General features: G+C 35.3%; 7 protein-coding genes and 1 pseudogene across 10 annotated transcripts; 6 read left to right on the top strand and 2 right to left on the bottom strand.

Annotated features, from left to right (window-relative positions):
* Positions 1-1730: 1730 nt before the first annotated feature.
* Positions 1731-9629, top strand: LOC138932443 (uro-adherence factor A). 3 transcript variants are annotated; one of them, XM_070294306.1, is made up of 17 exons: positions 1731-1830; positions 1899-2102; positions 2689-2954; positions 3076-3286; positions 3415-3731; positions 3831-4040; positions 4207-4386; positions 4621-4735; positions 4974-5179; positions 5561-6131; positions 6221-6332; positions 7110-7197; positions 7646-8169; positions 8365-8548; positions 8697-8875; positions 8970-9039; positions 9156-9629. In XM_070294306.1, exons 2-17 carry the CDS (start codon positions 2046-2048, stop codon positions 9184-9186), a joined length of 3321 nt encoding a protein of 1106 aa, XP_070150407.1. In that variant the 5' UTR covers positions 1731-1830; positions 1899-2045; the 3' UTR covers positions 9187-9629. The 3 variants fall into 3 exon arrangements, with proteins under 3 accessions (XP_070150407.1, XP_070150409.1, XP_070150408.1); XM_070294307.1 differs by having other exon boundaries at positions 1744-1830; positions 1912-2102; XM_070294308.1 differs by lacking the exons at positions 8970-9039; positions 9156-9629 and having other exon boundaries at positions 8465-8548; positions 8697-8876.
* Positions 9630-12462: 2833 nt separating this feature from the next.
* LOC138932686 (cytochrome P450 9e2-like) lies at positions 12463-14010 on the top strand. The gene has a single exon (XM_070294762.1). The coding sequence runs from the start codon at positions 12463-12465 to the stop codon at positions 14008-14010; it is 1548 nt and encodes a 515-aa protein (XP_070150863.1).
* A 42205-nt stretch (positions 14011-56215) lies between these two features.
* Brm (ATP-dependent helicase brm) lies at positions 56216-80353 on the bottom strand. 2 transcript variants are annotated; one of them, XM_070294790.1, is made up of 18 exons: positions 80150-80353; positions 79260-79584; positions 64489-66617; positions 63984-64057; positions 63205-63457; positions 62924-63062; positions 62661-62822; positions 62192-62533; positions 61847-62090; positions 61579-61769; positions 61336-61493; positions 60838-61258; positions 60585-60751; positions 60299-60490; positions 59783-60113; positions 58840-59703; positions 58100-58274; positions 56216-57979 (listed from the first exon to the last, which is right to left on the bottom strand). In XM_070294790.1, exons 2-18 carry the CDS (start codon positions 79533-79535, stop codon positions 57834-57836), a joined length of 6264 nt encoding a protein of 2087 aa, XP_070150891.1. In that variant the 5' UTR covers positions 79536-79584; positions 80150-80353; the 3' UTR covers positions 56216-57833. The 2 variants fall into 2 exon arrangements, with proteins under 2 accessions (XP_070150891.1, XP_070150892.1); XM_070294791.1 differs by having other exon boundaries at positions 63205-63346.
* On the top strand, positions 66917-68795 carry LOC138932628 (inositol monophosphatase-like; annotated as a pseudogene).
* On the top strand, positions 72621-76053 carry LOC138932700 (inositol monophosphatase 2). The gene is made up of 6 exons (XM_070294792.1): positions 72621-72942; positions 73737-73870; positions 73979-74235; positions 74800-74905; positions 74992-75152; positions 75480-76053. The coding sequence occupies exons 1-6, from the start codon at positions 72877-72879 to the stop codon at positions 75596-75598; spliced, it is 843 nt and encodes a 280-aa protein (XP_070150893.1). The 5' UTR covers positions 72621-72876; the 3' UTR covers positions 75599-76053.
* Positions 76146-79007, top strand: LOC138932701 (inositol monophosphatase 1). Its single transcript, XM_070294793.1, is given in 7 exon segments — positions 76146-76636; positions 77244-77377; positions 77441-77703; positions 78125-78230; positions 78324-78475; positions 78630-78715; positions 78717-79007. Coding segments are annotated over 7 exon segments (840 nt in total). The 5' UTR covers positions 76146-76567; the 3' UTR covers positions 78747-79007.
* Positions 80354-81650: 1297 nt separating the features above from the next.
* Positions 81651-82665, top strand: Nd-ashi (NADH:ubiquinone oxidoreductase subunit ASHI). Its single transcript, XM_070294436.1, has 4 exons — positions 81651-81796; positions 81948-82165; positions 82247-82405; positions 82512-82665. Exons 1-4 carry the CDS (start codon positions 81703-81705, stop codon positions 82572-82574), a joined length of 534 nt encoding a protein of 177 aa, XP_070150537.1. The 5' UTR covers positions 81651-81702; the 3' UTR covers positions 82575-82665.
* A 345-nt stretch (positions 82666-83010) lies between these two features.
* Positions 83011-137885, bottom strand: C3g (C3G guanyl-nucleotide exchange factor). The gene is made up of 18 exons (XM_070294437.1): positions 137494-137885; positions 96839-96970; positions 96499-96775; positions 96038-96262; positions 95385-95567; positions 94987-95294; positions 94054-94170; positions 93123-93433; positions 92798-93005; positions 92379-92402; positions 91044-91239; positions 90641-90893; positions 90288-90531; positions 90147-90161; positions 89818-89992; positions 89094-89738; positions 88867-88998; positions 83011-88776 (listed from the first exon to the last, which is right to left on the bottom strand). The coding sequence occupies exons 1-18, from the start codon at positions 137678-137680 to the stop codon at positions 88638-88640; spliced, it is 3771 nt and encodes a 1256-aa protein (XP_070150538.1). The 5' UTR covers positions 137681-137885; the 3' UTR covers positions 83011-88637.
* Positions 137886-144179: the final 6294 nt, after the last annotated feature.

The following is a 144179-nucleotide window of genomic DNA, read 5'->3' as shown; positions in this document are numbered from 1 at the left end:
TTACAATAGAAACACTATTTCATACTCTGAAATAAACGTTATATGATTGTGACTATATGTTTCTTACAATCTGCACCTTAATATAGAATAAATGTCAGCATATATATTTTTTACCATAGCAAATATCTTTCATTTATGCATTCTTTCATTTGACGTATCGTATGTAAGAACTGTCAAGAGAATAAAATAAAGAATATAAATCAATTCAACTACAACCGCAGGGCTGCGATTGAGAACGTCACACGTCACCGCGTCACCGTGTCACCCTTCTTCTTCTTCTTTCTTAAATGGCACTTGCCCACATTTTTTGAATATTTTATTTTCTTTTTTTCGTTCTCTATTATTTAATGTAATATATTTTGCATATAGCATAATTATTTATGTAATATATTGTATATTAGCATAATTACTTTTATCTTTTTATCATTTTATTTTTTTCCTTTTTTAAATATATTATTAACAATTTATCTGTATATATATTTTTTATTAAAATATATTATTTTGGATTATTATTTATTGTTACATATGTATCAATGGGCGCGTTCAGCAGAAAAAACCGCTCAGTAGCAATCGAACGTGATTGGCTCTTACTTTTAGAACTAACAAATCAACGTCGAGTGTTGACAAGACAATGGGCGCGTTCAGGAAACACAACTGTTGAGCATCGTCTTGTCAACACTCGACGTTGATTTGTTGGTTCTAGAAGTAAGAACCAATCACGTTCGATTGCTACTCAACGGTTGTGTCACCTGAATGCACCCAATAACTGAGCGCTTTTTCTGCCGAACGCGCCCAATGAGTTAGAGAGAGAACGAAAAACGAGAGTGAGCGAGAGAGAAGTTTAGATGGCATTACCGACCAACTTACTTATTTCGCGCATGCGCACTCCGTTTTGGCCAACACTAACATCAAAAGTGCCGATAGGGAGAGTTGCGCTACTGTATATACTGTAGTAAAGGCCAGGGGACATAAAAAAACTTAAGCAGTAAGACTTAACTTAGTAAACTTAAGAATTTCAACCATACGGAATTTTCAGCGTAGCTTACGTTTCAATATGGCTGCCTTACTGTTCGACCGTGATTGGTCAATTAGCTTCCACCTTAAGGCCGATATTACATTTGTCGTACGACAAACTTTTTAAGCATATTGATTGGCTGCAAAATAGAAACTTTCTTGAGTCTCTAGAAATTAGCTAATCAATGCGCTTAAAAAGTTTGTTGTACGACAAATGTAATATTAGCCTAAGTCTTACTGTTTAAGTTTTTTTATGTGCCACGGCCCTAATGGTTTCATGTTATGGGGAATCCACTGATTAAAAAGCGAAATGGAATTGATACAGAGTCATTCTGATTGGTTACCTTCCATCTGGTTTCTTTCCCGTTACTGTTCCTTTCCGCTATTTTTTCTCCATCGAGATGCACCTTAAAGGTTGTGTTCCGATCCCCTATCCGGATGCACCCGATATTATAGTATACGTGACATATACAGTATATGTCACGTATACTATAATATCGGGTGCACTCAGATGGGGAATCGGAATACAGCATAAAGCCCGTATCAGACTACGCATTAAAAATTGAGATTCAAGATTCAAGATTGAATTTTGACCAATCAGAATAAAGAAATTTTAGTTCCTTTTGTTCTAATTAGTCAAATTCCAATCTTTAATCTTCAATTTTCAATTTTCAATGCGTAATCTGATATGGGCATAATGGAAAGCACCTATTATAGATTTTCAGTATTGGCAGTAAATATCGGAACGCAGCTACTGTTTACGGAGCTGTATGCAAAAACGATTGCTAACGGTTTTCGCCAAAAATTTCGAAACACGTATGCATATATATATATATATTCGTATTGCCTATATGTATATATAGATACATACATTTCACTTGCAGAAAAATGCTCAAGTTTAATCGCGAAATCGCGACGTAAAGATGTTTCAATTCTGGTAGGACATGTGTCTCACGCTCGGTGAAGTGATCAATATACGTCGATAACGTGTATCTTCCGTTCGTACAGCGGATATTTCTTCGTAGTAAAAGATGGCCAGTCGGGATCCGTCTGTTTCGTCTAAAATCATGGACGATCATAGCGTCGAGGTTAGTGACAGAAGACGTTGCCTACATTCCCTTTCTTAGCTGTGTTTTTATTATCTGTTTTGCGAAAAACGTGCCAGCTTAAAATGGATAGAATTAATGTTACATTTTAAAACGTAGCGACAATCGCAATACTTTATTATAGTGTCTTTCCCTATTCACAAGATTATGACAATATTTTTACTCTTGGATTTTGCATTGATGTATTGTCATTTTAGAATTCTCTGACAGCTTTGACAACTAATATTTTTGTAATGAAATTTTGTAATATAAAATTGGTGCAATAATTAGATTTATTATGATTTTATAGTCCTTTGTACATATATAAAATTGAATTAAATATTTTAATTGTTATTTTGGCATTATAATTTGTTGCATCATAATGAAATTTTATAATATAAGATTAAGAATGCATTTTCTTTGATGTTATAAAAGTTGTGATTTGTTTGATTAATCAATAAGTATGAAAGTGGCAAAGATTCCCTTGTTCTAATTGATTAATCAAATCGTTTAAAATTTTATAACATTAGATGGAATACACTCTGATTAATAAGTGAAAATTGCATAGTTTGCATATTTTCTGTTATAGACATTAGCAGAAGTTTTTCGATGTTTTATTTGTATGGAAAAGCTGAGAGATGCGCACCTCTGTCCCCATTGCAGTAAATTGTGCTGCTATACCTGTATAAGGAAATGGCTCACCGAGCAACGTTCCCAATGTCCTCACTGCCGGGCTTCTCTCCATTTACATGAACTAGTGAATTGTCGCTGGGTTGAAGAAGTGACCCAACAACTTGATACACTGCAAGCTGTTTGCATATCCAACTTTCGGCATAATGACTCTAGTCGAGACAGGTTTGAGTATAACATTTTATGTGTATATTTAGCTTTGAAATTTATATTAACTTTGAAAAAAATATAAATATTTATATATATATATATATGGAAAAATTATTTGAAAATGTTATTATCATAGATGCACAGTACATCAAGAGAAATTATCTGTGTATTGCTGGACTTGCCGCAAATGTATCTGTCATCAATGCGCTCTGTGGGGTGGCACTCATTCAGGACATACCTTCAAACCTTTAGAAGATGTTTACGAGCAACATGTTACTCAGATCAAAGCTGAAGTAGGCCAATTAAATAGACGACTCATGGAACTGATTAGTCTTGTTCAAGAAGTGGTATGTATATTTGACAAATTTTAACTATAGGAAAATAGGAAAAGAGAGATTTAAAATGTAATACAAGAGTACAGATGTATATGTATCTATGTGCTTTGTAATTCTCAGTTATACTCGTCTGTTATTAGGAGAGAAATGTCGAATCGGTAAGAGCGGCAAAGGACGAGAGAGTCAGAGAGATCAGAAACGCGATCGAATTAATGATAGCTCGCCTGGACTCACAGTTGAAGGCCAAGCTACTGACTTTGATGGGTCAGAAAAATTCATTGACTTTGGAAACCGAGCAGCTGGAAGCGCTACTGCAAGAGGTAGAATATCAATTGCACACATGCACACGCTCCGAACTAATCGCCAAAAGTGCCGAGCTTTCGCGCAAAATACATCAGGTTCGCAAGAAGCCAATGACGAGTTTTGTCACTGCACCCGTGCCTGCCGACTTTCATAGGTAAGATTTGAAAGATTTATGCAATGCTTATAATTATTTATATTATGCCTTAATTGTGTGTATAATGATTAAGGATTACTATTTAATTTTCTATTCCAGCGAAATTGTGCCAGGTTACGATAGCGCGACGTTTGCCATGCAAAACTTCACTCAGCTTCAGCTGAAGGCTGACCCGGTGTATTCTGCGCCGTTACACGTGAACGGATTGTGCTGGCGACTGAAGGTATATCCGGATGGTAATGGAGTTGTGCGCGGAAATTATTTGTCAGTATTCTTAGAGCTCAGCGCTGGATTGCCAGAGACATCAAAGTACGTTAATTTAGAAGTGATGAATTGTATAATCCCTGTAATATAAATTATATTAGAAAATAAATTATATCAGAAAATTGTATAAGTACAATTGTACAATTCTACTATTTGAAAATGTGGAACTCTGCCAATGGCAGATATTCGATTTTTAAAATATTCTTTGTAGGTACGAATACAGAGTTGAAATGATACATCAAGGATCTCGTGATACGAGTAAGAACATCGTTCGTGAATTTGCATCTGATTTCGAGATTGGTGAATGTTGGGGATACAACAGATTCTTCAGATTAGATTTACTCGCAACGGAAGGTTACTTAAATACAGAGCTGGATACTCTTATATTAAGGTATTTTTTAAATATTATTTAGAATAGTACTTTCCAATCAATATAATAATACTAAGTTCTTTTTATACCTTTCCTCTTAGGACTCGAAATAAATTTGATCAAATTTTATATTAATACGAGAAAAAAACAATCGAGAGATTTATTTTTATAGAAATTCCTTTTTTATAAATTAAAACTATTACTGTTATAGCATTAAAACTATAAACACAATATTATATTTAATTGGTTTAATAGATTTCAGGTGCGACCACCGACATTCTATCAACGCTGTAGAGACCAACAGTGGTATATTAGCCAACTACTGACATTTCAAAATCAATACACCACTCAGATCAACGAATTAAAAGAGGTAAATTATATATCTAGAATAAAATTCATATTACGATTATGATAAATCTATTTAGTTTATTAAAAAATGTGTATGTGTGTATGTTGTATAATTAAAAAGAGATGTATTGTAATAATTCCAAGATATGTTATATATAATAATATAAATATAGATTAATTAATTATTCAATTTTTTTTAGAATATGTTCTTTGTATAAATATTTTATGTTAGATTAACAGACATTTTTTTATATTTACAGAGATTAGCGATAGAAATATCTCGCAATGCCATAACAGCTACTAGAGCTACTAGTGGAACTACGATGTGCGGTTCAACTGCAAACATGTCATCTTTGTCTGTGCAACAACAGCAGCAGCAACAACAGAATGCAGGCGATTCAAAGACCAATTCGAACATTATACGAACAATTGACACATATCCTACTGCAAATGGAACACCAATAAGGTATAATATTGTAATCTATTTTACGTCAGATTAATTGAATCCTGTTTCTCGGATGTTTCAATTATTCAATTTATCAACAATTATGCAAATTTCCTGTAAAGGCAAGTGTTCGAATTTTTAAACGAGTTACGTTACAACGTAAAGTTCATATGTATAATTTGTATCATTTTTTCGAAAATTGTATGAAAATTAAAAAGGATGGGAGATTGAAACAGAGAGAGAGAGAGAGAGAGAGAGAGAGAGAGAGAGAGAGAGAAATAATGAAACTTGATAGTTTGAATAGAAATTTTTCAATTATCTGAAAATAAAAGATCATAAGTTTTCTCAATCTTCTAAGTGAGAATATTTTTAATAACGAGATATATTTTGTGTTTTGAATAGATCCATACCAAGCACGTTTTCCAATAATAATAACAGCAACACAATAATACCGAGCGATCAATTGTTGCCAATGTGCAAATTAAATGAGCTCTCGAGTATGCATCTCCTTGACTCTACTACGTCGACATTGTCAAAAATGTCGTTAAAGACGCACCGTGCTAGCAACAATTTAAATATCATCGAGGCCGAGAGTAGTCCATCGCCGCGTCGCGCCAACGATGTATCGCTCGGGGAATGTCAAGCTGTGAAGACATGCTTGACCTTCTCGTCATCGCCTTATTCATCGCCCGGTGACATACTCACTGGTCAGCAGCCATTGAATCTATCGTTCAACAACAGTACCAGCGATCCCTTATTATCTGTGTCGACGTTATCATCAGTGACAGACAACCAACGAATCAACGGCTGCTTGACCGTTATAAAAGGCGAAGCCGCGCAACATTGCACGAACGTTGCGTCACCGGGTGAATGCCGAAAGACCACCGCAGCTCGTGTCACCTCCCCGTCGTTTTATCTATCGTCGACATTAAATCTCTCGTCCAGTAGTAGCAGCAGTAGTAGCGACAGTGGCGTGAGTATATATTCTTTCTATTTTAATCTGTATGCTTTTAACCGTGCGATTTTCGTCGAGAATAATCCTCTGTCATCCTACATTTGTAGGAGTTGAGCGAACACGACATTTTTATGGACGAGTGTGAACACAACGAGCCTAACGTCACGCTCTTGGACCTGACAAATGACGAAAACGACGTGGACGACGAAACAATGTCAGGTATGCAAATTACACATACGCAAACAAAATATATGTCATTGTATAATGATAGAAAATAACAATATTATAAAATAGGAATACATTAAATAACGAGAATTTTAAAGTCAATTGATTGTCAACTAAGATAACTGATGACTCAATCCTACCTATTATTTAAAATTATAAAGATACAAATTCAGAAAATTAAGTAATAAATTGCAAAATTAGATAGTTGGAACGAGAACGAGCGAAGACGACAGACACGCATGATCGATAGAGATGTTGAAAGCGAAAAATTTACGAATCAAAAACAAGATGAAGAATGTGTTAAAGAAACTCTCAAGTCCACTATTCCCACTAACTTTTATGTTATTTCGTAGGCTTATACATTTACTTTTTATCTTGATACATTAAAATTCCTATATTTTAAAATCTATCTTGAATTATTGTGATTAATACAATCAGTCTAATATTATGTATAGTTTTCCATGTATATTCTATACAGATTTGTTTAAAGCTATTTAATTATTGAAATGCAATTATCACATACAAAAATCTCTCATACATATTTATCACAAATATAATATTAAATTATAATTATACTCATTATTAGTATATACTTTTAATAAAGTATAGCATTACAGATATGACCATTTTTTTATTAATATAATAATATACATAAAATATACATTATATAGAAAAATCTGTATGATAAATGAGATGTCTAAGATGAATATAATATGTAATTAATTAAAGTAAATCTATTTGCATTTTAATAAGAAATTACGATATTTTTAGGGGAAAACGACATTGAAGTCGCGGAATCTCAGAACAAGCAGCATATGAAACAACAAAACAACAAGGACACCATTACAGATACATGCAGGTATACTTAATTAATGCAATTATAATATTAGAATGATGAGGGAAATAAATGTAGTAGCTGTATAATTATAAATATGTCAAGAGCCATTTAAATAGAATTGAATGATTAATCTTATACAAATTCATGCAATTTTTAACTCGATTAAGATACAAGAACAGAATTTTACTTTTTACTTTAATGGAAATAGATAATGATAGAGATTCAATCTCACATACTAGCATAATTAAATAATAAATGTCAAGCGTTAAAAAGAAAACAGAATACTAAAAAGAAAGTTTATTTGATAAATAATCATTTTTTATTTAATTTCGAAAAAAGCTCTCTAGATTCAGAAGAGATTTATATTTAAGATAAACTTTGAATAGAGAGTGCTTTATCAACAACGATTTCTCAAAACTTATATGGTTATATACAACTGTGCATAATAACAAAATCTTCTGTGATTTAGATTGAGGGAAATAATGCTGCTGCATTTGTTCGAGATACAGGACAGAAATTCCGCATGGACTTCCCTATGTTTTGGGCAACAAGCCGATGAGAGCTACGACTCCAGGAATTCACTCGCGAGTTTGCAACGTCACAGTTCCAGTCCGTTGCATTATAATGCTATGATGCAACCTACCGCGACCGCAGCTTATTCGCACAAGCATCCCGAGCTCGGTATCGCGGCCTGTAATGATCTAAATCTGAGTAGCGACAAAAAGCATCCCAATACCACTTTACATCACTCTGAGCCACCGGCACCTTACGATGTTACGGCCAAATACAATAAAAAAACTTTGCCAAACTTTTATCGATCGGAACTGTTGACTGCGACAATGTCTTCTGGTAGTCAAATAACCAGATCCGAGCCGGCGACGCGTTCCAATTCGATAGACTGTGAGAGGGATATCTCGAAACTGCCAGTAGTTAATAAAATCAATCACGATGTAGAATCGTCTAGTCTACATCTGGATTTAATAGTGCCAAATGGTAAGTGAAAGTATATTGAATATGACAAAATGATATTAGATCAATTGTGAGCGAAAGAACTTTGTGAAAACAAAGCAAATGAAAAAGAAAATACCAGTAAATTTACCTAGGTATATGTGTTATCTAGATATATGTGTTGCAACATTATTTTTCAAATTAAAAATTGACGAAAAGAAACAAAAACATTCATTTCAGTACTTCTAGACAGTAACAAAATCATGTCGAAGCATTTACTGTCACGACGCCAATCTTCTCCGAGTTCATCTACTAACATGAATTTGAAAAATGATAACAGTAAGATGCCCGAAATTGACCAATTACTCGAAGCCATTCATCTGTCGTCGGGATCGCAGAAAGATGCATGCGGCACAAAATTGAGGTAAGAGCAGAAATATAGTTGGTTGCAGGAAGATTAGAACGAAGTCGAAGCATCCTTACAAACAAATAAAAGAATATCTTTTTATATTTATCACTTTTTTCTTATGGACAGTTTTAATATATAATGATATCTTATTTTTAATACATAGGAAAAACGCTTCTTCCGACGAAAAGAGCAACGTTTGCATTGCCAGTGGAAGCTCCGCTGCACTGTCGCTGACACAGGAGAGTACATTGTCGTCATTTACAAATACTACAATAACAGCGAACGCTATTCTTACTCCCAGCACTTTCAGCTGGTCGCCGGCATTATATCAGCACGCGCATAGTAAATATTATAACTTTCTTCTAATTTGCTTCTTTTAAAGTATCAATTTTATTCTGTTAATTCCATATTAAAAAAAAATTTTTTCATTTTGTAGGACAAAAACCTGTTCTAGATGTCACTGTACACGGTTCTATGAACGAAACTTCAAGCAAGATTATTGATAAGTAAGTAAATTGCTTACTGAATGCGTTGTAATTTTTTAAAGAAGATACATGTCTTATTATATTTGTGTAAATTATAAATTAACTTGTAATTCTACCATTGTTATGTGTTTATACAGATCTATGGAAGAAACTGCCAGTTCGCTATAATAATTATAACATAACATTAACATACATTCTGTGATTTCTCTATCGAATATTAATTATAATTGCAAGATTGATGAAAAAAGAACAATTATTTAATCTTAAATTATTATGTCAAATAAGATAATTTTGAAATTAAGATATATGTTTATGTTGCACTTTTGATTTTTCTTATTTCTTTACAACAGGATCGGAGAGAGCTATTATCAGAGCTATTATGTCATTTCTTTCTCTCACTCAGTACAAAGTATTATAATAATGTAATTGATCTACTTTTAGTCTTTTACTGCTTATAATTACGTATGCGAATTCATTATTTCCAATATTTTATTCTAAAAAGTGTAGAATATATTTGTTTATTATTTAATGTTATTTATATACATATATTTCTCACATGTGAATTATACGTCCAGAGAATAACAATAATTAATAGAAATTAGTATAATAATAATAAAAATTGTAGCCAAACATTACTATAATCAATTCCCTGTTTCGCATGCATACATTTAATTATAAGCAATTTTGTTCTCAAAGAAATAGATTTCATTAAAATTTTATTTATGTATTTGTAATAAATTATATAAAATCTTATACATTATTTAGATATAATCTTTTACTCTTATTCAATATTTACATAAAAATATATACGTACGTATATACAAGGTGTCCGGTAAAGATTGTGCCAACGCTCGTGAGGAGGTAGAGCATAGTAAACTGAAAAGGCTGCTGAGTAGTCATAGCCGCGGCCATATTGGAATAATGATGTCAGAAACGAGAAATGACACGCTGAGAATTCTTGCGTGCCATTTTTAAATAAAAGTTATTTTAAAGAAACAAGACTACAGATCGCTTTAGTATACTCGTAAAATCGCCAGAAAACTAAGCTTCTCCTTTGACAATTAATAAATAACCGTAAAATGAGTGTCAAAGTAAGCCTAGTCATACGGGAAAACATGTAGTTTGACAACTGTAGAAAGAAGTAGAAAATGTTCTTTTTACATAATACTTTTCTTGCTAAGCTTAGTTTTCGGACAATTTTATAAGTTTCACAAATGCGTTACACACCACAGCATTAGCATAAAGTGAATAATTACGAAATGGCACGCAAGAATAATTTGGGTTGTCAAAACGTCACTTTTCACGCCTTATATTTCATCGATTTGCAACGTGAGGCGCTGCATAAAAATTCTGACATATGGGTAACATGCTGGTAACTTGTAGCTAACATATAACATATATATATATATATATATATATATATATATATATATATATATATATATATATATAGTATATATTTTTTATATATCTATTATATAGTGTAGTACTCTATTTATTAGAAGAATACTTGAACAAAGGAAGGGCGCAATACTCAGCCATCTCCAAGAAAATTTGATTTAAATAATATAGCTTTTCTTATATACATCTCCGTTAGATCGATTAGCGAGAAGACGGTGTAGTTCGGGCATTAAAGCGGGTGATGTTTTATTTGCTTCATTTTATATCGAATAGGATGCATAAAATAATAAGGTTGTAAGTTTAACAAAAATTATGCCCAGTTTCGTGAGTAAATTAAAAGAAAATTGCTTTCCAAAAGCAAATTAAAAAAAAAATTTAGTTAAATTAATTTTATTTTACATGAATAAATATTCGTTGCTAGATTGCATGAAAAAAGAATGAGAAAAAGAGTGGCACGGACAAGAATTGAACCCGGGTTGGATGCGTGATAGCCACGCACATAATGTCCGAGTTACACCGCCTTTTCGCTAATTGATATAACAGAGCCAGATATAAGGAAAGCCATATTGTTTAAATCATTTTCTTGGAAATGGCTGAGCATTACGCTCTACCCCTTTGCTCAAATATTCTTCTAATAGAGTATTACACTATAAAAGCCTTTTTTAATTCAGCGACACCAAGGTCGCGTTCTCCCCTGTTAGTCTCAGGAACGTGCGCATCATAAATATATGTATGTAATGGCACTCTAGTCTAGTAGTAAAAGTTCTCATTAAAATTTTTTGTTCGATATTTTATTTTGTATTAATAATAAAAATAATTATTATTCTATTATTAATTACGTATATGTACGTTCTATAACAATTTAAAATATTTATGTTTTATGCTTACTAGAGTATTGTGCTATCACATTTATGATACACACGTTCCTGAGACTAACAATAAGTGATGCGCTCTTTAGTTACGATTTACGATGCGGTGATGCGTTGCTAAAAAGCGAGGGGAAAGAGAGGAACAATGAGCAGTAAGAGTGAGCTAAAAAATCCAGCCGAAAGTTACAAATAAATCCCACTTATATGATAAGTCGTTGGACAGGGTTCTTATCCCTACTGCAGCATCTTTATTCCTATGTCGCTATCGTCAACACGGAGTTTCACGGCGACTGCTCAGGAGATTATTGAATAAAGTCTGCCTGCCAATCAGTTCCGATCTTTAGCCGCGCGCCTGGTAGTGTGTGTAAGCGCTTCCTTCGTCCCTACGGCGACGCGCATTACCAGGCGTGCGGCTCACCGACGCGCGTTCGGTTAAAAGTCGGACGTGTGTGAAGTTGGCCACGCACTTTTTGAATTTTATATTTTTCTTAATTGTGCTGCATTGTGTTACGTTTGTGCTAATTAAAATTTGTGCCGCAAACCGCAGGTCAAATTTCGAATTCTTATTAACTGTGCTGTATTATGCTCTGTTTGTACTGATTTGTGTCACAAAAAAAACTCGATAACTCAAACAATAATAGAAATAATAACAAAAAACGAATGCTCACTAGCCCAGCACTTTTTCGCAATTAAGCTCAAGTGTTTTTCCTAAATTGGTACCAATCTGTGCCGCGTTGTGCCATTGGAAAAATTTATCAATATCTTATTCCGTTTAGCTAAAAAAATTCACAAAGATAGATAAAAAAAAACATATATAAATCATACTGCAATACTGCAAATATAGAATTTCTGCGAGTTGTGCCTTTTTACTACTTTAAATATAAAGTAAAAGCAAGAGATAGAAATCTCGAAAAACTTAGGGATTGATAAAAATCCATGAAAGAGGGCCAACTTCACACACGTTAGACTAGATGGCTCCGACATCTAATAGATGTATATCCCATCTCACCTTTCTCCCTAAAATACTATAGAAGTCGATCCAATAATCAGTAATCTATAGCATCTCGAGTTGAAGACTACGTAGGTACTAAATCGTATCAAGTTTTACATTCGTTTACTGGTTCGTGAATAAATTCCAAATAAAATAAAATCTTCAAATAATATTTCAGTGAATATGGAATACTGGTGGATACTGTTGTCGACGACGATCGGAACTTTTGGAGCTATCTATTATCTTTGCAGAAATTACAATTTCTTTCAAAGACACGGCATCATCTACATACCGCTTATTCCAATATTGGGCGCTATGACGCCGGTCATATTTCGTCGAATATCATTTGCCGATTTTATCCGTAAGATATATAATTTCAACCCGGATGCAAAATACTATGGATTTTACGCTACAACAAATCCGGTCATTTTGCTTCGCGATTTGGAACTTATTAAAGCCGTTCTTGTTAAAAATTTTGAGGCGTTTCCCGATCGTCCCAGTTTTATCGATTCAAATGAATTTTTGGTTACGCAGAATTTATTTTCCCTTCACGGAGAAAAATGGCGGAACATGAGAAATCTGTTGAGTTCCTGCTTTACGTCCGGTAAGATAAAGACCATGTTCGCATTGATGTCAGAATGTGCTGTGAATTTTACTAAATCTCTATCAACTTTGCCAACGAATAATAACGGTGTTAATATGAAAGACCTCTTCACGAAATATACGAACGATGTCATCGCCATATGCGTTTACGGAATCAAAGTCGATTCTATGAAGGATTCGACAAACAAGTTCTATGCTTACGGCAAAGACATCTCACAGACTAACATCACAAAGCTTGTTTTTTTTCGAACCTTTCCCAGACTCTGGCGAATTCTCAATTTAAAGTTAATAAACAAACGCATATCGAACTTTTTCGAAAACATTATAAGAGTCACGCTCGCCGCACGTGACATCGAACATGTTGTACATTCGGATATGATACAATTGATGATGAACATCAGGGACAAAGAGGGTCGAAGAAAGTTGAATATCGACGAAATAGCCGCGCAAATATTCTTCTTTTTCCTTGGCGGTTTTGAGACCAGCTCAACTACGTTATCTTTCGCGGCTTATGAAATCGCGGCTAATCCGAAAGTTCAAACTAGACTGCGACAAGAGATTGATAAAATTCTGAAAGAATCGAATTCCGGAGAAGTGACCTATGAGACTATTAATCGTCTCGAATATTTAGACGCGGTCGTAAACGAAGTTCTCAGATTTTATCCACCGACTTTCTTGGAAAGAGTATGCGACAAAAGTTATGAATTACCACCTGCATTGCCGGGCGAGAAGCCCTTTGTCATGAAGAAGGGCACGATTTGCTGGATCCCAGTTTTCGCGATCCATCGTGATGAGAAGTATTACGAAGATCCGGATAGATTTTATCCAGAAAGATTTTTGAACAATAAGACGTATCACAACTCGTTTCGCTACATGTCTTTTGGATTAGGACCAAGGATGTGCCTAGGCAATAGGTTCGCTATACTGAAAATCAAGCTCTTGCTGTTTCATCTGTTAGCGCGATGCGAACTGAAACCGTGCGCGAAAACCATAATACCGTTGAGATTTAGCAAGAAAGATCTGTTAATGAAGCCGGAAGGTGGATTCTGGTTGAATGTTCAGCGTAGAGACAGTAATACATATCCTGCATCCACATTCCACATTCAAAAAAATTCTGGAATTGAATAAGATTTCAATCAAATTCCTTTGAAAAATCAATAAAAATTTAAATCAGAAGTGCAATAGTTAAATACAAAAAAGAAATAATGCGTATCGTATAATGAGCTCTCAAAGGTGACAAGAAATGGAAATCTTGAATCTGAGAACTCTATGCAAAAAGATGAAAATTGAAACAATACGTATTACATTATTTATACATTTATATTAGATTTTTATATTTATCAAATACATGCTTGTTTTCTTCTAGAATACAATATATTAATTTTCTTTGTGAGATAAGCGTAGTGTATAGCAAGAATGTTTAATTATTTCAATTATGTTTTTTTAATATTTCTTATATGTATATTATAATGTAGATAATAAGTTAATATAGATATATGTGTGTGAAAGATGTGCATGAAATTATTTTAAAAATTAATATGTACTTCTGCACATCATTTATATTTTATTATGACGAATGAATTTGTCTGAATCATCGCGGAAATTTTTCACTTTAATCTCTTTTTACAATCAAGATTTTCAAGCCACTTGCTTTAACTCTTGCGCAAGGTCATTAAATATTATTTTCGTGCAATAAGCAGAATTTTTAGAGGTATCGTTAAAGGTCAAATTTTAAATAACTATCTCGGAAGGGAATTTTCGCTTATTTACGTATTTTCCCTTCTTTCTCTTTCACCTGTCATTTATACATTCATCCGATCATTATCTCACTATTATTATAGTTGATTTGAACGTATCGTGATTTTCAAGATTTATTCTCGAGATTAAATTATTTGCCAGAAACTATTATGAAATTTTATCAACTTAATAAAATGTGAAGAAATATGTGTTTTTAAGCGCTATATATATTATTTGTTATAAATTTAAATTTAAAATAAAGTGTAAGACTCTATAGATAACAATCTAATAAGAATGAAAATTGGCAATACGAGCCAAGCGCAATTATTCGGGCGCACATAAGTTTATTTTTAAAAACATATCAATGCAAAATATATATATATATATATATATAGAAACAAAAATATATATTTCTACCCTATTTTTTCATTATTTTCGAAAGATATAAAATTATATATTCCTTTTTATACAAATATTCTTTTTAGGAGGAGATTTCGTAAGCCGTAATTATTTCAAACACATGTCAATTAATCTTAAAATTGTGTAACCTCATTAGAATATAATTCACATCGTGTACTATCGAAGAAATAAAACAATTTGCATAAATATAGAAATATTCCTATCGAAATACTGCCAAAATTCAGTTTTATTACGATTATGCAAGAGCTATACAAGTATGTTTGGGCAATTGATCTCTCTGTGTGATTGATCTCTAGAAATTTCTAACGCATCAATCTCCATCTTATCGATAACAGCGCGTATCGGCGACTATACATATATGGTAAGGCGACTGTATATGCGAGATATACAGACTTCGACTTGGAGCATATGCGCGTGACAGTTTAAGATTATTTACATAGCCAGAGAATAAATTTATTTCGATCCATCTATTTTCTCTTCGCGCTTCGATCTAAAAAAATCAATATCTAATGTTCTCTATTGAAAAAAATCAAGTTGTTTATGACAAACTTTCTTAATTTCTATAATAGAAATATTTTGTTAATTTACTGTTAAAAAAAGAGCATTCTCCCAATATTCGAAACGTTTGAAATTTTATCTTCGACAAAATCGAAGAAATGTGTGAAAGGAGAGATCAAAATCTAACAGCATTGAAGATTTTTTAAACGCAGAAACGCTATCAATCTGGTTTTGTCTGGTTTGGGCTAGTCGTTAGAAGAACATACGTGAGTAAGAATTTCGAATAGCCATCCCTATCTCTAAATTTAAATTACTGAAATTTTACAGGAATGTAGCATTTACATAATCTCCAGATCGTTTGTCAGATCCATGCATGTAGCACGTGTCGATCGGCGTCGCCGAGTCGCCTTCCCTTTTTTATCTCGCGCCGAGCCGCGCGTGTTTTTTCTTCTTCGTTGCACTGAGTGCAGTGCATTCCCGAGACCGAGATCGAGAAGCTGTCTTGCGTAAGCGCATTCTTCTCCTCTTGTCCCAATCACGCTCGCTCGGGAAGGACGCTTTACTTAAAAGCGAAGTACACGCTGTAAAACGTTTTCCATCAACGTCCATCGCACGCGCCAGAGGAAGATTGCAAAATTTGTCATCCCTTCCGAGAAATGGCAGCGCACGTTCAAAACTGACACGCATCGGAGAAATCATTCACATTTTTTTTGAATTTGGAGAAAGTATGAATTTCGCGTCCTAAGGATCATTCGGTTACTCGCTATGTGTTAGTAAGATTCATCGTGCTCACCGCGCGGGGAACTTTGTCTCGCGCATCTGAAATATACATTTTAATAAGCAGCAACGCAAATTTAGGTGGCACTATCCTGAGCCATTGCAACACGACGATCTTTATATGCCACATGCGCAGCGAGTAAGTTGTAGGATGTTTTCTCGCGAAGACCGTAACCGGAGGTAACGCGGTAAACCTTGCCAAGGAAATTCCCTCATTAGCCTCATTAGTCGTCGCAGCGTTTCATTAGCGATGCTGGGCGGATAGAATGAGCGAAGGAAAGGGAAACGGGTCCAACGGGTAGTATAACTGGTTCTCCACGTGGCACTTTCTGCATTTACGTCGGACGCTATCATATCTGTTCCTTTTCTCACCTTTCTTATCTCGCCTTTCGCCTCTCGCCTCTCGCCTCTCGTCTCTCGTCTCTCGTCACTCGTCTCTCGTCTGTGTAGTGCTGAGAGTATCAGGCGCGCGAATTATGTTGTGAGCTAAATTTCGATAAGAGCAAACATGCCGTAGAGAAAGTTCGGAGAACCCTTCTCGCGCTTTTCGCTCCAACTTTGAATAATCGTCGTTCCGCAATTTTATCTTTGGCAGAATAAATCTGCCAAAGATTATTTTCTTCCTCACTCTCGCAGACTTTTGTATTATCGCTCATAATGAGATATAAAACTAAACGGTTTAATTAATTCAATTTTCAATTCTACAAACGCAGGTTATTAATTTTCTAAAAGACGGGATGCTTTTGTACAGAAAACAAGCAAAAAAAGTTAATTATTAATTATTAATTTAATAATTATTTAATTAATTGAAATAAAGGCTAAAAAATGTAATTTTTGGAGTAAATTTTATGGAACGCCAAAAAAAAAATATTATTCCGCGAAACATTCTTCGAAAAATTCTAATTTGCAACATCAAGGATTGAGGTAATCGAAATTGATCGGTTTCTATGCTTTTCAATAATGCGAAATATTAAACGCGCTGTGTGATTGATTCAATATACACAATTGCTGCTACTCGGGGAGGAAGTTTCTTATTGGTTCTCTTCGTATATGTTCAACTTAAGCTCGAGAACCTTTAAAATTTGCCCTTATTGCCTGCGTTGCGTAGAAGCATGCGGCGAATTATCCTTTTATCGATAAATACACTGGAGTTTGTTTCGCCTCATCCATCTATATACGCCTATTGGTTTGATCAATTTTTTTTCTTGTTGCTCGATTTTTCGTTATTTGATTTTTGCACTCTCATCCATTACAACCCGAATTCTCGCTCAAAAAAGTAGGTAAATGTCGCAATTTTTAAAGCTTTTATAAAAACCGTACAATCTGTATCGTTTTCGAAGACACTCGCCTCTTATCGCAAAAATCATAATAATGGCGCAATAATTTTTTGCAGCACTTTTCTAGAAAGTCGCCGTAAAATTTCGCGGAAGTAGCCGCGCGAGATTGTAAAAAGATATTTCTGCTCTTGCATTTAAGTCACTCGTTTATTTTTATTTCGCCTGGAGTATGCACAATAAAAACAACTGCATTATAAGAATCTTTCTCTCTCTATTGTCGTATTATTTTCTACAATTGGAAAGAAGGAGAAATTAAAAGCTTAACATTTTTCAAATTTACGCTTTTCTTAATATAATAGATACAATAATTCAATCGGAAATGAAAAGGGGAGATGTACTAAATCGCGATTTCGAATTATAAAATTATATCGATCCATATTTTTCGCGCGGTGTAGACCATAAATCGCGCGCGAAAACAAGATCTCGACGATGTGTGTGTGTGTGTGTGTGTGTGTGTTTGCGCAATTAAAATCAATTCCTAAATCCAGGACGCATCTCGCTCCTGATTGATTATTTGCTCTTTAAATCTTCGTTTCAGTTTTTCTCTTGTATCGGATACGTTACGGATATTCCATGCAATAATTAGAATAAACAGCTTTTCTATCGGCGTTATTTGATTTGTACGTGATCGCTTCAGCAGCAATTCGCAATTCTTCAATATTTTTATAAATAACACACATACACACACACACACACGCGCGCGTTTATCTATTTTTTGAATATATAATTATTATTATCGCAGAAAAATAATAATAAAAATAAGTAATTAAAATTTCATATAATTCTGAGAATTTAAATTTTTTATCATGTTTACTGAGATGTACATAGGATGTCTATATTTTCACATTCGCGAAAGCGACTTTAAATAAAATATATATAGAAGACGTAGTATCTACCATAACACAACGATATTAATCATTTTCAATGCAAAGATGATTTTTTGCAATTATCAAGTTTTTGCATTCTATTAATTTTCTGAAAAACATCGAAGTAATTATGTCTTGTAATTAATCGAAGCATCATCATGTATTTGTTACGACATAATGATACAATCAATAAAATATCGTTCTATCGTTTTATTATTCGACTAATGCGATATGATGCTATCTATCATTCTGCTCACCTGTCTTCGAGCACGCGCGTATGTGTGCGTGTAATCGTTCATAGAACTTTTTCAAATTGGCAAACTTGGTTTTGTTTTCTATTCGAGTTTGTCGCCCGTTCGTCGTTCAATCGCAAGTTCCATGATATAGGAATTGGTCCCCAAACATCTCCGATGACCTTCATACCGATTCACTTCTCTCTCTCTCTCTCTCTGTCTCTTTCTATCCTCGCCCTTCAAACTCTCTGATGCTGTCTCGCTTCGTTTCACTCTGTCTCTCTTGTTCCAGTCGCTCCGATGACATTTCTCTTTTTTTCTGGAGAATTTTACCGGGAGCGAAGACTGGAGCAATTATAATTAAATAAAGCGTCGCAGCAACGTGTTCGAAATACCGGTTATTCGTCTTCTTATATATGTCCTTTATATATATATATATATATATAAAGGACATATATAAGAAGACGAATAACCGGTATTTCGAACATATATATAAACGATATATATGTACATATATAAATATCGCTTCCTTTGTTGCGAGAGTAACCCTTGCTTTCCATTTTCCCCGTATATCAATCTGTTTTCCTAAGCAATCTAAGCGGAAAAATCTTTAAGTGTCTTTAATAAGCCTTGTATACTGAAAATATAATGAATCCAATTGAATGTACAATATAATAATATATTAGAAATTTTGAAATATCGATTGTTGTATCTATAAAGTTTTCTGCTATAAAATGCTGGTAATCTTGGAAGTATTTCAAAACTTAAATATTTTTTTTTTATATACCGAATGCATGTAAACTTGACATTATAAAATATATGTATTTTATATGATATATAGAATATATATCATAAAAAAATTATAGGTATTTCGCGATTCTCTCGCGGTTCTTTCTTCGAAATTTTCTTCTGTTTGCCCGGCTGTCTGATTGGACTCATTGCGCCGTACGTAATTGCGCTTCTTCATGTTTTTCCTTCTTTCTTTTATCTTCAGCTCTATCGAGTTTCCAAAGACATGCATTCGCGCTTACTCTTGTAACTCTTTTCTTTCCACTTTTACATGGATTATTAACGATAATTTTTATATTTACGCCACAAGGCAGATGGCCCCACGTCATCGCATTCGGGCGTTTTTTTAAAGTTCGGTTTCTTTATGGACAGCTCTTGTATATATCATTACGAGCGGTATGAACTTGCATTGTTTGAACTTGCATTGTTTTACTTGAAATTATTTAAAATCCATATAAAATATTTCGCAACATCTTTTGATAATAATAAACTATGACCGGTTTATTTGACTTGTGCAGCAAACTTGGTGTAGAGAAGTAACGCAACTGAAATACTTCTCCGATCATTAAATTATATTTAATATCTAGCGTTATTGGGGAAAAAAACTACGTTGGTAAAAAGTTTTCAGCGAGTGTTGCACTGTTTCAAGTTTTCAAATGCCGTTGTTTCGCGCGATCGAGCATCTTATGTATATTTGAATATATAAGCTTCACTTAGCGCATTGAAATGATGAGGGATATCAGCAGCGGACTCGACTGTTCCGCGAACTTTTCGCGATACTTTCGCTCATCTGGACAGTCATGCTAACGAGATAACTTTTGCGAGCAGAAGTAACGATATTTAATCCTTTAATTGCGAAAGTTATAATGCCATAAATTCTGTGTCCATCCACTTGTTTTAATAAATGCTTGCTCATTTATTTTAAAATCTTTAATTAGTATTAGATATTGAAATGTATTATGCATATGTATAACGTCGATCTTTTTCTATCTGCCCCTCTCTTTCTCTCTCTCTCTCTCTCTCTCTCTCTCTCTCTCTCTCTCTCTCTCTCTCTATTATTATATTATAAAAGAATAAATGAGACAATAATCGTTTTACCTTTTTGATAATTTATATATTTATTTCATTTTTAAGCTGGTAATTAAAATACAATTATGCAAAAAATTTTTCGAACTTTCGATCGAATTTTCCAGGCACTTACATTATGTGAGATGTATGTTTTAAGATTATATAATGTAATTCAACAAAGTATCTGTTATAAAAAATAATGGCAATTATTATATGCATTAGAAAAGATTGCCTGCATGTTATCCTCGCAAACGTTGCAGAATTTACTTTGGCATTATTTGCAATATCGCAAAAAAAAAAAAAAAAAAAAAAAAAAAAAATCAATAATTGATGGATGATAAATAATAATTGTCTTTATTCTTCGCGGGGACATAATTGAGAAATAATGTTTCTCGATGCATGTATATTTTACAAAACTGAACTACATTTCTGAACTCATTTTTCTTGTACTCGAGTGCTAATTAATCGCATTAAAAATACAGTTGCGGATGATTAATGTCTACAGAACTTTCTCAGATCTTCGTGAAACTAAAATCATTTGTAGTTAATGTAGAAATAAATTTTCTTTCTCTCTGTGTTTCTATCTTCGTATCATAGATAAGATTATAATCTAAAGAGAGAGACGGGGCAAACTGTTGCGATTGCTGGTTCAAACTTAATTTAGATTGTTATTGCAAGATCGTATCTCGATCAATTTTTACGACATAAAGAACACCGGCGCATGCAAAGGAAATGAAAGATTCTCTCGAATCTATTATCCCTTTTCAGCGTAATGGAGCCATTTCATTGTGTGCGCGTGCTCGTCTTCGTCCTTGGTTCAATTTCGTGTAAATCACGGAATTTATACGATGGCCATGCTATTTGCACCGTGTCGTCACTAAACCACCCGAAGTGTCCCGCGAGATTATACATTCGTCGGACGATTCCCGGGTCGGCTTTGATATCCCAAATGTCAACCTCGTGTCGTCCTTGGCTGCCTTAAAGACGACTCGGGCTATCTGCGTATTCCGAGGACACGGGCGAGTTTAAAAGTGAGATTGATGCTAGCTGTAAACGCTGAACGGAGGTCGATACTGCCTAAGGAACGGCGCTTATACTTTGTGCCGGCAAATGTTGTCTCGATAGAACAGATACTTTCCGAGCCCAAACTACTGTGATGGAGCAAGTATGTACTCTGTACCGAAATTTTTTTCAGCGAGAAAGCGGTCGCTTTCATCTATTCTAAAGTTTTCAATGAAAATTGCAAGAGAGAGAGAGAGAGAGTATAAGTTGGCAACGACAATCGTTCGTAATTGCATTTGATAATTTTTTTATTTAATTTCGAAATATCTTTCATAATTATTTTTCATTGGCAAATACATTTTATCATGTTTTACATGCTATTTCAATTCGACTAACAAGGAATATGTTGATGCATTTCTCGGAGAGTTATGTATATGGTATGCGGTGCCCATCAGAGATTATCGCGATGCTACGAGCGAACGGGTAGCTTTGTTCTCTCTTGCGTAACGTAACAGGTACTTTGACTTTGGCAACAAGTAACGTCAGACAATTCCATTCTCTCTCATTAACGACTGTGCGCAAATACGTAGATCTCGGCTGGAATTTCGTTTGAAGTTTATCTGTGCTTAAGAAGACGATAAAAGTCTCGATGCCCTCGGAATGACATGCGTGGTGTAAACGCGCTTTTGAATTTCCCTGATTCACGTTGTCTCTCACTCCATTCGCGCATTACAAGATTCATACAAATTTTTACAGAGACTCGTAATCGCATAATATATGGATCTAGATGGCTCGATTTTTAAAAATATACCAAGCCCAGACCGGAGAAAAATTGTACGAATTAATTGTTTCTCATATTTTATTTCTTTTTTGTACAATACAAATCAGATAATTTTCCCGGAGAATGTATTGCGAGTTATGCGGTAAGTATTATTACGCGCAGCAGATTCATCCTGATGAGTGCTGCGGGCAAATAATTACATACGAGCGGCTAATTAATAACGAGCGCATAGTGCGATACAATTTTGTTTGATTAATATTTGGGTCTTGCACAGAGGGTGCGCATTGAGAATGCAAGATTATATTCGCGGGAGGGGGGAGGGAGTGACGGAATTGGTTGGAGAAACAAAATAATCACGATGTGATGATGCACGGTAATTCCATACAATTTCGCCGAGCACCATTAACGATATTGCGAATGTGACACTGATCGATACGAACTCGATAGAATCTCGTTAAATTTCTATCGATTGACTGAACAATCCGATGTATGTACAAATACTGTGTAATTTTATTCCATTATTATTCTAAATAATAATTTACTACACAATTAGTTTTGCGTTGTCATTTCGTTATATCACCCTTTTGCTGTAATAAGGGTCCTTCAGAGGAACTATATAAAAATAATAGAAGATAGTAAATACAAATATATATGCAAAATTTTAAATATTATCGGCACACACACACACGCGCGCGCGCGCACACATACATACACTTTTCACACATTTTTTTCTTTATAAAAGTTATTATATATGATATATACATATTATGAGACTCGTATCATATATCATATATCATAATTATATCATATATCATAATTGTATCATATATCATATTTATATCATAATATATAATAATATATTATGATATAATTATTATATAATGTATATATAATATAATATATATTAATACACATATTATATATATATATATATGGTATATATATATATATATATATATATATATATATATATATATATTATACATGATAATTATATATAATATCCCTATTTCACGAAAGATATTAAAAATAAAATACATACCACAAATTTTTATAATCTAAACAAAATATTTCTTACAAAGTTAAATATATATGTTGTTCCTTTATAAAAATAAAATTTTAAACACGATATTTAAAAGCCACAAAAAATTAAGAAAATATATTTGTCTCAAATGGGGTGGCAAAAATAAAAAAAACGAGGACTTTCTTTAATATCTCATATATACATATATATGTATATATACCAATTTCGTAAAGTTGATGAATCATCGCGCGGCGTAGCGAAAATGGATCAAAGAGTTAATATCGTCCTTAATTTCGGCTATGCCAACACATGATATATCATCGCGCTCTGTAAACGTAACCGCGCCGCGTTAAGATCGTCCCGCGTATAGTCTCGATAGCGGCTCGTGCTGCGTCGTCGCCGTTAGATGAGGAAGGATGCTCTGGAGGGTGATTGGAGGGGCCGGGGGGGGGGGAAGGGGTGGTTGGGCGGTTGGTATTGCCGCATAAAGGTCGCGGATATTCGATGCTACGGTAGTAAGCGCCGCGACGTCCGTCGGGGATGCGCGTACGACGCCTGCACGTGAAAACTCTTATCACGTGGCTACCGAAAAACATAAACGTGTATCTCTCGACACTCGTGAATATGAAAATCGAGAGATGTAAGGATTGGAAAGTAAAAGAGCCGAAAAACGTTAATTGATCCGTACATAAAACGCAATTTTATAGCCGGACAGAAATGTGGGGTAAATGGACTTTGTCGAATTAGAAAGTATCTTTTTTTTTTTTTTTTCCAAAGATACATTTCGTTTAGCTCATCTCTCGATTAATTGGCCATCCGGTAATTGAAATGATACGCGACTCAAATAAATTTGTTTTATTGGCATACGACATTATAGCGAATGAATAAGGTGTATGATTGAAAATTATATGCTGATTGACGTTGACGTTAACATTGACGTCTGACGTTAACGTATTCATGACAAGTGCAATTGTCAGTAAATAATCACTCGCAATAGAGAGATAGTAAGTGAGAGATTATAAGTGAGAGAGAGAGAGAGAGGGGGGGAGGAGGGAGAGAGAGGTATGCTCTGTTACAGGTTTATTAATTTTTTCCTAAAATGAGATTTTTTATGACAAGCAATCCATCAAAAAGCGTAAATAAAACCATACGAAATGTAATACAAGGTATGATTGTTACTTATAGAAATACATAATCTATCATTTATATGTAATTTAGGTATATTAAAATATTCTTAGTTGGGGGATTTTAATTTTATAAAGATCGCAAAATAAGACATTTTTCGAAATAACCTTTTTTAATAAAAATATAATTTTCTGTACTTTATGTTGGATTTTATTTGATAAATCACAACAAATTTATTTATTAATTTCAAATAGAAAATTAAATTGACCTTTTAATTATGTCAATAAAATATAATTAAGAACGTATAATTTCTACATAAACTTTTTGCGAGGTGTTTATTATTTTTTCTGCATGTGTAAAATGTCAATTCAATTGCGCGAGAAAGGCAAAAAAAGAGTTAATTTAGCTATCTCTAGTTAACGTAGCTCTAATTAACACAATAAAACAATTCTATTCTTCACGTAAAGTAATAATTTAAAATTAGGACATACGGTTTAATGCAAGTAACTCGATATGGATCAAAAAAAGGGAAGCTAAAATTTTGTTAATGGGTTAGTTTATAGTGGGGTTAGACTTAAAATTAGCATTTGCCTTGTCGTTTGATGTGTTACAATCCGCCTCACATTATGTATACTACGTATTATTTTTATACTAATTATTATTGTGTACACTCAATAAAGATATTATTATTATCATCATCATCATCATCATCATCATCATCATCATCATCATCATCATCATCATCATCATCATCATTATTATTATTATTATTATTATTATCATTATTATTATTATGATTATTATTATTAACAGTCCAAGTGTCGAGAACGGAACCGCGCGATAAGCTCTCGCGCAATGTTAAATGGTATTATTTCCAAATTATATAAAGTAAGCTTAAACAAAAGATATATAAATAGAGTTTTCGTAAAACTCAATTGACACGCCATTCACTTATTAGCGCGGATTTACGCTTATTGTTAGTTAGCTTCTCCGAAGCATGATGGTCCGAATAACATCTTGCCGTGGAACCTGGCGAAACCTGCAACTATTCTTTGAAATGTGAATGATAAAATAATAGTTGATATATTTTTTATTACGAGTTTTATAAATTCAAATGCGATGAAGAAATGGAGGCTTTAAGTCTACTTGAATTATTTCTCCTTATCTTAATTTTCTTACTTATCAGAAAGATCAATCAATAGGTAAAAAATGGTCAAAGAGTTTTAACATCTTCTTGTTCGCTCAACTAAAGATAGAATTATCATATGATTATCCGTTTCTAATTTCCACCGTTATCGCGTAACGCAAGCAGGTTTCAAGGAGTTCAAGTCAATGTCAAGCGAGATCAACCGGGCATACGAAAACTTTTATCGTATGTCAACAAGAGCAAAGCGAATACGTTCGACACACACGCGTAACACTCGCAAGAGACAAATCCGCCTCTTGTAAATTTTCGATTACCGTGACGGGTTTTTTTTTATTTCTTTTTCAAGTAAAATAGGCGTAAATTAAAATTGGTCTAATCGCGCAATACAAAAACATGTAACGCGCAGTTTATTTCACGTATGACTATAAGAACGAAGATGTAATCCTGCGACCGACTTTAAAAGCAAAACTTAATTCATTTCAGCGGGCCCTCGCAGATCGGAAACTTTTTCCCCGAGCACGCCTTTCCTTGCGAAAGGCGAGAGAAGGCCGATTCGCCTCTCTTTCGAATTCCTGCTGCATTATTCATAGAGCCGGGCAATTAAAACTTCCTCGGTCGTGCAAAAGAGAATTAAAAGCGATCCCGATTGTTTCATCGACACGTGCCGATCGGCACGAGTCGACGTGTAAATTAATGGTTGCGTTATTCAATCGCGCAATGTGCGAGATAAAAAGACACGAAAGAACTCTTCTGTAAGCACACAGCAGCGTGAATAGCATTATGCAAAACTGTTTTTAATTGTAAATAATAATTTATTTCATATATCTCGTTTCGTATATTATAACATTTGCAGTTTTGATAATTTAATTATTTGATAAAACTTTTATTTATGATTTTGTTTATATTTATTTAAAATTCTTATAAAGAAGAAAATTCTCTCTCAAAAACATTTCTCTCTCTCTCTCTCTCTCTCTCTCTCTCTCTCTCTCTCTTGCGCGTTCTTACTTGAAATTTATCTAATATTGCTTGTTATAATTAAAATCTTACTTAAATTGTCTTCTACAACGAGTCAATATTTAATATTTCAAACTTTTCTTTACTTGTAGATACTGCAATGATCGATTTGCGTAATTTTAAATAATTATTCCAATCACGTTGTTCCTTATAACGAAAAACTCAAGAGAGAACTAACATCATTCATCATTAGATAACAAAGATAAGATATTACGCCAAATGTATCTTTATAAAAATCTCTCTTTCTTACATGCGCATTCAAAACTAATGCTCTAATTTATAAATGACGAATGCAACTGCCAAGAAAATTGCACGATCGAAATATGTCGTCGAAGATAACGCTACAAAAATTTCCATAACGATTAGCAAATCTGATAAAAAAGAAAATCATATCAGCGATCATCAGAGAAATGCGACAATGCTGATTCGTTAATACGAAGAATCATTACAAAGAGAACTGTTCAAACTTTAAAAAGTATCTCCCACGATTTAAAAACGGCGTACATCATGATCTAGCATTCGGCGAAAGATAAGACCTGTTCATATCGTGGTTACAAACTTTTCGGCGTAACCTTTCGTCTTGATGTCCGCAACCTTGTCGCGGCGCTTGAATTGACTTAAGAATGAGACACGTGGCGATATTATGGGACACTTCGAGAACTGTTTAAAGAACGGTTTATCCAGGCGGACGTCTAAGAAGTTCTGCGAGAAGGCGTCGCGTCGCCTGAGATCCCTAATCGCCAAGGCCAGGAGATGGGGCCTCACGACCGAGGAGATCATCGAATTGCCGGCGATAAAGAGACTGGTACCTAATCGCGTCATCCCTAGCTCGGCCACATGGACGATCTTGGCTATGATTATCCTGATTTTCGGCGGCGGCATCGTTCTTGCATACATCTGCGCACCTTGCATCACGAGGAACAAAACGTGAGATCGTCTCACAATCCGCGGGATTCGCTAGTAGGGGATTCGTTGCCGCAAATAGGTATATACCTATAATAAATATTAGATATATAATAGGTACATAATTAACGCGTTATGCTACAATAAGGGGTACATCTTCAGAATAAACGCCGGCATAATTCCGAGATATATTACGACATTAAAATATTTCAAAAGAAAGAAAGTGAAAAAATATGCATTGCTTTTCTAATTAAATATGAAATAGGTTCAATTGAGATCTCTCTATTTTGGAAAAACCATCAATATTAACTTTCTTGATAAAAGAGAAAAATTTCAAAAATGTTTTACATATTTCGCAAACAGTCTACACTTTTCATATTACTTTATTCATCCTGAGTAACTTAGTAGCTTCTTTAATTTTTCCCAAAATAAAAATATATGTAAGATAAATAAAGAAAAAATACAAAAAGAGAAATAAATGTCTCTATTTATTTTCGAATCAATGAAATTACGAGCTAAAAGATATATAAGCAATGTAAATATAATTTAAGGATCCTTCATCTTTCCGTATACATATAAATATTAAAATTATACATATATGTTTATTTCATGCATTGTTTTTTATAATCAAGATAAAAGATTTACCGCAAAAGAACTGCCCCTTTATACGCACGTGCACATACTTTGTACGAAAAACTCTGCAAGTAAAGAGTGTTTTAGTCGGTCGTTATATTGCATGATCTATGGTATGTTTACATGCATTACGAATGAATAATGCCGTCTCTAACGTAGCTGACTTGTAGAAATCATTGCGCGTTTTATATACGCTAAATTAATGAAAGCCTTTGTAGCTGTAGATTTACGCTTTGTAGTAAATTTCCATTGTGTCGCGCTTAACACAACCGTTGAAAACCATTATGATCAACTACAATGACCAATTTTACACAAAGTACTGTTTTGTAATGCCCGCGGCATAAAATCAAAACTGTGTAAAAATATGATGTATATTTACGCAAACTTATTCAATAGCGTTTTAATAACGTATGATCGTGTCACGCGGATAGTTGGATCAAAAAATTTCAAATAAAAGTTGAAATCATATTATAACTTTGATTCAGAAATTTTGATGCTACAGTCACAAAAAATATACCATGCGTTAATTGCTATGTGAACAAATGCAGAGATTATTTTCGAATGTCTACAAAATTTGAGTTTATTGAAAAAATTGTCTTGGTTTCGAGCTTTGATTTAAAAGATTTTATCGACATATTTCACGAAAAGAATCAAGAAAAAATTGCCGGCGTGACTTTAAAATTATCAGATATAAAGAACGTAAAATAAAGAACATTGTACATCCGATATTGGGCGATTTATTCTGCTTGTGTGCTTGTGCATGCATGCGTGCATCGGGCATCTTTTATGATTCTTATAATTCCAGTTTTTATCACCGCGATCGCATTTGTTCTTGCAAAGGAAGCTCTATGCAAATTTTGAAGTTAATTGCAAAAAAAAAAAATAAGTGATATTTATATTGGCGGACAAAAAAATATCTCTTCTCTCTTTGGTTTCTCTACTTTTTCTCTCGCGTTAAGTCGTGGCGGCGAGATGTCTTCGGTAATGCGCAGACTAATTAAAATGCCTATATAATATATACCTTATAATATATATTTGTCATATATACACGCTAATTATCCGCGCCATTGTCTTCGTAAATTTCTAATTTTGATTCAGGCGGATTTACACGGGTACTCGCGCGCGACCGATCCCTCTCGCATAATTACAATACCTCCGGTACGGTTTGGCACGTTTCAATTATTTTATACATCCTGACGAATTTAAATAACGAAATAGCTCGCGGTAGCCCGCGAGCTTCATTATTTATCCACGTCAATCAGATAAAAAACGCTCATTAGTCCGATAGAAAAAAAAACAGTGATTCGCGACGTGTTTTTTTTTCCAATGTTCAACCGCCGGGCTTGTTTTTTCGAGTCAAATTAAGAAAAAAGATTCTGCATCACAATGTAGTAATTAACTGGAGCGTTATTCTCAAATATAGCAAGCCCTTCATCATATATAATTTTTTTTGCCAGAAATTGCGTTTTAAGAGAGAAACTCCGGGATCCGGAAATCGGAATACGCATTTTGATTATGCGCTAATTAGAATAAGAACGAGATCCGTCGAATTTGCTTTTCGTTCGAATTTTGTCGCAAACAGAACACGCACTTATTAAAGTCGGTGACTCGTGTCATTTATGGTACATTATGTTAATTCCTTAGACATTATTAGACATAAACTGAGAAAGAGCTTACTCAAGTAGTCGTGTATATTCGTACGCCGAAACTTTCTAATTCTATTTAATGCCGAAATATTATCAGGAAATTTACATAGAGTCTAATAGTGAGTTCGAAGATCTCTAATATTCTTCGACTTAGAAGCTATAAAATAAATTTTAACACAGTGTATACTGCGCAAATTGTACAACTTTAAAAAGTACACGCATAAATTATGCTCTTGTTGGAAAAAGCTGTGTATATGTGCGTGTAAATATAACAGATATGTATTTTATATAATTTAAGTATAGTTATATTTTTTATGCCAGAGAGATAATGAAAAGAGAGTCGATTATTTCTTGAAATTATATCATTCATTTTACATATGCTCGCGCATAACCAAATATATACGCGACGAGACAACTTTTCGTATTAAAAAAAAAATACATCGTGTTACTGCAGCCCCTAATTTAATGCGTTAATTATGTTACAGATCATCGATATGCGGCAAGCAAAAGACATAAAGACAGTGCCGAATATATGAAGCATATATACGTACACAGTACAATACTTTTAAGATTAACAATAAGTCTAATTTTAACGTGTACAATAAGCAATCCGCGTGCATGTCATCACGAAAATTTATCGTAAAGTTATTTATCACGAATTGCATGCGAGAGCCGAGTAAGAAGAAACAAGAGAGAACGTAATTGAAACGTATTTTTTTTATATGACATACATAGATAAGAACGGTAATAATATATTGTAATATCCCGAATTTACAAATCGATTGAAAAAATACTAATGCTTAATGAATTACGTTTTTACTAATATTATCGGCAATACAAATATTATCGGTAAGCAAATCTATATTATCGTCAAAAAAGTGCGATTTTAGCGATTTTAATTTTAGGACAACATCGTACGTTTACATCTGGAATTGCGGCGCGCAATGCACGAAGATGATTTGTATGCATCACAGAGAGAGAGATTATTAAAAAAAAAAAAAAAATGTATCGAACTATGCGTATCCCGATGGCTAAAATATTGCTCAAGAATGTAAGAATAATTCTTGAATGTTACATCGAAGAAACGTGTGAATTTCACTTTTTTATAGGAACAAATAGATGTTTAGCGATATATGTGGCGATAATTCGTAACGCGCTGTATTAATTAGCGGACAAGACACTTGAAATTTTTATATTTTTACAGTATTTTCGTTATTAATAATTTCTTTATTGCAGATGATACTTGTACTTTATGCATATATACATATATTTAAGCGCATACACATCTATAATAATTTCCACGACATGATGAATATCTTATTGATGATCTTATTGATGTTGCTTGTTTATTGTCTCGTATTTTCTCTTTCTACACATGTGTTAGAAATTTTCACGTCAATCTTATAGAAGAGTGAATGGAGTAGCGTAAAACAAAAAACTTTATTAAAATAAAACTTGTATATATATAAAGAGTAACTTTGCCGTTTATATTTAACTATGCCGTGTATATAGTGTAAATTTTAATAGAGATCATCTTTCTCTATACGATTTTCGTATCGTTTAATCGAATGTATTTCACTTCATGAAAACATTTTGTATGTGACGCTCTGAAAAGCTCACTCAAAAATTTGCACGCGCATTTAATTTTTGTTAATATTTTATACGCCTAATTAGTTCATATTAATAAACACGATAACATGTAAAATGTATAACAGTTTTGAATAAACATTTATTACATTTGATATATACTATAATTGAAATGAAACTATCTGAAGAAAAACGGGATTTTAGAGTTTCTTCTCTATCTCCTTAAAATACCGTACGCATACAAGATTGGAAGAGTGATGTAAGCGCATAATTTATAAGAGTCATTTATTTAATATGTTAACGTGTTAATTATAATAAGACTCTTATAAATTAAAATTCTTATAAATCATCGATCTCGTATTGTTCATTCTGCGTATTTACTATTCGCATGAAAAATTAATGTGACTTTTTTCAACGTTCTTGTTGAATAACTTTCTAATGTGATCGCTATCAGATGATATATACATAAATGTAATAACAATAGCGGTTTAGTTCTCTCGTACAAGCCGCGCTAAATAGTCATGAGTGTCATTAGCGTTCAACATATACCATATATATGATCATGTTCGTCATATGTAGTTGCGCGATTGAGGAGGAGACGGTAATTTTAATAATTTTTATTTAATTTTAACGCGAATAATATCTGTTATACTGTCGCTTTACGATATGTTTCGTAACGATACATTTAGTTTACATGCATAATACTGTAATCTCAGCATAGTCATTTCGAGCATACTATTTAGGATCTATCAGCCTTTGAAGGACTCAATAAAGATTTGATCGTTTAACATCAAGATCAATAAAATATTTAATTAAATGTCTACGGAAAATAACGTCGTGTCAACTATTTAGCAAGATTTCTGTTTTACGATGATAGAAAAAGAGTTTATCGTTACAAAAAAAAGGGGAAATTATTTTTTAATAAAAACTAAAGTTAAGAAAATTAACGCCGCGTACCTTGTTATAAGGCTGCGCTAATCGAGAAATGAGCATTTCTGAAACTTTCTTCAGCTTCTACAAATACATACACGTACACGTATATTTTATGTAGATTTTGATTAAATTCTGAATTAATCAAAATCTATATAAAATATGCGCGGGACACAGCAAAATCTAAAATCAATATATCGATGTTTCTTGCTGAAAGTAATTTCAAGAAGTAAAAACGACGAGAAAAATCGTTAAATTTGAAAACAATTATGGGTTTGAATAGTGCGATATCAATTTCTTTTGTTTTAAGCACAGTTGAATGAATTTACTGCGAGCGGTTAGAAAGTTAAGACAATTATTCTTGGGACGTTGTCAGGTGAACAATAAGGACCGATTAATAAAATTTCGATTCAGAACTTAAACGTCAATTGAGAGGCGAACGGTATACCCTCCGATTGATGGAAATATTAAGTTGATTGACCGAGGTCTCACACACTCACACACACACACACACACACACACACACACACACACACACACACACACACACACACACACACACACACACACACACACACACACACACACACGCACGCATCGAAGTTTCCTCCTCGTTCTATTTCTATCGTACGTATTCGTGAAATTGAATAGATTACTTCTTCTTTTACTGTTCCTTTTCGTTAAACGGTGATTTTTAAACCCATTCTTAGATTAAATATGTATCACGTGCCAAAAGTCATCCGAGGAGTTCTTCATGAATTTGAAGTTAATTTCATTCTCAGTGATATTTTGGTCTTCTCTTTCTCTCTTTCTTATCTCTTCCTCTTCCATCTTCTTCATGTCTCGATAATTTCATTTAGAAATTAAGTTTCTTTAAAACAAAATTCTATAATCTTTTCAATTATTTATATACACGCGCGCGCAAGGTTCGATATATTCTTCCTTTTCACTACCTCAGCTTTTCATTACGTTCCGATAATAAAATATAATGAGTTTGAAAAATCTCAGAAATGGAGATAGAACGGAGAAGAGAAATTTAAAATAAAATTACAATTTTTTTTTCTTTTTTATTATAAATATCTTGATATAAATTTTGCTTATGATACATTGCTTTGTCTATTCAGTATCGGTCCAATGACAGATATATGGATAATGCGAGTCAAGTTTCAGCTGATAAATTTCGGGACGGGACAACTCCCGTCTCGCCCCGCAAAGTTGCCGCGTTATCCCGAGGGCAACTTTCATCCCTTCGCTCCTTGTCTAACGAGCGTTCGGCGCAAACTTTGACCGGACCGTCATACATCATGAAATCCCTCGGCAGGTACACGCGTATTACGTAGAGATGCGAAAGAGAGAGAGAGAGAGAGAGAGAGAGAGAGAGAGAGAGGGTGGGGGGGAGGTGAGTCAGACAGAAAACGATGCGTATGTAATTCGTGAACAATCGACCGCACACACACCGCTCGGACAATCGTAAATTTCCGCGACCGCTACTTAGGTAATGAGCAAAACATCAGCTGCGCGAGGGGGAAGGGCAAAGACCGTTGGATCCGTAAAGAACCGTGGGATCCTTTGCACTTACGCAAATTACGAGGGCGAAAACGTAAGCGGAGGAAAACACTCGAGCGGGTTACGGAATCGTCGCGTGACGGTGCGAAAATGAGAAATGTCGAGCGCGTTGCGTGTTGAGAAAATGCCTTACGCACTAATCATATTATTATTAATAATACACATCATATTATATATCATGCACTGAAAAAATATACTAAAATCTTTCTTTTTATTTAAAAAAATTATTTCTTTAAATACTTGCAAAGGCGTTAGTTATTTCAATCAAGCAGCAAATTATTGTATTTGAGTTAGTAAAATATATACAATATAAAATAAAAGTAAAGTATGCTTTTATTTACAATTAAAAAAATTATATTAAATTTTTGATCTTTATTATATACTAAATTACATCCTTACAAAAAGATACTTTTTAGTATATATTATTACTTGTTAAAAGTATATATTTATTTAAGTAAAAGAAAATCAAAAGTAACAAAATTTATTTACTTGATTAAAGAAAATTTTATTTTTTGTGTATATAATTATTTAATAAAAATATATATTATATATTACATTATATATTTCTTCTACTTTTCATCTCGATTTACAATCTAATATTTATTTCGATTAAGCAAGATCAATATGTCTTTCGAATCTATTTAGTTTATAATTTCGCCGTAAATTTTTGTTTTAAAAATTTCCAAGTGAAAAACTGTTTGTGTGTGTGTGTGTGTGTGTGTGTGTGTGTGTGTGTGTGTGTATTTATTGTCTATTTGAGATATAAAGAAGAAACTCTTCCAATTTTTATCTAAATAAAACTTATTAAGAATCTTTAGAATCTATAAACAGAAAGTGAGAGAAATGGGATTGTGAAAATAAGAACAAAATTTTGATTCGACAACGTAAACAAATAACGTAAATAGATTCTAAAATCGTGCACATCATTTTTAGACGGTTTCAATAAAGAAAAGGCTTTCTACAACGTATATTCTCCCCCTCCCCCCTCCCCCTCTCGCCCTCTTGCAATTTTTAAATATAGAAATAAAATTTTTTATATACGCATCGCGCGTACGATTGTAAACGAGCTTTCATTGCGAGGTAAATATCCATGTATAAGTAAATGCATCTGTAATTACACGCCGTTAGAAATAATTAAATTACGTCGGGAAGCGAGATAGCGTTTTTAGATGCTTTTAATTTCAAGCAAGTTCGTTTTCTCTCACGCCGAGTATACTATTCGAACGTCGGTGGCTAATGCGGCACCATTACCGCGTCTCGCGTTTAGCCGTTTTTCCCCTTCCCTCCCCACCCTCCCCTCCCCCCTCCTCGTACCTTTTTCGCGCCGTATAATTATTATAATACACGTCCTTAATCCACATCCCCAAAATGACCGCGTAAATTTACTCAACGACACCGAAAACCGCGACGTCCCTTCGTCCAAAATGAGAAGTAATCGAGCGTCCCCTTGTCGCGGTCGCGCCTCGCCCGGCAAAGGAATGCAATTTTCCCCCGGTCACAACACAATTTTCACGTCGCTTATTTTAAGCCGAGAGAGTCGTATTTGTTTCGTCGCATGCGAGATTCCAAGCTTACTCCGCCACGCGTCGGCTTTCGTCGAGTAATTATACTCTTATATTTGTATATTTTCGCGCAACTCCTTTTTATTATCGTAAAATTGAAACTTTCGATTCGTCGTCGCTCCATCAATCACCCGGATTAGCATTCTAATTCTACGGATTAATTATAAGCGATCGGCTTATCTCGCGCTATCGCGAGAGTATCGGCGACGCAACTTGATGTTTGCCGGCTTTCAAATACACGTGCGAGAACGCTGGATAGAAATTATACGGCATACTTTGCAGCACGTTAATTAAATGATTTCGGGCGGCTTCATACAGTATCTGTAGATTTCATTAATCTGATGCAGTGCACGACACGTGCACTCTATTAGAATCTCTTTCGCGGGGCAAATCTCCGACAACTTTGTCGTTCGTCTAAGCTGTACTTTAATTTGCGACAAAGATTATACATGTCGTTTATAAAAGATATCTTTGAAAAAGAAATCTGGATTAATGACACGCTGAATCTACAAAATCATCTCTTGCGCGTAATAATTATTTCATGCAGAAAAAGAATGGAGCTATACGATTTATTATAGATACATAAGCAACAATTTATAATGCTTCCGTGACTGATTTATATTTTTGTTTAAATAACGGACATTTAATTAATTTAATTAAGCGTTAGAAAAGCGCGCGCGTAACATTAATCGCGCGATTGGTAAGACCTGTGGAAGATACTCTCGTTACAATAAAGTATTTTTATTTCAATTATACATATTACTGGAAAATTTGTCTTAAACTTAACACGTATTGCATATCCCAAACGGTCCACACAAATTTATATGTTAATTTAGCATAATACGGATATGTTGAATAAAGATACTAATATTATATGTTAATACTTCAACATAAAAATCAATGCACAGTAACTTCATAGTAATTTGAAATAAATTTTGTGTAAAATCAACATATTTTTAATGATGAAATAAACTTGGGAAAAAAAGTTATTGGCAATCTGCAATCTCACTCTCACTTCAATTATAGAATAAAATTAATATTTTTTTTCTGTAAATTTTAACAAATAAGTCCTGTCACTAATTATACGGAACATATTTATTGCGTAAAATTAAAAATATGTACACGTTGTGTTATTTTTACAAACTTTTTTCGGTTGTTTTAATAATTTATTATTTGAGGTCAGTTAACGGCAATATGTTAAATTAACACATGAATGTGTTAAATATTTAATACAAAAATTTTAATCGGCATATTTTTTAACAAGGAAACACAAATTTTTCAACAATGTATAGCGTATCGTTTCTTCGTTTATTATAATACGGGATACGAGGGAGATTCCATGTGTGTAAAAAGCTCCAAAGATGAGACGCCGCTAATGAGATCCTTCCAAGCGGCATGTTTCCGCCATTTGATTTATCCGACCCTGTACCTCCATCAAGGACGAAATAAATTTTCTCGACCCTCGTCGATCACTCCGGCGAATGGGAAAGAGAGTGGACGTACTCCTCCGTCCAGGAATACGGACAGAAGCCGGAACGTTACATTCGAGTCACGTGCCGGGAAAGGACTCATTTTAACTACGGTAATTGAAAGGAAGACCCCGCGTCTTCGTGGTCCTCGTTTCTTTCTCGGCCGCATTCTTCTAACTATCAAGATGCCATTGCGAGAATTCATTAGACTCGCTCTGTCGATGCCGGTAGCGTTCTGTGATTCGAGATTGATTTCGTTACATGTAAAAAATACGTGACGAAATGATTCATATATTTGTCAAGCGCGGCGACACGCATCGCTAGAATCAAAATATAAATGCACTGTAAAACGTTGATCTGGACTCCTTGGAATTTAACGCGTACTTGCGTTAAGCGATAACGGTGGAAGTTAGAAACGGATACTCACATGATAATTATTTATTATGTATCTTTAAGTTGAGCGAACAAGAAGATGTTATAATTTTATTGATCATTTTTTATCTATTGATTAATCTTTCTGGTGAGTAAGAAAATTGAGATATGAGAAATAACTTAGGTAGATTCCATTTCTCCTTCACATTCGAATTTATAAAACTCGTAATAAAAAATACATCGACTATTACTTTATCATTCGTATTTCAAAGAATTCTCGTTATAGTTTTGTTTGCGATAAAAGCAAATTGAAATTCAACATTTATAACTGTAATTGAAAATTTCGTTAACTTTTCATCGTTTACAGCGTGGCACAGTATGGTACGTACTATACACTTTCCTTTCTCATATAAAATTTCATTCAATTAATTGTAGATAATTGACTTTTAACGCCGCTGACATTCGTAAAGGGTAAAATATGTGAAAGAGAAATGGAAAATTTATTTTAATCAAGAGTATAATTAAATGAGAATTGCGTTATCAGCGTCGTCATTCAACATTCATTAAATGGATAATCACTGCGTCTCTTACTTACATTATATACTGCTAGTTAGGATGTAGGATACAGCAGATTATTCCGGTCACGTGAATCGCGGAACTTCCTTCTAGATAAAGATTGTAATTGAAAGGAAGACCATCGGACTTGTCCCCACGTGCCTCTTCGATCGATGAAAGAGGGAACGAGCTGGAGTCCGATCGCATTCTTACTTATTCAGAAGAAGCCATTGATTTTGATTGCTCCGCAATCAATCGCGATGCCCAACAACTACTCGCGTCCGTAACGCCGATTGAAGAAACGAAAATGGTAAACGTTTGAAAATATTTAAGTAATTTTTAAATATAGCGCTGTTTGAACCAAGCGCTTATTAATACGGTAATAAAGTAAAAAGTAATATTATTTTTCCAATGAGACACGATTGAAAAATATTGTCCAATTAAATAAAAATGATATATGAATTTTTCGTAAGTAGCGAACTTCAGTTTCCATAATCTCATCTCTAATTTCAAAAGAGTAAACTCATCACTGCAAGAATGTTTCGCGAAACATTCTTGCAAATTTTTAAATTCTATTAACGAAAAAATCTCTAAAGCATTCCTCTCTCTCTCTCTCTCTCTCTCTCTCTCTCTCTCTCTCTGTTTGTTCGATGAAAAATTCGTATAAATATTTTCCGCGGTAAAAAATTTAATAACGCAGCGCGTTACTTCAACCAATATATTGTTTTTTATTTTGAGATGTAGCGCGCAAGCTCTTTTATCGCACAATAATAAAGAAAAACAAATTATTTCACTATACGAGTGAGTAATTAGAAGATGAAAAAAAAAACTGCGAACGAAAGAGTGTATATTCATTTTTGAAGAGTCAACCTTCAGAGCTCTCTAACGTACGTTCCTTTTTGGTTTTATTGGAAATATTAATTTCATTCGTGTTTTATTGAAACAGATATATTACTTTGCACGGTTTTCTTTCTTGTAATTAAAAAGCATCGAAAATCATTATGATTCTGTCATATATGAACATTCTTAGCCACGATACGACTTGCATTAAAAACATTAATACATGTGTATCGCATCTTTTCATTACTCGAATTTTTATAATCTTTCAAATAAAAAATGATAGGTAAAATATACTTAAATCGGCGAAAAATTCTAAAGGCGAGACTAAAGATATTTAAGTTGAAGCATATTTAAAGAAATGATCATCGCCCCTATATAAGTATCGTAATGAAACAATTTATATAGTTTGTAATAAGAATTACGTTCCAAAATGTAATTCTTATTATTTTGAATAACTTTTATTAAAAAATAGCAATATCTCATTTTTATTATATTTTGATTTGGGAAAGCGTTATTTTCCAAAAATCTGATCAAAATACCAAATAGAAAAGTTTTTTGTTTTGACGTACTGAATTCACCTCGTCTTTTTGGACATGAAGATCTGGAATCCCTTATATATATAATGTGCAATAATTTAAAGCAACGTTTATTATTTATGTGATTGTTATATATATATATATATATATATATATATATATATATATATATAAGAGCGTTATAATAAATTATATTTAAGAGATGTGATATCCTTTAGAATTATACTTATAGTTTACAATTATTCGTCTATATTGAAAATATTCTTTCACTCAACTCCATTTAGCTTGCTTCATCCACGCGAAATTGCTTCTGATATAAATGAACGGCTGGAAATGTCCCTATATGACAGAATCATTATATATATGTTTGTATGTATACATATATATATTGTATATATATATATAATGTAAGCTTTGTATGTAACTCTTCCTCCCCCCCCCCCTCTCCCCCTCTCTTTTCTTTGTCTTTTATCGGCCAATTCGAGTGCAAAATGCATCGAAGTTGCAGTAACGAGGAAAACGGCCATGCCTAAGTCGTTCGCATAAATCTCGCGGCTGAATTTCTTCGCTCGGCTTGACAGAAAGGTTGCAGACGGTATCGTAAAGTTTCCGTGAACTTTAATTATTGCGAAATAAAAGAATATAACTTAAATCGCGCTAACTTGTTAGAACTTGGCGACGTGGCAGATTCCCCGAGGATGGAAAATTATGTCTTCCCCCCTCCCCCCACGCGTCTCTCATTCGCAGCAAATTTAATACCGCGTAATAACGTCTCGAACTCTCTCTCCCCATAACCGCGCGAATCGGCTTTCTGCTACTTCGCGAAGGCGGCAAGATCACGCCGGATCAAGAGAGTACTTCGTTTCGCGATTAACTTAAAATATGATTTCGCAAACTTTGATTTCTTCGATCTCAATAATGAAAGAAAAAGAGTTTCTTCCGATTAAGCCGGAAAGTTTCCAAATTTCACGTGTGAATGCGTATTAAAATTATTAATAAAAAAAATTGCAATAGCTTATAGATATCTCGAATAAACAAACGAACGAACAAACAAACGAGATATAAATTCTGTATAACATTATTTAAAGAAAAATAAAAACAAACAATTTAAAATCGAATTAGCTTAATTTTTAACAATTCGCAAATCGATCATCAATGCGAAGAAGAAAGTTCTTAGTTTTACGTGCACGAAAAAATGTCCCGATAATTTTCGAACCGTGATTATAAATTGACATGAACATGGATATTTTGCGGTCAAGAAAGAAGATAGAGACTTGTATAACCGTTTTCGGCCGGTGAAAAAACATAAAAACTTTTCTAATATAAAGTTCGTCCATCATAGCCGTGGATAGATTTCGTTCTTTATGTGATACCGGGCACGTAAAACTATTTGTTATCTCTATGTATGTGTTAGTATACATGTTACACTTTTCCGAATATAATTAGGCGACGATAGGATTAGGCGTATCCCCCATCGTCTTATTTTTAGATCAGATATTTTTTATGATAAAAAGAAATCTCTTTCGAAGCATTAATCATAAAAATTTTAAATCATGAAAATTATAAAAATTTTAAATATAAGTTGCGTTAATTTAATGTTATCACTACATTTTGGATATTTTGGCTTTTCTGTTTTCAAAAACATGCGATACATCACTGTCAGCACTGTATTTTCGAGGAGAATGTATGCATTTTGAGGGCCACTCGATTTAATTCCTGTTTCTCTCTTTGACACTTGGCCACCTGGAGCTAATTAAGTTCGGCGTAACAGTCGATTGAAAAGTTGGACGACCCCGCGATAAATTTAATCAAAGGGACAAATGTGTGCGTGTGCACGACTCCTAACCGGATAAAGGACTCGGCAAAGTTTTCTATCAAGGTTTTCCCACCGGCGCAAAATGGCGTGCGGTTATGAGCGATGGAATGGTTGGGCGGTGAGTGCACTTTTTCACTCGCTGGAGGGACGAAAAGTTTCGCAGATATCGAATAAGTGCTCTCGGGATGAAAATAGAAAAACAAAATGCAAAGAAAACGGCGACTCCTTCGAATCTTGTTCCGCGGGGTGCTAAACATTTTGCTGGAACGAAAACGCGAATGACGAATTTTGCGTTTAATTCCGCGCCGCGCCGCGCCGCGTCGCGTTGCTCTTACGTTTGTTCTATTTTTTTCTTTTTTCTTTTAATACTTGCTATATATATTGCTCAACATTTTTTTTGCAAAATCGTTATAAAGCGCGATTTCCACCGGTGTTCCTGGATTTTTTTTTATCGTTTTACAATCTGTATAAATCATCCGGAAAATGGGAATTTTGCGGGAATTTTAAGTAACATTATCAGAGCAGAGAGAGACGGCGCAGTTTTGTATGAAAAATACTTTAGAGGTGAGGGATTTCTACGTAAAAACTTTAAAAGTGACGAGTTGAAATGGATTACGAAATATTCTCGTACATTTAAAAAAAGAAATAGTTTAAAATTGATTCATTATAATCATCGTATATTCACGCAAAACGATAATCATTACACTGAAAAAAATGTACTAAATCCAAAGAAATCTTTTTTTTATTAAGAAAAATTATTTATTTAAATACTTGCAAAGAATTAGTTATTTCAATCAAGCAGCAAATATATATTTGAATATGTAAAATGTATAAAATAAATGCGAAAAGTATGCTTTTATTCGCAAATAAAAGAAATAATTCGTTTTTTATCCTTATTATACTAAATTATTTGTTTTAAAAAAACATTTTTCAATTTTTAACTGATTGTTTAAAAAACGCAGGTTTTCCTTATTTCAATAAATAATTTTTTAAATAAATATTTTTTTATATTAAAATTTTTTAAACAATGTATTCTAAAAATTAAAATTTTTATTACATGCAACTAATATTTTATTTAATATAACAAAACATTTTTAGAGAAAAGTAAAAATATTTATTTCAGTGAAAAATCAAAATTAATTAACAAAATTTATTTATTTGATTGAAAAGAATTTTATTTCTAGTGCAAAAGTTAATTAATACGGCTCTCAATTAAAAACATTTGTTTCGTTAATTTATTTAATTTATACAATCCTGTTTGCGGATTTTTAATATATACAAACCGATTGTAAGACACTCAATAAATATGTAGTTAATAGATAATAAGTGTAATATAAAATGTTTTATCGCAGAGACCCAGCGTTAATTTCTATGTTAATGAGTGCAGATAGATATAGTAATATCGTTCTTGGAATACACACGGCGTTATGTTGTATTAATTTCAAGATTTCACTGTCTCTGGCGAAGTGAGTGATGTCAGTTTCGAGATGCTGCTCAGTGCCGATACATATAAATAGCAAATGTCCATTTGTAAAACTGTTTTTTGTTATGATCCCAATTATTAAATAATATAATGGTCAGAAAATATGTCATTTAGTACTATATACATATATTGTTTATATATATATATATATACGTTAAGAATATCTGAAACTCTTTAGAGAATTTTTTTCTTAACTTAAGAGACTTTTGACAATTATTTTAGAGAAAGATATTATAAAAATAAGTGAAATACTTTTAAAATGAGAATTAAATTTTGCCGGTGTAAGACTTTGTGTATCGCAAATCACTTTGATTTTCACATATATTGTAAAGTATAGTTGAATTATATGGAAATCATACTGTGGCAGCGGGTAGCGTCTTGAAACTGGTATCTGGTATCGTTCCGATATCCGATTCCGTGCGATTCTGTGCGTATATTTGGCGACGTTAATAGCTTCGGGGATTTGTGTTTGTGCCGTAGTAGCACTATGATCCATGATAATATCCATTCGCATTCTTCGCGAGGTACAAGCTCATCTCGTATTATCTCGAATCAAAGTCCGGATTAGTCATTAATATCATTCACCATTTGATTGCGCTCTTACGGAATCCTTTACGGTCAAGGTAATATCGCGATCGCGTATAACGTATGACGATTTGAGAAACGCGAATCTATTAATCTCGTATCGATCGGCATACTCCGCATAATATTGGATTATGTGACGTTCCTGAATAGGATTGACGTTATTAAACAATGTCACTAATCGATAGCCTAATGACGCGCGTAAAATACTGCTGCAAATATTAAGATTTTGCAAAATGCAACGCGTTGTATTTACATGACACGTTGCGTTATCAAAGCAATCGACAATTCTATTTTCGTGAACGAACATGATCTAATTTATTATTATATATCTATATACTAAACGAAAAAAAGAAATTTTCTATCATATTTTCCGTAAATACAAAATTTATAATTTAAACGTTAAGTTTAAAGTAGATGTAGTTAATAAATCTCTCGATTTAAGATCTTTCTTCCCCTCTCTCTCTCTTTTTTATTTTTTTTTTATTTTATAGTATATAGTTATCTTTTTCTCTTCACACATACAGTTTCTGTATTATATATAATACTTTCTTGTATATATAATGTGAGTTGAAAAATAACGCCCAATTTATCTGCTTATTTTTCGCTATTTTGTAAATAATTATTAGACCCTGTAATAATACATTGTTAATTAATTTATTTTCTTCTTCAGTTGAAAAAAACTTTCAATATATCGTATCTTATTGCGTCTCCATCGGGTTACAAATCTCGAGATAGCAATATATATCAAGATCGATATGTCAGAGTACGAACGTACGGCGCGCGTTCACGTTAATTTGTGATCGGGCGGCTCTCGTCTGCCAACGTGTCTTCCTAGTAATTGACAATTTCGCGCTCTAGCGTAGGCAGTAATTAAGCTGCCACGTGTGTAGCCGGATTGTCGATTTTTTTATTCACAGGCAGGGATCTCCGATCGATCGTCGAGGACGAGCTAACCCATCCGTCCGATATCGCGAGCTTCTTTTTCTCTCATTCTGGAGAGAAACGCGACAATTAGTTTTTGAATTGACGCTCGCTATGGTCCGGGGTTTAAAGAAACAAAGGATGAAAGAAGAAAATATATGTGCGAGCAATGACGCGAAAAAAAATATAAACTTCTTATAAATGAGTACAACGTATCTATATAAATTTGATACAAGAGATTTAACGAATTATCCCTTAATTAAATTTTGCCGTATAATCTCTTATACTTGTATAGTCAAAATTAAAATCACTCTATGTATGTATATTAAAAAAAAAAAAAAAAAAAAGTGTAAAACTAGCATGCAAGTGAGATCAATCTACGAATATGAAAACATCTTACATATGTCCGCATCTCTTTTAAAAAAGAATGTATATGCGTGTGATTTCTGTAGGCGCGATTTTTCGTCTCACGTGTCTACGATCTATGCCCTATGCATTGTCTAAAGGGCATAATCTGCAATGGCAGTAACAAGGCTGTAGGTGTAGGAGAGTATACTGTTTTTAGTAATGTAAAGATCGGAAGTAAAACGAAATGGGCAATTCCCATTTGCTTTTAAAACCAACCCTTAAAATCTTACTCCTCACTCTGTATTGCCTACTACCATTGTAGAATGTCCTTAAGAGAGACACGAAGACGAAACGGATTTCTTCTCGAGGCCTCTATCTGGAAAATACGTTGATGCACGCGTCGAAGTGATACGAAGTGGAACGAAGATTATATACGGATCGCGCCGAATTATCTCGTGTAGCTGATTGATAGAAGCGACGAAGTGTGATTACGCGCAGTATCTATCTGCACACCCGTTGATTCTATAATGCAGACTAGAGTCGGCGATGACACAGGATACACACCGAAGCGGGCGCAGTTTGGTGCGAGATGCGAACCGGAACGAGCTGGGCGCAAATCGACAGAGATACTCGTCCTCTCGTTCATCTATACCGGCGACATACGTGCGGATTCACGAAATGGATCCTACATCGACTCGGCAATTAAATATGCAGATGCATTCGCGTATAAATATATACGACGAGAAGAGTGTTGATTTTGAACGACGAGAATTTTTACACATCACACGCGCGCATGACATTTTTTTTTCTATTATTTTAGCGATTTTTCGAGAGGATTCGATATCCGCCGAACTCTACGATTCCGGCATCTTTTTTTTGCACTTCTCCCGATGTTGCGTGCGAATTATTATAGGGGCGAGATTCACGTTAACAAAGTCTATATAAATTTCTTCTCTACGTGAAAGTCTTCTCTTTGCGTCGACTACATTATTCTTAAAAAACAAATCCTGACATTATAAACGCAATAATCGTATAATTAGTGTTGTGACACAACGAGATAAAAGAGAGTATGATATTTTTTTATATATTATAGATAAATATATATTTGACATAAAAGATTCAATTAATTATCTTTTAATTAAATTATAATATATTATAACAGTAATGCATAATAGTAATGCATAAGGCGCTAAGCCAAAAGAAGAAGCATCGAAATGTTTTAAAATACACTATAACACATATAGATAACGTAAAATAAATTTATTATAAATAAATTTAAATTAAGAAAGGTAAGAAATTATTAATTAAAATATATAATATATCTTTAATAGAAGCTTAAAATATTTGAGTAGGTGCGAATTATCTTTCAGATTGAGAGAGTTAGATTGCAGGAGAAGGAATAAACACAAAATATTGAAACTAAACTTTTGATATGAATAAACTTAAAAATTAAGTATAAGAGACAAAGAGATGATTGAAAGATTTCATTTCTAGCAGTCAAGGGAATACTCGATTTGCAATTTCGTCAAAAAATATCATAGGTTACGATACGTTCGGGTAGGGAGTGTATTCCATAGATAAGACAAAATGTGTCAAACAGTAAATTATTTTTTATAGTATCTCAGTTCGACACGTCGGAATGATAATTCTAGAGATACGAGTCCGTTTTATAAACGAGGAAGAAAGGATGAAGGAAGAATGGAGAAAGATATGACGTATATCGCCAGATCTCACCGTAAATCGATGAGTATTTTACTGATTTTCAGTGAAAACATTCGCACTTGTCTTCCCCGTCTCATGTTTCGCCGATTATGACAATAAGATTTCACTGAAAAATCAATAATAATCGTACATATTTGCAAGCTGTAGCTTTTAAAGCTTTTTCTATTAATTTTATAGATTGCTACTTTTTTGCATAAGATCCTCCACATACATATCTGGAATAAAACACACAATTAGTATGTTACATTTATTTTTAAAATAAATGTTATAATAAATTTAAAATAAATTATATCAATTGTAAAATAAATTATACAATTATGTAATTTTGTGCATTTATATTAATGGAATGCATGTATATTTATACTCTGCCTGTGCACACACTATCTTGTTTCAAATCCTATAAATCAAATTAGCAACGGAGCAAAAATTAAAAAGGCTCAAATTAAAAAGTATCGTTAGATAGTGTTCTGAATTGTTTCTTATTAAAGAAATAGCTTCCAAATACTGTTTCACCAATTTTTCCAACGATTCAAAAGCGACACGAGAGTAAGATCGAGTGAGATAAGAATAGAAACGACGAGAATTTTCGATCATAAAACTAGAGCTGTGTCAGCCCACTTTCGGATAAAGTTCAAGGGATTCGCTCGCAACGAAGAAGGAAGGACTTTTTTCCCGTTAACAAAGCAAAAAGTCTTGCTATCAACGAGAAAATAATGTATTTACATTCCGGAGTAAAACTGACAGTTCTTACGCAATAACTTTTTATTATACATTGCTAAGCGAAGAAAAAAAAAACTAAAAAAAGAAAAATCATATCGTTACATATTATTCGCGCGGATTATCGCATATATAGACAGGGATAACGAAATGATTGCCGGATACGCTTATGTACACTCGCACCCGCGTATACTCACGAGATGGGCAAAGAGGATGTGCAAACAAGTAAATATGTACACATCGACGTGCGCTCACGCGAGCTCTCTCTCGCATTGTTTCGGCTATAGCAGCCTATAATATAGTGAAACACGCATGCCGGAATGATTGGCCGGTTGCATTCCGCATCGCGGCTCCTGGCGTCCGACGGAAGTGCATGCCCCAATTACATTGTTCGTGAGATTTATGCGCGACGTGTGTGACGCGCGTTCCGTTAAAGCGACGTAATATGAAGAAAATTGGGAGGCAAAAATTTCGACGCAAGACCTTCGACGCGGTTTGAAATCAAAACGACGCGTTTACGTCTTTAAGAAATTAAATGAATAAATTTGAATTATAAAAAGAAGTAAAGTGTGTGTGTGTGTGTGTATCACAAAATAATGTGGTAAAATTCAAAATAAATATTTAAGGTATTGATTCGATTGATTTAATATATAAATATACCGTGCATACATATATACGAGGTGCGTGTAAATATGAAATTTCTATCGATATCCTGCCTCTCTTCCTTGAATAGTAAGTATGTCAGTCATTTAGAGTTCTATTGATCGCGTTGAGTTGTTAATTAAAGCACGATAACCCTCGTTAATGTTTTAACGATACTTTATGAACGGGGCTGTCGATATCCGCGGATAATGACGATTTACAAAGGCGAATCCGAGAATGTATACGTGCATACGGTGCCAAAGAACACTTACACTTTGTTTGCGTGAACGGAATCTTTGACGACGGGCTGACACGTAATTTCCTCACCTTTGCTCCGCGCCTGATCTCTAAACCCAAGTAGCCAAGTAAGTTAAAGTTACACGATCCAATCGTTAGCTTGTTCGCGCGTTTGAGATGTTCGAGCGTGTGGTCGAGCGATTTTATTCCGCGACGAGGGATCTCAGGAATTGAAAGTGTCCGTGGAGAAGAGAACACCCGAAGCAAATGAGACGTTGCAATGAGATGAATTATAAACAAATGTGTGAGTTAAAAGAATATTCGAGCACATTAAAAAATATTTTTTTGAATGAGGTATTTTAGTACAGTGAGGAATTCATTTTCTTTTTTTTTATTTGCAAATGAAAAAGTATATTTCGTTTTTATTTTATATTTTACTAATCCAAATATACAATATATGCTGCTTGATTGAAATAATAAGTAATTCCTTTGCAAGTATTCAAGTAAATAATTTTTTTAAATCAAAAGAATATTTTTTTGGACTTAGTACATATTTTTTCAATGCACTTTCTTCGAACTTGTGACGCGAAAGAAAATCGAATTATTAGAAACTAATCGCACACAAAAGCACTTATGTTATATAGGGAAAAGTTGGGTAAAACCGAGTAGGCGGGTTAAACCGGGTCCCCCTGTTTTTTTTCGTAATAAATGCTGCTATCTATGGCTGTATTATTATTTGTAAATTGGCGCCATCATTATTTTAAAACAAACCGTGCCCCTGCGCGCACGATATTTCTTTTTTAATAGAAGTTCAAAGTTTTTAGCCCAAAAAAGATCGATATCGAGACAAGAATCGAGTCATCGCGCATTTTTTCTATGTAGAGCATCCGTTTCGGTAAGTGCAGCATTGCATTCTGTAGATATTAAAGAGTATATCATATTAGTTTTGATCGGCACTTTGTACGCCGGAATATACAATCGCCGTATTTGTTACTTTCCGTGTGTTGGGGCAAAACCATTTGGGTATTTGCACATCTTATATAATGAAAAGAGGAAGAACTATTATCTTGACTTTGCGTCTTTACAAAAAACAGTGTTGGAAATGAAAACTAACGCTCGGAAAAAGAAACCATTAAAAAAAGCTTTTCGAGATTCCTAAAGTTAAAAAGTTAAATAAGCAAGTCTCGCAGCAATATCGCGAACAAAAGGATATCTTTATTCGTGATTTTGTCTACAGTCTACATCAATAGAATACATCTTTATACATTTTCGGATACTTTGGCAAAAGAAAAAAATGCTCATTCTTTACAAGGAATATATATACGATAATACGGTTCTTCTGTACACTCTACCTACACGAGGCATATGAGAACGGAATGACGTATCCCGGAGCGATTACATATCCGGTGACCGAATGGTGCGCAAATCGCGCATCGAGAAGCGGATGTCAAATGTCGCAGCGACGACGGTTATAAAGCGAGCGTTCTAGAGGTAGGTAGACGAGTAGGTAGATACACACAATCACGTATACACTTTCGAGTAACGTAACTAATGTAGAGATAACATCCCCGAAGGCACGCTCGTTTTATCCGCCACAGGATACAACGTCGCTTTGCGCGATACACTCTGCTCCCGCCACCGCCACACGGTCGTGCGAAACAATACGTGCAACGACAACATTGTTGAAAATTAACCGCGCGATAGCGAATAAATCCCACTACGCGCATCGAAGATCTCTCGCGCGCGAGAGAGAGAGTAAGTTGATGGGGATGAATTGATTTAAATTTCGGCCGCAGAGAAGCGGGCCGGGGGATGGGGACGAATTGCGAGAGCGGAAATAGCGCGATTTAATTGCATTCGCCAACTATTTTCGCTCTCCATCAATTATTTCCTTCGTTCAGCCTCGAGGACTCTCAATGCGGTCGCGGTGTGTGACCGGCTATTCTATTTTTCTCCTCTCTTTATATTCCTTATTGAATGACAGTTTCAGCAAGATAAAAATGATACACGTCACTTAGGATCTCATCTCTTATATATGACGTATGAAATCGTTGCAATAAAATTTAATTTGAGTCCAATTTAATAAACGAGTAAATCAAAGTAAAATCTATATTTATAAATTATTATTAATTATTTCCAAAATACGATGAGTACAATTATACACAAGCTATTGCGAAAACACCATTTATTTTTATACCATTTTTGTGAAGCTTCAAACTTTTTTGAAAGGATCCTAAATGACGGCAATTTTTCTTCGATACATTATTCGATTTATTCGAGATACGTGTATCTATTATGCTGCAAATTCTATTATATTATAAATGAATAAACAAACAAATAATTAATAAATAAATTTAACTATACAAACATATATAATAAATTTTATATTAATATTTTGGAAATATTAATTTCATCGCAACAGGAAATGTAAAGTTAATATTTATTTATCGTGTTGATGATTTAAAATTATAATGACAGTTTGATTATTGAAGGATGTCTGTGTGTATGTGAATACACTTTGTAAACTTAAGCAACGATCAAATCATTAATGAGCAACTACAAATCATTAATGATATTCAAAATTCTCTTTTATCAGCAGCAACATTTCGCGTATATGAGGGGCATTTTTTAATTTATCCCTTTATCTGTGTTCCTGAAATGCATTTATCGTGTTATACAATAAATGCAATTGCCACATATTTTTATTTCAAGCAATTTTTTATATAACTTTTATCATGTTTATACGAAAATGTTAATATTCAAATGAATAAAAATAATGCAGCTAATGTAATACATAAAATCTCTCTCTCTCTCTCTCTCTCTCTCTCTCTCTCTCTCTCTCTCTCTCTCTCTCTCTCTCTTATAGAAACATAAAGGATAAAACGCGAGGTATAAAGATTAGATTAGAACTTTATATAGCATCGAATTACGATAAAGAAAGAAATACGGAACCGAGGATATTCGAAAGAAATATATCGAGCGCATCTCGCGGGAGATGTACGAACCGCGATGAGATAACTCACTGTCAAATCGATAAAAGCGCTTCAGTATATAATCCTGTTGTCGCGTCCAACTGGAACGCGAGGTAAAATCTTGCGTATGATAATTATGCAATATCGCACATGCGAACGAAACGTAAGACTTTGAGGTGGCAGTTTCGTGGATCAATAGCTTCTAGCCTTACTACACATCAGATTATTCTTATTAAAGAAGACAATGCAAAATATCTGTAAACGTCAAAAAACTACAATTATATACATTTTTAGAACTTCTACCGTAAACTGTGATACACTTTAGCAAGTTTTTTGACAACAATTCAAATGCGACAAGATCCTGTTCACTTTTCGCAAAAAAAAAAAAAAAAAAAAGGTATAATTTCAAACTTTTTTCTAACGGCCTACACACAGGAAAATATAATAATATCGACACCGTCGCAGGACGAGAAATGCGGCAGTTTGAGGAGAAAAAAGTCCTATTGCAATTTGAGCGTTAAAAACAAATGAGCCTGTATAAAATATGGAAGTTGTGCAGCGAACACTCGAAGACTTGATCGTCGCGGGACAGTGATGGGTACATTTATCTGATAAAGAGGATCATCAGTCATCGCGGGGTTGCATAAATCATCGGAAAGTTGACGGCAGAGCGATTTGTAACGTCCGGAGCGACGGAATATCCCGTATTTTCTCTTTACGCGCCCGCTGCGCTGTATTATTTTCAAGAGGAAGAAGAACGCGGTATCGGGATTCCCCCTTGCAAAAGGGTGTTTCGTCAAACGAACGATAATTACCTGATATCGATCTAAAAGCGGCGCGGTAAAGTGCCTGCGGCGCCGAATCGGAAGGTCGAACGCGGATTATTAGTCCGCTCGCCATTTTCCGCGATAAAGATGAATTTTCAGTTAGGGAGGGGTCTATCGTAATCGCTATCCGTTTTCTCGATCATTTGCATTAAACAGGACATTTGTACGCGGCGATGCGTCGCTCTCCGGCATCTACAATTACACGTTTCAACTAATATATTGTATTTGGCTTCGATTTCGCAACATAATAAGAATTATGATAAGCTAACAGTATCTCTTTTACAATCTCGTCTCGTGTATGATAAATGATAGGATATACATGTATGATAAAATATAGGACGCAACCACTGAGAAAAATGATCTTTAAATTTCAAAAGAGGCAAGCGTATTTTAAGCTCTCAGAATTTCCCAAGCAGCACAAAATACTAAAAGATGACGAAAAGATGTCTTTATTATTAAGTTATCTTTTTGGCAAAGCGAAAATAAGATGTATGTAATACATGTTTCCGTTTTGCCAAAAAGACAACCTAAGAAAGACATTTTTTTCGTCATATTTTTATAGACGTTTTATTGGCGTGGCAAAAAGATGACTATAAAATCATAGATCATAGATTTGGTAATCAAATAAATGAAAAAAATAATTTATATGTATTTAATTTATAAAACACGCGATTTAATTTATGGATTGTATCAGAAATTAAATTGTCAAAAAAAAGCTAGGTTTTGTATCCTATGTCAGTATCCGTCTTTTATAGGCTTTATATATCTGTAATATTTTTTAAAAAGCTGTAATAATATATGTATATATATATATATATATATATATGTTTAAAGATAATTTTTTCATAAATATAGAAACTAGAATTATATTATTTCCTTAAAATTTACGTAACTATAACTTATGATAGAAGCGCGAAACTATCCTAAAAATTTAAAGCATCTTAAAGCTCTGTTGCGTACGATGTTATATCGATCGCGCACGAAATTCAGTGCGTAATATTGTTAATTATTCAATAAAACTCGATCGGGCGGCGAAGCTTCATAAATCAATGGAACGTAAATCTACAGGGACGAAATGCAATTTCTATCTAGCCTCGATATCGATGTAATATCGATGGGACGTATGTCGCATTGTTAGCGGAGCGATGTAATGGTACGATGTATTGCGTATACAACTGCAGTTCTCTAATAAGCGTGACATGTGTACGAAAATAAAGAGAGATATTTTATACAATTGCTGTTATGTATGTTAATATAAAATATTCGTGCAATGTTTGTCTACACAAATATCGCTCGACTATTTAAATAATATGCACGCACATACACAAAGAATATATGGTACATATAAATATTATATAAAAATTGAAATAGAAACACATTTTGATCAAAGATCGTTAATTTTTCAGTTTATGAAATAATTTGATTAATTTTATCAGTAGAAATGAAAAAACGAACGCTTTTATTTTAAAGTAATATTATGTAAAAAAATACGTGTTACACATAAAGTTATTTTTAACAATACAATTCACAATTGCACCCCTTTCAATATTATCTCGAAAGAGAGAGCAAATACCTCTCCCCTCTTTCTCTCTCTCGCTTAAATTTCACCTCAGAAAAATTTCTCTATTCTCACGTTATCACATAACGATAAGAAACTGATACCGTTCATCTCGTTCCTGAGAGCATACGATGTATCCTGCGAATCATTCCTGGATATACATGTGTCGCAGTATACGACTATTGATCTCGCATAGCGCCGTATTTGACAATTTCCATCGGATATCGCGACGCGTACGTTATTTTTGTTAGCTCACCCTGAATAAGGGGAGGATGATACGACAAGTGGTGTTATATATGGTATATACAATGATAATAATACATAGTTAGCAACGCTTACATTTTCCAGAGGAGATACCAATGGAAGAGATCGGAGATGATAAAGTAAAAGATGAGTAGAAGTGAATAAAATAAAGAAAAAATATTCAATTTTCATAGCTGATTCTGTCGATGACTGCTACTTTTACTTTGCTGATATACGATCTGGAATTTTTTAGCGAGGAATTCTTATCAATATATTTTTCTTTTTATTTTCTTTTAATAGTTGTTTACCTCGGGTTCCTCTTTCTTATTTCTTTCAGGGATTACTTTTTGTCATTTGATCTCTCCGCAATTGATCGTCAGAACAAAAAAAGAATAGAGATGGCGATAATATATTCGCTCTCTCTTTTCTTCTTCCTTCTCATTTCTCGTATAGTATGCCGCGAGATATCGAGCCGAATCACGTGTAGTAACCATTCAAGGAGAGGTAAGCTTTATATATGATCAGATGGGGTAGCAATTTATTTCCTTCCACCGCTACCTTCCCTTCAAAGAAGAGGACTTATTCGAACAAAACAAATATCGTATGTACAACGCAGTCAATTCGTACAATATCTATATAGATATTGTAGGGTTCGCGTAATTGAGATGAAAAATTAATAATTCTTTTTTTGAATATGAAGATAGAGAAAATAATTGGCTAGAGTACTAGTGAATCATTTAATGGAATTCAAATAATTACTCGGCTGATCAATTTTTCACGATTTGCTTAAACATTAACGATATATTGGCTACACAATATTAAGTTAATTCATTGAAATTTTTAAAAACAATACGTATTTTATATTCCTTGAAACATCAAATAAAAATAGATTATGCATTAATGCAGAATTGAAATGTTGCACAGAACGATTTTTAATATCTTTTTATTGAAAAAAATATTTATATAATTAATTTTTTCCTACGGTTAGAAAATATAATTATTAAATTTATTAAATTTAAATTAATAATAGTAATAATAATTTAATAAACGTGTAATAAATTTTTAATTATTAAACACTTTTAAACATGAATACTCTTTTAAATAAAAATTAAAATTTAAAAAAAATTAATTTACCGATTAGTTTTTACCGGAAATTTTTATATTATTGCGAATATATCTAATAACTGATGCATCATGTTTTTTCGGATGAATAACTTCGAAACAGGTCAATGAATCTGAATGAAATTTTGCACAAAAATGCTCGCTTGAGTTTTGTTAATAAATACGAAAAATATATTAGCAAAATGTTTCTTCCTTTCAACCAAATTTGTCAATATTAAGCGTACTGCAATGTACAATTTTCCACAAGACTAAACATAAAAATTACATAATTTTCAAACCTGTCTCGCATATAGCATATAATACAGTGGTTTCCGTATGTGTGGTGTGCGCGTATTTAAACATATGTATGTATACATATTTCGCATATGCAGATCGCGTGACTAGGAGAGGAAAAGCGGCCGGGGCGCGGAACGTAACAGCTTGCCTAAATTCCATCTAAATTCAAAATAGGGTTGAAATTGCCACCAACAGGCGCGCAGGGGATCCTCGATATGCTTGCGACAAGCAACGGTTCTAGCTAGCTAGATACGTCGAGTCAAAGGCAAACAGAAACATCCATTCGCCGTTTTTTTAAATACCTCCCTTTCTCTCTCGCATGCGCGAAGCTTATCCGATATGATACGGCAATATGTATGGCATCATCTCCCGTGGACGGAAAAAAATTAGTTGCTTCTTCTATGCAGAGAGAAAGGCGCCGGTGTCGCTTGCTCATATAACGCGACTGACGTTTAATTAAATTGCGAGACTGTATATTTAAGCGGAACGGAACGTGATGCTAAATGCGCATAAAACAGAACGCTATCAAAAAGACACTATGCTAAATGTTTCTGTTTTATGACGAGTTTTATAAAGAAAGCATAAGAGCTCGAGGAGAATTGAATTTTCGCTATCAAGAATAGTAAATAATCACGTCTTTGGAATTATAAATAATGAAAAAGCTTCTACGCAAACAGACTTTCGAAGATATAGGCGAATCTAAAGGAAAGTCTCGTAATTTAGTCATCGAAATATTTAGATTCTTAAAAATGTCTGAGAGAACTGCGAAGGAGATTTAGAATTTAACAATAAGTTCGGCGTCAAGATGTCTTCATACATGATATTTTGGTAGCAATTTCATTTTTTATGATTACATCAAAAATAAATTATATATCTTCCCAGAGAAAATCAGAGTCTTAATGATTATACCGCATTCGGAAACATTGTGTGCTGTTTCTTTTTTTTGGCGACGCAATTTTTTTTTATTAAATGAGATTATTTTGGCTTCAAGATTTTTTTTATTTATTTCATATCGTTGTTATAAATTTTTTATTTATGTGATATTTACATATTCTTCTTTTCAATAAATAAATATTGGTGCGAACAGTCTTGCTTACTTAGATACAAAGATTGAAAATGAAAGAAAAATTGATCATTAAATCGATCGAATCAAGTGCAAAGAATATTTTATTTTTTTTTTTATTTTAAGACGATAATTTTTCACAAGGGAAAATTATAATGGAAATCTCAAAACTTGCAAGATTTTGTTCACTTTTTTTTGTGCAACTCTGTTTTATATATATATATATATATTCACGCATTACCTATTCGTACTTAACGCAGCTGGTTTAGTACATTATAAAATTTATTTTCATCAATACTTTCAATTATATTACCTTTCAATTGTATTACCTTTGTATTACTGTTAAAACTACATTTTCCGTTATCACACGCTATAAATCTGAAGGAAATAATAAATTCATTACATGCCAATGCAATGACTAAGTATATTTAATCTCTAATATATGTATATAAAAAATCAAAAGTTGAAATTCTAATACAAATATATCACATGATATCGATGAATCATTCATATATTTTGCTATGGTGCAATATACTCATCAATGATGAATATATACCGTGTATCAGAAGCACGATCATTTGTAATCAAAGTACAATATTTAAAATCATCGTTACGTGAGAATTGTATATAATCACCATAACAATCATTACGATTCTTGATGATTCAGACGATTAATCATTTTCGGATAATTCGATATAATACCTGTTTACCCGGATAAAGTTTCGACAGGTGCCTTGCAAATCAAGTTGCTTGTGATAAAATTCCTCATCGGTGTTACTTGTCCGAGCAATACAATGTGAGTGCTCGCTCATGTAATTAGTATGCATTAAAAGTCAATAAATTTGTTTCCTGCAGTGTTTAATTGAAGAAATATAAAATTCAATAAAAAAAAGTACACGAATTTGATTTTTTTATGAAAAGACTACAACACCGTTTAAAAAACAAACATTCTGATATCAAATGACAAAGCTATTGAGTTAAACGGAAAGTTCATTCCGTTCAAAAGAACGGATTTTTTAAACTCGATATTATAGTTTTCAAGTGAGAAATATTTAAAATTGATTACTCAGATTTTTGTCCCAATAGAAAAAAATTTGCCATTAATTAGTATCACGGGAGGTCTTTGGCATATTTAGTATATAATAACCCATTTATGTATAAATCTTTAAACATTAAAATATAGAGACTGCGGTGATGATGATGATGATGATAATAATAATAATAATAATAATAATAATAATAGTCGATGGCAATATCAATCCTCATATATTATTGGCCAAATATTAATAATAAATGGATAACATTTCAATATACCCACACAGTTCCAACTGCATTGCAAATATTCGCAAAATGTAATATTATATGATATTAGATTTTTTTTTAGCAACTTGAAGATTTTCTCCTTACTGTATATTTCCGATCATTTATAGAAATTTAATATAATTTATTGCGACGAGACGCACAGAGAGTAATGTATTTAAATGTCGATGCGCTATCCCCAATAATGATACAGAGAATTAAAATTCAAAGCATATCTTAGCGATCAAGTATAACGCTCGATTCAACTTCACATATCGCAAAAGCAGTAAGAGATTAAAACAAGAATATTTGGAATAAATCTTAAATATATAGTCTCTCTTCTGTACAGTAATGCTTGTAGCTATTTGCTACTCGCAAATTCATATAAAGTAATACAGTTAATGTTTGTGTACCCAGATTTCTCTACATATATAAACATATGATAATATCCACATTAATCCATCACGAGTTTACTAATTAAAAGTTTACAATGATATAGCTAGTATTGTACCGTGTTATATCAGTTTAAATGATATAGCAGTACTTTCCTCTGCATAGGTTACATTTCTTGTGATTGTACTCTTAAAAGATTTTATTACATTAACATATTATAACGAAATTTTAAATATAATTCTTAAGTAAATACTTAAACTACTTTACTTATATATTTCTCGTCGTCTTGGTTCTTAAAAAGTTATATTTTTTAATTATCATCCGCATCATCGTCATCGTCGGATATATACTTCTTAGTAACTCTCTTTCTACGACCGCCTCTTCCCTCGCCTTTTCTTCCCTTCAATTTAATTTTCATTCTTACACTAGAATCTGCATCTGAACCCTCTTCGCCATCTGCATAAGAAAAAGAAGATTAAAGAAGAAGAATAGCATTTCGTAGTCATTTAAATTTTAGCTTTCGTTGAACAATTACACGATGATATAAGCAAGTATAGATAAAGAATATATACATACCCTTATCATCTCCGTCGGAGTTATTACCCTCCTCCTCAAGACGCTGACGCGCATTCGTAAAAACGGATTGCAATACTATCGAATCTTCGTGAATCAAAGATGCTTCTTCATTATAAATTTGAGCATTCTTACAAAGTTGCATGAAATCCTTCTCAAGCTCGTCTAAATCAGCATACTTGGAAAAATAAAATTATCAAATTATGTATGCGTGTTTAATACGAATTATGTATGCGTGTTTAATACAAATATACAGAATGTCCGACAAGTAAGTGACGAAACGAAAGGTGGAGGTAGATTGGGTCAAACTGAGTCGAAAAGTCCTGAACTATTTTTTTTTTTTTTAATAATATAACGCTTAATAAAGGAATTATTATTGAGTAAAGTCTGGCCAATCAGCGCCAACCTTTAGCCAAGCGCATGTCGATGAGCCGCGCGCCGTAAAGTGTGCCCCTCCGCTTACTATCCGCATGTTGAACCATTTTTTTTTTTATAACGCTTAATAAAGAAGTTATTATTAAGTAAAGTCTGGTCAATCAGCGCCGACCTTTAGCCGGGCGCACATCGGTGCGCGGTTCACCGTTACTTAATAATAACTTCTTTATTAAGCGTTATTAAAAAAAAAAAAAAAGGTTCAGCATCTTTCGACTCAGTTTGACCCAATCTACCTCCATCTTTCGTTTGGTCACTTACTTGTCGGACATCCTGTATAAAAAAGAATATAATATATAGAATATACTTACTTTGCCTTCCTCGATTTTCTGCAACAATTTATTAATAGTCAAAGGTTTCTTAATAATCTCGTAATAATCCGGTAATTCTCTTCGAGAGGGTAATTTCATAAAAGGTTCACTCAATAATCGACCGTCACTACTATCCGTATAATTAACGACTAAGGTAATTAATTTCTTCATAGCTCGTTTCATTTTAGGATCGACCAGAGAACCGCCTCCTCTTCGTTTTTTCGGCATAGGCTCGTCGTCCTCCTCGCCCTTCTTTTTTCGTTTTCGTGTCTTTTTCTTTTTCTTATCGTCTTCTTCTTCTTCTTCGTACTCGGCGCCATCATCATCGATCGCCTTCAACCATTCTTTCTCGGTTAAACTGTCCGTGTAATCGACTTCTTTACGTTGCCTCGAACCTCTTCCAAGGAATCTGTCTTCATCTTCTTCGTAGGTCCATCTTTCCACCTCGTCGTCATCTTTCACTAGCCAATCAGGCAGCTCAGCTTCCTCTAGCAATCGTGATTTGCGATTTGGACCCAGTTTGGCCTCCTCGCGTCGTCGTTCCAAATCTAATTTCTGGAATATCTCGAATTCGCCTTCCGTCCTAGCGATCATTTGATTCACTGTCTCGTCGTCTGGCACTTCGTTCTCCTCTTCATCATCAGCGTCATCTTGATGTAAAATACTTTGAAGGAACTGCTGTCGTTCCGATCCGGTGGACTTCTGATCGAACATACCGGCTTGAATAACTTTCTCGTCCATGTTTAACTTATACCTGGCCGCTGCTAATATTCGCTCTTCGACAGAATTGACAGTCATTAATCGGAGTACGCGCACTTCGTTCTTCTGTCCAATTCTGTGCGCTCTGTCTTGAGCTTGCAAATCCTACAAATGAGCATTATATTATTTTCAAATTTAACGTCACGTTAATCGGCATTATATTTTACACATTAATATCACGTACCTGATGAGGATTCCAATCGGAATCGAAGATAATGACCGTATCGGCAGCTTGAAGATTCAAACCTAGACCACCTGCGCGTGTGGATAATAGGAAAAGAAAGTATTCCGATCCGGGATCGTTGAATTTTTTTAACAGATCTCCTCTATCCTCTGCTTTTGTTGTGCCGTCCAATCGCAGATACATGAATCCACGCCAACTCAGATAATCTTCCATAATTGTCATTAATTGAGTCATTTGACAAAACAGTAATACTCTATGATTCGTAGCCTTCAGTTTGGGAAGAATACGATCGAGAAGTTCGAACTTTCCAGATGCACGGTATAAGTCCGGGCTGACGACAAATTAAGAAATCGAATAAATATTTAAAAAATATATATAAAATAAATAAAAATAATATAATCTAAAATAATATATAATACGCAAAATAATAATATAATATAAAATAAATATTATAATATATAAATATTTTATCTTTATATATAAATTCTTCGAAAAAACCATCGAGATAATAATTACCCAGTAATAACACCAGAGCCTTGTGTGCCTACGTGTTCGCAATATTTCTCTTCAATAGCTTGAAACATAAATGGATGATTGCATAATTTTCTCAGCTGTACGATTGTATTCATAAGAGCCTTGGCACCGCCCTTTCCTTGCTTTCCCTTTTCCGATCCGTCGGTTAGCAGTACACCTTTACTCTGCATGTGTCTGCGGCACAGAAAGAGAATTTTCGCTTGTATATTATATTTACACGTAAACTTCATAATATTCCGAAGCACACAGACATCGTAAATTAACGTACTTGTATAGAACTTTTTGTAGACCAGACATGTCACATTTGATGATATATTCCACTTTATCGGGTAACTGCGATTCTACCTCTTTCTTCAAACGTCTTAGCAAGAAAGGTCGCAGGACTTTGTGCAAACGGCGAATAATCAAAATAGTTTCCTCTTCATTGAGTTCCACCTGTATAACAACATAGTAGCAGTAATATTAAGTAAAAATATATTATAAAAGCATTGAATATACTTTACTCTATACGAACTACTTGCCTTCTCGCCGGTAGTCGCGAAAGGAGCATTGAACCACTGTTCGAATGTACTGCAGGATTTGAAGATCGAAGGCAATAAGAAATTCAAAAGAGCCCACAGTTCTGGCAATTTGTTTTGCAATGGTGTGCCGGTTAACAACAATCGATGAGGGGCCAAGTAATGCGTATTTAGCACTTGGGTAAGCTTGCAATGATGATTCTTCATCCTATGTCCTTCGTCGATAATCATATACTTCCATTGCAATTTCGCCAACACACCCTTGTCTTTTATAACATATTCATAAGTTGTTAATAGAACGTTGAATTTTGTGGCTCGCATCTGAGATTGTATCGCTCTTCTGCCAGCCGGAGAACCTTTATACGACACCACGACGACACTCGGTGCCCACTTTTCAAATTCAAGAACCCAATTCGACAATGTCCTAGAAACAGTATGTTAAACACATGATACAAAAATAGCTTTTGTAAGAATCAGCTTTAAGCTATAGAGAAATCTTACGATAATGGAACAATGATAAGAAATGGACCGTTGACTTTCTTCTTTTCCATAAGATATGTTACTAAAGCAATGGTCTGAATTGTTTTACCGAGACCCATCTCGTCTGCCAAAATGCCATTCAAATTATTGTTAAATAGCGAAACTAGCCATTCCAATCCCTAAAATTATTGATTAAATTTTTATTCATGAAGAAAACGCAATAAACAATATATTACAATATTAAAATTCGAATAAGTAAAATACCTTGATTTGATATTCTTTTAGTTTTCCGTTCACCATAATACTTGCTTGTTCCGTAACTACTTCGTGAACAGTATGAGCAATACTGTAATATGTCTGTTCCTCTGTTTTATATTCGTCATCTTCCACCTTTGCCTTGTGTATTGTCTTTTTTGCTTTATCTTCTTCAGAATCACCCGTAGATTTATCCTTGCCTACAATTCGCATTTCGTAAATCAAGTTAGCAAAAATAAAACTTGTGTTAAGAAGTTTCCAAGAATGAAAAACTCACTATCGGATTTATCCTCGCTCTCTCCGTTATCATCTTCGTCATCTTCTTCGTCATCTTCACTTTCTGATTCAATTGGCTCCCATCCAGGATGTGCCTCCAAGAATGCTGATAATTGACTCATCAATGGTGCTTCATCGCCTGTTAATGTGCGACCAGTGGCTGTATCTATTACTCCGACACGAGTATCATCGTTGGCACCACCATCTTCAGCATTCTCACCATCTTGTAATTTTTTCTTCTTTTGCTGTAAGATATGTAAGGTTTCATTGATATTACAACGCATCTATTACATATTAGTAATTATATATTTTTAAAAAGTGCATGTGAAAAGCGCTTATATATTACCTTCTTACGCTTTTGTTCCTCAACTTGCTTCCTCTTTTGCTCTATTTTGTGTTGTTTAACCATTTCCGTGAGATTGCTAATATATTCGTCCGTTTGAGATAGCAAGAAAGCTAAACGTTTGTCTTTCTTCTGATCAATCAATTTTCTGTATCCCTCTTCGTCTTCCGCCATAAGACGACGCATACGCTCCTTCTCAATACGTTCCTGTTCTTTCTTCTGTTCCCGTTCAGCATTTGCATGATAGTTGAGCACAGCTTTGTTAAGCCTAGCCAACTTTGCGACATTGTTGCGATGAAATTCTTTGAAATCTTTGCCATGTTGCAGCACGGAACTAAGAAATTCCTATAAACGCGTAACATGATCATACATATATTCATTGATAATAATGTTAATATATCATATTGATAATCTCTCATATAATTTATTTATTTATTATGATTTCATATAATTTAGATATGGATAAACTTACTTGATGTTTTTGTCTTCGTTTACGTTCTGCTTCCAATTTCTGTTGCTTCTCTAATTTCTCGGTAGCTCTAGCTTCGCGCAATCCTTGCCGTTTCGTACGTTTATAAGCTTTCACATTCACTGCGGTTTCCAAAGTAGTGTCTTTTCGGGTACATGCTATTATCTACGAAAAATTAAAAAAAAATTTTTTTTTAAATGTAAGTAAAAAATTCTCTCAATTTTACATATAAAATGACAGATCTATAAATGGATTACAATGGATACCTCTGTTCTTAATTGCCTCTGGAAGTTCAGTACTCTGAGCATCCGCAATTCGATTTGAGCTTGTATACGAAGATCTTCTGGCATATTTGTTGGTAAATTGCTAAGTTGCTCCATTCTAAGCGATATACGGGCTGCTACTCTGTTCATTAAGCGTAAAGTATATTTAGTAACATTTTGTAGATATTTAAGTATAGTTTATTGTCATTATTATTTATACTTTGCTGATAAATATATAGTATAATAAGCCGTATGTTCCTCAATATACAAGATCGCCTCTATACCTGTTTTCTCGTTCTTGCAATATTAACAACGGATCTAATCCGACGGGTTTTGCCACGCTCGTCACTCTGTTGGTTTTAGTGCCAGGCTGAGGTTGCTGCTGTTGCTGTTGCGGCGTTTGACAACCGGGTCTAGGAGTGGGACCTGCGGGACCAATAACATTCGGACCTGGTATTTGTGGCCCAGCTGCTGTAGCAGGGCCTTGAGACGGATCTATAGGGCGTTGACCCATCCCTGGAGGAGAAGGAGCGCCACCTATCCAAATCCGTCTTAAATCAGGATCATTCTACCCTATACTTTTGTAAATACCACAATCACATTCATCTCTTTTTTTTTTCCGTTACATAATCTACAAATCGTGTAAGCATTAATCTATTGTAAGCGTAATTTTTTCATAATTGCACATTCTCATTTATAATAGATTGAGAACTTAAGTTAATGCGGCAAGTAACTTCAATAATGCATTTAAAAGCGCTTGAAATAAAATATTGATATAGGAGCATCGTTCACGAATGTCTAGTATGTTAGAAAACAACAGAAAATACACAAGACAATACACATACATATTAATATTTATGTGTATACTCTTATAATCTTAAAGGCATACAATATATATAAAAATAAAAGCAAATAGATATAAAATAGAGAAATAAAGAAATATCGATTAAAAAGATTCTATTTCACATAAGCAAAACAAATTCGTGTGGCAAAAAGCGATACAAAAGATAGAGTAGTCACCCAGAACGCATAAGTTTATATCGAGATATTTATAGAAACTCACCCTGCGCAGCTACTGCAACTTGTTGAGGTACTGGCTGATTTCTTGCCAGAAATCTGTATGCCATTATTTGAGCTCTGTAAATGTAAATTGAAAATGCCAAATTTTAAAAATACATGTACATAGAGAAGATGTTTGTTTATATTCTTGTTTATAAGCTTGTTAAAAATATCCTTATAAATATAATATATATGTACATAGACAAAAATCATAAATATATAACGTTAACTGGCTAAAAAAATTTTATTTTACAAAATTCAAACAATATCATGCTAATATGATGCATAATATGATGGTTTTTATTATCATATTCCCTTCATATATGTATATGTTTGTCATCATACAATATTTCCATCCAATTCATATTGGCCTTTACGTTTTTTTTTTCTCGATTCTATTGTATAATCATCGAAACTTTCTTCATATTTCTTTATATTGTCATAAACTATTGTCATAAACTATTAATGTACTATTAATGTGATATTTAATTGTTAAGACATTCACATACCGTAATTGCTGCAATTGCGATGAACTAAAGGCTTGTTTCTCTATGCCACTGCCTTGACGAGCTCTTAAAGCTAATAATTGAGAATACCGTGGGTCTTCTTGTAGTCCCTTTTCTTCCATAGAATCAATCGCTTTTTGGAGTGCATTCAGATTTTCTTGTCCTGGTCCAGGAGGTCCTGAAGGTCCAGTAGGACCAATTTGTCCACTCCCAGTTTGACTCATCTGATTTACCGGAGCACCTGATCCTATTGGTGCCGTGCTACCAAGAACTTGACCTTGATTTTGATTACCGGGACCTATCTGAGTGGTAGGAGACTGATTGGTCGGACCGTTAGAACCCATTTGTCCACTCACATTTATATGACCGATTTGATTATTTGGACCGCATGGTCCCATTTGACTATTTGATCCGCCAGGCCCCATTTGATTGCTAGGAGCGTTCGGACCTATTTGAGCACCCGGACCTCCTTGCATCATTTGTCCTTGACCGCCAGATGGAATTTGTCCTCCCATTTGACCAGCGGGGCTGTTTCCTGGTCCCATTTGTCCGCCAGGTCCGCTTCCTGGTCCAATTTGACCTCCGGGCAAACTACCGGCATGTCCCATTTGTCCGCTGCCTGGTCCCATTTGTCCTCCGGGACCATTTCCGGGTGCCATTTGTCCACCTGGTCCGCTACCGGCATTTATTTGCGCACCGGGACCGTTTCCTAGCCCCATCTGTCCTCCAGAACCGCTCCCAGGGCCAGCTACGCCCATTTGTCCTCCTGGGCCGCTGCTTGAAGTTATTTGCCCACCAGGTCCACTGGCTACACCTACGCTGGTAGGTCCATTAGGTCCACTCGTCGGACCCATAGATACCGGTCCGCTACTTGTCATTGACACGCTTCCTGGACTACTTCCCGGACCCATCTGACCAAGACTATTCGGTCCCATTTGACCGACAGGACCACCACCTCCTCCCGGTCCCATTTGTCCACCTGGACCGCCAGGCCCCATTTGATTACTTGGCGCACCTGGTCCCATTTGGTTGCCTGATGTTACCTGAGGTCCCATTTGATTACTGGGTCCACCAGGTCCCATCTGTCCGCCTGGTGCATTCATATTCATTTGTCCGGGTGGTCCGCCCATGCTCATCTGTGTAAGTCCGTTTGGACCCATTTGCGATGGTCCATTATGGCCCATTTGTCCAGGTCCATTCGGTCCAATTTGTCCTGTCGATACTACGGGACCCATGGGTCCGCTAGGCCCCATTTGCGCTTGGCTGATAGGTATCATCTGATTCGGACCACCCGGACCCATTTGATTCGGACCACCTGGTCCTATATTGTGTCCTGACGGACCACTCGCGGACATCTGACCAGGAGCACCTGGACCCATGTGACTTCCTGGGCCGCTTGCATTCATATGCGTAGATACTGGCGGACCGCCCGTGTTCATATGACTTGGAATCGGAGGACCGGCATTTATGTGACCACCTGATCCAGGAGGTCCACTAGTGTTCATATGACCCGGTCCAGAGGGACCGCTCGCATTCATGTGCCCTGATCCGGGTGGTCCGCTAGCGTTCATATGTCCTGATACTGGAGGTCCTGCACCGCTCATGTGTCCCGGTCCAGACGGACCGCCGGTAGTCATGTGGCCTGGACCTGGTGGGCCACTTGCATTCATATGACTTGGAGGTCCACCCATATGCCCGGGCCCAGGGCCTCCGGAAACCATCTGCGAGCTTTGGGGGCCTCCGGTGCCCATCTGAGAACCTGGAATGGGTCCGCTACCTGGACCCATTTGCCCTGGTCCACTCTGTCCCATGTGAGAAGCACTGGGAGGACCTCCGCCTTGTACCATGTGAGACGGACCCATTTGCCCAGGACCTCCTGGACCCATTTGTCCGGGGCCACCTGGTCCCATTTGTCCAGGACCTGCAGGACCCATCTGACCGGGTCCACCAGGTCCCATTTGTCCGGGTCCGCCGGGACCCATCTGTCCAGGTCCATTAGAACCCATTTGATTCGGACCAGCTTGCATCATGTGCGATCCACTTTGTGGTCCGGTCGGACCCATTTGGCCGGGCACCATTGGTCCTCCGGGACCCTGCTGAGAAGTAGATACCTGCCCAATTGGACCTTGATTCTGTAAAGAAGAAGAAAGATTTCACATAAGTCATAATATTTTAAAGTAAAAGATACTAAAAATTGAATGTAAATTTCAGTTAACTAATTCATACAAAATTTTTTTAAATATTATATATCGTAATACATTCTAAATTTGAATATATGTGATAAAACGTATGAAATGCGTATAAAAAATATTATTGATAAAAAAAACTAAAAATAGAGATAGCGTGAAGATAATAATAATTAATTTTTGTTTAAATTAGTTTAGCGCCTACATAAACTAGTAAAAACTTCCAAAAACGCGATAAAACCAACATGTGTTCATCGCGCGTTATAATGGCAATATCTCGCGACACGATGATAGCGATAATCTTTACCAGAGACAATTTCGTGGCGCTGATAGATGGATCATCGACCCGATCGACGGAACAACGAACTTCGTACATTCTTTCCCGCACACCTGCATGTCGATCGCATTAGCTGTGAATAAGGAACTCGAGATTGGAATAGTTTACAATCCCGTATTGGAGTAGTTGTTTACCGCCAGACGAGGCCATGGAGCATTCCTCAATGCAAAACCGATCAAGAGCTCGAACGTGGAAAGTAAAGAATCTTTTCCTTTTGTTCTCAATCATTCCCGCTTTCTTTTCCGTCGTTTCACAAACTTCTCGAAAATCTAACATAATGCCTGTGTCTCATCGATCAAGTAATTTACGTACGTGTACGTGTACGTAACATATGTACGTAACGCGTATGTTCTTTTATCGTACATAAGATAATTTGATGTACATTTTTAATGCGACTCATTTGCGATAAATAATATCCTGATTTTTCCAGGACTCGAACATTCTTTGCTATGCTTGGAGGCCTCATACTATCGAGGATATTCGCGATATTATCCTGGGAAGACTGGAAGACTTTCGTCTCGATAGCGCATGGAATAAGGGTTGGAATAAAAAAAAAAAAAAGACATCTTTCTCGGTAGGATGGACGCCTTAGTCCATCGAGGCCACGAGAACGTAAATAAAATAATATACAATATATACGATTATGTATATTTCACTTATAACATTGATAAATTTAGCCTTCTCTCAAAAATATATCATCTCTAAATATATTCCGCATTAAAAAACTTTTTTACTCTCGACATATAATATTATGCTTTCTCAATATAATCTTTCTCATAAATATTAAAATTCACAAATTTACATTTACATAATTTATAGTGTTTAATGAACATAATGATGATGTTGCGATGTATACCGATATACGTATAATGTATAAAGCGCAAAATATATATATATATATATATATAAATTATTTTTTTATAGTAAAAGATACATATTTTTCTATTAAATTCAGAACCAGGAGCATAGGATCGGTCGCGATGAGCATGGCGTACGTAGCGCGAGGTGCAGTAAATTGCATCCAAATAGATGGCCTCCAAGCCTGGGATATCGCAGCAGAAATAATGATCGTTCGCGAAGCGGGTGGAACTATTATGGAGACAAAAGGTAAGAAAATCCGGATAAATAAAAGAATATTGTGCGTATAACATCCATTTTCTTCCACGATATATTTATAAATCGTGAATCTTTCGAGAAACCTGTTTCGAAACTCGTATAAGTCTTACCTGAGATATCTTAATCATCGACGGGATGAGTGATGTAAACGAAATGACTCAAATCGCGTAAAAAGGAGGCATCTTTAACATACTATTAACACACTCATTTCAAATAATAAGAAAATAATTACTCTTTACAAGCTGCGCGTTAGAAATTTTAAATCGAAATCAGGATTGCAATTACATGCAGAGTCTCTTATTAAAGAAGAAAAGAAGACGGAAGGATTAATGTGACGCGCGATTAGAGCAGATTAATTATTACTATAATTATTTTCGCAGGTGGTGTCTACGACATTATGAAGCCGAATAACCGAAATACCATAGAATAAAATCCTGGCATGTCCTGAGATGTCCAAATTAATCGTCGAAACTGACTTAAATATGCAAAGAAAACAGCTTGAGAATCAGATACAATGTAAAAAACAAACGAATTACGAATTAAATGATTGAGAAGCTGAATGTAAAGCAGAACAAGGCGTGTCCTCTCGTGCGGGAGGGAACGTGTCTATCACGTAACACAAGGAAATTACTTATAAAAACCAGTTTAAAGAAGTTTCCTAATACGAAAAATCCTATTGACTCACTCGCAATATATATAGTATGATTGATCAATCCTATTGCGTTAACGTAAAAGATGTGTTATGTCGTCTCCATGTTGCGCAACGAGTAACATGATTTTTCCTAGTTTTCCTCTCGATTGAGAAATCTTTCTCTCGTCACTATTATAAATACACCTTACAATAATGATAAATTTATTCATCTGTCAAAAATATATCGTCTGCAAATATATTTCGCATCAAAACAGTATTTTTTTGCTCTCGACATATAATTTTGTTTCTTCAATATAATCTTATATAAATGTGAAAATTCACAAATGTACATTTACATAATTTACAGCAACAATATTCAATGAACAAATTATATCCTCTATAATTTATAAAGCGCGATATTAAATTAAGAAAGATTATTTTTTTAGTCTCACGTACATACGCACACACCGTAAATGTATAAATAAAATTATTTATTTGAAAACTAGAAACAATGTGTAAGAGGCGATGTTGAATAATTATGTGTTACACAAAACTGTTTACTTTTATTATAGAAAAAGAAGAAAACCGTAACGTAAATATGCGCACGCAATTTTATTGCATTTCTGAAATTTATATTTGCATCCATTTAACGATTCCAGTTTCTTACAATTCGCAAAACATATATAGAGAGAGCAATATTTTTTAATTGTAAGTTAAATAATCAATTAACTTAACATTTATCGATTTAATTAATTGTGAGGAGAGGGGAGGCACCATAGTATTAAAATATTAAAGTAATTACCTGAGGGCTTTTACATGTCCGTTCATTTTGTAAGATACTGATATTAGTAAATAAGATAAAAAGATTAAAATGAGCAGGAACGTGAAAAGATTCTTGTCAACAATCTTATTATTACACGTGATAAATATTCATGATTGCTCGTCGGATGTTATAAATTGCTTTACCAATTCCTCCTTACGATACATATATTGTAGATACAATGCATCTTCGATTCGTATGGTTGATCTTTTAAAAATCAACTGTCATTTACTTAATCCTCCATTGCGCTCTTCGCATTTTTTAAATAAATCGCGATACTATATGAATAAACAAAAAATCGTTATATATGCCGTACGATGCTCGTCAACGAAAAAAAGTTGTTTGTTGGAAAAAAAGGGAGCAATATTTGTGCGATAGATTCTTTCCGGCACAAGCTTATTTAAATATATAATATTATGCAAAATCGATAAAAAACAAAATGTTTTACTATTGACTACAGAGAGGAAGTAAAAGATATTATTTGCAAAAAAGTGCGATTATTAGAATAGAGAGACACTGACAATCGCGCTGGTCATTAGAGAATATTAAGTACAATATTTGCGCAACCAACGCAATTTGCAGACGGAAAAGCGGATAATTCAATAAGCAACGAATATAGACATTGTAACCGAAAATCGAATAATACCACTGAAAGATAATTAGGATTATAAGGTAATGAGCCCTGATAATATCAGTGAAAAATATTAGTCAACGACGCTGTATGTTAGTAGGAGAGGCGCGTGAGGAAACTAATATAATTGGATATCGACTCGATTCTTCTCTCAACGTAATTTCTAAGAGATCTTTTGCTACCGTAAATATACAGTTATCGTTTTAATCTTAGAACGAGATACTAATTGATAAAGTGTAAGCGTAAGCACAAGTCGATGTAATATATAAAAGAATATATTTTGCAGAATGTAAATCTCTATCAGCAAAATATCTATGTTTTTTTCCTAATCCATTGAGGAATATTTTAAGGATTAAATAATATAATCGAGTAGACGCGTGGAAATGTTTCACGCAAAAAATATTGCGGGGATTACTAGTAGAATTATTATCGCGTTTTTAACGCGCAAGATTTGCATATCTAATTATGATTTTTATATTGCTATTTATTGTCGTGCTCGAGGCAACTGATCACGCCCATACATGTACGACACAGCTATTTTATCATACAAAGATGGGCAATTAAGAGCCAGCGCGGTAATTTGTGCGCACATATTTTATTACATATCAAATTACATTGACATTTTAACTTTAAATAATGATAGGCATAATCGTAACAAGTATACGTTTCGGTCCTTTTTTTAAGACGCGCATGAAAAAATTAAAACATTATTCAATAAGTCAAAAAATAGAGAAATGAATGTTCCCTTTATATCCGAGCAATATATTGACATTATACGAAGAATCTTAACGTCAGATTGTCTTACTTTAGTCTCAATAAATTACATAGTTACATTAGAATTCACAAAGACACTCTTCCTAAAGCCTGGCACAGCAATATCGATTATAAAATTAATTGCAGTAATTGTAACGTCTCATACATCGGTGAAACGGGCAGACAAATTACGTATTGCAAGGATATCGGCACGGGGAAAAAAATGCTGTTGCTTCAATTAAAGTCTATGTCACGGGCTGCCACAAGCATGCATAATTCATGCAATGATATTTTTATTGGACCAAATATCTGAATAGTTGTTTTAACAATCCAGATATTTGGTCCAATAAAAATATTGTATGAACTATGTATGTTTGTGGCAGCCCGTGACGTAGACTTTAATCGAAGCAACAGCATTTTTTTTCCGCGCGAGCATCGCAATCAGATGGAATGTGACGAATCATTCTGTTTTAATCGATCATAGATTAGAATTTAATTACGATTTTGATTGAGATGGAGTCGAAATTCTGGACAGTGAACCTTTGCTTCAGAAACGTTTAATTTTTTAAATGGTGTACATTAAAGGGGGGGGGGGAAAAAAACAGCCTTAATTTTTGCAAACAGACAGGATATTTATATTATACTTATACGGATGTAATCGATAAATTACCAAAACTTTGAATGTCATGTCGTCTTACTTGTAAACACCCCTGTGTATTCATATTTACTTTATATACCGTGCGATATGAAGAGACTTGACATTCTGTCTCGAATGTTCGTAAGTAACATTTGCCTTCTGTACAACATGTGCGACTCATTCAAGTTTAGTATATTCGTATTACCGATTGCCTTTTTAATGTAGTATATTTTATCGGACAGTCTCTTTCTCTCTATCTCTCTGTCTGTCTCAAAGATCCATTATATAACATTTACCTTCCGACAACCATGAATGACTCACTCTTGTTCTGCGTATTGTTATTATTGCATTTTTGATATAATATATTCCATATATTTTGTAATTGCGCTGAGGATGGTCCAAAAAAAAAAAAAAAAGACGGAAACGTACGCTTTTCACGATTATGCCTATCATCGCTTAGTTAAAGTGTCAATGTAATTTGATTGCAATAAAATATAATATACGCACAAATTAGCGCGCTGGCTCTTAATTGCCTTCTCCCTCCTTCCGTATATTATATTCATAAGAGCCTTTATTAGTTTATAATTATCTTAATTAAAATATTTCTCGAGATTGCTAGTCGAAGATTTAAAACATTATTAAAATCATGCAGATTTTAAACATTGTGAGAGATAAATCAAGAGATAACGTTACATCTTGTTCTATAAAACAGTCGCGTCGCAGAGATGTATCATGGCGGCAGGTGCGTACAATTAAGCATAAACGGAATACAGAATCAAGGTTTATCTCGGAGAACGGCATTACATTGTTATCTTGCAAAGTAGACAATGTAGAATCGTAAATACCTCACACGCGACACGTCAGTAATATTTCATATCGTTTTAGCCGGCAATCGCCGAAAGAAAAAAATTAATTACCAAGTATAATTACATCACAATACAATTAAGGATATCTGGTAAGGTAAATTAGTCGAGCTTACTTTTCCCGAGATTTGTCGAGAGTGCGCTATCTCGTTGATAAGCAGCGACAAATATGAAAATTTCAATAACGCATTTCTAGACGGAAAGAGCGTGAAAAATCTTCGGCACGTCAGCCGCCAGCCGCGATCGTCGTCCTCGGATCGTACCTCCTACATCGGCACTCGTTTCATCGATCCGAAGTGAAAAGCGCGAGGTGCCGGTGCGAGCGATACAGTGCTCGCTCGCAGCTTTTCCCGGCGAGGTCGAAGCGGTGCGAACGACGCTCGCGACGTTCACCAGGTTGCACGACGAGGAGAGGAAATGGCGCGATACGCCGAGGACGTGTACTATGAAACCGCCATCAAATTGGCACACGAGGCTGCCCAGGTAAGCGTACTCGATCTCATCCCGAACGAGGAAAAATGCCGCGTCGAGATTAACGCGTCAAGAGATTATTTGCTCGACACGCGCTTCCGTGACTATATATTATACCTGAAGATAACGTGAGAGTTGAACAGAGAGTCAACACGTATCGCGACATGACTTCTCGTAGATGACTTTTACTGAGAATATTTTACACATGCCACGAAGCGCGTACATTTATAATCTTTTATCCATCGTACGACTCATATGTATAATAAGATTTAGATAGAATAATACATGCAATCATATTATAGATAATCTTGATACTTTTTCAGACTGCATATCGATTGCAATCGATATGCCTTACAACTGCAAAATTGATTTGTTAAGATCGATTTATGTGTGTAAAATTGAAGCGTATCAAGTGCTATAATAAACGGAACAAGTGTTACTTTCATCAAATGACATTTTCGAAAATTGAATCGAAAATGCTCTTTCGAAGAGTATGCAATACCATGATAATAATATATATTGTTACGAAGAATAATCTTTCCATGATCGAAACTGGGAAAACCGAAATTCATCAGACAAGTTGTAAAAAATACCGCGAATCAAGCGCGATCATCTCTAACTATGCGCGCTATTTAAAAACGTGTATTGTAGCGCGTTTACCTCGCGGATATAATCGATTGTCTTATACGTCACGACTGCTTACATTATCCTCCGTAATCTCTTTCGTTTACATATAGCGCTCATTATCTTTTAACGATTTGATACAATCCGCGTCAATCCTTAATAAATACGAAGTGTCGATTAAGATTCTTCGGAGTTCCATCAACGGCCTCAAGAAAGTCGATGAGAAGCTGGGTAATTGGGATCTCGTTACCGAGTACGATCGCAAGATAGAGGACGTTATCATCGGCAAACTTAAATGTGCATTCCCGGACCACAGGTGATGTCTTTCGAGACGACTCGCATTATTTGAGATGCGGAGATAATAGCGTAAAAAAAAGAAAAAAGGAATTAACAATGATGACGTTTATCTTTCGTTTATTATCAGGTTTATCGCGGAAGAGTCTAGCGGCAAAGAGCTACCGGAACTGACCGATGTCCCTACATGGATCATAGATCCCATCGATGGCACCACCAATTTCGTCCACGGATTTCCGCATACATGCGTGGTCATCGGTTTGGCCGTCAAAAAGGAGGTGGTCCTCGGTATCGTGTACAATCCCATTCTCGAGCAACTGTTCACAGCTAGGAAAGGACGAGGCGCGTTCTTGAACGGGAAACCGATTCAAGTGTCCAAAGTTCAAGGTAACGAATTTTTATCTCCGCGATTCGATTTGACAAAAAATACAAACGCAAATGGTAAATAGAAGAAATAGAAATTGTTATCAATACCAAAGATGTGAAATAAAATGATTTACCGGTATATTAGGTAATAGAAAGAATATACAATATGATACACTATCTTCTTTCGCAATAACGAAAGATCTTTCAGCTAGTCAATTTCTCACGTCTGAGAAACGTGATTTTACAAGACAAAAGACAATTTTGTAGAATTGAATTAACCTAACCGCGTGAAAGCGGGACGATCAAAGCCCTTCAATGTGATTACAAAAATGAAAAAAGGAAAAGAATATGTCTTTTTATCTTCTACCTATACGATGCCAGAGATCGATAGATCAATACTCGCTAATGACTGTGTCGCAATATATCGAGTATGCGGCAGCAATGATTCAGAGAATATGCAACGTGTAACTTGAAAAATTTGGTGTCAAGGATAAAGTTAGAAAGCGCGGACAAATATTAATTACTCTAATTCCACACGATATCGGTGCTGGTAATTAATGCTGTTTTTTTTTCTTCTTCTTACAGATTTATCAAAAGCTCTGGTCTGCATGGAATCTGGCTTCATAAAGATAGATGATCTACGGGAAAAGATGGTGGAAAGAATCCAGGATGTCATTAAAGCGGCTCAGGGGTAAGCTTCGATAATATAAAACGGCCTCTCGCACGTGTCTCGTAATTCGTTTCGCGTTTTCTCACATTATTTGTTCCATCTTGAAGCATTCGCACTCTCGGCGTGGCGGCGTTAACGTTGTGCTACATCGCGCTGGGGATCGTCGAGGCCTATTACATCGAAGGCCCCGGCATTTCGACGTGGGACATAGCCGCGGCGTCGCTTATCATTTCAGAAGCGGGAGGCGTCGTCGTGGACCGCATAACAGGTTGCGATATAAAGTCATTATATGTAAATCGTATCGTCGTATCATTCTTATTTTTGCAAATCTGAGAAAGATACATTTTACGACGGGGAAAAAAAAAAAAAATTATTTGGAATTTAGATTGTAGTAACCAATATTGCGCGGGTGAAAGTTTTTAGTATAAAATTGATTTTTATAATTTGTTATCAATTCTGAAGCTGGATCAAAAAATCTATTATTAATGCATACAATCACTGTTTCAATCAACACGGATCATAATTATCGGTTACTTCGCCTTTCGTTACGCTTCAATGGCCACAATATACTTCTTTCCTCTTTTTCTTATTTCAGGCGAACCAATCGACATCATGAAGCCACGAGCGGTAGCTGCGTGCAACGATAAAATCGCCCGCGACGTCGTTAAGATCATCCGTGAGGCCGATCAACGGGTGGACATGAGGACGAAATAATAATGTCAATAGTTTCAAAATATACGCATTTGGAGATCGAATGACTCTCTGCTATGTCATCGAACTGTGTGATCGTAATACGCGTAAACTTTGTGTCACATTATGAATTAATTAAAAAAAAAAAGAGAGAAATTTTACTCTCTCAAGAGATATTCTCAACTAAGTTAATGCTTGTTTGATTTACAGCTCATTGTTAAAGACGCAACTCAAATTTGCGTCTTACATTGTTCCGATAGTATAAGATTGAAATCATATAACGCAAATTTGCACAACAGTAGAGCGAATCTAATTAAGATTAAAATGATTGATTTCCTCAATTACGTTTTCGTGTAAATAGCTCACGTACCTATTATCTCGATCGTAATAATCAATAAAAGATAGGAAATTGCATAATATCAACGCAATATGGAATATTTTGTAATTATACCCGCAATTAAAGACGCATGGTGAGATGATTTTACGATTCGTTTTTTTTTCCCGCCCCTTCCTGTTTCTTATCGACAAGGATCGTGTCTAATCGAGTCTAAATGAGAATTTAAAGCGACGCCCGCAGGGAAATTCCATGCCCCGGAACTGTGTCATCTAATTATAGAAGAACCGGCAAATGCACAGGAAGGTGTAAAAACCGCAATGTTTACGAAATATCATACGTGGAAGCTTGATAGAAATCCCGGGGACTCGCTTCGACAGCCGTGCGTAATCGACTTAACGACGGTGTACCATCCAGCTCTCTTTGACGTCATATCACCGACTTGTGTGCGGAACTTTCGCGATCATCGACTGAGATAAATTTCGGCCGTTTCTGCGTTTGACGCTCATTCGTGCATCCGATCCGGTACCGTTGACAGTCGGAGTCTCTCGCGGTGCGTGCGTCCTTCTAAGGAGTAATCTGTCAGTACTCGGGTACTGCGAATCGGGCTAAGCGACCAGTTTGTTCACCGGCGAGGCAGAAACGTGATTGTGAGAAACATGTGCGAAGCGAACGACTTGGACGAATGTTACAGAATCGCCGAAGAATTGGTCTTGTATGCAGGAAAGGTGCGTTATTAAACGAAGAAAATGTAACGGCGAGAACGTTGCGTGATAGTGATCAGAGATCTCAAGATAGACGCCAAGTCACGAGATAACGAATGCGAGATAATGAAATTGATTTTATTCAAAGTCTAGTTAAAATATTTGCTTAGCGAATTTTTTTTAAACGCAGATCTTCAAACTTTTTTTCTTGTATGTATGTATGTGTTGTATGTGATTGCGCAGTAAAAAAAAAATACATTCAAAATATTTATTAAATAAATATTAACTGAACTTAATTGAAACGAAATCAAATTATAATTTGCTGGATTAATTTATATCAATTTATTATTTAAAAAATTATTTAATAATTTTTTTTTATTTAGATTTATAATCATATATTCCCACAATCCAAATTTGTGAAAGTTTTTTTAATGATGAATTTGAACTTGATCTCTCCTTAATGGAAATGTAACTAATAACTTTTATTTTTATAACTTTAATATTTTGCTTTTATGTACTGAATAATATTAAAAATTATATTTATAAAAAATATATTTGAAAAATGCTAAGAATATATATATATATATATTTAAACGAAATGTATTATAGAAGATTACTTTGCTCTTTACAGATAATAGAAGATAGCATCGACACTAAGAAGAGCGTCAAAAGTAAGGGGATCGACTGGGATCTTGTCACAGAATACGATCGCAAGATAGAGGACAAATTGATAAAACAATTGTCCGCACGATTTCCATCGCACAAGTAAGTCATTGTGACTAATAGATAGTTTTAATGGAGTGGCTATAACGAGATTTAATCTTTCAGATTCATTGCTGAAGAAACGGTGGCGAAAGAAGGTCGGTTACCGCAGTTGACCGACGATCCTACGTGGATAATAGACCCGATAGACGGTACTACCAATTTCGTCCATCATTTCCCGCACACATGCATCTCTTTAGCTCTGCTGGTGAACAAAAAGGCCGAGATCGGGATAATATATAATCCTCTCATGAGACAATTCTTCTTCGCGAGAAGACATTGTGGCGCCTTTCTCAACGGGAAGCCTATAAAAACGTCGGACGTGAGAGGTAAATTATTCAATACACTTAAAATGCACTTTTTATATCAGAAGCAGACACGTATAATGGCATGTCTTTTTTTATGTAAGTTAGCATCTATAAGAGCTATATAGATATAGTAGAAATATATGATTTTCGCGTATGTTACGTTGTATCCTTGCTGAAAAGAAGTATAAGAAATGCACAATTTTACGGTCTAGTGGAAGGTTATCTAATATCCATCGGATACCGCAGACTACGTTACATGTACGTCGGTTAACGGTCGTGTCCTTCAGTCAAAGTAATCTTTTTTAAATGTCAGATGTATTACAATGCCGTTCATTTACTATGCTCATCCAAATAATTACTCTCTTTACCTTACGCTTACGCGTATAAAAGATATGCTCTAAACATAAAAATATATAATAAAGGATATATCTACTTTTTCCAGATGTATCTCAATCGTTAGTGGCCATGGAACCGTGGATCGCGAAAGATCCTCAATATTTAGCCAATGTGTACAGTAGAATGCACGCTCTGATACAAGGCACTCACGGGTATAATACATTTGTATAAATGACATTAGTTTAATATTAAAAATCTTTATCTCATTTAATTCAAAAACTAAATAGCAAATTGTCTTTCTCTAGAATACGATCGCTAGGAACAGCAGCGCTCACATTGTGCTACGTAGCAATGGGAGCTGTTGAAGCGTATCATATCGAGAGTATAGATGCTTGGGATGTTGCAGCCGGGAAGCTGATAATTGAAGAAGCAGGCGGAGTTGTGATAGATACTGCTGGTAAATATCACTTTCATCTTTTGCATACACGAGAGAATCCTACAAGCATCGCTAATTCATATCCTTCAATCCATCTGATTGTAAAACTTGCTAGATTTTCTCTTATCGTGTAACGTAAGAATCTCCTTTAAATAATAAAAATTTGCATTTACAGGGGGAGAACTAGATATAATGACGCCAAGAGTTATAGCAGCGTGTAATCAACAAATTGCACAGCAACTCGTGGATCTTTTCAAGAGAACCGATTCTGAGATACTTAATAAAAACTTAAATTAATCACACGCGCTCATTCTCTCAGACACACATATGCAATGTATACTTTATATAGCTTATTAAATAATAACGCATATGTCTTTGTATCTAGCTTAAAGACACAATAATACTAAATGCAACTAGAGAGAGCTGCACTTCTATTGTATTTACTTGTATTAATCAAAAGATTGTGTTAGAACTGAGAGATGTGTACACATTTAGTATTTTTTATCTGTTATACTTCTGTTATCTGATGTACTTATTATTTTGATAACTAAAATTAATAAATGTAACATACATCAATAAATTACTATTAAAAATAATAAAATAAATATCGTTTTGTCACACAAGAAACAGATCCAAATTTGTAAGCCTTAGTAATGCCATAATAGAAATACTTCTCTTTTCTTTTCTCATAATCTGTGTCTAGTATTCCAGGTATACATTATTGTAAATAACAAATGCAACTCTGAAAAAAATGAAACACACACACACACATGCAAAAATATGGTTTTTGATAAATCTATTGTACCTGCGGACCCATATTAGGTGGCATCTGCTGTGGATGAGGCGGATAATTCTGTTGCTGAGGTGGAGGCTGTTGTGGCGGTTGCGACATGGGTGGTCCTCCTGGTGGTATCTGTGGGCCACCTTGATAACCCTGCGTTGGACTGTGAGGATGATGCTGCGGCGGTCCCATTGGACTTCCTTGCGCATTAGATGGAGAGGGTGCCTGCTGCGGAGGACCCATGGGACTAGGGGCTTGCGGAGGTGGCATAGGCGACGACTGGGGCGAGGGGCTCGCCATATTATTATGCTCGAAGGATTCCAGTTTATCCGAATAAGAGAATCACCACCTAAAAAATTGAAATTAACGTCAATATAATAATCTATCGTGCTTTCGTTCTTCCTCGATATATTTGAGCAAATATGAGAAACCTGATTTCACACGATTATTTCTATTCTCTCAACAGATGCGAGACGACAAACACATTAATAACAACTTTGAATAGAGGCGCGTTTCTCTGTATCTCGACGAGTATATTTATCCAGCTTCTTTTAGAATGCTATTAGCTCTCGATTGCTTTTCGTGTATCCGAAATCGCTCCAACATCTTTCCGCGATGGGTAAACTTATTCGATAAACGTGACACACACACAAATCATATCTCACGTCGTACTCGAAAGCACCGTGTCGATCGAGGTGGTCCGGGGAAGAGGGAAGCTACTCCCCCCCCCTCCCCAGGGGGGGTTCATCTAATAACGAAATACAATAGATTTTTCGCATATAACGCAAAGCCGAAAGGCAAACCAGACAACCGACAACAAAGCCATTACGGTTTTCCGCTGCAACGCCATCACCGAAATGATATCGATACTTTGCTGCCAAGCAGGAGAATCTTCTCGTTACACGTACACATACCTTTACGAAGCTTAACGTTATCGCCGGATTCGCTCTCACGTGTGCCATTACACGCGCGCGCTGTCAAAGATCCACGCGGGAACCCGCGATTTCCCGCGAAAGAGTTAGACGACGATGCCGAACAATCCCGAGAGCAACACGCTATCGGCCATTTTTCCACGCATCTTTCCGCTCGCCTCACCGCGTCACGGCTCACCGCTCAACAAATTTCCGGACTAGTCCGGAGAGTCGTCGCCCAATCCGTCGAAGAATATGGCGCTCGCGTCGCATCACTTCCGCGATACGAGATGCGAGATGCGAGATCAGCGAGATGCGAGATGCGAGATGCGAGATGCGAGATGCGAGATGCGAGATGCGAGATGCGAGATGCGAGATGCGAGATGCGAGATGCGAGATGCGAGATGCGAGATGCGAGATGCGAGATGCGAGATGCGAGATGCGAGATGCGAGATGCGAGATGCGAGATGCGAGATGCGAGATGCGAGATGCGAGATGCGAGATGCGAGATGCGAGATGCGAGATGCGAGATGCGAGATGCGAGATGCGAGATGCGAGATGCGAGATGCGAGATGCGAGATGCGAGATGCGAGATGCGAGATGCGAGATGCGAGATGCGAGATGCGAGATGCGAGATGCGAGATGCGAGATGCGAGATGCGAGATGCGAGATGCGAGATGCGAGATGCGAGATGCGAGATGCGAGATGCGAGATGCGAGATGCGAGATGCGAGATGCGAGATGCGAGATGCGAGATGCGAGATGCGAGATGCGAGATGCGAGATGCGAGATGCGAGATGCGAGATGCGAGATGCGAGATGCGAGATGCGAGATGCGAGATGCGAGATGCGAGATGCGAGATGCGAGATGCGAGATGCGAGATGCGAGATGCGAGATGCGAGATGCGAGATGCGAGATGCGAGATGCGAGATGCGAGATGCGAGATGCGAGATGCGAGATGCGAGATGCGAGATGCGAGATGCGAGATGCGAGATGCGAGATGCGAGATGCGAGATGCGAGATGCGAGATGCGAGATGCGAGATGCGAGATGCGAGATGCGAGATGCGAGATGCGAGATGCGAGATGCGAGATGCGAGATGCGAGATGCGAGATGCGAGATGCGAGATGCGAGATGCGAGATGCGAGATGCGAGATGCGAGATGCGAGATGCGAGATGCGAGATGCGAGATGCGAGATGCGAGATGCGAGATGCGAGATGCGAGATGCGAGATGCGAGATGCGAGATGCGAGATGCGAGATGCGAGATGCGAGATGCGAGATGCGAGATGCGAGATGCGAGATGCGAGATGCGAGATGCGAGATGCGAGATGCGAGATGCGAGATGCGAGATGCGAGATGCGAGATGCGAGATGCGAGATGCGAGATGCGAGATGCGAGATGCGAGATGCGAGATGCGAGATGCGAGATGCGAGATGCGAGATGCGAGATGCGAGATGCGAGATGCGAGATGCGAGATGCGAGATGCGAGATGCGAGATGCGAGATGACAACTGACAACTGACAACTGACAACCCGCTTCCATTGCGGAGCAATAAAATGGCTCTAGCAAGTAAACTTTGTGGACTATCGAGTCAATTGTTCAGGAATAAAGTGTTTTTCTACAGCGCAGCGAGATGCTATGCCGACAAACGTAAGTCATCGTTATTTTCGTGTATATTTATTTTCATCATAAAATAATATTTCGCCAAGTATGTCGTTAAAGAGTATCGATAAGAGGTTAAGATGCCGTTATTATATAAGTTATTATGTTACTATTATTTGAATTTTATTTCTGTCATCAGCGATGCCGTGGAATACAATCTGGAAACCGGGCGTATACTCGGAAAAGGATCATGATAAAATTGCCGAGAAATATAATCTGCATCCAAAAGAATATAAACCTGCTCCCAAGGAAGAGTGGATCGGTGATTATCCGGACATGCCAATGATAGGACCGGCTGCTAAAGATCCGTATTATCCGTATGACATACCAACTTACAGAAAAAATTATAGAGAGACGGTGAGTATACATGTATACAAAGAATTTCTAAAATCTTTTATTTTAGTATCTTACACGTTTCTCTTTGTTCCTTTGTCCTAGGTACATCATCATTTTGAGATAATGGGCGAAGATCGTTTTAGTTATGGTTACAAATATCGAATCGATTTACATCTAGCAACAGCTATATGTATCGCATTCATATTTACTCTCAGTGTAATTGTCTACTTATTAGACCCGTATCCTTCATTCACGCCAGTGGTAAGCATTCTTGTCCATGGCTCTGAACAGTATTTAACATTTATAGCTTTTCAAACCAATAATTTTTTATTTAACTAAATAGTCTAATTATTCAACTATATTTCAGATGCAAAAGCAATATCCTCGAAAAGATAAAGTACATTATACGTTTGAACCAGCAAATCCTTAAATAATATGATTAGCCTCAAATAATTATAATAAGTTTATATAAAAAATACAGCAGCATCTGATGTTATATATATATAGTGTAATATATGAATAGTTCTTATTACAACATATATCTTTTTATTATAACATATCCTGCAACTTTCTATTACTCGTTATAATTATAATTCATGATTCCTTCTCTATCAATAATATAGATTAATTCTTAATTTGTATTCTTTCAGTATTTAACATATACATATATATTTTTTTTATATATAAAGATATAATACATTGCCATAATTAGTGTACCACTAGGTTATTTCACTACATTTTCTTGTTACAATTAAATCTTGATAATTCCTATATGACCTGATAACGTGAGCAAAGTTACCGATATTTTTTTAAATATAGATTCAAATTTGAAATTAAAAGTTGAAGATGAGAGTTTACAATAGATGGAATCGTATAAAAGAAATATATTCTGTGAAATATACTCTGTTTTCCTCCTCAATTTTTTCCTGTAAATCAGAGATAGGCATATCACGTATATAAGTAGCTATATAAAGTCATTGTTGCATCGATTCTCTATACTCGCATCCTACTGAAGATAATAAGTATAGAGATCTTTGGCTTATGGTTATAAAACTGTGAAAGTACCATCGACTAACACATTTTTATTACACTTTTTCGTACATTCATTACAAAAAAAGCAATAACATTTATTCCAAAACTTTTATGCATACAAATCTTCAACGTATTCATATAATATAAACAAAACGGGCAAAATATTTCATATACAAGAGATTGTGAGAGTGCGAACATTGATTGCGTCGACATGAAAAAATCTTCATACAAATTGTACCATGACATACTTTACAGTGTGTATGTAATGTAATATGGTCATACTAAAAATATATAGATCGAGAAATAGGACGATATATAGGCATATACAGAATAAATTGTACAATTTAATTGCATGAGCACGAATATATGTATATTTTTTTATGTGTCGCATGTATGTTAAAACCTGTCACAACTATCGTTATAGTATATTATTTAAGGAGGACGTCGAATACACAACACACTTATTAGTAATATCATGTACTTACAAATGATTGATATGCTTAAGCAATTGTCTGCCTCTGTTATTTCCAATGATTCATGCATATCTCATCGTAATGTTCGACAGTTTCGCAAGATCTCTACGAATGAAAGAGACACATATTGCATTGCCTTCTGTATTTGTCTTTTCTTTTCGACGTCTAACAGTAAAATACATTTTTATATTTGCTTTGACAGAGATATACGCGTATCGCACACTGCATGAGTATAGAGATGTAATGTTGTTAATCGCTGAAAATAATTAAGAGAATCTGTTATAATTATATTTCACACAAATCATCTTATGGATATCGCAGCGTGTATATAATGTATATTAATAAATTCCAAAGATTACACTCTTATATATTTATCGCATGGCAATTGCGTAAAATATATTCGAATGGGATATGGAGTCCGAAAGATTGTTTCTTATTAAATGCAGCGAAATATTGCTTATTTTTTTTATATTTAAAATATGAGCATTCGCGGCGAAATATCGGTGTTATTTTCTGTAATACTTTCTTTCTTATTTTTATATACCAAAAACCGAAGTTTGCTAATTATTGAGTAGAGCTTTACATGGATACCAGATTATATTAGACAAAAATTCAGATCTATCTTCTGTATGTATTTTTTAAAAAGTTTATTTCTCGAAAAGCATTAATTTTTAACTAAATCAGTTCTCAACATAATTGATTAATAATTCTTATTTGTCTTGAGATATCAAATTGCAATTTGATTTTTCCGCACTGTATATCTGTATACAATAGAAAATTTGTGTATTACAATATATATTTTTTTTGCTTTATTCAATTATGCATACCGTAATTAAATCAATATTATATATTTCCGAAATCATTAAAAAAATTATATACTTTAAATACGATATTTCTTTTAATACATTTCTCATTTTATTCATTTTCCCTTTCTTCCTCTTTTTTTTCTCTCTCTTATTGCCCTGTCCTATACTAAAGTATGTAGTAGTGTCTTAAGTGGATATGTCATCTTTTTGTTGCTGTAGGAATAAATATTTTTACGTAACATAAATCGCACGATGAAACATCGGATACGCGTCTTTTATGTACGTGTGATACTTTCTAAATACTTACCGTAAATTCTGTGTGTATGTGTGTGTGTGCGCGCGCCCGCGCGCGCGCGTGTGTGCGTGTATGTGAGAGAAAGAGAGACAGAGTGCAAGTTACATATATGTATCTTTCGAGACAAAGAATTGGTAACATATCGATAGCGATAACTTTTTTTTTTGGTATTTATCGGTATTCGCTATGAATAAAGTTTGTCGCGACAAACTGACGCGAAATATGCTTCTCTTATATTTTAGGAATCGATTTTTCATCGCATTCATGATGTAATGATTTTCTTACATCATGATCGTATCCTCGCGTCAGTTCGCACGCTTCATCTCTCATCGTTTCAACGATACACGCAGAAGAAACATTAATCCATTATATTCGGCGAGAGTTATTTGATTCTTTACTTTTTATTGAGTCTTCGGCCATGTCCGATCGATAAAAGGGAAGCCCATGCGCGATGGGGTGAAATTTCGATACACAAGCCCATCTTCGAAAACTAAGTTTGTTTTTAGAACTTCAAATATTTCGATTGCCGGAATATTACGTTTAAATATTGACAACATAGTTTGTTCCATCGTTAGACTAGATTAACAACATGTTTGTATGTGTGTGTATATATACAATGATAATAAATATACTATATACGGTTGATCTTATTAGGAAAGTGTGCAAATAAACCTCGCCTTAGGGAATATACGCGGTAAATTACACGATATGACGCGTGTTCAATTGTAACTTGATTAACAGCAATCGCTTTAGAGTTTTTCCATTTTCATTACAGAATATTCTTCTGGAAGCTAAGACATTTACAAGCAAAGATGATTAAAAAAAAAAAAGAATTAGAAAAAAATACAGTTACATCAGTGTATGTCTATGTTATTTTAGTCAAATATTGAGTGTAAGAAGAAAGCGATTGCGGCAATTGTAATTGTCCTCTTAGCGACTCAATTTCCTACATATTTGCAAAGCAGCGCTTAATTAGCCTATCTAATCGGTAAGTCGAGTCTATTTTTTTCGTTGCACATTCAATGGATCATCTCACTCGTATTTTGGTATAATATATAGTACTTAAAAATTACTTGCTTATGTATTCGTTTATAATATATATATATATATAAAGAGGAAATTCTGCTAATAGTCTAACAAAACTCTCGCGCAATTATAGAAATTATACGTGATACAATCCTGATGCAAGTACAATAGTCTTGAGAAGGCCTTTAACTATTACCAGAATTTCCAAAAATATTGTACAAAATATAAACAGTTGTATATCGCGACATTGGAAGATAAGGATGTCGTTAAAAAAGCCTATATATGTAAGAATATATATAACAGCTGCCTCAAGAAATAACGTATATATATATGTATGTGTGTGTATGTGTGTGACTCGAAAATAAAATAAAAAGAAAAGTAAATAAAATACAAGTTATAACTGAATATATTCGCTTGTCATTTAATTCGCAATTAAATAAGATAATATAAAAAAAAATCATATATATATATATATATATGCATGCGTGCTATGTGTGACAATGTGACATCATCACAATGATATTTGATTGACTTAAAAACTACTAACTCAATACAATGTGCTGTACAATTCACAATTATCGACATAATGATAGATACACGCACGTAAAATCATATGTACAATTAAATTATTTACAGCATCGATAGATCTTTTCTTATTTCTACATCAAGTAATAAATCAGTTGACATTAGCTCTAGAATGGACAAAAACGTAAGACACGCGTACATACTCGCTCGCATTCTTTCATACCTTGGTATACTAATCTAATATTTACGATGCATCGAAATAGTATTAATACTGTGTACTCTACTGTTGCTGCATATCTGCTACTGCTGTATTGTGTGCGTAGCTAGTTGCGCTTCTCCAAGAGAGATTCTACAAACAATGCCTTTATATCATAAATAAGTGTAAACATAACATATACGTATACATAATTTTATCTATGCTGCATATTAAGCCAATTATATCACATTAGTTTTTCGTGAGGAATTTATTTATTTTTTTTCACACACAGCTATCGCAAATCAGTGTAATCAAGGATGAAGAGCTCACAGTTTTTACATTTCTACCTAAATCTGTATGCATACACAAAAGGAAACATGTGAAAGTTTATTTTGATTTTAGAATCTAAACTATTGACATACTAACTTTTATAATCAAATGGGAGTTTTATAACTACTTTTTAAAATTTCCCTTTTTTATCCTGTGGCAATCAGTTTGTCTGGATTATTATTTTTATACCCGTGATTTGTACTAGAATGATACTGTCGATTTTTAACTAAATGTGTTTAGGCCTTTTTCTGGTTACTGTAAATATCACTTAATATTACAAATTGATACTACACGCGTGCGCGTGCACATCGGGAAATGTGAGAATCAACGATTCATATGTTTTTATTCGGGGCTATTATTATGTACAAGTGAAGCATAATTTTTTTCAAATAATATATGTCGACGAAAGATTAATATAGACGGATCCATTCGCTTGTTTCATTCTTTACGAAACGAGGCACGCAGCAAACTACTATATATTAATAAATTCACTATTATTACATGGCAACATCTTCCACTATATCTAAGACTCTAAGAGTAAAGGCTGTATCGTCACATTGACTGTTGAAAAAAAATACAAGAAGACACAGTATTCTTTTAATAGCGATAAAATTAATCCGACGATTCCTTTGTTTTGCGGAATGTAATATAAAACAGTTTAGTGTGTTAAATTTTCGAGAGGTTGGGATTTAATTGAAACAACTGCCTGAAACCAATAGCATATTATCGAGTTAAATTAAAGTTGTATTTAACTTTTTTGCTATATAGTTTATATTTGATTTACCGAATCACTCTAGATAATCGTGATTTACAGCTGAAAACTCGAATGTCTATCAACAAGTTGCCAACAAAAAAAAAAAGACTTTTTTTCTATCATCATATACAATAGTATATGTAACGCTCAATATGTTACGCTCAGTCGTACCATGTGTCTCGATACGCGCGTACCAGAGCGCTAACACGAGACTACAATGGCTCTACATTAATCAACGTAATTGGTGTTCATCCTTGTGTAATCAACAGTGTTCTGTTGACGCTCGAAATGTCATTTATCTACATAAAGCTACAAATGTATGGACGTTCACATACATCTAAATAAATTAAAAAAAAAAAAAAAAAAAACGCATACGCGTATACACTACACTACACTACACTACACACACACACATACACGCGCACGCGCGCGCGCGCGCGCGCACACACACACACACACACATATATACAATTCGCTAGCAAAAGGCAAATAAATAATTTTTTCTTAAATATATCTAAAACAGAGTTGAAGATCGGGGTTTCTCTCATTAATTAATATTACCATAAACATCATTATATATAATTGTAGTTAAGTATAAGTTGCTTATCTCCTCATAGCGAATACGTTATGTATTGTAGTAAACGGAAAGACTGTACTGAAAATGCATTGGGATAGATATTGGTTCGCTTAACATTTCGAAACTTTCTCCTAGTTTTGGCATTTCGGTCTCCAATTGATTACAAACGCAAGTTTAAGTTAAACAGTTCGTTACGTTTATATATTAAATCTGCTAAATATCGAATTTACGCGCGCATGTGTTTGAATACTAAACTTTCCATACGAGATTTTTTTAATAATATAATAAGATACAACCTCACAGAGGCTGTATCAAAACGGGATAGACTTGCTAACCCTTTCACTGCTCTTAGAGCATTGTAGCAGAAAATTTCTTTCCTTTCACAAAAAAAAGAATATACCCACGCATAAATATAAATCTTTTAATCCACTCATGTTTCAATCTTTCGAGACGCAGGCAGTGAAAGGGTTAGGTATATTCTAGTTTTGCGGCTGCGCTTTCTTGCCACCACGTGGTTTGATGCTTTCGGAAATCTGCCACATTGCCTCCTCACAGAGAAAATCACTAAAGTTGTTGAAAAACGTTATGATGCGCTCGTGCTTCTTGAAAGAATACGTGCTGTAAAATACAATAATTACACGATTAAAGCATTAAAATTTATCATGTATTGTGTGATGATGTATGTAGCGCTAAAACAAATATGCTCACCCTTTCTTAAATCTTTTCATATTTTCAACAATATTAAATTGTTGCCATCTTTTCGAGAAATTTATAGTGCCATCTGATAATAAATCGTTATTTCCAATATGCACAAACGTAAGATCTTGCAAAACAAGTCCACTGAAACATATGCATATTTTTTGATAATTAAAAAGATACATACGAGATATTGTATTTTTGGGATGGGAGATAATAACAAATACTTGCGCTCTTACATATAAGGAATACATGGCGGTTGCGTTTCTGCCAGAGCTTGTCTATAGGCTCGGAAACTGCTAGAACTATCGATGAGAGCGCAATATTCCTTGAGACCTTCCGTAATATGTTTTTGCCATTCGAGTCTCCTAATAGGCGCACTGTCCAGTGCAGATAATAATGCGAGATAACTATTGAAATTATTAATTTTCCTAAGGTGTTTCATGATTTTGATGAACTTTACGACATATTTCTCCCTATCTTTCGCCTCATTTTCTAACCGGTGCTCCAATATCCGAGATCGTGCCCAATATGACATTTTATTGAAGTGTTCGGTAAATCTTGTGAGATTCGGACTTCTCTCTTCATTCTGTTCCTGCGCCCAGATCAGCACTTCCGGTATTTCTATTTTCATAAACAGATCGGCATCGAGTAGCGTCATTTGTTCAGCAATCTGTTCGCTCTTAAAGTCCAACAGAGAAGCCTGTTTCGTTGTTACGCTTAGAGACGAAAGAATCGGTTGTGCCGCTTGTAACTGCTTGATAGTGTGCTTCTCTAAAATCTTAACCCGCAATGCTTTGGCCATTGTAAGATCTCCGCTGCACACCAGTTGCTGTACAAATTCCATCAGAGTTTGCAGAAGAATATCATCAAGATCAGATATTCTGTTTAATAGAGAATTATATCAAATATTATATTCACAAATACAAAAGTGTAAAAATGTCAATACGAGTTTACACTTACGTTAAATCACTAACGACCCTAACTAATAAAGAGAATGCTTCACGCGCGGCTCTTTGTTTAACGACATCCGGAGAACACGAGAAACGTTGATGGCGTTTATGTAGTTTTCGAATTAGTTCCAATGGCTGCATGAAGGTTCTGTACGTCGTTAGAAACGCTTCTTGGTATAGGAAGTCTGCAAAAGATGTATATTGTTTTTATCGATTCATTCATCTTCATTTACGAGCCTTATCGTCAATGTTCATCTATCAATTTATACGCGATATTGCGTATTGTATAATATAATTATTAATATGATATTTATTCATTAAAAATATTATGTCAATTACCTGATTCTTTTTCATCTATGCAGCGTATAAAAAAAAAAATATATATATATATATATATATATATATATATTTATTTATTTTATTCCAATTTTTTAAATATTAATTTCAAATACTATGTTTGATAAATTAAAAAGTATATACCATGTTTATTTGCTTTCGTGGCGTGAATTAATAAAGCATCTGGATGTCCACCACGTATATCTGGGCCTTCTTCATCGGATTTTTTCAACACCAAGTATTTGTTAATATCTAATTCATCTAAAATACTATCATCTTGATCGATATCCCTTAATTCGAGGGTGTTTTCATCAACTGATATGGAAGAAAGAGCATTACTAGCAGGTCTAGACGATGGTAATACTGTGTCCATAATAACGTTGTTATTCTGAAATAAAATGATCGTCATGCATGCTTCATCGAATGCTAATCGTGGTTCGTCCGTAATAATAACGCAATATACATATATAACGTGAATTTATTACATTAATGTTTACCAATTTTACTGGAGTCGAAGGTGTAACATCTTTCTTTTCATGTGCGTACGTTGGCTCTTCCGACTTGAGAGGCGTCGATGTCACAAGAGGATCCGAATTGTGAATACTCTGCATACTGATTGTAGGTTTTGGTGATATTGATGGAGGTGTAACATTTGATTTAATGGAACGAGATCTCTTTGGTGGTAATGCCGGGGGCAGACTAGAATTATTTGTTGTCTCTATCGAACTCGGTGTAGTAGTCACAGAAAAGCTTAAAAAAAAAATATATATATATATATATATATATACATATATAAATTTTTGATCATCTTTACTTATCTAATATTACTTGCCAAAAATATCTATATAATAAAAGTGAATAACGATATATAATAAGAATAAATTATATATCACGGTATACTTTGAACCATCATGTAGAGCAGTCACAGTACGCGTCACAAAAGAACATGATTGAGTTGTAGTGAGAGACATCTCGTGCTGTTGCCACTCTGCTTGCATCGAATTGTAAGCTGCTACAGAATGACGAGTACCGAGTCCGGAGATGAAATCGTTATTACTGTGGGAGCAGTTCCCAAACATCTCCATGTAAGCCATAACTGAAATATACATATAAGTATATTAACTTTAGAATCTCATGAAAGTGTATCGAAAGAATAATCTTTGTTATTATAAATTATTCTAAACAAAAACTGAATTTTTTAATGGCATATATAATATAGTCGATGAACGTAGCAAGCACGATGTATGTTGCAATAAAATAAAATATTAAAGCACACAATGTATGAATTGTGTGGAAACACAAGCGAATATTGTTGCGTATTTGTTATCTCGATAAGCCAAGTGTAAAAAAAAAAATTAAAAAGTCAAACTCACTGGAATAAGAATGGAACCTTTTAAACAGCATCTTTCGTATCGCTGTATTACACTTTGACTATTGAGCTATTGCACAACGGGAGTAAGTGCGAGTAGTAATTACAAGCTCATTAAAAGTGTCAAGTAAATTAAGAAGATTTCACACACTAACGATTCTTTCGTTTTTAGTCCATTTGCCTCAAAGTAACGCTACAAACTGAGTTTTAACTCTTGACAACCGATGAATAAACCGACTCTCTATTAACGAAAAAGGTCAAATTAATTAGAAAAAGATTGCAATGCCCACGTAAGCTTTGCTCTACTTTTCACTCATTTGTGTTAATAAGCTGCAGAAAATCCACAGAATCTTTTTTATCGTAACATCATAAAAAAATGACTCGATATATATTGGTGTTGTATGTTTTGTAAATTACATGATAAAAATTTAATTTTTAATATAATAAGACGAATAAGTCTGTAGAAAAGAAATGTAGAAATAAGTAGCAGTACAAAGTAACTATTATGACTCACATATTATATGTATATATATATATATATATATATATATATTTTTATAATTAGTATAATATTTAACATCATATGTGAAATCTATGCAATATTATTCATGATGCGAATTAAAAATAAGTCACAAGTAAGCTGCCAGTGTTAATAAAAATTCAAGCTCAATGTCAAACACAAAAGATTATATGCTAAAAATATCTGCGATAAAAAGAAAAGGGAATGACAGAAAACATGCCGCAAGAAGCCTGGAATTCAAAATCTGATGTAAATATATGAAACATAGGGCATTAACTTAGCGTATAAAAGTGTTCGTTGAAGGGAGGGAAAAGTAGTTGAATTATGTGGGCAGGATCCCACTTACCGGAATATGCCACTGATTGGAACACTGGGGGATATACAAAACATTGTGTCAGTTTTATAATCTACTATGAAAATATAATATTTGTGTGGAAAAATATCTATGCTATTATTTTCTTTAACATCTATGTGTACATATTGACATAGTAAATTATAGATCGTACATGAATATATAAAAAAACGTTATAATTGCTTTACAATGTCGTACTCGCGAGGAATATCCACTAATGCGAAAAATCGCTCAAAAAATTCATTCAGAGATAAACCGTTAAAAAATTTCTCAAAATTCATGTATATATCTTAAAATTGAGACAATAAGAGAGAAATAAGATACCAACAACATCAACATCGTTAAACATTTCGTTAACTTCCTCCATCTCTCATTGGCAATATTAATAATAATTCGCTAAAAGGATTACTTACTATGCCGCTTTTTTAATGGTAGAGGAGGTGGTTTATTGGCGTCCGGACTATTCCCATTACTGGTGTGCAAAGTGCACGTGGATAAATGCTCGTTCTCCGGTACATTGTCATACTGCGACGGCTGCCGTTCCTTTCTTCGTTTGGATCGTTTCTCTGGCAATGCTGGTGGCGCTCCATTAGAATCGGATGTAGCTGTTGATTCCATTTCCTACGTGAATGAGAGATATAAATCGTGTGGTTATGTCGTTTAATGTACAAAGATTCGAGCGAAAAAAATAAACGAAAACAAAAACAATAAACGAAAACGAGATGTAATAACACCCACATTTACCAATTTTTCTAATAGTGCTGGCTCCCCGTTTCCAGACACGTTGGTCGTGTTAATAGTACTTTTGGAGCTGGTCATCGTCTTGTGTGCAAAAATAGAGCCGTTACTGTCCGAGGATAATTTGGTTTGGGAGAACGACTGTTGCTGCTGTGCACTAAATGATTGAGAATTATAACTAATGCTACTCTGTTGCGACGATCTCTTGGACACGGTGGTATAACTTTGGGATGAACTTCGTTGAGAATGCATTGAAACGAAGCCCGATTCTTGCGTTTGCGTAGACAATCGCTCCATCTTTCCTTCTATACCTAGAACAAAATAAATACGCCTCGAGCTTATTTAAAATAATCTAAAACAAAGAAAAAAAATGATAGAAATAATGTACAAATCAATGCTTGTCAATGTTTCCTTACGAAAAAACATTTTGACATTTTTCCAACCGAAATTAGATTCATGTGACATTATTTTATATATCTACGGTAACGTTATGAAGTGAAAGAGAAAAGAACAAGATGCTTTGCTCGATCTCGTTGCGTTTTGACCGAAGTTCTATAAGATACTATTTAATCATACGGCCAGAAGATCGATGTCACCCACGCAACTTGTTCCACTAACTATTTCAAGAATTCTTGCATAATTTTAGATCTCGAATATATATTCCTTTCCTTTTCCAATCTTTATAAATGTTTGGAAATATTAAGTTATATATTAAATAAAAGGATTAAGCAACTCTTAATTAAATAATAAAAAAACAAGGCGCTCCCCTGTGTGTGTGTGTGTGTGTGTGTGTGTGTGTGTGTGTGTGTGTGTGTGTGTGTGTGAACTTTTTTTAACAAAAACATATATGTGTAATTTTAATTGAACAATTTCGCCAATTTGATAATTTTCTTCGATATTAAACTATTTGTATAATGAAAAAAGTACACACCAGTGAATGGACTAAGCATTTCTTGAGGTGTTTGTTGGCCTAACAACATAGTACTTGGTATGCTAGTTTCAGAACCATCCCAGCAATTACAGTTTGATGTACCATTCACTTGCATGCCTACAATGTGATACAGAATATATATTATATTGTGTAATTAATTTAATACTCTTATATGTTAAATATATAGACAAATAAACATATAAATAAACTTGATCGTATAATTGATCATATAAATAAACGTTTGATCAGTTTGAAACTCAGCTACTTAAATATACTATAATTTTCAGGATATACTCTCGCTAATAATAATAGTTCTTGCCTTGTAAAAATAGCATATATTGATTATGTACATGAAAAGAAATGGTATATTATATATCCGACATTGTACAAAACTCTTGAAATACCTTCATAATTTATATTGAGTTTCACGTACTTTACATATTTATTATTAACTCGGGTATATAAAGCGTGAGAAAATTCTGAATTCATAATTATCGCGGACTTTGTTTTCAATATTAATAAAGCACGTTGATTATAATCGTCGATAGAAACACGTTTGTACGGTTCAAACAGACGTTTGATTGTAGATTCTACTCGATGAAAAGATCGAGACACGAGTAAAACATCAAACCAATATGCTGAGTAAGTATTGATCATAAAGCATTCGTCTCACATATATGGGGAAATGCATTTACAATTTTACAACAATCTTACCACTACGCAGTAATTGAAACTAAAATCGCGAAACATTACGATCGACAGATGATATTATATTAATAAGAATAGTGTTGCACGTGCATTCGAATTGTTTCCTTACATTAAATAATAATACAATATTTTGTCCGTGTATAAAATATTAAAAATTATATTTAAACAATATACGATTATTCTTATTAATGATAAAGTAAAATTTTAATTGGAAACAAACATTACCTTGAATAGTAGCCATGAGGCTTAGGTCCATACTATCATTCAAAGACTCGTCATTTGGTCCCATTATAGCTCGAATCTCGTCCTCGTCTCGGGAATGATTCAGAGCCGAATCCAAACTACCGGCGGATGCGCTGAGAAGAGACGACGAATCCTCTGGAGATCGACTTCGAAGGGATACTCTATCAAGACTAGATGCCAGAAGACCATCCGACTCGTCGAGGAGCTGTTGGGTCCTCGTTCTTCTTTTCGGCGGCAACGGAGGAGGTGTACCGGAAGAGCTGTTTTCCTCCGACAAACATACATTTGTTCTACAAGGGATCGTGCAGTTCTACGTTCAACCGCCGACGATGACAAGTGATTTATTATCCTTCTCCCTTATAACAAAAAACGAGTATTACCTGTCGGGCAACGGAGGTTTCGGCGGTGGACTAGAATCCCGCAAGATCGATTCAGAACTATGCGAGCTGCGAATCAAGCTACTGCTCGCTGCCGTTTGCTCCAATATTTGGCGTTCTCTTGGTGTCAAAGGTATATCCGGCAGAGAGTTTCTTTGCGTTAATTCCGACCCGTATCCGGAAGTTCTAACAAGTTTAAGTTTTAATAAATTATTTTTTTATGTTATTTATAGTGTCTCTATTACTGAATTTTTTCCCCGAGAAAAAAAAATACGTTTCAAGCACGATCTATATCGCGATATTGCTCTAATAAGTCAACGCAGATAAAATACTCCCAGTAAACTTCTCCCAGTCTAGTCCTAATAGTTTCATTTCTACATTTTAATGGTTTACATTTTAATCCTCTACGATATTAAACAAAATATTATATAATTTTCTGATACATCGCATATAAAAATCGATATCATTTGGAAATTATTTTACGTTATCTTTCTATAATATTAATGCATTTATAATAATTTATATTTGTTCCAATATTCGCTCCTTGTGCTCCTTGATTTTGATGATGCGAAGGCATAGGAACTATTTTCTCTCTTCATTCGCTATTTCGAGGCATACCGCATTGAAATTCCATTTGTTTCATTGCTGTAAATTACCTATTACTATTCGCAACAGACGCGGGTTTCTGCTTGTTAGCAATCTTCTCGTGCGCCAGTGCCACTAGATTTTTCACCGCTTCCTCGACCAGCCCGATAACGTGCGTCACGTTCTCGGTGTCCAGAGCGGAGGATTGATCACCATGCAGCAATACATCGTCGCAGAGTTTCAGCAATTGCGCTAACGCTTGGTACACTTGATTCGTAGCGGATCCCAATGTGGAGCTGCAACAATGCCAGAATATAGAATTAGCAGCATAAAAAACATAAATTGATTCTGTTTCGCGCAATGATTTCAATCTAATTATTTATATAATTATGCTTCTTTCTGTCATAAAAAAAAAACTGCAATGACATGTTTATTACATCAATGTACACCAAAAGACTAAAGCTAGATGGAATTGATTATAATCGATTACTATTGGATAAGATTATATTTCTACGATGAAATCAACAATCACCTGTTCTCGTAGAGCAAATAGGACTTTAACGCGTTGTGTATCGTGGTAACGGTATCAAGGACGATCGTGCCGTTCCCGGGAAGCATCTCGAGCTTCTTCTTGGACACGACATCCCGAAAATGGAGCAGCGCCAGTTGGACCTGCCGCACATGGATGTGCAGATCACGTAGGGGATTCTTGTCCAGAGTATTGCCGGGATTGTTGCAGCCCGGGACGCTCTTGTCCCGCGGCGTTCGCGGTGACGAGGGCGAGGCGGCCCTCGTGCCCGTCCCGCTGCCTCCACCACCGCCGCCCCCGCCGCCGCCACCGCCACCGCCGCCTCCGCCCCCGCCACCGCCACCGCCGCCCCCGCCGCTACCGCTACCGGGGGAACGCATGTGAGAGAGCTTCTCCAGAAAGTCCTCCTTAAAGGAGCGCGCACGACGCGCTAGTTTGCCGCCGCGTGCCTTTCCGCTGGAGCGCTCCTCGACTTCTGCATACAAAAGGAAACACATTCGAAAAATTATAGAGAAAATCTTACTCTTATATTCTTAATTTTAGAGTCTGCTTAAACAGTTGAAAAATTTATGTTTTTTTATTGAAAAATATGCCGTTTAAAATTTTTGTGTCGAATATTTAATACATTCATGTGTTAAATTAACAATTGTCACGTTAAAGTTTAATAAGCCTATGCAATGTATTTCACGAAGATATGACATATTGTATATATATATATGATACGCATATGTGCGTTTTTTCCCAGGCTAAATGCAGCGCATTTGCGAATGGGATTAAAATCTTGCGTAAACTTTTTTTTCGATATACATAACTTGGCAATCTAGCGAATTCTTAAAGCTTTTTAAAACTTTTTACGATATTATACGAAACGATGCGGGATGATTTTCACAATATCTATTGCAACAAATGCCGAAAAATTCAAAAATCTTTTTCAACAAAATCCTTGGATATAAAAAGTATATACATATATCAGCTACCTCGTATGATTTTCATAATCATTCTATTAAAAAACTTAAGCAACCTCTCTTTTATTTTATTTATGCCATTTTTATTTAATCCTTCTCACATCTCCAATTATTCAACGCATCCATTCCTATCCATTTAATAAAACGTTCCTCCTTGTTTATGAACATACGCACACGCACTCTTTTCGTTAATAACTTTTTACAAAAAACTTGCCTCTAAAAATTGTCATTGATTTTATTTTTATAATATTGTAATTGCGTTGATTGCTATAAAAAAAAAAAAAAAAAAAAAAAAAAAAAAACTTGAATTTTCGTTGGAGTGGCACTTTTAGACATTTACCCAAAATAAATATATACACATTGCCAGGTGTGGTACACGCCGATCGCATAGTTCAACATGATTATTTATCATTGTAAGCGATACAACGGAAAAACAATCTTGTCCGCGGAGCTTTTACGATGTACGGGCAATATTTTTCCGGGATAGGTACCACCACACATGCATCTGGAATTTTACCACGGGATGCAGTTACACGTTACACTGTCAGCCCCCGGTGCACGCCACGTGCACGCGACGAGCGACGAGCATTGCATACCGCCAGACGCGGGCGCCCCTCCTCAGCTTTTTCTTCATCGGGGTGGTAAATGCCAACCGTGCGCTTGAATTAAAACGAAAACGGGCCGCACCCGGTGCAAACCGATGCACCGGACGTGTAATGCGTCTACGATGTTAGAGAGCTAAATCTAGGTACCCGGAAAACGCCTTCTCCCTCCCCTCTCACCTACCCAACCTCACGCTTTTTTTTTACCCGCCTCGCGAATCGACAATCAATAATATCCCCCCCTCTTCCCTTTTTTCTCGTACGTTATGCACATAGGGTCTAGAATGTAGGAGACTTTCTTCTGAAATTTATCTGGCGACCATCGGGTAGCTAATGAAATATTAGCAGCGAATGTGTAAAATAGGATAATAGCGTTCTATATCAAACTGTTTGCGAGAAAAAAAAAATCATAATATTTCGTTCCGCAAAATTCGATAGTTAAAGATAGCGCGAGATAGTTATTTTGAAGCTGACGCTGTGCGTGAATAATCGTCGATTTTTGAATAGCAGCGTTTATATGTAATTGTACACGATACATATAAATTAAATATACATGCAAATTTAATTCTCGAACCTCTCTCCCGAGCTTTGATAACTTTCTTCGTCGGCATCGATATCGCGACATCGATCGTCCGATTTAACTGAACAAACTATCGATCGTCCGATTTAACTGAACAAACTATCGCGGCAATATTTTTCCGCGCTATCATCGTGCTCGATGCATCCCGAGTTATTTCGTCGAGCGCCAAAAGTAATGGAAGCGATAAACAGCGTCAGAATGAACTTTGTGAATTTATTACGCCGCATAAATTTCTCCTGGAACTTGGTCGTTTCGCGTCACTTTTCTGGACAAGGAAGGCTTGCGAGAGACTCGAAGGTGCTTAGGTGGACTTGCTTACAAGGCGTCGTGAGTTTAAAAAAAGATCTCAGCGAGCATAGAATGTAAAAAATGCACGCCGCTAATAGTAGAACGTTACAAGGAGATTATGCTAACATCAGTGTTATGAGAATTGCAGAGTTTCTAACTGCTAAAAGATTCTAATTTGGAACATTCAAAAAATCTCCAACTTTTTATTTTAAGGATGTTTTGGCTGTACAATAGTAACAAAAAGCTGTCAAAATAAAAAAAAAGAGAGAGAGAGAGAGACATTTCTTACGTTTATATTGTTTGGAAAATGGAATAAATAAATCTGGATTGTAGAAAAAAATTAAAAATTGAAGTATCACAAAATAATATGACTTTTAACGTCTTCGTAAAAGAAAATAGTTGTAATTAATATTTTTCTTAATTTATGCGAAAAACTTTTAATCGTGAATATCCCCTGAAATACTCGGAAGAAATAGGTAGAATAGTCTACATAAAATTTTCATGCTTTTGTCAATGTTTTCACACGTAACATATACATTCTTAAAAAAAAAATGGCTGTCGAAGATATAATCAGCGAAATGCAGTTTAATGCACTCGCTGCCGTTGGCGTGCTCGCTGCCTGCAGGGGAGATCAGTAGATGCGCGTACATATAGGCCGATAAATCAAGTTCTATTCACGAATCCAGCCTGAAATCTCAATCAGACGTGATTTGCGCCAAAGGCACATTCGATAAGCCGATAGAGATAATGGAGATGAGAACATATAGAGAGGAGAGGAGAGGAGAGGAGAGGAGAGGAGAGGAGAGGAGAGGAGAGGAGAGGAGAAAGGTGGAGGTGATGAAACACGCGGCAGACAGGAGAAATGCAAATTGTCATGATTGTCTGTATTCGACTCCCGTCTGCGTTATCCGTGGGAATGCGCGGGAGAGAACGCGGTGTAAAATCAGCACGCGATGCGGTTGTTCGCAAACCGCGATCGACGAAATTATTTTCATCCTATACAATGGGCGCTTATACACGTCTGATATATTACGAAATCGTTTCAATAGGGGACAGATAGCAAGTCATCTGTCATCTGCCATCTGTCTCTTCAGCGTCACGTGGCGATCAGCAATTTTCATTTCCACGGCCATTTTTTTACGATAAACATTTACGATATCTCGTCTTTCCGAATAGTTTAGACACTTGCGCTATTCTTTCGCGATATCCATCTAGAAGTCTACATGTTGGCAGATGCTCGGTATTTAAAAAAAAAAAAATGGAATTCTCAAAACAAGAGTATTAACGCATTCACTAATAATGATTATGATCTAGTACGAGTTAAAATGAGACGTTTAATATCGTATACACGCTATGACAGTTACCTGTCAATTAACTATCTGTGTTTGTTTTAATAATTAATTATATTAAAAGAATAATAAATACTTTTGACTAAGAATGTTCACCGCGAATAAATGTCTTCTCAAAATATATCATTATGTCTATGTTATATTATATAAATCTTACGTAGAAATTGTTAAGTTCTCAATAGTAGAGTAGTACTATTGATAAACATTAACCAATTTAATGATAAATATTAATTGAATTAATTAAATAAGTTTGTCAAAAATTATCTCCTATCAAGATGGGCGAAGAATTGTTTGCGTATGTGCGTGAATTTGTAGATTAATGTGACATTACATCGATCTGATTGATATTGTACATCACAGATCTGTCGTGGCGGGAAGCATTGTTTGACAATGTATTTACCAGCAAATTTTGATATTAACGTGTATTATCTATGCGTAAATAACAGCGCTAATGTGTGTATGAAAATATACATATATATTTTTTTACATATGTATATGTAATATATTGTATATGTATCGTACAATTTTAATGGTGTGTGAAGCTAGCATCTCACGTTTCATGGAAACTCGTTAATTGTTGAGAGCTTTGATTTATTTTCAATAATTGTAGAGTTCTTGATTGATTAAACAAATAATTCTGGCCATTAGCTTTTAAAATCCGTATATTTCATCGCAAATAATGCCATTATATGTACCGATGTACCCGCGATATAACATAATCCCTTGAAATTGCATGAAAAATAGATACAAAATATTTTATAAAAAGAACCTTACATTTTTTTTCAACCTTATAATTCGCTCCAACAACTGCACCGTTCTTATCTCAATATAGTCTGTGATATCTTTCTCGATCTCGTCAGAAGGGAGTAGCTGTTAAAACTGCGTAATAAAGCGAGTACTCGACAGCGCGTCTTTTGATTCCACCCCCTTTATCGATCACCGCGTGACTCGGGAACCCACGGGAACCACGCTTTTAAACGAAACACGCGAGACAACGGAAAACCTCCCCTTCTCCGAAATCCGATCGAGAATTGCGAAACGAATGCATTCTACCTCGAGCAGTGTGCGGCCACTGCGTACTTTGCGACGATGTACGAAAGTGGATTGTCGGCCTCGCAAATTCCATACATACCCTTATGGAATTGTATACACAAACGCATTCTCTTTCTCTCTCTGTCTCTCCCTCTCATGCATTACGATTGTGCTCGATGATGTCGAGGCTCGCGTAGTGAGCGATGAACGGTGGTCGCGTACGAGGACACGCGACGGAAAGTTATTGTCACGCTGTCGAGCTGTTCCCTCTCGAGAGCTCGCTGCATCGCCGCGATAAGAGGAATCATTAATATCGTTCGTGGCGATATTCGTAAAACGGAACACTCTATATCATCTTTGGTTAATTACTCGTCCGACGTCCGAGAGCCTCACCCCATTGATCATCTTTGCCGACGACGTCTCCCGAATATCTTTTTTTTACAGAGTAATAAATATTTAATTCTCGATTGACGCGTGCGATTCTCGTTTTTTGTAAAACGCTATTGCTCGCATGCTCGCATTACTGCCAACGAGATGAGAAGATGCAATCGAATTATTACCCGGATTAGATACATCGTTCGTCCGTAGTACATTACGATTAATGTGTATCATTCTAGATCTAGATGAATTATTACAGGGACAAGAGTAATTTTCGAAACATATGCGTTACACATTGCGCGCGGATTCGGCTAATCCTTTTAATTTATCGCGACATAAATCGAAACGATCTCGCGATTAATCTTGCAGATTAATTACATAATCTCGTAGACCTAAATCGAGCTTGAAAAGCCTAGGATTCCACGTATACGTTTAAAGTTGGGAAATTTATTATCTTAAAGTGCGTGTTTATGTACAATCCCGGCGTAAAATTTTTCACAAAATATATATGTATGTAATTAATAAGAAGATTTCTCACGTTTAAAAATTACGCGACTAAATAATCTCACGAGACATGATAAACTAGCACGAAAAAAATCATCGATATGGTATATAGAAAATTTTATCGAATTTGAATAAAAAGATAAAGAGATTTCTCGGATTAAAATATTTCCTTCAAAAATAAAAACAAATAGAGAATGGTCGACAAGTTAATCACGTAATCCGATACATGTATACGCGGCCAAGCTGTTGGACAGAAGGTCGGAGGATTCGAATTAATTAACCATTACGAGAGCTAATGATGTCCGTGTAAATGCTAATAGCGTCGAGATTCGCGTTTACACGATTCTGGCGGGAGTGCCGGATGAGATTTATATGAACACAGCATTAACTCGGCTAGTAAACAACGGTAATTCGGATATAATTGTTTTATGGAAATTTCGCAGATTTACATAGAATATTACATCTATATCCTTTCTCCATTCACGGCGAATTAGCCAATGCACGCGTGTCTCAACTTAAGGTTCATTTATCCATTTTGCAATTACATCGTGTTACAACGTGTTGAAAATCATACGATACTTTTTCCGCCGATATACACGGGAATAACGTGGTTTGTTTTTTTTTTTCGCGTGACGTGTCATTCACACATTTGACAGAGTACACTTGTAAAATGTTTTCGGATACTCCATTTTCGATTCTTGAATTAATAAATGATTGTTGAAACTTTGATCAATCGTCGAATCCATTTCCAATGGAAATGTATGTATTTTAAATTGCATTATTAAATTGTATCGATATTATGTATTGTATTTTAATGATGCAAAGCGAGAAAGAAGGCACGTTTCATAGATCTGCTTTCTGAAAATCAGAGTGTCCTCTAATGTAAAAAGAAGCTCGTTTAATTTCAGTGAAACATAGGATTCACTTAAATTGCATATATTTTTATGATTATTCAGTAATAAGGAAAAATTAAAAAAAAAAATGAATATTGCCGCAGCATCCTATAAACTTACTCTCTTAATTCTTTAGCTAAAAAAAAAAAAAAAAAAAAAATTATAATCGTTCACATTTTTAATGTCAAACATAGTCGATGATATTCATGACTTTCTCCATATACAATTATATTTCAAAGATTTTAAAACGCGATTATGCGCGTGACCAGATATTGAAATCATCTGCGTCTACGCATCAAGACACAATATATAGTTTATTCCATAATTATCAAGTGTGCCAACAATTTCGTGCTCAGGGATGAGCGATTAAGCGTTAACGCCGTTCCACTTGGCGAAAAAATGAACGTGCGGCGTCGACGGTCGGCTTTCGATCGGATTCATCGATTACACGCAAAAGGGTTCGTTAAAGCTTTTAATGATTCGTTCGTGGGATTCAGCGGATGAGCGGCGCGCAATCAAAGCGAATGAGAGATGGTTTTTTTTTATATGTATATATATATATTTTTTTTTTTTTTTTTCCTCTCGTGAATTTCAGTCGAGTCTCGATATTCGATCTTTGTCGGCGCGCACATTGAAGAGCTCTCGAAATGTTTAATCTATGGTTACGAGCACATAGATATCCGCTAATCGGAATAATGAGAAAAGTTCGCGTGTGAATATGAGAAACGTCCGAAATACGTCGGATACCTATCATATAATTTATGTGAGGGAGAAATAACGATTTTGAATAATATCTCGAAAATGTGAAATTTGTGAGAGAAAGATTAAACATAACTGATATAAAGAGCAGCATATAAAGAATTAGAGGAATCTATAAATAGATCGAAAAATACAATACAATATATTATTTTAAATTTATATTTATTATATTAAAATTATTATTATAAAATAAGAAAGCAACATTTTTTTAGAGATATTTAATTTCTAGATTTAGATGTATATTATAGTTTTTTTTAGCAAAAGAATTTTTTTAATCCTTTCCGTTAACCAAATATGACAAATTTTAAAATAAAAATATTCCTACTTTTTATTTTAGATAATATATTGAATCTTGATTTGAATCATGCAGACGCGCACGATTATTTAGATATTTAGAACGTCATTATTGTTCTTTTGTTCCAATATTTTTTACAAATTTTCAATTAGATATTATTAAAAAAAAAAAATTTATTTAACAAAAAGTATTTATCCATCTGTTTACAATTGAAATTGTTCACAAATTTGACACGATATTAAAATTATCGACTCCATGAGTAAAAAATGAATCATTACGAATTTTACACGCACAGCTATGTAAATAAAGATATCTCTAAGTGAATAAATAAAATTAGAAAATAAAATTTAAGACTTATTAATTACGATATACTCGTACATTTGATAAAAAAATCGTAGAGTTTCTCACTCCTCCCGTAAATCCAACCGATATTTGTTGCAACGATTAGATTCAGAGTCGGGATTTGCGGAAACGTGAGATTTTTATCGTTGTTTGTTGTGTGAGTTGCATCAAAACTCAATTCGTAACTTGACGCGTAAAATTAGGAGGCGCGAGAGGAACGCGCGCATGTTAATCCGTCAAAACTGACGGTGAAAGAATCGCGTGAATAAGTAATTTCCAGACGAGCGATTAAGAAAGTGCCGAACCCGATGAATGATTGCTGACGTAATAAAAGACGAAAATCTCCCACTTCACGGCGGGGAAAATTGATATTGCCCCCGGAGCCGGAGCGGCAAGGGAGGCGACGAAAATTGATATTAACTATCCAGAAGAGAGTGCAGGGGCGTTAAAGGATCTCGCGGATGACGAACGCACCCGTAGCACGGAGGCCACTTTGCTCGAGTAAAGCTAATAATTGCCTCCCGAAAATTGATTATCCGCGAGTTCGTTAACGGCGGCGGTAACGGTCGCTCTGTGAACTAATTGATTCCAGATTATTGACGGGAGCGGAATGTAATCGCGGATGGTGAATCTGCATGCTCGTAAAAAATTCGAGGGATGAAGACCGGATACCGTACGAATATGAGAAAACGCGGCTACAACGCGGCCCGGATTGCTAAAGCTAGTAATGCAATCCGCGAAAATACGCATATTGGGGAGAGCTGGGTCAAACCGGGTACCTCTGTTTGTTCTATGGCTAACTTGTATTATTAGTTGTAGATTGGCGTCATTATTATTTTAAAACGAACAGTGTCCCTGTGCACACAATTTTTTTTTTTTTTAAATTGGAGTTCAAACTTATTAGCCCCGAAAAGATCGATATCGAGGCAAGAATCGAATCATCGTGCACTTTTTCTACAACTACCATATTTGTTATTTTGCTCGTGGTGGGGCAAAACCGGATACTTACATGTGTCATATAATGAAAAGAGGAAGAATCGTTATCATGACTTTGTGTCTTTACAGAAAGCAGTTGAAAACGAAAACTAACGCTTAGAAAAAGAAATAAAGCTTTTTGAGACCCCTAAAGTTAAAAAGTTAAATAAGCAAGTCCTGATATTATCCGCGCGAACAAGAGGATATTTTTATTCGTGATTTTTGTCAATAGAATACATCTTTATATTGTATTTTGATAAAAATAAATCTAGATTTTGTAATTACATGATGTTTTGCATATTTTCGAATGGATACTCGGTTTGACCCTATCGGTAGGACAAAACCGGGTACTTTGACCTCTCCACAAAATCCTGTTATTCTTGGTAAGCAAAAATTTTTTTTTCAGCAACTAGCCTTATTTTCTCATAGTTTAAGGTTCACTAAAGACTTATATACTAACGGTCGGCAACATTCTTTCTACTCTCAGATTTTTCGTAAGAAGACAAATCCAAAAAAGTACCCGGTTTTACCTTACTTTCCCCTACACACGCGCACGCGCATAGTATTAAACGAATTTGAGAAAATATGTAACGAGGGTGTAAATTCAAGGTATTTGAATAAGTATATGACACACGAGTAAATTGAAGATATAATTAGATTAAAATTAAATATTTTGTTCTATAAAAGGTTATATTGTATATGTATAATCCTTATTTACAATATAAATATTGATTGTAATGAAATCGGTATTATACTAATAAGTTGATAGTTATTTTATACATAATATAAATTATAAACACGTGTGGGTATAATTTATATTAATATATAGTAACCAATTATATGTAATTTGTGGATTGTCTACGTAAGAAATAGAACAGTTGTACGTTTGATCGGCAAGCTTATACCTATGGCTAAAAAGAAAGTACGTAATTTATACGATGCGTGTCCATCGTATATACATATGTAACAGGCAACGTAATGCGATACTGTTATCGCGGTTTGCGGTTATCGGGTGTGCGCCTAATGCGATTTTACAACGAGTAGCACATTACACCTAACACGTATTTTACGAATGTCCGACCGAACCCCAAATCAGTGTCCGTCCTAATCCAACCAAAATGGTCTGATAATTGTTGGCGACAGCAATAATAAATAAACAACATTTTGCAATATTGTAATATGTGAAAAAAATATATACGTAACTGATACTGTGAATGTAAAAATTTACATCCATTTTAATATCTTAAGAGTAAATTTAAGATTGTCACTATATATATTTCGAAAAATTGTCAAATATATTTATTGGAATTTTATTTCATTATTAATTCCTCGTCTTTATTCTCTCTCTTCTCTCCCTCTCTCAGTCAGTTTTCTCATTTCTTTTTTTCAAATATTCTACCTATCACTCACAATTTTTTATTCATAAACATTACAATTAATGTATAATTCAAGTAGTGTACGATTTAAAAATAAAAATCGTTCAAGCATGCCACTTTGAAACTGATGTCTATCCTCGAGGGAAGGCGAACAGAGAATAGAAAGATATTTATATGTTAGACTTGCGTAACCGCCTTTAAACTTTTCATATATCGATTTTTTATTTCCGTTCTCCACTTCTCTCCATACGGCAACAGAATGAACGACCTTTCTTTCACCTCTTTTTCTATCTCAGGTCATTAAATTATCCTCCGACAAGCATCACTTCGACACGCCGTTCAACTCTGGCTATTGCGAGTATACTTTCTCAGTATGCGCAAAGTCAAATTTTTGACGTCTGGCCGATTAGAACGAACAGTCCATGTATACCTATACATATGGTATATGCATCCCGGGCGCGACCCGAGCGAATTAATTTTCCGGGAGATAGACGCGCGTGTGTATCTGCCGCAGAGCTCGCGCAGTTCGCACGGCCGCGTTCCACGACACGAGATCCACCCCGAAATAACCATCGGGAGGTTGTTGCACTGTTCCGCGATATATGGACCGTGAATATACGTCCGCGGATTTCGAAAAAATGCGACGGATGAGTGGAACGAGTCCTTCTTTCGCGGCGCTTGTTTCGGCCGATATTTATGTAAAACACAATCCGATAAAATAACGCTCGCGACGCGGTCTCTTAATTCCGCTGAACAATATTGCAACTGTACTCAAACGAAATAGTTTGATATCGCGACTAAGTACAATATATATATATATATACATTGTAAAAAAAGAAAAAGAAAAAAAACTGACTGAAACTTCAGACAAAGTGTCCGCGGGTTTTTTGCGGACACACCGCCGGTGAATTTTCAGATACACTCTTCTGAACTTTCAGAAAAACTTAGACTCTGATAATTAAGACAGATTGTCCAAAATTTCCTTCAGGCATCCAGATCCAGAAAATTCAGACAAAAATATGTTCAAAATTAAAAAAATTTTTTTTTACAGTGCGTAGAAAAATGTAATTTTTCTCATTAAAAGAATTATGTAAAAAATATTGTTATAGATGTAAATATATAATATGTGTCGGGAGATGTATTTGAGACAGATTACATCATTAATTTCTTTATAATATATTAATCAATAATTAATATTTTTTATCATTAAGAAAGATAAATTTAGACAAAGAGTTGAAATAAAATTAAATTTTTTAAACAATACAATAGAATAGAACAATATAATTCCTATATATTATTTTGACATAATTATTAGGATAATGTATTGCTTTGGCACGTAATATAATAAGAAATGTCTGAAATATGTTATCGGTCAAGTGATGTATAACATAATGTTAATAAACACTAATGCAGACTAAAGATCGCGAAATATCGCTGCAGAAAATCACGAAATCTCGTCACGTACTCGGGATCATTGTGCTATGCCGCTAAGTATTTGCAGTTGCGTGTGAATCAGGCTTTAAAGTCCAGTCCTTGAGATAGAGAGCAACGATGAGAGATACGAAGGAGCATACTCGGAGCTTAAAGAGCTTTCGAAATAGCTTAAACGCCGAAAGAGGATTATTCCAAGATGGTTGCTTCGGACAACCAACTAAATTTAGTAAGCGAGGCCGAAATCGGCAGCCAAAATACGACGAAACTCTGCGAAAGACTCGAATGGAGAAAGGATTTCTCGATTTGGAAATAATTACGTCACGCCATTATTAAATACGATATATACGTATATCGAATGATAAAATTGTTTACACGATAGTAAACATATCTATCATTTAACAGATATATAAAAGGAATAAATTTATATAATAGAGAAAAAGAGAGGCCCCGTAGAGGCCCCCGTCTGTGTTACAAGCCTAATAAAATATACATTTTATTGAAATCATATCTTTATCAACCCGATTGAAAAAAAAAAACCGATTGAATTCTCAGACAAAACGTTTTTGCTGTCGTGAATGCTGTCTAAATTTTCAGACACGTTCTGAACTTTCTTCTGAACTTTCAAAAAGACGACTCTGATAATTAACAAGACAGATTGTCCAAAATTTCTTTTATAGACCCAGATCTCTGAAAATTCAGACAAAAATGTATGTTTTTTTTTTTTTTTTTTTTTTTTTTTTTTTTTTTTTTTAGAAAATTTTTCACAGTCGAGCTTTCAATTGAATAGAAATTTATCTTGTGTCTCATATCGGAGCAATTCATATTTCTCTAGCGTGCAAAGTATGCGTAACGATAAGATCTTTGCGAACGCTTTCACCGTTAATTAACATTCGGCGAGCGAGCATCCCGAGAAGATAACGTGGAAACGCGCACTGCGTCGCCGTGCTTTCTCGAGAGAGGCGACCATTTCGTGAAATTCGCTTGCGACGATGCAATTACGGGGCTTTAACGTCCGTGGAATACTGCGAGCCGCTTCCAGCTGGAAATTTCATGGTCCGACGATGATATTAGTGGGCACCGGTCGGTGGTAAGGGCGCGGTAATGTCGTTTCCCCCGAATTAAGGGGGAGAGAATCGATGTTCAGTCGCGTAGTCTCTCGTAATGGTCTCTCTTAATCTGATGCTCTCTCGAACTTGCTAAAGCTACCCAAGATTTACCGGAAGCATCGATAAAAATGTGACTCTTGATAAGAATCACCATATTTAACGCTTAATGCGGTTGTACACGCGAATGGGAAAGACTCGGCTGATGAAATTAGATTTAATCTAATCTAATCTTAATTGAAAGAGTTTGGCGAAAAGAATATTCAATTATATTGTACAATATATGAGATGCGAAATATAAATACATTTCGAATAAATAATAACGCGAGAAGGAATCCTATCGATGTTAACGAGCATAAAAATGCAAAAAAATTTCTTATTTTATTGCAAGTATAATAACGATTGGAATAAAGTATATTTTATTAGACTCTTGACCCCCGCCCCCTCACACCCCTTCCCGCGACAAATATCTCCGCCATATATTTTCTAATTTTTTTGTTAGTTTTCTCGCACCATATCTCTATTCATTCCATGTATTTGATTTTTGTAATTATATTTTTTGTATAATATATCTGTATAAAAAGTAATATGTGTAATGGAGATAAAGAAATAATTGACAACAAATCCACTTTCTGGACTAACAATAAAATCGACGATGAAACAACTGCATTTGTTGCCGAATATTATTATCGCATCGATTCGCGATTACATCTCCTATTATTTCTTCTTAAGATGTTAAGTGCGCCAGCAGTGTCCTCGACAGGACACAAGCTTTACTTTCGACCGTCGCGGAGAAGCCAGTAATGGAAAAGCAATTAAAGAAAAATAATAAAAGCCGTTTTGTGCAACTAGTTTTTGCGATGCGACTTGTTCTCCGAACTTACTACGCGAAAATCATTGTCGCGAAATTAATTGTGAGTATGGTCTAATGGAAAAGTTAGAGTTTTAATGCGACAAACAATGAAATCAATTCAATTTATAGGAAAAGTTCGTCGCTAACGTCGAACTTCTCTCTCTCTCTCTCTCTCTCTCTCTCTCTGTATTTCGGCGCGGAAAATCAAATTACGAGATCTCATAATAACGCGTTACAAATAAAAGCGTGCCGAGAGATAGATAGATAGGTATAGAGAGAGATAGGGGGGGAGGGGGCACCAAACAAGCATTTCGTGATGAAATTTATGCAAAATGTCCTATGGGAATATTTCAAGTAATTGCGCCGGTTAGTAACGAGGCAATGAATATTGTCATAATTCGAGAACAAAGCTGATTTTAACGAGATGCGCATATGTTGATCTCACTTCGTTATTAATATTTTCGAATTCGTCAGTCTTTTAAATTCATTTAATTCGCATATCTATCTCGTTATAAACATAGAGAAAACTGCAAGATCGTTGCTCGTTAAGGTATGCGGTATTTGCGATTCAGCGAATTATATTAGCTGCTGCCGTAATGATGCAACGGGTTTTAAAATCCACATTTTTTAAAATACCTAAAATACATTAAATATAAATGATGATGTTTGAGATACCGCGAAAAATTCGTTTCCGCAAAAATCGTACGGTCGCTGTAAAAGATATATTCATTACGTGCGAATATAATTTGTATGCTCAAATAGAGATGCGAAAAATAAAGACACAATTTCATGTTTTTCGACATTTATTTTATATATATATATAATTTTTTTTCCTCGGAAAACTGCAAATAAGATTTCGTGACACGATTAAATTTTTTATCTGTCCAGAGCGTATCCAAAGAATAATTTTCATGTAGTAAAAATATTATAATAAAACATATCTTCGGTTCATCTTACAGACTCGTAAATGATATTCGCCGTATATCGTCGATGATTCTCATAGACATCAGGCATGGCGCCGTCTGGTACGGGCGGCGATCGGTCGAAGAGATTCTGCAGAAACGAATCGTAAAATTCCGCGGGCGGAAATGCTGTTCCGCGATGCGATGGGGAGAATTGATTTTCGAAGCGCGACGCAATTGCGAGAGCATCCGCCGATACTCTTCTCGGGGATGTAAACAGTAGATCCATTAAGGGTCCAAAGAGAGCTCGGCATCCTCACAGTATTTGCGCACCGTTCGTTCTCTCGTCGAAAGAGAGCACGATGGCGTACGGCCTCAAACGAAGGACACGAGCAGATAAAGACACGAGAGAGATACGACAGAGAGAAGGGTAGTTTTCCTCTCTTCAAATATCACCGATCAATATAGACACTCTCGACGGTGGTATCGAATTTCTGCTGGTATCGCGTTTAATGCAAATAACGAAAAGTGTATCTCGTAAAAAAATTGAGTCCGTCTTATAATTTTGCTAAATTAATTAGAGAACATTAATTAGAGAATATATATTTTTAACGTATTGTATTATTGTACATTAAATATATTAAAAATATATTAAATATTTTAATTATTTAATTACAATATATTAAAAAAAAATTTCTATCCCAGAATATATAAATAAACAAAAATAATAGTAATAAATATTTTCTATATTGTTTTGTATGAGATAGATAGCTATATCTGCAATGAAACAATGGAATATTTGCGTGCGCTATTTTTTCCTCGACCAAAGACAGCAGCCGGAAACGTTGGCTACGTCTCGTCAATGTACTCGACGCCAAAAACAGTGAATTCATTAAAAGGCAAACTTAATCTCCGCAATATTGAAAGAGGCAAGAGACGGCTTACTTCTCCAACGGGAAACGAGCGTGCCGTCACTTGAGAGAAATACTTCATAACGAGCTCCGTTTGTACGTATCCAGGTGACACGGGATACGGTATCCAGAATCTTAATTACGCAAAGAGGATTTCCAAGAATGAGCTTGTAAAAAGATCCACATTATATCCACAGAGCTATCTATGTCGTTGTTCATAATTAGTATTAAAAACTCTAAGAGTTTGGATGAATCGTATTCAAGAAAATATTAATTTATATTAATATTTTATAATGTCAAATATAAGAAAGAGAGAGAGGAGAGAGAAATCTTTAATATTACTTTCAATTATTTTGTGCAGAGAGAATCTAAATTTAAGAAAAAATTTATTTCTACTTGTTTCGTAACGAGACTTTAGGTTGGATAATTTTAATAAATTCTCTATCATCAATGTTATATGCGTACATAAGGAAATTGATGATAATAACAAATTGATATTGGTATGTCGCGGTTATGCATTACATCCTTTATACACATCAAAGAGCGTTGGAGATATAAGCTTTGTCTCGCCCAAAGTGCCAATTTACGTCGCGCGAATTTTTGCTAAAATCGTGTTATACGTGATACGTGAAAGTAACATACGCAATCATGCTCCAGAGAGTGAGCCTCAAATAACAATCCTATGCTGGAGAAAAAAATGCTAACGCTACCGCAACTCATATTATCATATTGTAAATGTTGCACATTTCGTTACTTTAATATTAATTAATAGAAATAATTATTATATACAAATATTTGTTGGTTTCGATATATTACAAATAATATATAAGCTTTTAATTATTTTTTAATTTAATTATTTCTTGGCTTTTGTTTTATTATTCGCGTTACTTAAAAAAAAAAAATAATAATAATAATGATAAACATTTAAAGCTGTTCTCTCTCATACGTTATACTAATATATAATTTTACAGATTCAAGAGAAATGTTTTTCTCTCTGTTCGAAAACAGGCTAAAACGTCGCGGAAATATTTTCCAGCTGACAATGATTTATGTTAACGACGAGTATCTATCTTTATCCGGCAGCGCTCTTGGCATACCAAAGTCCCTTCGCCGTTCATGGATTTATGCATGTGTTAACGATTGACATAATAACGTGACACGTATGCGAAGCATGTGGTTTAGACACAAGAGAGAGAGAGAGAGAGAGAGAGAGAGAGAGAGAGAGAGAGAGAGAGAGAGAGAGAGAGAGAGAGAGAGAGAGAGAGAGAGAGAGAGAGAGAGCCCACCCATATACAGAGACTACGATCCGAGAGTCGGTCGCCGGTTAACCAACTTCCGAAAGGATCACTCATGCGAGCGATAACGGAATAAGGTCCTTAACGGCGATCTAAAAATAAAGTCAAGTGCGTAAAAGTATTTTAAATTGATATCATTTCTAAATAATTTTTTCATCATATGTTCAACATGATTGTTTCCGTGAAATTAAAAAACAGGGTATTTATATGTACTCAAATCTTGTAGAAAAATTTTAGTGAAAATTCTCTGATCCTTCAGGCACTTTTGTTCAAAATTCCAGGTAAATAGAATATTTCAAAGATTTCCCTCAATGTGCCAGTTTTATAAATAAAGTTTTTTTATTATATGTATTTTCTAATATTTTTCATCCATACGAAGGAAAAAAACAAAGCCTCTTAAGTTTCAAGTGCTAGATTTGCAAATGTGTTGAAAAAATTGAATAGCTTTCGTAAGCATTTGCTTCGTATAAGCAAATTTTATATATATAATATTTATAATTTATTTTAAACACAACTCGATTGGCTTGCCAACTGCTTACAATATAAGAGCAAAATTATCAAAGAGAGAATTATTTTAATAAATCCCCTCAATAAAATTCCATGAGATCTTCCTAATTTTTTTCCAGATTCACAAAAGAAATGTCTGAGAATTCCAGATTTTCCATGTTTTTCCAGGGAATAAACCCTGAAAATTTTTATACGCGCAAACCGATGCACTATTATATCTACTTCTCAAAAATAAGATGTTTTTATATAGCTTCTCTCTAAAAACAGGATTATAGTTTCCCTTTTAATAATTTAGCGACGTAATCTGAGATGACTTTAACACGCGAACACTTAGAATAAAATTATAAAACTTGCGCGTTAAATTTTTACCATATCGTTTCTACTTTCTGCAATGATATTATAATTGTACAACGTAATACACCGAGATAAAACATACTCCGTGCCCGTATCAAGACTTCGTAGAGAGATTCAAAAGCTCGGGAATTAATTTTCTCGCTTAAAGTAAAACTTTTTAATTTGCATATCTGATGAATGCATTAATTAACTGCTTCGTTAGCCAACGTAACCGCATAGACGATTTTTGAATAAGCTCGCAGTTCTCACAGTAAAACAATAATTATGTGATGAAATTATTATAGACACCCGAATACAATCTGACAAGGCGCGGACAAAGTTTCGACGTATCTACGCAAAATGTATTCCATTAACGCGGAGTAACTTTGAACATTTGTTCGATCGACATCGTTTAATGAGGTGGCGGCGAATTTGCATATCTGATCTCGTCGCTTAATTAATCGCCATATTGCACGATACACGTCACGTTCCGGTTAATGCAAAGTCTGCGACGGTTTTATCATAATGAGATTTGTCACCTCCGGACAATGTTGTTTACATGCGGCAAAGCACAACGCTACGATCAAAAACTGCAAGCGGATTAATTTCTCAGATTCATGCACAAGATGAGCCGAGTTCTGCATATTAAACGATATAATGTGCCCAATGTAGGGACTGAGACGTGTAAAGTGAATATTTTCGTAAATATTAATGATGTGAAAAATATTATTAAGTAAAGTTCAAGTATTCTTTAAAAAAACACATTATTCAAATATACGAAATGAATTAAAAAAAGATATAATCCAAAAATGATTCGGGCAAAAATAAATTAAAAATACAGAATAAAACTTTTTTGTAACAGATTTTTTATTTTCAAAAACTCCCAACATGCTTACGCTTTTCTGAATTCGAATAATCTCGAATAATTTTATCTAATAATTTCTTGAATATCATTAATATTTTTATTTATTTTTCACTGCCTTATAACAAAAGATTTTTCACAGAGATATCGGAAATATCTACGATAATTTTATTACTACAAAATTTTGGACAACTTTTTCCAACATTTCTTGTGCATATTTACACGATAATTATTCGTTTAAAGGATATAGAAATCAAAATTGTGCATGAAAATTTGTATAACTACTTTTCCGTAATACATACGTACATTCAGTCATTCAAAAAATTATTGTAAAACTTGAAATTTTTAAATATGACATGAGAAAATCGTCATCAGCAGACTGTAAGTACGCTAATAATCCCATCTGTTTGCCTTTAAGAATGTATATAAATAATTAATGGAAGATGCGTTTAATGTCGCGGCTGACGCATAGAAATTACGAGCAACAAAGCGTTGAGTCAGATGAATTTGATGTCTCGTTTTGTAACCTTGACAGCAAAATTTACATAAATATATTGTTGCATTTGCGCGAAAGGAATTGTGAAAATATTTACTCAGCTCGCAATTTCATTAAAATTAAGATTAAAGTTAATTTCATTAAAGTTAAAATTAATTTTCATTAATATTTAATATTATCCGAAACTCTCGTTTACTGAATATGTCTCGGTAATACGCGACAATAAACTGTAATTAGTTAAATGTAATTGTGAGTTTTCATCGTTCGAGAAAATTTTGAATGCGGAATAAGTGATGAAAAATAATATCTCTCGCTCTTATTACAAAAGCTATTATTTTATATTTTAAATGCAAGAGAAAACGATATATTCAATAATAATGTATTAAATTTAAAGATAGAATAACATGTAAAATAATTGGAATTACACAATAAAAATAAAATTTCTTTTAATTAAATAAATATATTTTGTTAATTCTAATTTTTTTTTTACTTAAATAAATATAATATACTTTGTTTCCAAAAATGTTTCGTTATATTAAATAAATTATTAGTTGCGTGCAATAAGAATTATAAGTTTTAAAATAAATAATTAAAAATTTTAATATAAAAAAAAATTTAACATTTATGTATTTAAAGATGAAAAATTATTAAAATAGAAAAAAAACTTGTATTTTTATAAAACGGGCAGCCATTTCCTTTTTTTCTTTTTTTTTTTAAAGTAATTTAGTATAATAAAGATAAAAAATATTGATTATGTAATTTGTTTTATTTGCATAAAATAAAAGCATACTTTGCTTTTATTTTACTATTATAATTCAAATATGTTTGCTGCTCGATTGAAATAACAATTTCTCTTTGCAAGTATTTAAATAAATAAAAAAAGGTTTGTTTAGGTTCAGTACATTTTCTTTTTTCAATGCATAGCACAGGATAATATTTCAATATTATTTTACGCACGGAAAGAGTATTGTTTCGGCAGTGATATGTAAAATAATTTGTCAAACGAGGCAGCGTTAGTAACGTTGCAGCGGCAATTTGATCGTGAATTAATGAGAAAATAACAAGCTTGTGCGCGAGACCTGCAAATGAGACCCGCAAATTTGCGGCAGCGTAATCTACAGACGAGAAAACCTATTTCTCGTCGCGAAGACAGATGTGACGCAAATCTCACTCGTCGCGAGCCAATTGGTTAATTAGCAGCGTCCTAAATTGCGACGCCCGTGACAATGGCTCGCCTCCGTCACTGTCTCCGCATCTTTAACGTACGTAACTTTGCAATCTATCCGACTCCCATTACGCCGATGCGTGGTGGTGATGACTACGGCGAGGCCGAGAAGTTTTCGTAAACACGTTTGGAGCTCTCGTCGCGTCTGACAAATTGAAGGTGCGCGTCGGTGCGCGGATTATGCAAATAATACGCGGATAAGAAGAACGTTTCTCGCGAAAATCTAACACGCGTCTCCCCCGATTACCGAGATATGCAATAACAATCCTCTCCCGACCACGCGTCATTCTTCGGCGGGGCGAGAATAAAAACGTTAACACGCCCAATGACTTAAGCATGACCTTCGGTCATATACTGACTGCTCATTGAGTCGTTAAAACGCCCACATTCGTGCACATGCAATGATCTCATCACTGAATTTCGCATCTCTCTCGTGCTCTCGATTTTATTGTATAATATATTATACATACGAGATGGGGAAAGAGATTGCGCGTTTAAGATGATGTCAACGTCTGCCATAAGCAGTTAGATTGATAGAACAAAAAATCTGTTTTTCCGCTAAACACTCTAATTGTAAGCTTATGCAAATCTTTTCAAAAAAATTATTATTCTTCTTACACGCTAGAAAATTATTTGTAATAAAGAATAATTATGTGAATAATAATATATACGCGCGTATATGTAAAAAAAAAAAAAAAATGCGATAATATAAGAAAAAATATTATTATTATTATTATTATTATTATTATTATTATTAATATTTGTGCATGGTTTTGTATAAGAAATAAAATTTTACGTATTTTATTAGTGACGTCATATTCTCCATTATGATATAAATCAGATAGATGTTAAATAGAAAAATAAATAAACTTTACGATAATGGAAAATGATCATGGCACGAATAATACCTTCGTGGCTGACTCATACTTAAATTACTAATTTCATCGTGTGTTCCGAAACTTTTCTCCAACTTTCCGAAAACTGATGATATCATCGCAAAATTTGTCGGGAAACTTGTTTCGCGACGCAAAAGGATCGATAACGCAACGCATACGAGAGACGGTCTTCCCTTATACTTATCAAACTTATCTGCAGTAGCCGTGAAAACGGGTGTGTCGTTTCGATCTCCTCGCGACTTTTACGATTCGCGGGTGGAGAATTATTACATCGCCCCGGAGGACGATGGTCGATGAGTCACGGTCTTCATCTCGCGAGTAATCTCGCATTGAAAGGAGAAGCTTCATTAAACGCGGTTCGAGGAATGATCGTGATTTATCGTCATGCCATAAAAAAAAAAAGCAGACAAACTCACGACACAGCCGACGACGATGTTTGGAGAAGACTGTACGCGCGTCTACGCACATGTGTCACTTGCCTGTCACAAAGTTATTAATAAACGTCATCCTGTCGCCGGCATTACGCCATTGATCTACGGTTAACGTCGGAGAGGCCGGTGTGTCCGGATGATCTGTCACCGGAGTCCAAATACTCCGGATATCTAATATTTTTTTATAAATTTTCCAATATTTTTCATATGTATCCTACGGTAAAAAGATTTAATGCTGTCACGTAAAATTGAGATAAGAGACTGGTCGTTAAGACAGTGATAACAGCTGTCTCTGTATCATTTGTCTCTTCTCTAATTTGCCTAGACGTTAGATAAGCTCTGCAATGTCAGCGATTGCTGTTATATACTCTCGTTAACAATTGTTTATCTGTGAAAAATATCTGAAATATTTGCGCTAATAATAATTTGTCTTGAAAAATCTTATAAATTTAAATCGATTGTTCTTTACCTATTTAAAATTAGCGAAATCTGTCGCTTCACTCGTTCCGATTCTTCTTCTCGACGAGATCCCGTCACCTATACGTCTACAAAACTCTCGGACGCAGGGTCGGAGCGGAGCGATTTAATCGAAAGATTGAGACGTGTAATTTTTATGTCAGATGCTCGATTTGCCTCTTTGAGCCGGTGTCACATCGCGATCGCGGAGATTTTGCCAGCCGCTTTCGCTCGAGGGAACTCACTTTCCAAACCACAGTTTCCCTCCGTAAACGTCGGACGTGCCCCGTTCGAAGGAGCGACGACACACCGGAGCGCGGAGGTGGATGGAGGAAGAGGAGGAAAAGGAGCGGCGCCGCGACAAACGTCCGGACCGCGTGGCGTGCGCGCATCGACTGCTAACTAACTTGGGACTTGGGACTTGGGACGGGCGCGAGAGGCGAGAGCGAGAGCTCCGGGTTCGGGGTTCGGGGTTCGCAGTTCGGGTGCGATCGCTCGTAATATCGCCGTCTCTGTCCCCGCTGTCGCTGCCACTGTCGCCGCACCTTCTCGCTCGCGCCTCTATATGCTATCTCTCTTCTACTCTTATCATCTTCTCCGCCACTCTCTCGCTCTCTCGCGCTCGTCTCATGCGTCAGAGTGGCTTCGTTCTCTCTTTTCTTTCCATTCGTATTACTTAGCCGATATGTACCGACTATATCTTACGTTAGATCCACATATATATATATACCTATACAGTTGGAAAATTCCTTTTCTCGTTAAAAAATATGCCGGTTAAAATTTTTGCGTTAAATATTTAATACATTCATGTGTCAATTATATCAACATATTGCTTCAATTTAAATCAAATTTTTTAATTGTGTATCTTTTTTCGGTGTCGGATTTAAATGGAATGCCATACAAATTTAGCTAATCTTAGAATCGATATTTAGTAATGAAAGCAATCAAATATAAATATCATATATTTATTGTTTTTCAACTGTATCTTGCTTATCTTCAGGCGTTTACTCCCAATGTATTGAAACGCTATAATGAAATATAAAGTGTTCCGTGTATATGTGGATACTCGAAATGACTATTCTATATTGGAATGCACGCGCTTGTAAATATTTTCACTTGGCTTTTTCTTATAGGATATGATGAAATTCACTATTTAGAACGCTGGACAAGTGAACAAGATTTCCAGCAAGCTCGAGAGAGCATTTGGAAGATTTGAAAGAATTAGAAAATCAATATTAAAATGTATACGGATGTACATGTAAAGTGCTCGTTTCAAAGTGATCATTTCTTGCGAAAATAAGCAGATACAGATCGATAAAATACAAAATTAACTTTAATAAAAACAAGATCAAATTAAATATGTTTATACGAACTTTCTTTTATTGTTTTTAAGTACTAGATCCATTCTTGAATTCCGATATATTAATCGAAACACCTTGTATATTCGCGTTTTTAATTTCTCCTATATTTGTCGTATATTAGTATATTGTGTAAAAGATAAAAAATGAATTTTTTAATTTCAACCAGCGTTTCTTAAAAACTGTACAGATTCGCTTCCCCTTTTCTTTTCTATTTTTCTCTTGAATATCGATATCCTATTTACTTGTCGCGTATCGCTCGCTAAGACGCATCGCTATATTCGTAATTAAAGATACGCGTTTTTCGATAAAACTTTGATCGACGCTCTTTGTTGAGCGCGGGGGTGGCGGGGGATTAAACAAACGGAGCGGCAAAAGTTGGCGAAAATTTATAGCAACCTCGTGTCTGCACTCGAGCGCATGCGCGTCGCTATGTCATCCTTCAAAGTTAACATTCCGAAGGTCGCATCGCCGGTATTTTATTTAGAATGCGAGACCCGGGGCCGAAGGAGCACAGTTTGTGTGACGGTTTCATAAACTTCTCGCGCGTTCACCAGTTTCACCATCCACAAGATGGAAATCGAGAACATGACCCTCGCTCTTTTCACAAACACCCCTCTCCCCTTTCTTAACATTCGACTCTCAAACATTTCTTGTGCTCCTTTTTAGTCGTTTTATTCAAAGTATGCTAGACTAAAATATATGTATTGTATATACTCGTCACAAGAAGAATAATCAAAATACTCTCTTGGCAAATTTCTGTCAAATAATTTATGTCTTTCGATTATAAATCTATATAGCAAGCTTAAAAATGTGATTATCTTGCACACTGTTATTTTAAATTTTGAAGCTTTCTTGTATATAACTTGTAAGAATTAAGGATTAGAGTGTAAGAGTTTTATGTGTGTGTGTGTGTGTGTCGTTGCGTATGGTGTTGCGTGATCTTTTTTATAATAAAAAATAATAAGTTATCGAAAATTACATAAATTATTTACAAAATCATGAAAGACTAGAATTTTATAACAAAAACAGAAATTTTATCAAAATTTCTTCACAATTCCGTTGAAAAAACTTGAGATTTTTCTGACCAAACCATTAAAGGACATCTGACCGTGAAATTTCGCTTTTATTTCGCTTCCGCGAAACGTCTCGCGCATGTCACTATGTGGGCAGAGAAACAGGTTTTCAAAAAACGTGCATACACACATGTATGACAGCATCAGGCAAAAATGCAGAACAAATAAATATATCGCTTTCTACACTCGTATTTATAACCAAATTTGGGCGATTATACTTATTATTATTAAACTTCGAAAAAAAAAAAAAATACCGCAACGGCAAAAAAAGATCATTTTCGTGAAACTAATAAGAAAAATTAATATATTACACGTATATCAAATCATCCTCTTAAACTGAATCAATGAAAATGTCACTGATTAAAACAGTGATAAAATTTCACCCGAGATTAGCGAGTATTTGACTTGATTTTAAGTGAAAATATTTATGCTTTTGCTTCTTCGTCTTATGTTTCACCGATTATGGCAATAAGATTTCATATAATTAATATTCAAATTCAAAATTATATGCATATTACATTCTTAAGATATGATAAAAAATGAGGAAAGTTCTTGGTCAGAAGGTCAGATATTTATTATATTTCTAATGAATTTATCTCATAAATAATATTATTATATATATATAAAGATGTATCTTTTAAAATATGACTGACTGAAACATTACCTAACTAACTGTTTCTTTTATTAATTGCAATGCTATATTTATAACTGAAAGCACTTATCAGTGATAATACACTGATTCAAGAGAGAGTAATTCCTTGTAATTTATAATTTCATAAAATCGCGGATAAATGACGAAGGCTCGTTTTCTCTGTGTTTCGAGAGATTGAATCGGAATATTCGACGAAAAATTCTATAAAAATCTTATATCGCAACGCCTGCTCGAAATTACACTCGCTTTATACGCACTCGGCCGTAAGCACGCAAATCGCGAATCAAAGTGATAACAATTGAATGTAATTGATAATAATCGACGATACTGGATGATATTTCGTCGACTTATTATCGGTTCACCTTTATACGATACCGTTCTTTTCGTATCTTCCTCTTCTTTGGAATATATTCTTACGTTATTTCTCCAATCGCTTCGCAATCCGGCGCGATCGTAAAATTCGGGAGAGCTCGCTGAGCCAAGATCATAAAATCGCGATACTATGCTCTTTCTGATTTAAGTTTTACGATGCACACGATGCACCGTGGAATTCCGAGACTGTGTTCTTTCTCTTGTGATACGATGGACCGACTGCCCATAAAACGACCAATATGCCGTTATATGTTCTCTCTCTCTCTCTCTCTCTCTCTCTCTCTCTCTCTCTCTCTCTCTCTTTCTTTCTTACTTTAGAACAGAATAGAAACTTTTAATAGAAACTTGCCTTTATGAAAATTAGATAATGAAATTTATAGCTCGATAAGATATAATCATTTATGATACGAACGTATATACCTCATTTTTTATTATTTTATATTCAAGTTTTAAAATTATCACGTAATAATATATGTTCCTATTAGAAAAAAAATTAAGTAAAAATTAAGTAAATAAAGTTAATAGAATGTTCACGTAACATTTATGTTTTAGCGTATACTAAAAATAAAAATTATAAATTATATGATACAGACACATGTCGACAATTTATTTATTTTTTTCCTCAAGAAAGTACCTCACAAATTTCTATCTTATTTTATATTCGGTTAAAAGATATCTGCGATATGTTAATCCTCTCTTTCTTCTTTCGCTCCAGTTTATTTCACGGTTCACTAAATTGTTTCGCCTTGCACTGATTTTATTTCAGCCCAATTCTTGTCTATTCACGCACGTGTGAATAGACAAGATATTCCAATACTGAAGGAAAATTGCCTCTTAATTAAGGGACCGGCCGATAGCGCGGTGTCGACCGGGTGTAGGAGGGAGATGCGAGGAGGGATTTGTGGTGGCTGCAATTTGCGTATTAATAGGGTCCCACAAAGGCAGCGGTGCCGCGACTTTAAGAGGTAATAAACGTATTTTACGAAGCGCTTTCTCCAGCGTAGTCGCAATTAACGGTAAAATGGAAAGAGAAGGGGGGATAAGGGAGGGTAAAGTGTCCCCGTGTTCGCGGTAGATATCTACGTTTATACCTGTATCGCGCGATAATAAATAAAAAGCTAATGGCCGACCGTACGGATTATCATTTTCATTTTTGCCAACGCTATATCGTGCGATCGGGCGGTCTCTCGCGAACGTTTAATAATACGAAAGCCCTGTTTGTGATAAATCTGATGCGTTATTTTTTTCAGGTTATTTCAGAAACGATATATGCAAAGATAATTTATATTATTTCCGTTGCCAATTGTATTGAAATAACATAAAAATAAATATATATTTCTATTACTAATATATATTATCTCATTGCAATAACGATTTCGAGTATTTATCACCAAATATTTTAATCGATCAATAGATTTAATAAAGCCAATAGTTGTCTCAAATAAAAATCGAATCCATACACACGCACACAAAGTTTTATACTGGAAAATTAAAATTAATGGTACGACTATTACGTAGAATTTAAGAAGATGATTGAGACGTAACTCATATATTTGACAAGAGTCGAGAAAATAATAAATCAAAGTGTGTTCACATAATTGATATTAAACTCTTAAATTGTCGAGAAGCGATAGAGAGAGTCTATTGAGAATTAATTGACAGCGGTAAAGAGAGAAAGGAATTTATGATTTTCTTCATTTTCTTCTCTTTAATATCCTTCGCGGATTTATTCCATCCGGCCAATCACGCGGTGCAATATGCGTAATAAAGATCTCTCCATTTATCTGGCTGAATCTCGAATTTTATCAGATAATCCGATTTCTCTAATATAATCGTCAATGTTATTATCCAATATTTAAAGCTACTATTACGATACGTGAGATATAAATGGCTTTTAGTAATATAATTTTTACATGTATTTTTGTAAAGTACATAAATTACAAGAATATAAAATTTAGAATTATTTATTTACACGGCATACGACGAAGTATAAGTGCTATAGCAAGTAGCATTGTACGGATCGTAGCTTCGTATTATTGTTTTGATTTTCACGTTTTTTCGTCGCAATTTAAGATAAAGCGTGCGATTAACATCGAAAGTGCTACACAAGATGTCCTATTCTGGCGATTAGTGCGATCGCGCGCGATCGTAATTAATCGTACTTTCGCGAACAAGTATCGTGCCATTAGTGGTGCAATAAGTATGAGTGCCATGAGGGAGGAAAAGGCAAATAAAAGTGGAAAAGAAGGCATCAAACGACAACCGTGCGATAACAATGAATAATTGATTATATTGCTAATTTATTATTTGTTATTTAATTAATAAAATTAATTGTTCGCATATCTAGGCGATAATGATTCATTTTACATTATTGATGTAATGAATATAACATGATCGATGCATTTTTAATTTTTCGCGATGGAAGCGTCGAGAAATCAAAATAAAGATTCTGGATGATTTTTTCCATTTGTCACCCTCTTGTTTTAAGCGAATCCGATTTATCTTCAAAGACGGAAAGAACGTAAATGATTGTTCGGCTGCAATGCAAGGGGGGGGGGGAAACGACATCGTGAAAGTTTTAATCGAAAAAGTTGTCTCTCCAACAATGCGTCATGACTGGTTTTAACAATAAGAGCAATGCGACAGTCGCAGAACGCCGGCTGCGCGTTAAGCGTTTTATTATTCCGTGGGATAGCGAGATATTATTATTGATTGCTCTCTCCGGCATTGATCTTCGCTGTTTCGCTAGCGTCTCGATTGATCCCTCGTAATGTCGCGTGGAAATAACTGGAATTTAATTTTTCCATTTATTCTATCTCCCAGAGATACGTCGGCACCGGCCGTTTCGCTATTAAAAAGATGAATAAACCGTGCAGACAACACTTTGCTATCTTCAGTATCTGTGTGTGTGTGTGTGTGTGTGTGTGTGTGTGTCTGAAAAATAGAAAAAATAAAACAGACTTCAACAGTCGAAAAATGCATGTTCCCTACACTGTCGCTTCGCCGTCGAATAAATCGAACAAATCTCTTTTCGATTCGAGCGAAAAGGGACGAGATAAAAGACAAAATTATAAGGAATGTAGAAAGCACGAGAGAGTAAAATCTCTCTCGCACGTCGTCGCCGGGAGTGGAGACACGGTGACACATGACTCGGTGAAGAAAGTGCCGTCGTAAATCGACGCAACGAACATCGAAATCGGGCAAGCGATGGTCAAAGGTTAAAAAAAAAAAGAGAGAGAGAGAGAGAGAGAGAGAGAGAGAGAGAGAGAGAGAGACGAAAATGTATAAGAAATTGTGATCCTGCCCTAGGACTTTTATCGGTATATATTGTATCACAGACGAAATTATACATTTCCGATAAAAGCGCGACGTAAGACGATATCGCTTCTCTTGCGTTTCTCTTCCTTTTCTCGGCCCGTACCTGTTCTTGCTTTTTCCAGGCACGGAGATTTTTCTCGTCGTCCTGAGCCGCGAGCTCGATAAGACGGCGAGAAGGAAGATATATATCGATATAATCTTCGAAGCCTCGTCACGTCAAAACTTTCGTCGGCTTCAAACGAGATAAGATCCGTAGTCGCTCGAGCATGCCGGAAGACATACTGCGCATAAATGATCAAAGGAAAAAAAGGAAAAAAAAAGGAAAAGAAAAACGCGAACGTCGAAATTACGCGTCACTCTCGCGAGGATATCTGGCGGTATTTTACGTTACATGCAGTTCGAGAGAAATCTTGAAGCCGACGTATAATATACAAGTCGTATCTTTTAAACTCTATTACATTGAAGTCGACAAATTTATGTAAAGTAAAAAAAATAATGACACTTATACGAATGATATGTTGAATAAATATTCGCTGCAGAGATCCTGGTTACCGAATTTATCTTGCTGCTAATATATCATAAATTACCATAGTAATATAGATATATTTTCATGTATAAGAAACAGAAAATTTCACAAATTACTGCGTAAACTTTTCGTTTGCCGTGTATTCTTTAATAATAAATTTTCAAGAGGTATACGCCGTTTTCGACATAAGCTGCTCGTTTACAATTACAACGGAGTATGGAACGCACGCGCGACAATATTGAAAACATCGAGGACAATTCGATAAAGAGAACGCGCGAGTTCGTTTGACTGTACGACTTTCAATTTGCGAAACGAAACCATCTTCGAGCCAATTGCATACTCGGCATGATATCCCGCGAGCATCGAACGGCTTCGAGCAAAACATTCAAGTGAAAACAGCCGAGTTCACGTTTTGCAAGAATATGGGAGTAGGGTTGTACCAGGATAAGAAAATACTTGTAAAAATATTGTATCGGTAATGAAGATTTTCAGAACTTTAAATCTTGTCTTCATCTTGAATGAATCTCGATAGGAAAAAAATCTTGTCTTGTGTCAATTTTATTAAGAATTTTTATTAATACTAAACGTTTGTTTAAAATAATATTTAATATATATATATATAATCTTTATAATATGTAATAATTTCAGATAATTATTACTACTCATGTCTTTCGTTTTTCCCCTAAAAAATCTCTATATACGTGTGTGTATTTTCTTAAAATCAATAATCTCCTCTTGACAATATTAGTCTTGATAATTAATTAAGAATCTTGTCTCGATCTTGTCTCGAATTTCGAGACAAGACAAGGCAATATCAAGACCAGTCTTGATATCTCGTCCCGTTTCCGTCGCAAAATGCTGTTGTTGGTGCAAAAATACATTCCGGAATACCCGAGACACGGAAAAAAGTCCGAACCAAACTTAAGAGACTCGAAATCTTTCTACGCTCTCTCTAACTCCGCCGCAATTTCCGAGTAACGATAATAAATGAGCCTTGGAACAGCCTTTGGTCGTACTGGTGTACGGCAGTGTATTTCTTCGCGAAAGCCAGCAAAGTGTGTGATTAATGTTTATGTGCTTTCGCTTATGTGAATTCTGTCTCGCGGACATAAGAAACGAGAAACTGCTGATAATGGCGAGCAACAATATACTGGGTTATCATCAATTATGTGGTGGATGATGGAATGTACAATAATATTCTTGATTTCGATCGCTGTATCCGAATAAATCGCATTTGTGATACAAACTAGACACATATAAACACGTTTAAAACACATATAGAATGTTACTTTGGGGAGACGAAAAAGAAATTACAACGCAATTGGATGCTGGTTCTACGATGTCGGCTTAATCGAGTCGGTTAAAAAAAAATGGACATTATTGTCGACCGAAGAGTTCGCAAGATTTTCGAGCTCAAGGAAGTCGTGACCATAGATTTTCCTTGACTCCGAGTAACATTAATGGCATTCTACGTCGAATCTATGGCCACCGTTGAAGCCAGAAACTATCTTACGATTGTCGCGCTGTAAGCTGGAACGTCGATTTAATCAAGTTATTGTGCCAATTTGATTCAACGAACATCGGGCCAGTAAATGTCCCGCGTAATCGAAAATGACACTGCCAAGAGTAACCCGCGAATAATTTTACACCGCTGTCTTTTAAGCAAAATACACAATCGCAATTATTTCGCGCAGTTGAAACAGCTGTTATCGCGCGTTTACACTATGTTTATATTGCTTTAATATACTGGATCTGTCAAGAGAAGAAAATGCGTCTGCTAAAATATTTTTCTTGTCATTCGTCTCCTTCCTGTATATATTCAAATGTTTCGAATAATAAATCACTTGACGTTTTAACGCAGCGAGAAAATATATATATATATATATATAAAGATTATATTATAATGGAGTATATATGTTGGGAAGAGAACAAGAAGAACAGCAAGCATTAATATCACTGCGCAAAAATGGAAAATAATCAACGCGAGTGCTTTTTCATTAGTCGCGTCTTTAAATGACCAACGATTATATATCGTTAATTAAGATAAAGTCCCGAGTATCTTGAGGATATTTCTCTCTCTGAAATCGATACTGTAGATATCTTATGCTGGGTACGATATCAACTAGATTGGATTGCATTGGACTAGATACGATCGCGCGCTAGTTTATTTCCGGAAAACAATAACCAGCTGCATTACCAGGCAGAACATTCCGCGAATGGCAATCGCTGGCTTAAAGGAAGAAAATTCAAGCAAAGAAATAACTGTATTAAATTTTCAAGATAAATTTATCTCGCCGATGAAAAATTTTCTTAGAAAGGATCACTAGTGGCTTTTCGGAATTTTCAAAAATTGTCTTATAATTTGAAATTAAAGCGCCAAATTATAATTATGATAATAACAGAGAAGAAAGTTTATAGTGACCAATATCTAAAATGTAAAAAGATTTAACAACACACGGCAATAGTTTTATATTAATATTATAAAAATTAAATATAGGATGCATTGGAAATTATGATATAAGCGAAGATGAAAGTGATCTTGAAAGTCGAATTTTTGGAAAATCAAAAATTTAACATTTAACGATATTAAACACAATACGTATGGTAAATTTTTGATTTATAATAAAATATACATATGCGCTCCAACTACTGTGCTGACTCTTATATGCCATTTCATTAATTCAATTTTATTAGTTTATTCTACCTTTTAATTTTTTTAAGTTTATATATACGCTCTTAAGCTTTTAACCCTTAAAAATATAATGGTATTTTATAATTGTCTGTTTACACACACGAATGGCACGCATGAATATTCGTTTATTTTATCTCAATGGCGTTTTCGTCTCGAAATAAAGCTCGCATGACGAAATGTATTTTTTAATCGTGCGTTTCAACATTCATTCATAGTATCTTTCGCAATCGGTATCTCGTGCAAATCCTAAAAACATTAAATCAGCGCGCGCGCGATTCTTCGGTAAACATTGAAATTACGCGTCTACTTGTCATTGAAGAACATTATGAGTCGGGAAGAGAAAGGATTAATGCCGGCAAACGCGAGATACAAAAAGAAAAAGCCAATCAATCTCTCTCTCTCTCTCTCTCTTTCTTTCTCTGTCTTTGGGGAGCACGCGGAGCTCTATTACAGGAGATGTAATATCCTCTTGTTTCCGTGTACGATCCCTCGTTTCTCGCCGCGTTCACGGTACGGTCTCTGCAATTGCATCTGTTTTGCTGTTGCACTATGCATACGCTGTGTACACTACCATAATTAGCCGGTTCTTCCAAGCGGACGGACGGCGCTACATCAGCTTCCGACGCGCGGAAATCACGCGTGTATCTCTGTGTCTACATCCTATTCATCTCGCGAATAGCGAGTCGCGAGGCGCGATGTAACTCGGCAATGTAGTCTGCAGTTTCTCTCCATTACGGAGTCCATCGACTTCTCTTTCAATAGGAAGATAAATTTTCGAGCAATAACTTTTAACACGGAAATCATTACGTTGTATTTAAAACGTCGACACGTTGCAAACATGTACTATAAAAGTATAATGATAAAAATTGTCCGAGTAATATAAAAATCGATACCTCGATATACGAAGAAAATTTTCAAATTACATGAGAAATACATTGTCTTTTTTTTTACAACACTTATTAAAAAGTTAGAATATAACGACATAATGATATTTATTAGTATAAAAATTATAAATTATGCATTTGTTCTAATTTTTGTTAGCGATAATGCATTTGTCTGTGTCTCAAAATATTTGAATAATTACACAATACTCCTTCCTAACGTATAATTCGTATATAATATTATGGAATAAAAATATCGCCATTTCTCTTATATGTTAGCACGTTTCACGATTACAAAATTTCTATTGCAATTTTTACTACAATATTTTCTTCGTGCAAAAAATATAACAGCGTATAACGAACAAACAGAATCTTTATCGTGAAAAAGATATTCATATCGCGCCGGATCGGGCATCTCGTAATAGGAGATACGAGTCGCGCCAATTATGCAAATTATGCGGACGGCAATTTTAGGGGTCACCGTCATTATCGATAACCGTATAAATACGAGCGAAAGGACCGTCGACATCGCCAACCCGGCACCCACGGCGTGTGTCCCGGGTCCCGGGTCCCGGGAGTTTGTCGAGAGACGCGGCGCAATATTCTCCACCGGATAAATATCGTCGTGCACGTGCGAATGTGAGCTATGCCTCCTCTCCCCGTGCGCGGTTTATCGATTTCCCGATAAACCGTGGCATCCATTCGATTATAGGAAATTTGTAACGTCGCGCTTCGTAGACTTGGAATTGCCAGTCACGTTTAAATGCGCCGCCGGATGCGTCGCGTTCTCGTACGAGCGGGACGCGCCGAGAAAACAGAATCTGATTGATCCGAATTAACATTCCCATTTGCATAAACGAACGAGCAGACCCGGCATCGGTCGATCCCGCGATGGAGGCGGTGGAGGCACGAACGTTGCCATGGAAAATTTTCATCCCGCTTCGAGTAACGCGATGGAGATGATAAAATCGGCGGCGTATCATAGATGCGTGACGCATCAATTTGTCAAGCGAGGTGTCCCGGGAAACTCTTTGTATCGAGATAAACTTCTTTTTAAAAGCTTTTTTGCGCCTAAACTTTTCGCACACGCTCTTGGAAATCTTTGATACCAAACTTGGTCAACTCGGTAACTGCTTTGTCAGATTTATTTTTATAATTTCCTGAATGCTCTCGATTTAATTAATAATAATATAATCTATCAAATTCAAAAAATTGAAATAATAATCTTCAAGACACGCAATGGTACATACAAGTGACACGAATATATTGAATTTACTCACGATAATTATGCATTAAAATAGAAGATTATTAATGAACCGGTCTCGCTATTAAAATTCTGCCATCGTGGTTCTAATGTTCCATCCGGCATGTCACAATGTACGCGATATATTGCCTACAACGGGATAATTAATCTCATTAGCATCCCGTGCTAATGACGCGTCACTTTTTACACTTTTATTAATGGTTCTTCGAGATTTCAACTTTAAAATAGTGTATCTTTTCTTTGTCTTCTTATTAAGATCTTACGAAGATCGTGGGCTTTACACGTATCGATCGTTTTCTATCGCTTGATCCGGAAGTTGTTTTTCGTTTCGCAACTGTTGCGTCAGACGCCTTGCAAAAGAGCGCGCGTTCCCAAAAACATTACGAGACGGAAATTTCGCGGGAGCCGCGCCCGTTGTATACGAAGACGAACGCGGAGTTTCATCGTAGGGCTTTCCTCCACCTCCTCGTGTATTTCGCTCTATCAGCGTCTGCATCGCGTTCTGCATCCGTTCCCGCAAAGATTCACTTGAGCGGAAGCTCTCGCACGAATGAGGATCGATCGACGAGAGAGAATGAGAGAGAGAGAGAGAGAGAGAGAGAGAGAGAGAGAGAGAAGAAAAAGAACGCAAACGATGAAAAGACGGGCCGACTGGAAAGAAAGACGATTCGGCGGAAGACACGCGCGGAACGAAGATAGAAAGAGAGAGCGGGGGAAATACCGATAAGAAATAGAGAGAATGGGCGACTCTTTTCCCATTTACTTTCGTCGTATCTCCGTCCCTCGACGAGGAATTTCGCATTTTTCGCGAACCCGCGAACGCGTCTCGACCCGACGACGAGTTCCTGAAATCAACCCCCCCCTCATACGGTCCTTTTGCTTCGCTCCGCCGATTCGCAGGACAACGCTTCTGTCGAAGCCGCAACTTTTTACACTGTAAAAAATTTTCTTAAACGATTCGGACATATTTTTGCCTAAATTTTTGGATCCGAGTGTCTAAATAAAATTTCAGACAATCTGTCTTAATCACCAGAGTCGAGTTTTTGAAAGTTTAGAAGAGTGTGTCTGAAAATTCAATACCGAATTCTGCAGAAAAGCTGCAGACACTTTGTCTAAAGTTTTGGTGAATTTTTTTCCACGCTGTAAGAAAAATTTCAAACAAACTGTCCAAAGTTTTTTGCGGACACACTGTCTGAATTTTCAGACACGCTCTTCCGAACTTTCAAAAAAACCACTCCGACGATTAAGACAGATTGTCCGAAATTTCTTTCGGACACAAATCTAAAAATTCAAACAAAAATGTGTCTGAATTCTTAGGCAATTTTTTTACAGTGTAATGTATATCTCGACGTGTACGGTCTAAAGCCTGGCTGGAACTCCCGAATAGAACCCTCCGCGTGAATACGCTACGCCTCGCCGTAGCGAAAGAGAGAGATTCTTCTCTTCTCGTTGAAAATTTATCGGCGCGACGCGCTAAGCTCCCCTTTCACGTGCGAAGAAGCGGATTTCTTGTCATCTTCGCGCTACCCTTTCCTCGGTTCTTAAAGAAACGATCTTATCGCCTCGATAATTTACGAGTGGCAGTTCGAGACACGCGTTCGCCAAATACCACATAAGGGGTTCTATTAATCCGCACTGCGAGTGCGTAGCAGGTTTTATCGTATCGTCGGAGAATGGGAGTTTGTTTAAATCCCGAGAAAATGAGCGATCTTCTATACTGCGAGCTTGAGAGATGCGATTCCCGTATCTCGTTGTCTCCTCTCTTTTCTCTGCTTTCTACCCCTGTTTCTTTTCTTTATCTCCAATAGTCAATTTCACCCAGATCGATTAATTTTCATCTTAATTTAACTAACCGGGATCATCTTTTTCCAAGAATTGCCGGGATTTAAAGAAAAATTAAAGTTAAAGTTAAAATAAAACTTCGTCATCGATGAAACAAGCTGCTAAGGAATTCTCAATCTTTAATTCTTTGTTACATATATGTATATCCTCTTTTAATTGACTTTGTACAACGGCATATGATTTTTATTTGATTTTTTTTCCTTTTCTCTAACTAACAATAAGATATAAATAATACTTGAAACATGAGGAAAGGTTGAAATATATGCAACACACATAATAATATATATTATCGATTATAAAAACCCGACACGAGTGCGAAACTAATTATCGAAAAAAAGTATTGCACAAAAAGATCCTAAGATTTATAATTTTTTATTATACGTATCGATATTTAGTGAATCAACGACATCTAAATACCATTGTTAAACCTGACATTCTCCTATTCCTATGCAAATAATAACAGTGTCTACGCAATAACTTGCGTTACACGATACATGGTGTAGTTGCTGTTGTTAATAACAGTATCCAACTCAACCCTTGCTAATTGTTGAAAATTCCCCGTATGGAGCTGGTGCTGCCGTATGGAAGTTTGTACAAACATCGGAGCAAATTCCCCCTGGACGCATTTATCTCGTCGTCGTGTACCCTCATACTGTTCCGCATCATACTGTTCATTGGATCAGCAATTAAACTGCATATTGTAAACATTAAATTCTCTTTTTCTATATAAATCAGTAGAGAAAGCGCTAAGCGATTTCATATATATTCGATAACATGATCTATAACATGGCGATGATCTAATCGCGCGATCGTCGAATCAACGTTGGCGCTTATCTTATGTTAATGTTATCTACGGGTCTTTACATACGTTTACATACGACAATGTTAAATTCGCACGCGTATTTTATACGCAGTAAGATTCTCTAGTTAATTTTAACGTCGATATATTTTTCTCTTAAATATTAAAACATGATGAAAATCTTAAGACTCGGAAAGATGCTCTGACATTTCTATTAAAAAGGAGTGAGTTTAAAATCATCTTCTACGATATATTTATTAAGAATAGGAATTATGGATATCGTTACGTAAATAACGCGCGCAAATTTATAATTATTTCATATTTACGGGAGTGAAGCCCGAGAGATGTATTTCAGAAAATGTAAAATGCTATCGGTTATCGAGATACATCGTAAAAAAGAAAAGACAGTCCTTGTAGCGCGAAACATTTATATTGCGACCGTGCGCGCGTGGCAAAAAGAGATTCATGTCGCGCGAAAAGCGCAGATATATAGCCACTTATTTGCGAACGGCTATCGATAGCTCTCCATCCATGGAGAATCGATTTTCGCGAGGGGAAAGGGTGACCGACCCGATGGGGAGGAGTGCCCGAGGGCCCTTCGCCAGGAGAGAGCTCTCGTGTAACGTCTTGATTAAGTAGCGGTTTGCACCCTCTGGAATCATCCTCGTAAAATAGGGGGCCCGCGCTCGTATATATATTTCCAACTGGCGCATTAAGCGCCGATCTACACCCGCGGGATCTGATTTATCTAAACGCATAATCCCCTGAAAAACGCGTAAACAGGAGAGATATATTCCGACCAATTCTAATGCACTTAATTGCAATAGCAGTTTGCAAATTTGTGTTTTCTTCTCAAAAAATATGTCGGTCAAAATTTTACACAACTTTAACACATTTTTACACAATCGGGAGAAATATTGAGGGAAATATCTCAATTTAATTAGCAAGAGGCATCGAGGCGGATAATTATTCTTATCTAGGGAGATTGGCTTGTACATTTATATTGACATCGTGTTTCCCCAGCAGATTATTATTTATGAAAATCCCCCGGGATGCTCCTGGCAATCTTACGCGAAGCTTCTGGGATACGGATTAAAGCGCTGCGGCAGAGTTTCATCGAGAGTGTATTTATTATAACAGAGAGTTTTGCCGAATGTTGTGGAAGAGGCTCGTGCACGTTCCAGAAGCAGTCTTCCCCTTCTTTTCGTTCATAAATATGAATTTGCTTCGGCAAGAGGCACAAAGATTTAATAACAAAGAGCGAGAGCCATCGAATTTGTTTCATTAACGGTCAAAACATCTCTAGAAAGGGGACAAGGTTTATCAGAAAAGAAATCTAATAGCCTCTGTGCGTATTCTTTCGTTCCTTTAAGTTAACGTTGCTTTCTTTAACAAAAGTAAAATTTTTCGCAACTTTAAATCGTCTATTATCGTGAGACGATAATTAAATAATACACAAAACAGTCTACATTTGTATTTTCCATTTGTATTTTGCGAAATTTACAATGTCATTGACGCTCGAATAAATATCGTCCGATTTCATTTCCAGGAGACACCGATAAAGTTTATTTAGCCGATAATTACGACGATTGCCGTTCCGCTTGGCGTTTATCAAAATATCGCCGTGACTTACACGCGCGTGCGGCGACAATGATAATAACAACGCTACGCATATATGTATTACCGCGCCGTTTATATACGGATCCCGGTAAATTTATCCGGTTAAATTTCTGGTATGAAAAGCTCCGACCCAAGGTACAAGCGGTGACAACCGGTCCCGCCGGATATTGCCCGCGGGCTGACACGTCAGAACCGGGAGAACGCCGGCGAGAGAAAATGTGCTGCTGCTGCGGCGGCCTGCGAGTGACATTGACCGACGAAATTAGCGAGTCTCGTGCGAGCCGATCGAAAAGTACCTTAAAACCACGGACCTTAAAATTGCGTCTTTAAATCTCTCGGCAAACGTATATCTTATACGTATCGATTTACATGTTGAAAATTATGTGTCGAAATTATCTGAATTATGTGTCGAAATTAATTTCGACAGATAATTTAGACGATTAATTCAAGTCATTAATTTTTTCGGTATACGATCTAAAAGATTATGTTATATCGAAGCTTATGTGTCAGATGTGGCTGATGAGTCTTTACAAGAAATCGCAATATTCTTAGCAACGATCATAAGGAATGAGTGAAACATTTGTCATCGTAAAAAGTGTAGTGGATGAATACTTGTAGAAACTATTTGGCAGACTTTGCTGTAGTCGTGTGCCAATCTAGGTGAAGAAACTTGGCAAATTCTGTAACAATACTGTTGCGTATTGTCTGGTTTTTTTTAGTTTTATACGCTTCTTTTCTTTCATCTTGTCAAACTATCATGAAATATGTATATTCCGTTATATTTCTATCCGCGTGATTATTTCTTCCTTATTCAAATTTCAATCGAATAACGCTTATAAAAAAAATAACAAAAATTTTTTTTTTTATCAATTTTTGATTAAAAGATTACAATTATTAAAGGTAGACATTTATTAAAACATTTTTTTTTTTAATATAAAATATTATTCAAAATTATTTGGATATTTTCTAATTAAAATAGTGTCATCTCAAAGTTTGTAACAAATGTATGCCAATGACGTTGAAAACCCACGTGCCAAGATTCTATTCCTGCGATCCATTCAAGCGAGGATATCCCCCGTATGCAGCTTCTTCAAAAACAATTTGCGTACATGATTCATATGAATAGCTTCGTATTTCAAAACCAATACAATTGGAGAATCAAATAAATGGATGAAGCATGTTAATCCGATAACTTCGACAAATGATAGAAGAAGATATAATAAAATATTTCAATTGAAACACACACATACACACACACACACACACACACACACACACGCACGCATATCCCAAAACTATATCGAATGTCTTTTTAATAACGAATTCTTTGGCTAATTTAAACTTTTCAATTTTTTCTTAACAAAAATGCCAATTATTTTCAAGTTTCTAATTTTTTCTATTATATATTTTTCTAATTAATTCATGATCTCCGTATGCGTCTATATGGTATCGAAATGTAAATTCACCGAAAGATTCAGAGAGATTCCAAAATTTAAATTCTATTAAAATAAACACCATTTGAAATGAATTAAAAAATATAATTTTATTAATCTTAATTCTCGCGAAATTTAAGAAAAATCTCTTTTTTCAATCATTTACAATGGGAAATTATTGATTCCTCGACATGTTCGCTAAGAAAAAATTGTCTTCAAATTGGCCAGAGATAATCTAGTATTAAAATAACATTCGATATTTTTTTGTGTATACTTTTGCGATTTCAAGTTATCGGCGCGTATATATGTCCTCGGATAATCGATGGGTTGTGTCATTAAAGCTTCATGTTATTATAATCGCTCGCGATCTTTGCACGAGCGCGGGTGAAAATCGTTTCGTCCATTAACTCGCGAATCGAAAGTATTTCGCGGTTCCACGCAATGGCGGGTCTCACGCGAGATAGCGAACGTAGCAATTTGCTCGCGCCTCGAGCCCAGAGGGAAATCACTAGACGATGTATCCGTTATGCGAGAGAGAAAGAGAGAGAGAGAGACATTGTGTGTAACAGCTAGGCGCTTAATGGTCGGAGGTGTGATGTACCTGCGACGAGCGTGCGGTGCTTAATATGATTGACAGTGAACGAACTAGTAATTATACGGACCGAGATATATTCGCGTAAGGATTAACGCAGTAATGCAGACGACGTAGGCACGTACATTATTAACGCGCTTACGAGGAAGCGATTATTTAAATCCGCCAATGCGTCTAGCAGAATAAACGTGCCGTTTATCCCAAACGTGACATCAGTCCGATTTCAAAATACGATGAATTTAAATTCAACGATACGCACGTTGTATTACAGTTATTAGCAAAAAAAGGTACGAAACGGCGTGTAATAATATGAAAAAGAATTATAGAAATGAAATTAATGATAATTAAATCTGACTTGATATGTGAGAAATTGCGATTTCTCGGAATATATGAAAAGTAACAATTGTATTATTTATTCGTCTTATTAATAAAAAATCACCTCGACACTTTTGCATTCCTTGTTCTCGTACGAGCACACGTGACGCGAAAAAACGCCTCGCATCCTTAATCTGAATTTCTTAACGTAATTACCTTTCAAGTTGCACGTCGATAAGGAACCGGAAAGAGTCCTGGCGTGATTGGTTACGGCCAGCAGCAAAGGTGTGGTCGTGATGTGAAAAGATTGCGATTTCGGCAAAAACCGCTTTTGCACGGTATAACTGCGAGTTCGTCGCCGAAATATCGGCGAATCGAGAAAGCTGTCGTCGTATTGCGGCATTTTGTCGTCTTTAATAATATATTATTATAATGTCACCGGAAACACAGAGAGCCGCAGTCGATTCATTCCCATGTTCGGTTGCGCGTCGTTGCAGTTGATGGCGTAAACTCGCGATGGCATTTTGAAATTCAATTTAATTAAATTTAATGTCCCTCCCTCTCGCGATGCACTTTCATTCTTCAATATCACTCTTGCACTATTTACGACGTAATCGTAGATAATTATTATATTTCCTAAATTTAAATCTATAAAGAGTTGATAAAACATAAATCTGATAATTATAGAGATGTGCCAGAGGAAACGCTCACTTTATATCCATGAGAAATTGACGCTAATAATTTTTGCAGTTTTTCAGGGAAATAATTTTGCATCGCACGTTAACAAAAAAAAAAAAACACTAATTTGTAAGATTATTATCGATGTCTTCTTTTTTCTTTGTGACAAATCTCTCTGTTCCGCTGAGAGAACGATCGATTCATACGTGTCTAAGTCTGCGAGACGCGAAAAATGAGACGTCGATTCTTTTTACGGGTACACCGCGACTGTATTAAATGATACGACAAGACCGCGATTATCGATGAACAAAATACAATATATAGAGAATCACAAGCTTGGATGACTCTGAATGCATTGTAGCGTAGTCAATATTGCTCCATAAAAGTACCGCACACGATAAACGAATTTTATCTGAAACAGATAATCGACTCGCGGACGGTAATTTATTTTGCTATCTTCCAAAAAAATTTCATGTTCCCACATACAGATACGGCCGATATGCATCGCATGACGTGTCATATCCGCCTATGTTAATCGATAATATCGAGATATCGTGCAATTGAATAGTAAATCGAAAATGATGGAAAATAATGCCAATAATTTAATCAATACATATCAGGCAGAACAATATTTCGTATAGCGTAAACATCTTCCTTTTCCAGCAAGGATGTCTACCCAAACCTTGTAAATAAATTCCCTGAAAAATTCCCTGATCTCTTTCAGATACTTTTGTTCAAAATACCAGATACAGAGAATATTTTAGAGATATTTTGCTTAATTTTCTAAAATAAGTTATTTTTATCGTATGCCTTTTTTAAAATTTTTTCACTCATACGAAGGAAAGATAGAGAGCCACAAACGTTAAGCTTCAAACGTTAACTTGGCAAATATAAAAGCGAAATGATCAAAGAGAGAATTTTTAAAGAAATTTCCCAACTTCCAATTAAATCTCTGAGAATTGCAAATTTTCCGTGTTTTTCCACAGAGCAGACACCCTGCCGCGCGCGCGCGCGCGCACACACACACACACACACAGCCGCAGTATAATAAAATACATACATAATTGTTGAGATACGTAACGAATCTATTACGGTCACTGATGTATGATCGCGCCGCCTTGATAATTGTGATTGAAAGCGCGAGGCCGCCGAATGGAAATCTCACGGTTCATAGATCGACCGAGACCGATGACAGGAGACCTAAATATACACGTGCAAGACGACATGCGATATACATAGATGTAAACGTCGCGCGACCTCGGTTACTCTATACCACTAGTAGATAGTGTGACTAATATTAAGGCGTCAGTTTCTAGGGTGTCTATTTTAACGCGTCGGATGTTCCGTCACGATTTCTACGATCCTAGCGTTTCCTCGTCGTTCCCGCAATATGTGTCAGACGTAAACTTATCGTGACGCCATTAAATTGCTGCCGCGACAAGTACCAGCGATAGCTTCGTTCCTCAAACTTGTCGCACGTGGCGCGATAGCGCGCAAAATTTCTCTCGCAAAGTTCACGTTGATTTAAGGATGTACGTGTCATATAAACGTTAATAAAAGTATGAAAATTTCGTAGGCTGTTGTAGGCTATTTCTTCCAAATGTCTGTGCAGAAGCACAGTTCTCTTAAACAATGCCTCTGTATTAAATAAAAAGACAGACAATCGTGCAAATCTTGATCAATTTTATTCAATATTTATAAAAAATACTTGTTATAATTTCATAGGTATATGTTATACGCGAATCTCTCGCATCGCGAAAAATTGACACGTACTCGCGGCAAGAATGTCGGACAAAGAAGAGTATGAAACTTCTTGGGGGTATATCGGTATCTCGTGGAACAAACGATTCGCGATTACTGGAGCGAGAAGCCGACCTCTCCTCCGCCTTTCGATCATCTACCTAGGTCCTACATTGCTTTTACTACTTTAAGAACGATGTGAACGGTATAATCCGATACGGTACCAAGAGGGTGGTCGTGTAACTCGCGCCACGGTACGATAAGCACAAGGGCCAAATAGTTCTATACAGTTCTTCTGAATTATTCGTTGTGTGTGTGTGTGTGTGTCTCTAATAAAATTATCGAATTTTCTCCAAACATTATATTCGACAAGGGTAAGCGAAGGCTTTGACGCAAATTTTAGACTCGAAGCTCGGTTCTCGTTAAAGAACGTTCTATATAATACGCGGCTAAAAAGATTATCGCAGGCATGAATTTTTATGAAAATATGATACGCTGTTGGAAAATTTGAATGCACAAAATGTTCCAATTAACAATAATTAGCATTGATGAACTTGCGACCCAGTTGCGTTACATTTCCTGTCACATGGTTATTTTCGGATTTCGGGCACCGCTATCTCTTTACGCTTTACGATCGCGACGATCGCGTGTCTGAAAATTATCATTCGCGCCCAGACGATGCGTCTCGAACGGCATGAGCGATACACCGCGTACGACTTTACGTCCGAAAATAAATGGGAGAAGCGCAATAACGTAAAAAAAAATTTATCGTCGCACGTGAGAAACATGCCGACTATACGCGCCGTCTCGTCGATCGTTATAAGCAGTTACAACTACAAGCTATATTTCAAGCTATATAAACACCGTAATATACCGTTGAACGGAGCCAAAGTATAATTCGTCAAATATAATTAATTCAATTCTTAATATGTACCGTAAAAAAAAAAATATATATATATATATATATATATATATATATCAGTGTTTAAAGCGTTAATTGCTCAACATATTAAAATTCCGCAATTATCTTGCCGTCACTCTCTAACGCTTTAACGCAATATCAAATCCGGCGAAAGGCTCGTAGCTCCAGATGTTTTCACTGTCACGAGAAAACACAGAAAATTAATAACTCATTCTCGCTTATTTATGAAAAATTGGACTAATTCTTTCGGTTTCGAGAATTTACGCGATATAAAAATATATCGCGTATGCCTTTAATATCTAATCTACTTTGTTTCTTCCTATCTCGGAGTGGAGGTGCGTAACAATTGTACGACGAACGGGCGCGGACGGCGCCCGTTCGTCATATAATTATTACGCACCACGTTCTGTGCATTAATTAACTCGCGAATACATTTATACACGAGCTCCAAATACATTCCGGCTTCTCTCTCAGTTTACGACTTGTGCTCTTTTATTAAACGCGCGCGCAACGATGATTCCTACAATCTAATCGCTCCTTGATCGTTTGATCCGCGAACCGTTTGCTCCACAATATGTATGCACGATCTTATCATGATCTTTCGAGATCGTCTCGCTCATATCTCGCAATTACCATCTTTGTATCGAATAACTGCAGTATTGTACACTGAAATCTGTGCAATTTTAAGAAATTAAAGCCATGTGTATATATATATATACATATATACAGAGATTTTACTCATAAATAATCGTCTTGCAAAATATTAAGTTATGTATGTTTAGTTAATTGTAATTTACAATTGGTTAAATGAAAGGCTTTTATAAATTTTTCATCGATATTCTGATACGCGTATCTTGATATTATTTAATAAAATTAATTAATGAAAATGAGTTTAAAGAAGCGCGGAGTTAACTTCGTCCGACATTTTTATATAATATACAATATTAAATGGCAAAATATACATTATTACAGTTTGACGGAGCGATCGTTGCGAATCATTCCGCACGCGAAAGTAATTACAAGATGGATTAGTATATTGTCGCGATTCACGCAATAATTATACAGTAAACAACAACAACAACAACAGCAACAACGAGGCGATTAAACTGCGCCGTTCTTAGTCGAGTGCAGTTCCGTATCTCGACTATCTACCATTTAATCGAGCAAACAATCAATTCTCGCGCTGTCGCGCATTCTACTGTAGAAAATAATCGAGCAAAAGATGCCATTTTAAAAGCCTAGCATATCGCGCGAGCGATAAACACCCATTTAATCTGCACGCAGTTACCGTACGCAACATCGAGTGGCGAATTGACATTTCGATGCCCTTTAAACGACACCGTTAACCGAGACGCGAGAGACTTTGTGCGATTTTTTTATCCTCTTCTGACATTTGTGCTTAGAAGTCACGTTATCACATTGGCAAGCGTCGCGGCATTCGTATTTTTAATTATTATCTAGATATAAAATAGGTAGCGATAATTGATCACTCGCGAGAGCGTTTATCTTATATTTTTATCTCGCACATTCGATATCGTGCGACAGTCATCGATACCTGAAGAGTTATCGTTCGATGAAAGGTAAATTGAAGAAAGATGACGAACGCGAAGACGAAAAATTGCATTTGATTCTTATAACATTAGAGTATAAATGTAAATTGTAATATGCGTGCGTGTAAATTTTTACAGAATTAATCGCGCGATGTTAAAAACATGTTGGAAAGAAGAAGATGAAAACTTCGGAAATTCGCACCGACGTGGCGGATCCGCGTCTAGAGAACTCGAAATCAGAATTCGATCATTGGAAAGCCACCGAATCACGTAAATCTGACCCGGACAGACTTCGGAACAAGTTTGCGAGTTTAGAACCAACTTTACCGCGAGTCGGAGGTAAACTGTCGTTCTCGCGAACCCGGCCGTTGGCAAGATCGGCTGGTAATATCTGCGACTTTGGCCGGGAAAGAAGCCTCGTCTATTTTAACGGGTCAAAGAGAGAGGGAAAAGGAGGAAGAGAGAGAGAGAGAGAGAGAGAGAGAGAGAGAGAGAGAGAGAGAGAGAGAGAGAAGGACGGGCGAGTAAAAGACGTACGAGGGAGGGAGAGATGATGGTGAGAGGGTTAACGGAAAAGAGGGATAAAAGACTTCGTATAGAGAGGCAGTGGCTCTTAATATGAGAACGTTCTTTATTTCGAGGTATATGAGACAGAATCGACGAGCGGCAAATGATTTGAGGATCTTCGTAAGCTAACAAAATGTCTAAATGTCGAAAATCGATACCTTTCTCGTTATAAAAACTTATTGATCGCAAACATTTAAGGAAAATTGACGAAAATTCTTGACGAATGAAAACATTCTGTTCGCGTGAATCGATCCTTTGAAAATTCATCTTCTTCTTCTAAATTTCATAATTTCTCAATTACTTTGTTACACATATTGAAATATTATAATCGACAATATCTATACCGATTTCTTTTAAAAAATACGAAGATTCAATAATGTGCTCTTTTCGCGAAAGATCTCGCGCGAAAGACTATCATCGCTGACATCGTTGCTTGCATTGTATCAATACACGAGAAGAAGCTTTTGGATTCTTCGTTCTCGCCTTGTGAAATTCGCATTGTCATTATCATCGCACGTTGAATTGGTACGCATAGGAAATCGACAGTGAATATCTCGCTCCTCGTAGCCTTAATGGGGAGCTCGACGTGTCTAACTGTGCGAACACAAAAGTAACGCACAAAATATGCAAATTTTTCATACATAACTTTATTACAACGTTTTTCTATTTTCACTTAACAGTAAAGTTAAATGAGAGTTGATCAATTAAAAAGTCAGCGTAAAATTTTGAAATACCGAGGCGCGATTTAGCTAAAAATAAATAAATAATTTAGATATTTTTATTTTTCCTTATTACTTAAATTTGATAATAAAATATACGTTAATATAGGAATACCTTAATAATCCAGGAAATCAATTTACGAATTTTGACAGAGAGAGCGACGGTATCTCATATCTTTATCTTCTATTTCTACGATCGATCGTTTTAAAATTTCGTACTAAAAGGAAATAGAGAGGAAAAATCGGCAGAACGAACATATATGCGTGAACCGGTTTTAACACGTGTGTACGCTTTTTTGCACGCGTGCGCATCCGCATAGCGAAAACTGCTGTGCATATTCATGAATGCCGAATTAACGTTACCGCACCTTGTACATCGCTCGCGTGTTTCTGGCACGAGCCTTGCGTCATCGACCGGTTGACACGAGGCTTGTAACACTCGGGCGGCGGATTTGCATAGATATTGGCGGGACTGTCGTAGGAACGGAAAGCTGCGTATGATTGCGGTTCCTAAACGGTTTGCGGACAGATCGAATCCAATAAAGGCGCCAAGCGACGTGTGCCACACAAGTATCGCAAAGTAGTTTTTGTTGTTAGAATAAAGATTGAAATACTACGAGCTTAAACGCGATTCGCGATCGCTCGTCGCGAGAAAAAAATAGTTTCCGTTCAAATTTAAGCGCCTTCCTCATATTATAGTCTTCTCATCTTACGCCATACAAATAA

The sequence above is a fragment of the Polyergus mexicanus genome, unplaced genomic scaffold (genome assembly GCF_030449975.1).
Source record: "Polyergus mexicanus isolate NDT 795.1 unplaced genomic scaffold, iyPolMexi1.0 SCAF_4, whole genome shotgun sequence".
NCBI lineage: Eukaryota > Metazoa > Arthropoda > Insecta > Hymenoptera > Formicidae > Polyergus > Polyergus mexicanus.
This window is presented reverse-complemented; position numbering and strand designations above follow the sequence as displayed.

Bases quoted from the DNA above. Each gene is read 5' to 3' on its own strand.
- Brm (XM_070294790.1), bottom strand. From the start codon at position 79,535: ATGGCGAGCCCCTCGCCCCAGTCGTCGCCTATGCCACCTCCGCAAGCC. The intron at 62,091-62,191 runs GTAATATATAAG...CATATCTTACAG, and splicing joins AGGAACAAAAGCGTAAGAAG to CAAAAGAAGAAAAAATTACA. The intron at 58,275-58,839 runs GTAAGTATATTC...TATTTTTCCAAG, and splicing joins AGAAAATCGAGGAAGGCAAA to TATGCTGATTTAGACGAGCT.
- C3g (XM_070294437.1), bottom strand. From the start codon at position 137,680: ATGCCGCAATACGACGACAGCTTTCTCGATTCGCCGATATTTCGGCGA. The intron at 93,006-93,122 runs GTGGGTGTTATT...TCATTCACGTAG, and splicing joins TATTAGAAAAATTGGTAAAT to GAAATGGAATCAACAGCTAC. The intron at 88,777-88,866 runs GTGAGCATATTT...TGTATTTTACAG, and splicing joins ATGAAAAGATTTAAGAAAGG to CACGTATTCTTTCAAGAAGC.
- LOC138932443 (XM_070294306.1), top strand. From the start codon at position 2,046: ATGGCCAGTCGGGATCCGTCTGTTTCGTCTAAAATCATGGACGATCAT. The intron at 2,955-3,075 runs GTTTGAGTATAA...TTATTATCATAG, and splicing joins AATGACTCTAGTCGAGACAG to ATGCACAGTACATCAAGAGA. The intron at 6,132-6,220 runs GTGAGTATATAT...CTACATTTGTAG, and splicing joins GCAGTAGTAGCGACAGTGGC to GAGTTGAGCGAACACGACAT.
- LOC138932686 (XM_070294762.1), top strand. From the start codon at position 12,463: ATGGAATACTGGTGGATACTGTTGTCGACGACGATCGGAACTTTTGGA.
- Nd-ashi (XM_070294436.1), top strand. From the start codon at position 81,703: ATGGCTCTAGCAAGTAAACTTTGTGGACTATCGAGTCAATTGTTCAGG. The intron at 81,797-81,947 runs GTAAGTCATCGT...TTCTGTCATCAG, and splicing joins GAGATGCTATGCCGACAAAC to CGATGCCGTGGAATACAATC. The intron at 82,406-82,511 runs GTAAGCATTCTT...ACTATATTTCAG, and splicing joins ATCCTTCATTCACGCCAGTG to ATGCAAAAGCAATATCCTCG.
- LOC138932700 (XM_070294792.1), top strand. From the start codon at position 72,877: ATGGCGCGATACGCCGAGGACGTGTACTATGAAACCGCCATCAAATTG. The intron at 74,236-74,799 runs GTAACGAATTTT...TTCTTCTTACAG, and splicing joins TCAAGTGTCCAAAGTTCAAG to ATTTATCAAAAGCTCTGGTC. The intron at 75,153-75,479 runs GTTGCGATATAA...TTCTTATTTCAG, and splicing joins CGTCGTGGACCGCATAACAG to GCGAACCAATCGACATCATG.